Here is a 144179-nt window from a genome sequence, read left to right as displayed (position 1 = left end):
ATACCAAACATTGAGTTTACGGAAGCAAAAGGTTTCACACCCTGAAGATCTGGGACCTAAAGCTGAAAAAACATCCCATAAAAATCCTTTTAACCAATGGTTGTGTATGTTATAAGGTCCTCATAACACCAAAAGTTGAAATCATGGTTTAAAACGTAACAATGATATTTTAATTTGGATATTTTGTGCAGAAAGTTAAATTGGATTGTTTAATGATATACATATCATCTCATAAAAATGCATTTTACAAGTTTTTCACCAACAAAGTGATAATTGATCACACTAAATTTTGCATAGGTACTTAAAATAGCCAATCTAGAATTTCAATCGATATTTTTGAGCTTAGAGAATTTACTCAGATATCCTCATAACGTACTTTTTTTTTACGTCCATGCAAAAATTAATTCATTTCCGCATGCCAAAAATTTGTTTTTCATGCCAAAAGCTAAAAAGATTGCATAAAATCTGTTTGCTTAATCTGTATGAAAAAAGAAGACAGGTAATTAACAGAATCTAAGTAGAAGAAAATTTACGAGATTATCTCAAATACTTCAAAAACTTCAGTGATAATCGTGTGCCTTCTGGAATTTGCATGACTTGTCAATTCAATTAGCCAAGTGATAAAAATTTTCCATGCTTGTTTAATTTTGACTCCATTGTTGTAAAAACCATCACATGGCAAACAGTACAGCCTGGTTATTTGATCTTAAAAATTGCTAAAACCAACGGAAAAGGAAACACCCTCTGCAATTCATTGAAGGCCAACAAACCCAAAAACTCCCACAGCTAAAAAAAAGTGCACAACTTGCTTATTTGTGCTTGCTCGTGGACATCCTTATCATTGTACACAAGAAAAGCGTCATTTAAACCTCAGAGAACTTGCATCAACAGACCCAATTGGTGCAGTGCTGATTAGATTCACTGTGATTTTAGGCAAAGTTACATCACCAAGAGGAACATTTTGTATTAGCCAACCACAAGGAATACCATTGGCTTTAAGAAAAGGTAAATATACAATAACATTTTTCCCAGTTATTATTTTAATCTGATTTGCGTTACAAAATATAAATAATATAATTTTGATTTAAAATGTAATTTTTAAGATCATTAGCTGCACAGCAACTCTTTCCTGGTTCTTTGAGTGTTTAAAATATGGTTTCAATCCAAGAAAATACGGGGCTTTCAAATAATGGAATGAGGAAACTTGGATTTGCTCTTAATCTGATTAGCCCAGTAAGAATAGCTGAAACCAACTTTCAACAAATTTTTGCTGACAGTAGCAAGGCATTGAAAGACTACTTCACGATAAGCTCCCTAAAACTTGTTGCCAGCTCAGATTGCCACGTGGTTCATTGCCAGGATCTGCATCAGCTCAAAGAAAAAATTGTATCATTAAGAGAACTTGAAAGCAAGGCTTATCTAAGGCTTGGAATAGATAGTGCTGGCTCTATATTGAAAGTGAACTTATTTGACTCAAAACTAAATGAGTCTATGCTACATAGTCCTCTTCAAAAGTCAAAAGTTTGATCATTAGAGAGCCACAAAAGCACAGGGATTAAGAAGCAACTGACAGTGGCAATTGCAGAAAATACACCAGAAAAATTTGAATATGTCAAGGTAGTTTTTCAATTCCTTGATGTGAAAAAAGCTTGCTCTCTCAGCTCCTTGGTTATCTCAGATGAAATGAAGCTTGCAAACATAGTTTGTGGACTTCAATCTTATAGTAGCAAACACCAATGTTATTGGTGTGAAATTGAGTCTTCAAAACTTACTTTGCACCTTTGGAAGCATTAGACAGCAATACCAGAGTTTCGTCCAATCTGGAACTGATTTGAAAAATGACAAAACTTTCTTCAATGCTGTTCATCCTCCGTTGCTTCTTTTTCCTAACCAAACAGTTGATTTGGAAGTACTTTTTTCCATGGAACTTCATTTACTTCTTGGAGTGGTCAATCACATTGTGAAAAGTCTGGTACAAAAATGGATGAAGGCCAGGCATTGGCTTTGAGCCATTCACATCCCTCTTCAACCTTAACATGGTGACCTCTACAATGCCAATGATTGCATAAAGTTGCTCAAAAAAGTGAATGAGCTGAAATTCCTTGCTTATGTTGAAAACTATTCAAAAGCTCTGGATTTCTGCTATGCTTTGAACTCATTCAATGGAGTTGTTTCAGCCTGTTTTGGCTGTTCCCTTTCACCTGATTATGTTTTGAAAATTGAAAATTTCAAATCCAGTTTTCTGAAGCTCCAGATTTCTGTCACTCCAAAGGTTCATGCTGTTTTTTATCATGTTTAACAGTTTATCAAGATGAAAAAAATTTGCCTGGGACTTTACAGTAAACAAGCCATCGATTCTTTACGTTCTTGTTTCAAAAGTCATTGAAAAAGATACAAAAAAAATTCTTCTCATCCCGACTACTCTCATTAGCTCCTAAACTGTGTTGTTGATAACAACAGCAAAAAAAACGTAAATCAACTGCGCGGAACTGGACCAAGATGCAAAAAAATGCGAATAAGAAGAATCTGACAAATGTTGCGTTGCTTGAATTATTTATTGAAAAGTGTTTTTATGGCCAATATGTTTAAAATACTTTTAATGTTTGCTAATAAGAAAAAAGAGTAATAAAATAAATCAGGAATTCTGTGTATTTCTATTTAATATTTAAACTTTTTTGAGTGAAATAATTTGTTTTGAAAGAAGTCATAAGTTGTCATAACTTGAGATAAATATCAGTTGTAGAAAAATGTTAATAACTCTGTTGGATTTCAATAAAATTTTTTAAAATCTCATTATGGACTTTATGGTATACAGTATCACCATATCAACGGATTTTGATGAGACTTTTCATCAGCATTAGTGTCTCAAATTTTCAGGGTGTGTGTCTGCCTTTTTCATATAGATTAAGCAAACGGATTTTCTGCAGTCTTCATGGTTTTTGGAATACGTAGACATGATGGAAAACAAATTTTTGGCATAAGATTTGGAAATGAGATTTTTTTTGCATGGACGTAAACAAAAAGTACGTGGTAGGGATATGCTGAATAAATTCTCTAAGTTCAAAAATATCGATTAAAATTCTAGATAGACTCTTTATAAGAACCAGTACAAAATTAAATGTGATCAATTATCAATTTGATAATTAAAAACTTGTAAAATGTATTTTTAAGAGGTAATATTTATCATTAAATAACAGTCAAATTCAACTTTCTGCACAAAGTAAAAATGTCTCTGTTGGATTTCAAACTATGATTTCAATATTTGGTGTTATAAGAACCTTATAACATACACAATCATTGGTTAAAAGGATTTTTATGGGATATTTTTTCAGCATTAGGTCCCAGATTTTGAGGCTGTGGTTTATTGAATATTTCAAGTATGTTTTCGAAGCATCGGGAAGACTTTGTATATTTTAAACTGAATATTTTAAAAAATTATTAAACTGATATATTTTTTTTCTTTATAACAGAACAATCTAACTCTTCATTAAAGATTTTAGTGCTTTTGAAAATCGGCCAGATTTAAGACGTGGCCAGAAATAGGTCAGTTTACCCCATACTCTTTTTAATTTGACCGCATAACTTAGCATTAGTTTTTCCATGTAAGATTTTCGTTGATATAAACACCTAAAAATCTTGTCACTAGAACTCTTTTAAATAACGTTACTTATAGTTTACCATTTGGGGTATAATATTTTTACAAACTCAATGAGCATGTCATGTTCTGATGAGCTTTGTTAATATTTAAAAGAATTTAGTTTTATTATAATATTTCTAGAAAAAAACTCTCTCGTACTGAACCACAAGAAAGCCGAGACAAAAGTTTTTAATCGCATAACAAAAACGCCTAGAAATTCCTTTCTGGTAATTTTAAGTTATGTGTTTTCCGCTTTTTCTAAATAATATCAATAATATAAATTTTTAAAATAATAAGTTCAAATAAGTTATAAAAATATCACGTAAATAAAGCTATATTGATAAAACTACATTAACTAAAATGGTTTGCGTTTTAATGGCTTTAATCGTTATTTGTTGTTAAATATTTCATACGCAAAGTTTCTTCAGATTTGAAAAGACTTTTGATATCGTCTAAATCTTTTACTGCTCGTTCTGCACAAATGTTGGATCTTTGTGTATTTATAGGCGAAGGAATATCGCATCAAAACTTCGTGAGCGATTGATAGCCTTTGGACAATCTTTAATAGCTTCCTCCAATTCTTTACCATTTTCAGGGTTAGACATTTGGTTTGAAAACCAGTTATCTGCCCATTTTCCAGCAACAAGCTCAACTGCCGTCTCAAGTCGTTATCTGTTTGAAGGAATTAGTATGTAAGCAAGTAGTAAATAAATTTCCCGGGAGTTTCATCTAGATTGGCTAATATTTGGTAAACTTTTAAAATTAACGTTAGCAAATTTTTTTTCATTCCAAAAGTATTTCACTACGTTAATCAGATGCTTCCAAAACTGCATGTTATCTCTCTATTTTAGTTAATTCTCGTTCAATTGTATACCACTATTTTTTTTTTTCAGTTTTTTTTTTAGTTTTTTTTTTAGTTATTTTAGGTGCTCCCAGAAGTCCTTACGGTCTTATCAGAGGGGAACGCGGAAGAGCATTTAACAAGAAGTTCACGCCTACTTCCGTACGAATGTCGTTTGTTGAGCTAGAGCTGGCATCGATCTTCGGACCTCTGCGTTCTGAGCCAGAACTCTAACCACTGCACCACGGCTGCAAAGTTTAATGTTAAATAGTTATATTTACTACGTATTGCTTCAACAAAATAGCATGACAGTTCAGGTGAATTGGTATTACCTTCAAAAAAGTCATTCAAACATAATTTTGATAGTTGATCTAATATATGGTGTTGACAACCAATAAAGAGAGAATTCTGAAAGCTAACAATTTCAAAATGTGTCGTTAGTATCTTTTTCACGCGACTTGTTTTTCCAGTGTAAACATTTGTAGTACCCATAAATCATATTCATTCAAAAGTCCATCAAAAATTGTCTCTGACTTTCCATTCTTCAATACCATTAGTTTTAGTCTAACTTCTTTTTATTGTTCTTTATCACAACCACTTGATGTTCCACCCCAACTATCTTTTTTCTATTAAAATGCAAACACCAATTTTCAACCTTTTGTTATTTTCTCAATTTATTTCGTAACTTTTTACCTTCTCTGATGACTGCTATATAGATTGCTGGTTGTGCATCTGCAGGAAGATCGACACCAGCCATCTGAAGTCGTTGAAACACTGTGGCAGTTTTTCGTGTACTTACCTTTGCTTAACATACCAATTTAACAGTCTCGACTGTCCTCTGTTTAATTTTTCGTTTATTAAGATTTGTTTAAGGTTCATGATCACTGCCCCTGTCACTTACTGACACATTACTACTTTTGTGTTCCTTTCTGTATTCATTCAGAATTGAAGTTGATGGCATTGATGGATTGTTTCCAATTTTAATTTTCTTTGAAGGATGTATTTTTTTGAGATCATTAGGCTTCATTGTCGTATATTGAACTCTACCAGATGTCTTTAATTGCTTTAAATACAGATTTTTATCTTCAGAATGCAACCAAAATCCATCTTTTTTTGTTATATCTAATAAACCATCTAAACTATAAGTACCTGGTTTTTTGATTCTATTTGTCTCTTTTTAAATAATTTTTCTATTATTCTCGGCACTGATCTTTTGTCTATTGTTGAAAAATTCAAATTAGCCCATAGTTCTAAACATTCATCTGAAACTTTCTTTTTCGTCCTTTCACATTTTTACAGTTTGATGCCAATTTGTTGTATCGGTTAATTATTTACCAACTTGTTGGCATTTTACATATTGTTCCTAATGATTCTTGAGATTTACTCTTACGTAATCTTTTACTTTCCTCAAAGTGAATCAAGTTCTTTTTCCATAAGTCTCTTGATACTTTGGTTGCAGCAGAATTTTTGTTTGACACATTGAATGGTTACGTAATAAATGAATTTGTAATGCCTTACATAATTTATTATTTGATTAGATTAAATTACGCAACGCTAAATTTAATCTAATCAACGCATTAAGCATCCGTAGCGCAGTTGTAGCGCACTTGCCTCAGAAACAAAGGATCCGGGGTTCGAACTCTACCTGAACAAGTTTTGCGAGATCGGTTAGGAAGGAGGCGTGAACTTCCTATTAAATGCTCTTCCGCGTTCCCCTATGATAAGACCGTAAGGACTTCTTGGGGCACCTAAATAAATTGAAATTAAAAAAAAAATTTAGCTAATTAAAAGTTTTTGCCTCGCAGAGCATTAAGTTAAATCAAAAATCAAAATAGAGCCTTAAGTTTAATGAAAATCGCCGCGTAAAAGAGCATAAGATCTCCTAATTCTGTTTTTATAAATAAATTTAGCATTGTGTAATTTATGGACCATCTCTAATAGGCTATTCACACGAGGGTACATTTGACGGAACATTCCGTGGAACACGGAACATGAACAAATATCTTCTAGTGTGAACGCAACTTGAACAAAAGTTCGCGGAACATTTGAGGAATTTTCTTACCGTCTCTCCAACCGGTTGGAGTTTATTAAAAGGATTTACCTTAAAACTATTGTCATTTTTTAAAATATAAAAGCTCATAACTTATTTAAAAATGGTGGCATATTTAAAAAGCTTGAAATTATTTTTTATTTTATACCCTTATTAACCATTTGATCGATGAAAAAAAGTAAAGAGGTGAATTACTAAAAATTATTAAAAGGATGTTAATAAATTATTAATTGTAAAAGTTTTTTATGATTTTGTTTAAAAGTATTGTAGTTACATTGTTTAATAAAATCTTGAAAAAAAATTCTATAAAGCTATTTGTTCCTTTCAAAATACAAAATACAAAGTTTACTAAAAATTGTTGAAAATAAAATTATCATTGGGAAAAACGTATTTACTTTTATCTATTGACAAATACTAACCAGGAATAGGAACCGGGGACAAATTGGTGTTAAATCTGAAAAAAACAAAGAATATTTAAAGTGCTGAGCACATTTATATGTATATTAAAAACTTTTATATCTACCAATAAATAGTAAGCGACCGGGGCTATGGCCGGGGCCAGGTTTGATAACACATTGCCGTGACCAGGGATGAGTTTATGATCAGTGCTGCATTAATGTTAATAGATCCTATAAAAATGTTTTTTTTTTAATTAAAATTTATGATATGAGTCATAATTAAAAACAATACTTTTATAGGATCTATCGATATAAATGCAACCCCGGTCATAAACCCGGCCGGGGCTGCATTAAAATTGATAGATCCTATAAAATATTGTTTTTAAATAAAATTCATATCATAAATTTTAATTAAAAATAACATTTTTATAGGATCTATCAATATTAATGCAGCCCTGATCATAAACCTGACATGGCTATGTGTTATCAAACCTAGCCCCGGCCCTGACCCCGGTCGCTTACTACTGATAAAAGGCTTGGTATGAGTATAACGGTCTTGAGAATATATTAGACTGCTGCATGCTACTTTTAGCAATAAAAATTTTTAAGTTTACTTTTATTAGGAATACCCCAAACAATGTTTGAACCACCCCAAACAGTTTTTAAACTACCCCAATCAATGTTTACTCCACTCCAAACAATGTTTGCACCACCCCAAGCAATGCTTGCATAGCTTTTATATGACAATGAACAAAATAATAATATTGAACTAAAGTGTATTTATTTAAAACACTTTTTGCATTTTACAATATTCCTAGACTTTTCAAAACTCTACTAAACAATTTATTTTCCAAATAAGACTTCTATCAATACAAATACCTTAAAAGTCGGTTGCAGTTACTTTTTATGGTTACACTGTTACTTTTTTAGTTTATATATTATCATTAAAATGTAAAGGTATATTACTAGGAAGTAATGATCTCTGGATGTTTTTGGATTACAGGATGGAAAATCAATTAATTATTTAATTTCTTTGTTTTAAACCAGTCGCAAGTTCAATATTCACACATTGAAAGTTGTGATGCTTTTATGCAACAATTATATTAGTATTGTCAGCAAATATAATTGTTAATAAATTCTTTGTATATTATTATTATAAATAATGTATAAAGTTTGTGTGTATTATTATTTCAAATAAGGTAAAGAAAAGGTCTTAGTATATTTTCTAGAGGAACTCCATATGTATTATCTAAAAAATTGAATGAAAAAATTTCATCGGCTTGAACAATTTCTACAATTTTTTAATCATTTTAAAACATTGTCAGTTGCTTCATAGTAATTCATATTTTAAGAAGTTATTTTAGGAGATATTGTATCAATAACTCTTGCTTAATCTCTAAAAATACTCAGTGTAAACTAATAACTTTTGAAAGAGTCAGCTATACTTCTTCTTAGATGCATCAAGCTATTTTTTTTGAAACATGCAGTTTATACAATTAATTGTTTACCGAAAAGTAATTGAATACTCTGTTGTACTGAAAAACTTTTTAACTACAGACTAAAAACTAAAAACCTTTTAAAACACAGAGAAGATTGAAAAATAAAGATTAAAATTGGACAACAGCTTTCTACATTAATTTGTCCTCCTTCTTTAAATAGCAAAGACTATTTAAAGATCATCAGAAAAAATTTTATTTGATCATTTTAAAATCTTGAAAAACGACGAAAAAACTTATAATTATATTTTCATTAATATGATCTAACTGCTTCGTTTGACTTCACTTCATTTAGAAAACACTTTCAAACTCTTCAAAAATTTAGATACGAGATTAAAGGAAAATATTTTTATTTATGGAACATTTTTTAAATTGGTTTGGTCCTTTGGTCCCTTTTTTTTGTCCTGTTTTCAAAATATCTATTAAATGTTGGAGCAATTTCTTTCTTATAAAGAAAAATATTTTAGTTTACTTTAATGACCTTCTTAACTTTTTATCATTGAATGAATTAATTTATTTCTAGCTATTTCAGTTGTTGCTTTCTTTTTCTTGCGAACAAGCTATTTGGTTGAACTAGTTTTTTGGTTCCCTTTGATTTGATTTTGGTATTTTTCAACTTAACAAAAATGATTTTTTATAAATGCGTGTAACAGTTTAATAGTTAAAATGGTCCTATAGTAGCTTCTGGTGCAAGTCTAGCTTGTTCTTAAATTGGTTGGTCGATTCGAAAATGCAGTCGGGAAGCATGTTCTAAATTGATGCCCTTCGGTTGATTTAAAAAAATGTGTCTTTGCCTACATTTTGTAATTATTTCTCTTCTTAGTTTTCATCGATGATCTGCTCCTGGTTCGCTCTGCAGAGAGTCCGCTCATAAATTTACTTCTTCCAATTTTTTTTCAACTTTAAAGTGTTGGCTTAGGTCTCCTTTTATACGTTGTTCTTCTAGGGTTGTAAGATTGAGGATCTTGAGCCTCTTTCTTTATTACTACATATTTTTAGGAAATGACAGATATTTGTAACTTTCCGTTGAAGTTTTTAAGTTTTGTTATACTGTGTTTAATGTAAGGGCACCATACTGCATCTGCGTATTCCTAATGTGGTCGAATGTAGATCGTGTAGAGCTTTTTTCATATAAAGGTAACTCCTAACGTAAATATCTTTTTTAAAATATCCGTCATCATTAGCACCAGTGGTAACTTGCTTTTTGGGTTTGAGGTTTTTGATCATTTGGATACCAAAATCTTGTTGGGAAATTGTTAAGATTAATTGTATTGTTGTTTGCATATCAAGGTAAAGAATGGCTTATTGTTTTCGTGTGTTTTTACGCCCAATGTGATATATTGTACATAATCTACATTAAGGGTCATATGCCGCTTTATTTTCCATACTACAATATATTTCATGTCAGTTTGAAATTTGTTGTAGTCTTCTTTCTCGTGTCTAAATCAAATTTGGGCAAATAGTCCCAGTATAGAGTTTACATCGTTATCTTAGATTCATTGGGAGCTCATTTATGAATATCGCAAATAGTGTTGCTTCTATTGCTGAAACTTGTGGTACGCCACCAATTGTTGATTTCAGTCCACTTTTTCACCATAAACTACTTTTTCCGCCTTATAATAAGTAACGCTTCAATCAACTGTATGTTTTGTTAGTTTATAGCAAATAGTTTTATGCTTTTTTTTTTTTTTTTTACCATGTATTTATATTATTAAACATTTTTGCGTTTTTTGAAAATTTAACCCCTTATGATTTGATACTTTTGAGTTAAAGATTAGATCTTTTATTTTGATGCTTGATTAGCCTTTCACGGTCTGCTTTTTTCATGCAATATTTATTTATTTATGTTGTAAGCCAAATGCTTACAATATAATGTGCTTACAACATGAAGCTATTTTTGTAATTTTTTAGTTATGATTTTTTGGTATCCATTTCAAGCTGGCTGAGTGCTATGGTAATTGAAGAAGTTTTTTATGGTAGTTGTTTGTGTTTTTTTTTTTTTTTTCTAACAGCTTATCTGAATTTATTTTTCCAAGTTCTATTCTTATCCGTTAGTAAATACTTTTTGCGTAATTTAACTCTGACTATTGTGAAATGTTTTTCTTGTTTATGTATTAGTATAAACTCCCGTTCTGCTGCAAAATCTATGATACGAAGTTCTTTATTGCAAATATTTTTGAGTGTATTTTTTGTAAGTATCTACTCGGAAAAAGGCTGGAAAGATTACCTGTTTTATCCTGAATTAAGTCAGTAATTATTTTACCTGAGCTGTTTTCGGGGTCGGTTATTTTAGTTACGCTGTGAGAAAACTATTTATATATGAGTAATTAAAATCGCTAAAATGAATGAACTGTAAAAGATTGATTACTTTATAGGCGGGTTGGAGACAAAGTTGGAGGTTTATTTGTGCGTTGATACTTTCATTTTTGAGACCAGGTCTATAGATTCATTGTATGTCCCCGTGCTTGCTGGGAGTGTACTAAAAATTTTTCTGCAGCAGCTTTTATGGAGTAATATAGTTGCTCAAAGTCTTTGCGAGCGCGACCTCTGGATTTTCGAGTTGGTTTATTTCGATAACATTTTGAGTAGTTTTAGCAAATATAGCTACTCCGCTGAACGGTATGTCTTAAATCCACTGAACTTGGAGTGTTGTAGCAATGTTAGGTACAGGGTTCTTGAGAATTAGGTTTCGGTTATCATTGTTATTTCCGCTTTTCTTATTTCTTTTTATATTTGTAGTGCAGCATGCATTTTTTTATTTTTTTATTTTCTTTTTAGGCTGTTTCTCTACTTATATTATAATTTGGTTTCTCTATTCATTATTTATTTATATTTTGGTTTTTGGTCTTTATTTATACAGTATGGTTTTTTTTGTAAATAATTTTTTTCTTCTTTGTACTCCATTCGCACTTGCCTTGTTAATTTTTATGATATGTTAATATTATTATGTATATATCTGTCCTATCTTTTCTATTTTAAAATTAGTTTAAAAATAGAACAGATAGAACAGATATATACTTTACGATTATTATAACATATTTAAAATATGTTATAATAATCATAATAGTTCGTGACCATTTTTCATATTTGAAATAGTAGCACAGTATAAACTTGAAAATGATTTTTAAAAATACCCTTGATATCCAAAAGGGTATAGTCAAACATACAACAAGTGCTCATTTAAGAAAAACTAATAAATTATTTATAACTACCTATTTTAATTATAGTTTTTTTTAACTATACATTATTAACTTTAAAGATATTTTTTAAACTGTTTTCTTTATACATGTTTGCCGAAACTATTGGATCCCGTGTCTTTCATTACGTTTCTAGAGGGTCTGAAGGACCCCTATCATTTTTGGAAAATGACCACCTAAGCGGTCGGATTCTTTAAGAACAAGTTTATTCATTTATTTTTATGCAGATAAAATTTATTTTATTATGTTTTATTAACTTTAAAATTTTTATTATTTTCATTTTATGTAATGTTTTTTTTTTAAATTAAAGGCATTCGATAAAATTTATATAATGCAAAAGTTGTGATTTAAACATTCTTTTTAGCATAACAATCTATTTTAAACAATTTTTTCAACAATTTATTTCAGTTTTGTTACCTTATATAAAAGTCCTGCCTTTATACAAAAGACCCTGTGGAAAATTAATGATTTTCCTAATTAAAGTTAAAAAATTGTTTTACAACTCTAACAATTTTATGAACTAGAAAACCCTTAAATGTTTTCTTGTTATACTTAATATTTGTTTTTTCATGAAAAAAAGATTTATTAACGTTCTAATCCAAAAAAAAAAAAAGTTGGAAACTATAAAAAATAATAAAATAGTTGTCGGTGCAACTATGGAAACCATAGGTCTAAGCTCGGCTCTATAATAATCAAGTCTTTGACAGTCGCTAAATTACGTAATAAAGCAACAAAAAGATAAATAAATTAGTTAGAAAAAATGCGTAACAATATTTAAATATTTTTTATTACCAAGTATACTATAATCATGCTCTATTTTAAATTAAAGAAATTGTAACATTTGTTTATTTTCTTAGAAAAATTTCTGTCTTTAAAAAAAATGTTACTATGCTATTTTTTTCAGTTACTTTTTTCAAATCATGTAATGCTTATAGACTAATTCGTACGAACTTAATACAAATTAACAAGCGATTTGAGATTTAAAAAATAAAATTGCTAAATTTTGAAATTTTGAAACGTGCAATTAATTGAATTCTTGAGTTTTATCGTATAACTGGTGACTAATAAAATATCCACACACGCACCTTGATTTTGTAAATGTCATTTTGGCATACAGGGATATCAAGTTGACATAAACGGAATTTAAGATGACGTGTAAAAAATCTCACTAACATTTTTTAGAAGAACGATATGAGTAAAATTCTTCTCTGGACCAAACAAAATGTAATTATAGGAAGACATCTAAAATTAAAATCTAACCAATTTTTAACCAAAAAGGTGCCTTCATTCATCTATAAAAATATATTTTAAAAAAAATGGACTTTTTCATAATAATGTTTAATTTTTTTGCTGTCACCATTTTATATAGCTTAAATACTTTGTTGATAAAACTAAATTTAATGTAGCTGAAATATTTTCCGACAAGAAAAAAAAGTATTGAATTTATTTCAAATCACACATTTTGATAATCTTTTGAAGAAGAAAAATGTAAAAAGTATGTATGCATTTCCTATTAGATATAAAGCATCACTCAAATAATCTGTATCCTGAATATATCTACAGTCAATGTCAGTCAATGTGTTTACTAATTGTAGATTCTTACAATTAACTTTCTCTGCTAGTTAAGAGCCAATTCCCACCAGTCAAAAACAAAACAAAACCCAACCCCATCATTCAACAACCATTTCCTACAAGTCTATTACTTTTATTATTAGTATTATTATTATCATCAGTTATTTAGGTACTCTAAATAGTCCTAACGGTCTTATCCATTATCTTATCAATGTCTTATTATTCCGCGGAATAGCATTTAACCAGAAAGTTCAACCCTCCTTTGTTACCAATGATGAATGTATATAACAAGAGCCGGCTTCGAATCACGAACTTTCAGTTGTGAAGCCAGAACTCTGACGGCTACACCGCGGCTGCACAAAACCTACTTATTCTTACCAGTCAACAATAAAACATTAAAGTATATACATTTTAATATGATATATAAATTTGATACATTTTAATATGATATATTCTGTTATATTTAAATTTTGATAAGATGTAAAAAATTAATTATTTTTAAGTTTCCTATTATTTATAAATAATTTTCCACACTAGATGAACAAACAAAAAACAAAAAAGAAATAGCTAAAAAAATTAAAATTAAAAATAAAGTCTACTATATAGAGTTTTTAATTAAATGGTTCTGCGATTTTGAGATGATGCACGCAGAAAACTGTTTCGCGATGATTCACCGCAAGACTAGCTAAACGATTCTGAAGATAAAAATGAGCTAATTAAATTACTTTACATAAATATTTTTCTTCCAAAATTTTTTTCTTAACTATAAATTTAATATATAATTTATGCGTATTTATTCATTAGGAGAAAGAGGAGTCCCCCAATTGTGTTTTTGTTTGTGATTGTTTGTAACCCTTGTTAACACAAGCACAAAAAAATAATAATAATAACTGAAAAGATACAACTTTTTTTATATATCTAAATACGCCAAGGGGATTTTCAATTAAACGGGATGTCGTTCATTTATGAATAAAGATGAATCAGTTCTTCTTATTATTGTTTAAATTTATTTGTTTGTTCTATTATAACTTTTTTTTTTGAATATACAAAAAAGCTTATGTAAAAACTCAGTGTGGTAGAAAATAAAGAAATAAACAAAAACCTGAATTTTTTTATTTAAGTTACATTTGAACGTTGAAGAAACATCGTTATTATATAAGAACAACTAAAAACTAAGTATACTAGAAAAAATAAACTATACTATACTAAAATTTTAAATAACGTATACAAAAAATATCAATACAGATAAAGTAAAAAGCAAGATCGATTAAAAAAAATGAACACTTTGTTTTTTCTATTTGCACTGTGGTTTTTTATAGTCTGTGAATGTTTTCAGCTGCATGATATCGAGACGGATAAAACAAAAAATAGTTATGAAGTTGAACAAGACTGGACAAACATTGATTACCGACCATGGCGAGAAGGTGATGTCCGTAGCAACACAAACAGGGCCCAAGTTATTAAAAAGCGTGGACGGCCTTGGAGAGAATTTCACTCTGAAAATGAAGGATTTCAAAATGATCAATATCAAAAAGATTTTGAGCTTTTGAGAGAACGTCGACTCGCAAGTAATCCTTTAAAAGATGTTCGTAAAGCAAAAGTACATAGAAGACCATTAACAAAACGCCGTGAAATGAATGAAAGCCTGGAAATCGGGGAACATCGAGATCACAAAAAGCATTTAGGTTCTATTAATGTAAACTGAGCCATTATTGAATATAGTAATTTTACATTAAAATTCTGATGTTGAAATTTTTAATCATTTTATATTAAAATATATACCCTTATTTAATTTTAATGTACTTTTATCTATAATTCGACAAAAAATTACAAACAGAAAAATGCTTATTTATTTCTTTTTTTTTTAAATCATACAGTTACTTTAGGTTTCAAAACTTTATCAAACATTTTTATGAGTTTAGTTTAAGATTTTGCATTTTAAACCAAGTTGTTATAATTTGTAACAAACCAAGTTGTTAGAATTTATAACAAACTAGGTTGTTATAATTTATAGCAATTTGGTTTGTTATAAACCAAGTTGTTATAATTTATAACAAACCAAGTTGTTATAATTTAAAACAAACCAAGTTGTTATAATTTATAACAAACCAAGTTGTTATAATTTATAACAAACCAAGTTGTCATAATTTATAACAAACCAAGTTGTTATAATTTGTAACGAACCAAGTTGCTTTAATTTTTAACAAGTGGCGAGTTGAAAATGGGATAAAGTATAAAGAGGTATTACTCCCTCATTTTTCAATATTTTCAAAAAACTAAAAAGATTCGATTAGAGCATTACATTCTTTATTGTAAAAAGTATTATTGATCCTCTATTAAGCCATGTTGTCGACCAGAATCAACAGGAGCTCTAACTTGTTGAGCAAGACGTTGAACGCTGACCATGTCAAACTCTTTGTGACATTTCTCGATCTTTTAACACAGATAATCTAAACAGTTTGTCTGACAATTCTTTTCATAGATCTTGTCTTTCAGAATGCTCCATAAATTTTTGATTGGGTACAATTCTAGGATATTTAGGGAATTGTCTTCTGTTTGGAAAAATTTCATCTTTTTGGCCTTCAAGTAGGAAATGACGGATTTTGCGTAATGCACCAATGCAATGTCTGCCCAAAATATATAGGCATTATGTGAATAGTGCTCAGCAATGAACGGCATTAGTCTCTCTTGAATACGCTTGCTCAAGTAGACTTACTGCTTGATTGAAAAAAGGTTTTGAAATGCCGTGCTCTGAAACAGCAAAGCCAGACAAGCAGTTTCTTCTCGTATTTGGCTGTTACGTCATACAAAACACTTGTAGGAGTTATTAAAACATCTCTGGTTTAGAAAGTGCCGTTGCCGTTGATGTTTAAGTGAGATAAAGTGAAGTAGATTCATTGTCCAAAATGCAACACTTTTTTTTTACACAGCAGTCGGCATCTTGGTTTAATATTTGCTTTCCAGTCCCCCGTTCGTTTCGTAATTTTGATTTTCTTTCTTATATGGATAGAAGGCTTGTTTCTGAGCATCAGAGAGATGCATTGATTACTGCATTGAAATTGTCGAGCTGCTTGGCATTGCGAAACGGTGTCCTTATGGTCAAACATAGTTTTTAGTCGCTTTACGTTGGTTTGGTCATGATTTCCGGTTTTTTGCCACTACCCTTGGCTCTTTGGTGGCCAGATTTGTTTTTAGCTTAGTTGTTAATCCGGTAAATTATACTTCTCGGTATTTTTTGAGCTATAAAATGCTTAACGGTGAATGGTTTTCCCTCTGATTTAGTGACTAGATAAAATTTGTAAACGTGTTTTTTTCGCGTCTCGTATTCACTGATGCATTTTGTTTTCATTTTTGAAAATAATTTTTAAAGCAAATGCAGATAAATGATGGGCGCAAAACTTGCTACAAAATAGGTAGTTGACATTAACATAAATATTTTGATATGACATATTTTTTGTCTGCTAAACTTTGTTCCATATTCAATATGCCACGCGATAACAAACCAAGTTGTTATAGTTTATAATAAACCAAGCTGTTATAGTTTGTATCATATAGTTTGTAGTAGTTATACAGTTAAATTATTCTATTGTTAAGAAATTTAAGTATCTAAATTAATACGATATACGACAAATATTGTTCGAATATCGTTTATTGTTGTGGTCTTATATCAATAGAGCCATGTTTACTTCCATCCTTGACCGCCAAAATTATATCGACGGCAAAGAACCTTTTTGTTCTGAGTAAGAACGAGAAAGAACAAAAAGTGAAACAGTTATAATTTTAGAATGAGCCCAACAAATTTCACTTTTCAGATATGCTTTAAAGACTTTTTATCACTTTTGTGCTAAAGCCAAAATCGAAACAACTTTAAAAGATGACCAGAACAGTATTAAATGTTATGCTTCACTTTAATTTCAAAGAACATTGGAAAATAAACATGTGTTATCAGAGTTGCTAGCAGCTTTAAGATCTCTGCATTCTCAGGTTTAAGATCATGCTTGCTGATATAGAAAAGCAAGCAACTCATGCCGCAAGTAAGCCATCGACTGTAAAACAATCTACAGCATTTAAGAGAACTACTTGAGGATCAAGCTTTCCTTACAACATTGCATTCAAATGCTTCCATGCAACTAAACTTTCATTGATAATTTTTTAACAAAATTATTACAGATATTAAGAAAAGGCTCCAGGAGGGGAATTTGAGTAAATTTAATAATTCTTTTAAGATTATCAACTTTTGAAATTAGTTAAAAAATTGTTCCACACCATCCTTTATTTAAAGAGGTTCTTCAAATTTTTTCACAATTTGACATTTGATTTGAGTGGATTCGTATTAATGTGAAACAAAAAGATATAAAAAGTTTTCAATTAAGACGTTTTTCTACAAAATGAAACATTCCGTCTTTCCACTCAGACATTCTTTTTGCAGGATCACTGACAATTTAGTTTGAGATTAAGACCTTTACCTCATAATCTCACCTTTACCTCTTTCCATAAGCCAGTTTAATAATCCAATGACTGGTTTAAATATATCTGATTTAGGCTCTAAATAAATGGTTTTCTTTATAAATTGTTTTCTGAATGTTCCTGTGGTCTTATCATGCGTAAGAATTAAAACTTTATTTTAATCCTAAAAAATCCAGTGATTTTATTTTTTTCAGTCTAAACTTTACTCTGGAGTACTTCATAGCACAATCATTGCACGACAAAATTTTCATGTTATTACATATAAGATTTTTTTTTTCTCTACAGCCTTTATAATATCTTTTATTAGACCATTAACCCAGCATAAATGAATATCACTTTTCAGTTTCACCTTTCATTTTTCAGAATCTTTTGACATTTTTTTTAGAACTGTTTACCTACATATGAAAATTTTTAATGTTATGCAAAAGTGTTCAAAAAATAAAAGTTATTTTATTTTTACTTTTAAGTGTCATCGGAAACTTTTAAAACTTGCCAGAAAACAGTCGACAATTGATGTTGAAGAAAAAAACTTAACTAATGTCTGCATAGAATTGAAAAAGAATGTTATTTCAGGAATCGGAAAATAGCATCTGTTGTTCTAATTTTCAAAAACTCCGGTGAATATTCTGACCCCTCTAATTATTGTCCAATCAGTCTTCTTTCTATTATTAGCAAGATCTTAGAGTTTTTAATCAAAAAATTTCTCACATCCCATCTTGTGTCGAATAACTTGTCATATAAATAAAATGGTTTTCGATCCTCTTGCTCTAGGGCTAGTTTGCTAACTACTGTGACTAAAAGATTTTATTGTGCATTAGATGGAGGCAAAAAGGCTAGGGTTATTGTTCTTGACATATCTAAAGCTTTCAACAAAGTTTGGCATGCTGGTCTTCTTCATTAGCTTGCTTCATACGGTGTATCTGTGAAAACTTTTGAGATTATCAAACTGTTTCTTTCTAACCGCTTTATTAAAGTCATCCTCGAAGGCCAACACTCTTTTTCATTTCCAGTAACTTCTGAAGGTTCTATCCTTGATTCTGTTTTGTTTCTTATATACATTTATGATCTTCCCAACAAACTTACATCTAAAGTAGTTCTTTTTGGTGATGACTCAACTTTATACTCCTGTCTTCTCTTTTTGATCGCTTAAAACAGGCAGCCAATCTTGAATCTAATCTCACTTCTGTAATAGATGGGGTCTTGCAGTAGCTTGTAAATTTCAACTCCAACAAAACTCAGTTATTTACTGAAAACAAGTATTGCAATATTGTTGACATTCTTATTATAATGAATGGCAAACCTCTTACTGAGTCTTCTTCTTTATGTCTTCTTGGGTTATCGTTCACTACTGACCTTTACGCTCGATTTACAGAGCGTATAATTTATAGCAACTTGGTTTATAACAAACCAAATTGCTATAAATTATACGCTCTGTAAATCACAACTAAATTTGATAAAATTTCTCCCTATTTTATGTGCTTATTAGTGCAGTACTCTATTTATTATTTTCTATTTATTATTTTCTATTTATTAGTTTCTATTTATTAGTTTCTATTTATTAGTTTCTATTTATTAGTTTCTATTTATTAGTTTCTATTTATTAGTTTCTATTTATTAGTTTCTATTTATTAGTTTCTATTTATTAGTTTCTATTTATTAGTTTCTATTTATTAGTTTCTATTTATTAGTTTCTATTTATTAGTTTCTATTTATTAGTTTCTATTTATTAGTTTCTATTTATTAGTTTCTATTTATTAGTTTCTATTTATTAGTTTCTATTTATTAGTTTCTATTTATTAGTTTCTACACCACTTGCTACACCCTCATTTTCATCTTCTTTTTAACTCTTTAAATTTAATAAATATCATTTTTTTTCTTTATTGCATATATATATATATATATTTATATAAATTTGCTAATTAAATAGCTCATGTATAATTTTTACTAGTTAACTTTTATCAATTATCTTAATTTTTACTAATTAAACGACTCTAAAACACAGTGGTTAGAGCTCTGGATCTAAACCCAGAGGTCTGAGGTTCGACGCCGGCTCTAAAACAATAAGCGACATAGGTAAGGAAGAAAACGTAAACTTCCAAGCTATATGCTCTTCCACGATGCTCTGTGATAAGATCTTAAGGACTTCTAGGAGCACCTAAACAACAAAAACAAAAAAAAGCAATAAAATAAATAAAATCACAGAAATTTTTTGCCCCTCCCTCTCCTAAAAAACATTATGCAGGCGCCTATGGAAAGTTCCTACGAAAAAAAGAAAAGTTAAAAATGAGAAAATCATCAATCATGATTTATGCTAGGTATACAATATATCATACAATGACATATTAAGTAATTTTAATTAACATGTAAAATGTTTACTGAAATTTATAAATGCAGGTCACCAGTTTCTTTAATCTTTAATTGAGAAACTTGTGAATCTAAGTTTTAATTCTGTGTAATGTATGTTTTAATTGTAATGCATATTTTAGTTCTGTTAATGAATTAAGGAATGTAAGTTCTGTATGAATGTAAGTTTTAATTCTGTTTCCATTATCTTGAATTGTGCAAAAACAAAAAAAAATACTCATTAGTAAAGTGATACAACTCCAAATGTAGAGCAAGAACAAGTAAAACCAACTTCAATGATAACATTTTGATGGATGGAAAGATAGAACTCTTGTTGTTGAAAAACTCGTTAAAAGATAGTTTAAAACGGTTTTAAAGAACCATAAAAAGCAGAGCATTACTTTTAACAAAAACATAAACAACTTATAGGTTCTATGTAAGTAGCTATTTCATTCTCATTTGGGTCAACTAAAGCATTATCCGCAACATTATTTCATTTTTATATGAAACTGGAATTTCATTTTATGAACCGTAAGTAATTGGATTTGATGACTGGAATTTTATTTTATGAACAGTAAGTAATTGGATGTAATGACATTGTAACTAACACGGGGTGAAAAACTGGTTGAAAAACATTTTAAAAGGCTGCAGTTTACCTCTTGCACTTTAACTAGTTGCCATTCAGATATTTGTTTGAAACTTTAAATAGAGAAGCAACTGGATCAAAATCATTTAATGGTCTTATTTAGTGATCTTTTCTAGCAGTGAATGTAAGTTTTAGTTTAAGTCTTCTAAATGCAAAAAAGCCTCCTTTTAATTAAGAAGACTCTGTTACATGCTATGATCACAAACTCAACACTACACTTTAAAAAACGATTGAGGGTACCCAGGAACTAAAAGATGATTTAGTAAAGCCAGCTCACTGACTCTCCCAGCTAGCACACATACATTGGGCCAACGTATGTAAAACCATCGTGAACATAGGCTGTTTTTTTCAATGCAAATCTAGAGTTTAACAATAATATAGATAAACGTTGATTCAATATATATGGATTAAGGTTGACCCAATGTATATAACCAACATTGATTCAATATTTATGAATCAACGTTGATACAATGTATAGAAACCAACGTTGCGAGTGCAAAATTATATATCTTAAATAAAATCCTCCGTAAATATTTAAATATCAAACCACAAGCAAAACAAACATCATTAATCTGGGTAAATTTGATTGAATAGTACAATTATATACAATTCGCTTAATAGCTTCCGCCATTACTGACTTTTTCCAAATACCTGGATTTCTGTTGTTGGCGACGTCGCATTAGTAATCAAAATGATAAAAAAAAAACATTGTCGACCAATGTTGTGCTAACGTTCCTCGCAACATTGTTCTAATGTTTTACCAACGTATGTGTGCCAGCTGGGTTTATAAATTTATTTACCAGACACAGAAGGTGATGATTGAAAGAAAACCAGATGACGAGTTCCTACTCTTTGAAGCATTTGTCTCATTACTAAAATCACTTGAAAAACTATCAGTTTTTTTATCGTCAAATATTGTTTATCTGGTTTGACAAGTGAAAAAAAACCCAGTTTACTCAGGCAAGCAACCAATCAGTAGAAAAATTCTTGAAAGATAAGGTCACTACCTCACTTCAGGCACACGGAAATTCACCTATTAAATTGAAAACAGAAAAATACCAAAAAACAAAAAGATTGAAAAAAAGAAGATACTAAGCTCCTTCCTCAGTTGCATGCTCTTTTCATGGTGGAAAGAGCATACAACTGAACCACTTATCTTTTCAGGTGTTGCATGGTCCTAGTTGGCAACCCCACTAACCTCTGTATCTTCTGATAAGACATTTTCTACTTCAAGTCTTGTAATAACTGATCTAAGATCAAGAAAATCTTGATAATAACGAGGTATTTAAACTTGTTTTTATGATTCAGAACTATTCCGTACTTAAGAACTATGTCAAAAAAGGTCCTTGAAACTAGATAGCGTAATCTAAAGTGATATAGAACATTAGCCAGGCTTATCATTGCCAACATTATTAAAAGAAACTTTTCAAATACCAAAAACAATACAACAAAGGAAAAAATAACGAATATACATATATGTAACATAAATCTTACATATATGAATATTCCAATCTTTTCTAGATGATTAAAAAATGTCAACTTTTTTTAATCATCTAGAAAACATTGATATTACCAAATATGACTTATCGACCATTCTTACTAATGGTATCGACATTATATTAACGATACCAGACAATACGAGACTATCCCTCTCGGTATTAACAAAAACAATACCGATTATCAAGTTTCTCAGTTTAATATAGATAATTACATTACTAATTATGTCATTATAACTACGCGACTTTCTACGTTTAAGTGCAGCTAGTTCTTTGGAAACACAAGGTTTGATGCGGTATGATTTTAGTATGATTTTCGTAATGTCGAACATTAACAAAACATTTTTTAATTTCATTTATTAAAATTTTGTTATTCAAAGTCAATTTTTGTGGAAAGCAGGCTAGGTTTGTTTTATTTTTCCCGAAAACTTGATTGACAACAGACTACATTTTCGTTATGTAAAGCAGATGTTTACCAAGTTGATAAGAGAAATAGCCTTAAAGTACTTAGGTGGAAGTACTTTAACAAAAACGGAAGGTTCAGGTTAGGAAGTTTCAAGGAACTTAATATCAATTTTTTGTTTTCTTTTAAGTAATTTTATAAAATTAATCATTTATTTAAATTAATCATTTATTTTTAAATTAATCACGTATTTTTGATTTTTTTTTTTTTAATTTAAAAAAATATTTTTGGGCAGGTATTATCAAAAATATTTTAGAAAGTTTTTTTATTTTTATTTTTCTGATGTGGATTTAATATAACAAGATTTTTAACATTTTGATATCAAAAAAAGTTTTCATTTTCAATTATTTGATTATGAATTTTTATTCATTTTCGATGGTGGAAATGCACGCACCATCTCTTTAAATTCAGAAAAGTATACTCGTCTGTTTCTCTCCAACCTAAAAATAATGAACTATTATTATTATTTTAAAATTTTATTTGTAAATTTGATTAAATTAAAAATATCATATACTTGACATAAACATATACCTATGATATTTTAAAATCTCATTTATAGAACCCGGTGGGGCTTTTTCCATAACAAAAATTAATGCTTCCTTTATGTCATTGGACGCGATAAATCCTTCACCCATAAAATCAAATGCATTAAAACAATCTCGAGCTAAATTACATAAACAGTTCGGATGATGTTATATGACTTTGTTTAAAGTAGATAATGCTCATATTATTTATGTTTTCTTAATATATTTAGTATAATATAATATGATATAATATAATGCAATATTATATATATATATATATATATATATATATATATATATATATATATATATATATATATATATTATATATATATATATATATATATATATATATATATATATATATATATATATATATACATATAATTAAAGAATGTATATATTTCTAATGAGCAATTTTATTTTAAGTATAAATACAAATCAACTTAAAATTTACCTTCTTTTTCATTTTTTTCTTCCGTTTCTAACCTATCAATAATCTCTATGAACTCTTTAAAATCAATGCGTCCATTACCATTATCAACAAGAATTGATGTATTTTCTAATAAAACATCCGTTGGATTATAGCCTATCGTCTTTAACATCTCTCGTAACCCTGTAACTGGCACAGATCCGTTTCCATCTTTGTCAAAAGCCTCAAAAGCATCCTTTAAATCCCGACTTAAATCAGCTGGAAATCGATTCATTGTAGACACAAATTTTAATTCTGCAAGCAATCATTTTACTTTCTCGTGAGACTTTTACTGTTTACTTGTACTGTAATCTTTTTTTTTCATTATTAATGTTAATTCAATATCCTATTTAACTTTTTTTAATTCAGGTAACTATTCATTTTTTGGTTTATTTTTAGATACATAATTCATTAACTATAGCAATGGCCAGTCTCTCGAAATAAAAACTATTTGGCACTAGACATTACTTCCATATAACTATTAATTGATTTCTTAAGAAACTTCCAGAAAGAAACATTTGTAGTAATAATAATATGTAATTAAAAAAAAATCTTTGTAAAGTAAAGAAATTTCCTTAGTGGCAAAGAAGTTTCCTTAGTTGCAAATTCTTGCAATATTCTTTCTGTGAAACTAGTGCATCTTTAAAATAAATAAATAAAAAGGATAAATGAAATCTGAAATAAATAAAAATCTTTATAGTTTGCCATGCATTAGAAAAAGCGGATATTTAATAGCTTTACTGTTGTACAAATCTAAAAAATGATGACTTTGCAAATATTTAAGTTTAACTTATCAAAAGTGAATAAATTGCGTTGGCAAATTCGTTTGCAAAATTTGTACCTGAGCTAGCGTAACAAATGCTTCAAATTTTTCATTATGTTTTTATTTATTTATATTATTATACTTGCTTTTCATTAAGCAATTGCATGAGTCAGACATTCATATCAAACTCTTTTATAAAATAGGGATAATTATGAGGTTGCTTGTTTAATTCTCCTCTTTACAATTAAGAAATATCAGTGAGCCCTTAACACAAACTTTTACAGTCACCTTTAAAAAAAATAGTTATAAAGTTACTTTTTCCGTTCACTTTTTATGTTTATGATAAACTTCTAGTTAAGAAAACTTTGTTTCTTGTTTAGCTATTTTTATATTTAGATAATTTCTTTTGTGTTTTCACAGACAATTTTTTTTTATCTACAAAACTAAAACATCCAGAAAATCAAAACAACAAGAAAGATCCATAAGAATACCTGCTTAATCAACGTATGCAAGTTTATAAGCTAGTATTAGTGGCTATTTGACTTGGATTATGTTGTAATGTCTAATAGTGTTAATAGTAGTAAAGTTGTGATATTCACTGGTTTATGCCGCGGAATCTATTGGGTTATGCCGTGGTATCCACTGGTTTATATTAATGTATCTACTGGTTTATGTCGTGGAGCCAGATCTGTTTATTTTAGTTGTTTCATGATTATTACAGCTCATTACTTTATAACTTTATTTTATAAAGGAGGATTAAATTTATTGTTCAATGCGATTCATACTTGATGATCTAGCAGCTCCTTATTAAATCAATATAAATCTATAACTAATCAGAGTGGTAAGACGTCAGCAGATTATAATTTGCCTAGATTAGGTCAGTTTTTAAATTATGTTCTATAAAATGAGTTTTTCAGGTATTAATCAATGAAGCAAATCAAATTAAATAATAATTGTTTCAAAAAATTCATTTTGCTAATGTTATTCTTGCTGAACTAGGTGACCAATCATGATCTAAAAATGAAACTAACAGTCAAGACTACTATTTATGGATAGTCCTGGTAAAGCCGGTTATGCCGGTTATGGTACTTACACTCAACTATTTAATTCTAAAACCACAACATACGTATGAAACTGTAATAGCTGAATAGACAGGAACAGCTGCAACTTTTTTTTAAAAAAAAAAGCTCGTTGCATTGATTTATTTAAACTTGCTGTACTAACTTTTGATAAAAAGGTACAAAAGTAAGGTATAATGTTACTCCAAAATCTAAACATGGCTAATTCTTAAGGTAAATTAATATGCATTTGCTTGACTCAAACATGCTTTAATTACCATTGGTAAGCTATAACAAGATGTTTGTAATTCAGAGTTTCTTTTTGGTGGAAAAGTTCTACTTACGAGTAGGGACTATTGACAAATACTTCCAGTCCAGATGCAACCTCCTAATATTGTTAAAGAATATTGAATTAAATGATTTCAACATTAGCAATATGTTCATTAATCTGATTGAATCTACTATTTTCCTCTCTACATCTTTTGTAGAGAACCTGTCCAAATTGATGGATATTGATATGGATATTTGATGGATATTGATATGGATGTTTCATGAATATTATACATGGATATTTCACATATCATTTTAATATGTCGTTGCTTAATTTCAATATCAATTAATAATTCATCAAACTTGTTGTTTAGCGTTATTATACCAGCAAAATAGATGACTGTATTTTATCGGAAATTTACTTGATGTAGATTTTGCTGACTCTAATTTCTCGAATACCAAAAGTACTTGCTGATAGTTCCTTCTATAGCAAGTTTTCTTCTTTGTTTCTGTCAATAACTAGCTCTTTCGACCTGTATGTATGTACATACATATACACATAAAATTTCATTCTTACATCCGAATATAAAATATAGAACTTTATAAACGTTTAGTTTATGTAAAAAGCTCTTATGTCTTTAAATAACATTTTTGTGTGCACAAAACGATTTTTAAAATATAATAAGCGTATAGCGTGTTTCTGCCGATGATAAAGGAGTTTCGATTTACTTTTGTATTTCCCCGAGCAAAATTTGAATAGTTAACATAACCATGTATAAGTGAGTAAATATGCATTAAGTTCTTTTTTGTTTAAAACCAGTAATTAATATGTGGTTTCCATGGTTTCCATGACTATTGTTATATTTTCTTGATAAATTTGTTTTACTATTGTTATATTTTGTTAATAAATTTGTTTTACTTTGGATTAGTCTTTCAGACTTTTTTGGCTGTTCTTATGTGTAATTTGTGGCTGTTCTTTGTGGCTGTTCTTACGCAAAACCAAGAATATCTTCATATATAAGAGCATTATATAGCAAAATATAGAATGAAATTCAAATAAGTAGAAAAATATACAAATATAAAAAAAAAAAAAAAAAGTAACTTAAGAAATTAGACTAATTACTTTTTAGAAACATTAAAGAATTTTTAAGATATTTTTTAAATTAGGTGAAGTTAGCAGTAAAAATAATGTAAAATTAACTTAACTAATATCAGTAAATTAATGTAAAATTAACTAATATCTGTAAATTATAAATAAAGTAATTATAATCAATTTTTGTTTTAGTAATAATATTTCCATAAATATATCCACAAGTACTAAGGAAGGCAAACAACTTTACATAACCTTGTTCAAAAGAATTTTCTGTAGTTTCTGGTTTCAGCAAATGAATATGAATTACAAAGAAAAGTTTGACTAGTTTCTAAACTATTCCAGAAGTTCAACTTATTTTTGTCAACTACCACCATCTAGTTAACACACGCCCCACCCCACAGGCAAAGGCTGTTATGCAAATAAAATACCCCTGCTCTGTCAATACAGGTTAGCAAAATTTATATCATTTGTTTTTGAATGCATATAATAGTATGAATAACTACATTTTTTAAAGGTAAATTATGATGTTTCTGGTGAAATTTTAAGATCTGAGCTATATTATATTTTCCACTTGCCAACAGCAACAAAATTTTCGGCTTTAACTGATTTTAAGTTTATAAGGGAGCTATTAGAAAAGTATCCACGATTAAAAAGAATCACACGATGTTCTCCATAAAATGTCTCATCCTCCGCCAACTTTAAAAGTCTGGAAAGATGATTATAGGCTATTGACTAGGTTTATTTCTTTTAATTTTTTAACAGTTACAAACTGCCATGTTCTCACTTAGCGAAGTTAAACAACAGAGCAATTTACGTCTTACTAAAATACTTTCTGATCCCTGAAGAAAGATTGACAGAAATAGCAAAGTTTATTAAGTAAACGGGTATCTGATGATTTTTATCTTTGCAAAAGAAATTTTTTTTTGTTTCATGAAGATAAAGCCTCAGTCTGGGAAAGGTTATTAAATAAGAAAAAAAGTTATTAGTAACAATACATGAAATAAACGGAAAAAACCAGGTAATGGTTAAAAAAGAAGATAAAAAGCGTTTGTTTTGTTATTGTGAAAAGGATAACAAAAGTTTTTTAAAAGTATTTGTTGCAAATGAATAAAAAATAACCTTTTGTTTTGCTTAAGTTTTATCTCTTACTCCAGAATCCAAAAAAATAACTTCAGAAAAACAGACAAAATAAACTGTGATCGAAACGCTTGGTGCCAAGAAGTTACTTAAAAATCAGTTTCTTATAGAAGTTGTAAGTAAGTCCTTTTGCATTTACTAGATTTTTTTATTTAGAGTAAGAGATATGTGAAGAGTTTTTATTCACATATTTTCTCTAGGTATAAAAACAATAGTTGCAGATAATTTTGAAATTGTATAAATAAATATTTTACGTTTTATATATTTTTTCACTTTTTTTAATATAATTTAGAATGCCAGCACATGATGTTCTAGATGTTGTTAAAGGTTTCTTGAAAACCAGGTTCTCATTTTACCTATAAACAAACCTGAAAGTTTGCAATCAATTAATTAGAAACCAATGCAGAGTATGGGGATCATATCAAACATTTAGAGGATGATCGTGTTCGACTTGATTTGGTAAATACATTACTTAAATATATATAAAAAAATAAAAATAATTGTTTAAGTAAAACTATTTTTTCAAACTTTTATTTATGTTTAACATAATTCAGTGTTCTTTAAAATAACACAACTCTGTTTTTTTGGTGCAAAAGATTTAAAACATTGATCATAAATAAGTTTTTTTACTATATTTTTTTGTAACAGTCATTTTTCGTTTATTTTTTCGTAGTAAATATATTTTTTATGAATACTAAATATGGAAATCAATAATGGTAAATTGTTTAAATATTTTCATAATATTTTCATAAATTTTTATTATTTTTTTAATACGCTTTATAGAATATTTATAAAATACCCTGTTGATACAGTTCAACTTAATGGTGGAAACATTGGATTATTACTAACCAAATTTTTGGCATAATAGAAGATAAGTTTGTTTATTTAATACATTGTATGTAAATTAAATTTATTTTCAATATATTTGACAACTATATCTTATATTATGCTTTATTTGATTTTTAGAAGTTGTTAAAAGTAGATATGAAAAGGTTTCAAATACTGTAATTAAACAGAAAATTGGATGGTTTGGTAAAAATGCTCCTTCGCGGAAAAAAAACAAAAAAAATTATTTTTTTATTGTATAGATTTGTATATAATACTATATGTTGTATAAATTGCTATATATAAAAATTTTTTTTTTAAATCCAACTAACTGTATTATATGTGCCTTTTAAACTTTTTCGTATTTAATTTTTTTTATTTAGTGTTTTTATAAAATACTATAAAATGTTTTTATCACCTAGTCGGTAGCTGTCACTATGTAGTCGGTGGTGACAACTTAAATATACTCTTAATTAATAATACACAATTTTATTATATTATAATTTATAAATCTTTAACCCGTCTTCAGTACGACGTCTTTAAACAATTTTGTATCATGCGTCTTTTCGTCTTTTTGACGGACAACGGTGACATTTTAAGACTTGATCTAAGGCTAGATTACTCAACGCGGTTAATGCATGTACTGGAAAATACACGAATTTTGCGTTTTTATAAAAAGGTTATGTTACGCTGCATTTTTTTAACCCGAATAATTTTTAGAAAATAAATTTTTTTTTTCTTCTAGCGCTTTAGTTTGTCTAAAATCAAACAAAGTTAAATATTTTTTTAATTACTCAAGTTTAGATATAAAATTTTGCTTTATAGTTGATGGATCATATTTTGGTATAAAATAGTGCTGCTCTCAATGAAGATAAAACATTGAACTGAGGAAACAACTTTTTCAAACAAGTTTTAAGTTATATGTTTAATTTCTAACCAGTCATATGTCTGCAAACATATTAAAGGTCGAAAAAAATTAGTTATTTCAAGTTTAAAATCTGTTTTTTCCATTTTATATGAAAGTTTTTATTAGTATGAGTGTGAAGAACACACAAATTGACTTACGACTAGTTAGACTTTTAAAATTAAACCTCTTAAGGTTTATTTAAAAGTCTAAGGTCAAAATTCAAACATTACTGTGATGTGAGCCATCCCTATTTTATAATGCCATAAAACTATTTTACTAAAATTCCGGTCTTTAAATTATCATAGATTAATATATATATTTAATTTGAATATATATAATTTTTATTTTTTTTGTAGAAAATATATATACATATTTTCATACTCCATCGCAAAAGATAAGTTAAGTTTTAAACAGTATATATAGATATTGTTTAAACTTAACCTATCTTTTAAAACTTAACATATCATATTGTTTAAAAACAAATGTTGCAGACCGGAAAAAAAATATGTTTGTTATCACCGACAACAAACAAGACAAAAAAGTTTGAGAACTTGCATTAACGGCGTTGAGTATCTAGATCTTGTTTTTAAGACGACTAAAAAGCCGTCTTAAACAAAGCGTCTTTTTACGCCGTCTTGTTTAAGACGTTTTTAAGCTATGGGGTCATCCATAAATGATGTCAGTAATTATGGGGGAGGGGGCGGGAGGGAGTGCTGAAAAGTTTGACACTAATTGACAATGGGGACGGGGTGTTGAGGCCAAAATAAAGTCAATTTAAATTATTTTTTTAGTTTTAATGAGCAGATTTTAATGGTATTTACATCTACTAAATGGTATAGAAATGATGTTTTGTTTGTGGGGAAATTAATATTAAATGCGGGGAATTTGATATTATATTTTATTAAATTATTTTTAATATAATATTATAAATTAATATAATAAGTTTCCCAGAGACATTAAATAAATAACAACTACTAACGTAAAATAAAAATTACTATCGTTTTATTAATATATTACCATTTGACTGCGAATCAAATTATGTTAGAAATATTAACTCTTCGTATATAAAATTCACAATCGTTATTCGCTCACTAGCGGATTATAAAATGTGGTTCAAAGTAAACTCATAAAAGTAAACTCATAAATTTGTCATTTTTTGAAATTAAATTGTCGTAATTTCAAATACGAAACTCCAATTGCTCTCTAGTTGATTGTAAAACGTGATGCAATGCAAACACATAAAGTCTATTAAAAATTCGAAACGCTAATTTCTCCCTGAAGAAACTCTTTTAAAAAGCTTGCGTTAACGATGAGCAAAACCATTATTCTGGTTGTGATGTAAACAATACTAATAAATCAATATTAAAATATGGATAAAACCGCATTACTTAACTTATTGATGGTCTAGTATGGAAATGCTCATCCCGATAAAAAAAAATCCAGAAAGAAGTCCATAGTATATGGAATTCATTAAAAGAAGAGAAATTGGTGCATAAGGTTCTTGAATCAAGAGTAATGCATTTAATCAATTTATTTAATGAAAAGGCAATGAAGTTTAAGAGCAAGCAATTATCATTTTGGGCCAATGCTCCAAAACAGTCTGCCCCCACGTATACTCCATTTGAATTTGACAAGAATTCCTAACATTTTGTTGAGCCCACCAATGAGCGATCTGTTATTGATGATCAACAAAGTGCATTAACTTTGAGTTTGTTGACCACTAAAAATTAAAAAAATGCAAGAACAGTGGCTCAAGATCGACTCAATTCTGAGATTGCAGCTTTAAATTGTGAAGTTGCTGGACTGAAGACTAGAGAGAGAAGTGGATTCATTGCTGAAGCTGAAGAGGATGATTTGAAAAAGAAAAAGAAGAAACTAGCTCATCTATGTAAAGAACTGGCCAAAAAAAAGTATGATCAAGCTCAACAGAAAAAATCTAGAATGGAGGAAATCTACTTGGAGCATCCAGAAGTCAAAGAAAAACTAAAAATCAGAAAGAAACCTGGTCAACCGTCATTAGAAGTAGATCAACCTCTTCTTTTGAAGACGACTATGGATATTGCTCTCCATGATTCGTCCGCTGATGAAAGACGTCGGTCAGAGGTTCTTCGGGTAATGTTAGCTTAGCAATGTTTGTTAATATTTTACTCTTTTTTATTTTACTCTAAATTAGTACTTGCACTATTGTAAATACCCTTGAAATGTTAACAACTAACTTCAAGATTTGATTTGAATATAATTTACGAAATAAATCCCGTTTTCTGTAAAAAAGTTAATTGTATCCAAATATATTTCTTTATTATATAGAGCATTAAAACTCTCAACGAATTGACATCCGAGATGAACAAAATTGGATTTGTAATCAGCAAGAGCGCTCTCTATACTCGTCTACTTCCGAGAAGTTACGGAACATTAGAAGGCAAAAGGCACGTCAAAACAGTCCCTGTTAGATTGATCAGTCCTCAGAATGAATCTCATTTAAAACATGTTGACGGACTCTTTTGCAGTTCAACTATAAAATATGTGGAAGAAGTTTGTTCTTCTTTAGGGCCAGATGAAGTGTGTTTCATTAGCCAAGACGACAAGACTAGAGTGCCAATTGGAATCACAGCAGCCAAAAAACAGGCGCCGTTGTTGATGCATTTAGAGTACCGGGTAGCTCTCCCGGACCACGACTGGGTCTTGGCTGCTAAACACAAGCCTATACCACCTGTATACGCTGAAATTATGATTTAAAAAAATGGTCTCGGAAAAACAGATGCTGTTACTTATTCTGGACCAACCTACATTGCTATTCGATCAGGAAAACACGCATCCTCGACCGACTTTGCTCATGGATTACACTTTCAGCGGCTCTTGGATATCAAAGAATTCGACTCTATTAGATTCTCAAACTAATATGGTTAAGCCTATTTTTGTGTTTAGCGTCGATAGAGGACCCAACGAAAATCCCAGATACCAGAAAGTAATTGAAATCGGGATTCACCATTTTTTGGAGAATAACCTTGACGCTCTTTTCATCATGACGAACGCTCCATGCCGCAGGTCATTCAACAGAGCTGAGCGACGAATGGCACCTCTAAGAAAAGAATTATCTAGGGTGATTCTTCCGCACGAAAATTACGGAACTCATCTTGATTCTCAAGGTAATTACATTGGCAAAAGTTAATTTGTAAAAATATTAATATAATTTTTTAACCTATAATAACTAACATATCTTTTTAAAACAGGCAGGACAATAGATGAAAATTTAGAAAAACAGCACTTTGGTTTCGCTGGACAGACTTTGACTGATATTTGGTCTGATCTACAAATTGACGGCTATCAAACCATTGCAGAGTATATTGATCCAGACAAATCAGAGCTAGAGTCAAGGAACCTTTTATTACAAGATCAACGTTGGATTTCCGATCATCTTCGTACAAGTCAATATTTTACTCAAATTGGGAAATGTGAAAATCGTTTTTGTTGCCAGACTATTAGAAGCTCTTACTTTACTCTAATTAGAGCAAGATTTCTTCCGCCACCTGTCCCTGTCAACCAAACGAAGACGGGCTCAAAGCAGTAGATGTCTCAGAAGGAGCAAAAGAATTGTTTTCATCATCCGTCTTTATGCTCCTCACATCAAACATTGAAAGTATTCTTCCTCGAACTGCCAAAGGATTTCCAATTTTGCAGTATGATGCATTTCGTCCATCAATTCAGTCTAGCCTAGCTGATAGAATCTGTAAAAAAAGCAATATCTACTTTTCCTCTCAAGCTATGTTGAAAAAGTACGCTTCTATCCATTCTTCTGCTATAACACTCCCTCTAATCAAAAGGATCTAACCTGTTTGTATTGCTGTCAAGCGTCAGACAGAATTTTTGACAGTCATCGCCTTCCAGAAGAGTTCGGAAACTGCTGAATGGTTAGATGAAAATGAAGTTGACGCAACGAATTTAATTGTACCTCAAGAATACGATATCCTTTTAGAGCGCGGAGAGCATTCACTACCTATTGTTTCAACCGATGATCACTTCAACAATCCATGGCAAGATTATATTAAAGATATATAATACTATTTGCTTAGATGATTATTTAATGAGATATCGACTATTATATAATATAATTTGATGAGATCTGCTATTATATAAATGTATAATTTAGTCAGGAAAAAAATCAATGGTTTTGAAGCATTTTTATTGTTTTTTAGGGGGACAGTACACAAAAACTGACATCATATATAACGGGTGGTTGGTCAAAAATTGTCAGTTTGACAAAGGGGGGAGGGGGAGTCGAATAATTGAGAAAAAACACTGACATCATTTATGGATGACCCCTATGCAGTCTTTAACAGCCTTGAAGAGGTTATTTTCTAATCTTAAAAAGACGTCTATTTGTTTGCTGGGTTTAACTGTTGCATTCAATACAATAGTTTAGCTGTTGTATTGAATACGGAATTTGTTGTGTTGTTGTATTCAATTCAGACGTATACAGCAACTATACTAACTAAATACATAACAAGTGTAATAAAAAAATGAAATTTATTTTATCAACATTAATTTTATCAACATCAATTTTATTCAACATCATTTTATCAACATCGTTCGTTAAAAACACATTGAAAAATTTTTTCAAATAAGTCACTTTCCAAGTAGCTTTTTTATATCAAAAAAACTGAAAAATGTGTCTGGGCATTTTTCAACGTTGCAAACTTGAACAAATGTACCAGAGCCAACGCAATTTGATCCTGGACAAACACGCGTACGAACTTGAGCACCGCCTCCACATGTTCGACTGCACTGTCCCCATTCACCCCATGATGACCATTCTTCAAATAAAAATAAACAGTAATAATATTAATAATAATAAAAAAGTGTATAATTCAAGAAATATTATATGAAACAAACTATTGCTAAATATAAAAAGCGGAACCAAAATCTTACCTGTACATAAAGCAGTGTTACACTTAGCTATTTGAATACTGTCACCAACACACGAAACCCCGCCATATAGAGGAGCAGGATTATTGCAATATCTGTTTCTCTGTTGTACGCCACCACCACACGTTAACGTACAAGCAGAATATAAGCCCCAGCTGCTCCATTCACCGTTTACTAAATTTATTTCATGTATAATTCATGTATGTTTTTTAAAAATTAATTATGTATGTTTGTAAAAATTTAATTTTTTAAAAACTTAAAATAGCTAATATAAAAATAATATAAAACGTATAAAAAAATACAAAATAAAAAACGATAAAAACCTGGACAATTGATTTGAGTGTTACAAACTTCAGACATGACGCTATAACCGACGCAATTTGCACCACCTCCAGACGGAGCAGGGTTGTTACATTCTCTTTTTCTCGAGCGAGCACCACCAACGCCACAAGAAAGACTGCAAGGTCCGTATGAAGACCAAGAACCCCATGCTCCATTAACTATAAAAAAAATTAATGGCTAAACTTTTAGAATCTCATAAAACGTAAAAAGTTTAAATAATGGGACGTTAAAAGTCTAAAAAATCAGCTTTTACTCAAATTTTACTCAAATCAAATTTTAATAAAATGTTATTACTTATTACCTGGACAATTTTTGTTTTCGTTACAAGCTTGATCTTCAAAATTAGATCCTGGACAATTCATACCACCGAATGCAGGAGCAGGGCTATTACACTGCCTTGATCTTCGCTGCAAACCACCTTTGCAAGTTTGAGAACAAGGGGTAAAACTTCCCCATAAGCCCCAGTTTCCATTTACTATAAAATATATATATATATATACATATATATATATATATATATATATATATATATATATATATATATATATATATATATATATATATATATATATATATATACATATATATATATACATATATATATACACATATATATACATATATACATACATATATATATACATATATATATATATATATATATATATATATATTTAAGTATATAAATATATATATACACTTTTTTTTCAGTTATGTGATTCTTAAGTTAACCTGCACAATCTGCAAGTTTGCATGTCTTCTGATAAATGAGCTCTCCTTCACATGGTTTTCCTCCGTGTTGAGGGTAGGGCTTCGTGCATGTTCGAGTTGAAACTTGATTTCCAACTCCGCATGTGTGACTACAAGAACTGAAATCACTCCATTCTGTTAAACCTCCATTTACTAAACGATTCAAATTTACTAAATGAGTCAAATTTACTAAATGAGTCAAATTTTTATATTAATACAAAGTATTAAAGAAAAAGTAAAAAGTGTTAACTCATGAATGCAAAATTTCTTACTTGGACAATCTCTTTGTATACATGATCTGGCATCAAATAAAGGTCCAACACATGGTTTGCCTCCAAAATTTGGAGGAGGAGAATCACAAAATCTTTTTCTATATTGAATACCAAGGCCACAGGATGAAGTACATTCTCCATATGCTGACCAAGTTGAAAAACCACCATTGACTACATAATATAATTAAGTCATATAAAAATAAAATCCATTAAAATCCTCTAAATTTTCAGCTTATTTTATTACTAATAAAATCATCATTCTGTGTGCATGCATGCGTGCGTGCGTGTGTGTACACACATAACTAATACTATATACATATATAGTTATACAAAGATAAAATCTATACATAAAAAAAATCTATTTCAGTTAAGCAACCATATAAGAAAAAGAAATATGACTCTATTTCTCACCTGGACATGGAAAATTATTACATGATCTGATATCTAAACTAACTCCCACACAATCAGCTCCGCCAAATTTAGGTAATGGATTATTACAAGTACGTTGAGCTTTTTGAATTCCACCTCCACATGTTAATGTACAAGAATCATAGTCATCCCATTTGCTCCATTGGCCATCAACTTTATAAAATGAATTAAAGGAACACATAAAACCATTTGAAAGTTTACACATATAATTTAATAACTGTGAAAAAACCATTTTAGGTAATACCCCACCCAGTTTGTTATAGTTTGTAAACCAGAAAATATTATATACCAATATAAATGAATTAACTTCCATTTAAATGGGAGTTGATTCGTTTTTAACTTAGATGAGTTTATGAATAGAGTTGAGTTTGAAAAAAATGGATAAAATTTAATTTAATGTATTTACCTGTAAACTTACTAGTAAAATATTACTATTGTGATCAATCATATTATGGAGCATCATGATGACCATATCTTAAAACTTGATCCTCATGTTTACCTTATCTTAAAGCTTGATCCTCATGTTGACCATATCTTAAAGCCTGATCCTCATATGGATTGATTGCAATGATAATAATTAATCAGTAAATACATCAAGTTACCATTTGCATCTATGAAATTTACTTCATTTACTACAGTTTAGAAGTAAAATTGAATTGAACACAATTAAGTTAAGAACAACTTAGTAAATTATAATATACTGATAACATTACAAAATAGTTTTTACGGCTTCATGTTATTTTGTGCTTCTATATTGTTAAACTCGCCATAGCAACAACATTATTGTAAAAGTTTGTTTTATGTTTTAGCTTTTATCTGTTTTTACCTCACTGGATACCTCACTGGATCCAAGTTAATGTATATTTTTTGAATTCATTGGAACATAATCATTATTTTTTAATTTTTTTGTTAATCATTTAGGTGCTCCAAGAGGTCTTAACAGTTTTATCACAGAGCACTGCGGAATAGCATTTAACCTGGAAGTTTATACCTCCTTCCTTACTAATGATGTATTTATGGCCAGAGCCAGCTTTGAATTACACCTCCAGTTCCAGATGGTATGGATTAGAGTCCAAAACTCTAACCTATACCATAACGACTGCTTATATGACTATTAAGTTTTTGTAGAGTCTTTTGAATTTATTGAAATATAAGTTTTATGTAAAGTTTTGAGTTAATAAAACTTCTCTACAAAAGTCTCTCCACGCAAAGTTCAAAATTTTTTTAAAAATATTATAAATAAAAAAAATTAAAAAAATTACTTAGGCACTCTTTTTGCTCACAAGTTCTTGTATCCACATCTGGTCCTACACAAGCAAGTCCACCAAAAGCAGGAGTTGGATTGGTGCAAAATCTTTTACGAGTTTGAGTACCACTCCCACATGTTTTTGAACATGGGCTGTAGTCTGACCATTTTGTGTAACCGCCATCAACTAAAAAAAATTAAAACATTTTTAATGAGATTCAATTTTAACACTTAAAAAAAAAAGGCTTGTAATACTTTTAGGACATTGCATTACCCTTAAAATAATCCAACTAACCAACTTTGTATCTTAGATACAGATTTGCTTGAAGATGATGAGGTGTTTTTACAGACAACAAATAAAATAAATTTACCTGGACAATCTTTAATTTTACAAGTTATAGTATGCACTAAAGCATCAGTGCAATCTTTTCCACCATGTCTGGGAGCAGGATTTGTGCAAGTTCTAAATCTTGTTTGTTCACCAATTCCACAACTTGTAGAGCACAATCCAAAAGCTCCCCACTCTGAAACTTCGCCATTGACTAAGGAAAAAATTTTTATACATATACTAAAACTACTTAGAATATAAAGAAAAACTATAAAATATTTAAACTTTTGACACCATTTTAATTAAAGCCAAAGCAGGTCTATCTGCTGAGTCAAAGCGGACTATCTGCTAAGCTTGAGACTTGTTCCCATCATAAAGTTGTATCTCTTTTTCTTTACTACAAATATTATCATAGCTGCTGCTCAAAGAAGCTTTCATCTCTAGTTCATCAAGCAAAACTCATTCTCGCTTGACTCGTCATTCATCAAAGTCTCATTCTTTTACTGTATCTGTCCCTGCATGCTCCAAAAACTTTTACTTGTCTAGCTTTTACCCCGCACTTTAACCCTTTGGAACTCTCTCCCATCTTGATGTTTTCCTGAATTATACAAGCTTCAACTTTTTAAGTCTCCTGCCAACCATTTCCTTGCTCTATAACTCTATTCTTTTTTTCTAGTAACTCCTAACTTAATAGTGGTTGCTTGCAGCCTTGTTGGGAGTAAATCAGAATTAAAAAAAAAAGTCATATAATGTAAATGTCATATAAAGCCATATAAAGCAAAGGTCATATAATGGATTCATAAAAAAGCCCACCCATTGCTTCTATTGAAATCATACTAAAAACCATTTTGACCCACAGCAATCTCCAATATTCGATTATTCGCTTATTAAATTGCTACTTCACACACCATTATTAACTAAAACATTTTTGTTAAAACCACATAGCAACAAAACAGAAAGGGTTTTATTACATTTATTTATTGCTTTTTTTTTTTTTTTTTTGTACATACATCAACTGAATTAAACAAAATATGTGAGGAGTGTATATACATTGACTAAGGATTTAGATTAAAGCAGGCAATCATATTGCTAACTCTAACCCTTTCCCCATTGTATGTACACACTCTGTATGTTCTCCCTACTTAAGTCAGTTAATGCTCTTATTTATTTTGATTATATAAACTATCAAACACAAAGCAAACTGATAAAGTTCAAGTGGTAAAATTATTAATACTGCAAGAAGATAAATCTCCTAAAGCAGAACATGAGTACAAGTTCTGCTATAAGCAGATCTTATATAATGGAGATATTTTATATAATGTGAAATAGTTTGCTGAATTACTATAATTGCAAATATTATAAAATGGTATGGCATTGACTAATCTCCACATGTCACTAATTCATTAATAGAGCTTAAGAATATTATAGAAAGTGGCTTAGAAAACCCACATCCATGCTTGACATGTTTTTGATACTCAAAAGTATTAAAAGTTTCATGAATATCATCATCATGATAATGATGATGATCATGATCATCATGATAATGACAATGATCATGATGATCATGATCATGATCATCATCATCATCATCATTATCATCAGCATAACCACCATTTTAAGGTTTTAGCACTTGCACATGTTAGAGGTTTCTTATAATGCCATTTCTCCAATACACATGTTCTTGAATATCATATCCTTAACTGAATCTTAAAGGTTTTTCTAGGAACATAATCTTTTAAAACTTTTTCTGGAACATAATCTTTCTTAATGCTCCTTATCAGATATACTCATTATTTCCAATGTTTTTTTTTAAATCATTACTTGTTCCCACTCATTTTCTTATAAGGCAATTCTGATAGGTTACAAACTGTACAAACAACAATCTAAGTTCATACTCTTTTGCTACACACACGGGCATGGCTAATTTCCAGTATTTTCAGCTCATTTTTGACTTAGCAGCTTTTACAAAAAACTTTTACTTAATTTTATTTTTACTTTATTCTAAAACTCTGAATATTAAATTTTCTTGTCTCTGTAATCAGGCATAAACCATCAGCATCAAATAGTTTCAATAGTGAACCAACATTGAAATATTTAGAGAGAGCCTCCAAAACATAAAAATTAACCAAGTACATTTATTCATTATTAACCAAGTAAATAAAATTATTTATTAGGTAACAAAGTAAATTGTATTATCATTTGGTAACCAAGTAAATTATATTATTATTTGGTAACTAATTTTATTATTACATTTAATTTGTTCTTAACAAAGTAAAGTTATTTACCAGGACATGGAAATGCATTACAAGACTTTTCTTCAACAGCACTTCCGATGCAAGCTTTTCCACCATATTGTGGAGCTGGGTTATTGCACTCACGCTGTCTCTGCTGTTTACCAATGTTACATGAAGCAGAACAATCAGTAAATGAAGAAAATGGACCCCAATTACCATCAACTAAAAAATGTTTTAAAATAAATTTAAATGAAAAAATTAAAATCTACCTATGCATTAAATGCTGATTATAGTTTTTTTTAAAATTTATCAATTTATTTATGACTTTTTTCTTTTTCTTATTTCGATTAAAAGCAATAAAACTTTTAAAAATTGTTCTGTTACTCTATGCCCATTTATAAAATTTAATATGAAATTTTAAATTTTTTTTATAAAATTTTTTGTTAAAAAATTTTATAAAAAAAATTTTCAACAAAAAATAGTTACACAGTACTTATAAACAATAAAATTACAAAAACATGTTTATAGAAGTCTGGTAAATGAAAGTTAATTTTAGATAAATAGCAAAACCATTTATTTAAATTTACCTGGGCATTCGCGAATTTTGCATTCATTAACCTCTTTTAACTCTCCAATGCAATTCAGGCCGTCATATTGTGGAGGAGGTTTAGTACACGATCTAGATCTGGTCATTTGTCCAATTCCGCAAGTTTGAGAGCAAGTACTGAACTCCGTCCACAATGATAAACCTCCATTTACTATGAATGATATAATATTATTAAAGATAATAATATATCTATATTTCATATAAAAGTTTCTTCTTAAATTACACACACATACACATTAGGGGTGTTCACATAACCACTGGAAAAAAATTTTTCTCTGATCTGAATGCACACTAGTTTACTTTGTGCCAATTGGCATTAAAATTTACTGTGCAAAAGATAATTAAAATAAATTAATGTTTAGAGGTTGTTCAATGGCCTTCAAGATATCATCTGGCACTGGACTGACACAAGCAAAAGCAACCTTCCAGTTACTGACCATACGGAATGTTGCAAATTATATTGTCGGTATGTGTTTTGACACAACAGCGTCAAACACAGGTTCAAAAAATGGTGCGTGCATCTTGCTAGAAAAAGCGGTAAGCAAAGTAGAGAAAAATCTTCTCTACTTTGCTTACCGTCACCATATGCATGAAGTAATTATTGGGGAAATACACTCAATTTTGCTTGGACCCAGCAGTAGGCCCAACATAGCTCTATTTGAACGATTTCAGAAGTAATGGCCAAGCATAAATCAATCCAATTATGCTCCATTAGATGATGCCCATCTTGCTGAACCACAGCTTCAGCAACTTAGATCAGAGCCTGGCTGCTTTCTGCAGCTTTTCTTATCAGATGACTCTTCGTACTTACCAAGAAAAGACTACAAAGAGATAATCAAGCTGTGCCTTTTAATTTTGGGTTTTCCGTTATCAGACTATGCCATCAAGAAGTATCACTTTGGCATGCTGGGAGCTTATCACATGGCTAGATGGATGGCTAAAGTCATCTATTGTATGAATATATACCTCTTAAAAAATGAATTCAAGCTGACTATAAAAGAACAGAATAACTTGTGCAAATTTTGTATCGTTGCTGCTCATATCTATGTACCAGCATGGATTGCCTGTCCAATTGCAAGTGATGTTCCAGCAAATGACCTGATGCTTTTCACAAGAATTGAACAATATTCTGAGATCAACAAGGTCATTTCAAATGCTGCTATGAAGAAGCTTCAAAATCACACTTGGTACCTAGGGTCAGAAATGATTCCACTTTCATTATTTTCTGACAGGGTTTGTGACACAGAAAAAAAGTTGATTGTTGAAGGTATGATTCAAAGTGGAACTGATATGATTGTCAGGGGTATAAAGTGTCCAGCAGCAGAATTAAACAAGTTGGAAAAGAAGCAACTTTATGAGCTTGTTACATCATCATCAACTGCTGCTTTGCAGTTACTAGGTCTCGATGTAACCATTTTATCTGGAACCGATCTAAAGACCTGGGAGGAATATGCTAAATTTCGTTATACTAAAGAAATTGTTAAATCTGTGAAAGTTATCAATGACACTGCTGAGCGTTCTGTTGCTCTTATGAGCACATTTAATCAATCCATAACAAAAACTGAATCTGAAATGCAGAAACTAATACAAGTTGTTGAGGACAACAGAAAACGCATTCCAGATTGCCGCAAAAGCATCTTGATGACATATGCCACTGTTGCTACAGACTAAACTTTTGATCTTGTAAATAGTACAACATTTGAAGGTTATTTGCATTATTTGAGGAATTTTTTGAAAATGATTAATTGTATATCATAGCTACAACTCAAGTTTAACAATATTGTTGTTGCGACGAATGCTTTTAACACAGTAAATTTTTATTTTCCTTGAGCAACCTCTAAATATTATCCAAAACACCTAAGATTTTGCACAGAAGTTTTTTTCAATATAACTGTGCAACATTTAATTAAAAAAATTTTTTATGGACACCCCTAATACACATACATACATATATATATAAATACATACAAAATTATATCATTTAAAGATAGTTACAACAATAGAAAATCAATAGTACTTGGACATTCTTTAATTTTGCAAACAATTACTTCTCGACTATTACCAACGCAGTCATTTCCTCCGAATGATGGAGGGGGATTTGTGCAATAGCGAACTCTATATTGTTTTCCAAGACCACAAGGCTCAGAACATATAGAGAATGCTGACCATTCACTAAACTCTCCATTTACTACAAAAGAAAAATTGTAATTATTATAAGAAATTCAAAATTTAAAATAATTTTCATCATAAATATTTAAATTAAATTATAAAATTACTGGGGCAGTCTCTTAATTTACAAGTTTTAGTATCCAACGTTGGTCCAAAGCAATCTCTTCCCCCATATGCTGGTGATGGCTGAGTACAGGTTCGTTTTCTCTGAGCAATCCCACTTCCACAAGTATTAGAACATGCACTGTATTCTGACCATTGTGAAAAATTACCATTCACTATATATAATTAAAATTAATTAACCAGTGGTAAAAAATTTAATAATAGTTTATATATGCACATAAAATGACATAGATATATATATAGTATAATTATATATATATATATATATATACATATATATATGCATATATATATATATATATATATATATATATATATATATATATATATATATATATATATATATATATATATATCATATATATATATATATATATACATATATATATATATATATATATATATATATATATATATATATATATATATATATATATATATATATATATATATATATATATATATATATATATATATATACGTATATTCCTCTTATCTTTTTTTGACACCGGTGATTAGCTAATATTTTGTTTTTTCTTTGGCTGCCATCAAGTATATCTTAGCGACATTAAGATCCCACTACACAGTATTTTGTAATTTATAGTGATTTTTTTGTTTTTGAATTTGTATTCAATTGCTGATGATTGCCGTATAGGCATGAAACATAAAGTACCATAGAAAAAGTCGTTTTTTCTTCGTTAATATATATGTGTATATATATATATATATATATATATATATATATATATATATATATATATATATATATATATATATATATATATAAACAATTTCAAAATATATTCTACAAAATAGAATGTTCAATGTTCCTAAAAAAACAGAGCATTTCTGATGAGTCTTAATTGATGAAACACAGTGTTAAATTTTTGTTAAGTAATTTTCTACTAATTTATATATATATATATATATATATATATATATATATATATATATATATATATATATATATATAAATATAAGGGTAATAATTATTATCAATATTTTTCATTACGAAACTGAAACCCTTTACATTAGAGGAACAATTGTAGGTAGGTGACAGTAGCAACATCAATTTTTAAAACAATTGAAAAAAGTTCCCCCACCTTTCAATTTTTTTTTGTGCACACATCTCACAGTTAGACTATCGGTTTCAATTTCACACTGACTTTTTATATGACGTTCTATACTGCTTTTAAGCACATTCCAGTCAGCTGTTTCCATTTGTTTATAAACATTTGTTACATGGTTGTTAGTTTAGTAGTTTTTTAATAGATGTTGTTTATTATCTTTGTTTTGATCCCAGCTATGCTGTGTGAAGTGTGAACTCGTTTGAATATTTTTGTTTTCAGTGCAAGATTGTCAATAAAATGTCTTATAGAAATTCCAGCAACAGTGTAAAGTCAAACAGGTATATTTGGATGAAGAATCTACCCTCCTTTTCTAAACAGAAAAGGGATCCAAGTATTCCATCTGTTGAAAAGCTAACCAATCTCACACGAATGCCGACAAACCGTTAAATTCTTGGAAACTTCACTTTTCTGTTCAACAGCGAAAAATGGCGACTGGATCGAATCAAAATTATGATTACGGATATAGAATTGCTCTGGCGGGAAATTCTAGACTTTCCACTATTATCCAGCGCACTCATCATAAAAAGAGCTCAACAGTCTGATTGATCTATATGACCAAAACAAAAAGAAACCGTCTGATAAATTCACTGCAATACTTTCTCAGTTATTTGATGTCACTAACGTTAATGGAGAATGGAAAAGCATGGAGGATAAAGAGCTCTACCAGAGGCAAGTTAAGAGTGGAGGAAAGATTGGTTATTCAATGGTCAAACAAGCCCCTTTGAAATCAATCCACCCAAGAAAACGAATCCGATTATCAACAACTCAACCTCAAACTTCAAAGCAAAGATCCCTATTGTCTCCAGTTTGATGGTAAAAGAATGCAAGGGGAAGAGTATCAAGTCGTTCTGCTGAAAAGTTTTAACAACCGAAATCAAACTCGGTATTCTTAAATGTGAGAGTGGTTTTGTCGCGGCCATTCACAAGAAACTACATCAGCTAATTGATGAATAAGATGCTTGGGAAAATATTTGCATGATAATCTGCGACACAACTGCAGTAAATACTGGTCGATTGATGAGGCTGATTACCACCTCGTTGCGACAGATGATGTTATCACAGAAGAGAACCCTGGATGGCGAGATGATTTTAAGTTCTTATATGGACTATGTCAGGCATATCATCATTACAAAACAACTTCACGTTGGCCTAGAATCAGCTAGAAGAAACTCCCAAATTTACACCAGGCAAGATGGAACTCACGTGCGATATATGCTATTATAGCATTATTTCTGATACCAGAGTGGCGCAGTATCCTTGCTCCAGCATGCAACTTCATCTGCTATGTATGGGCAAATGCTTGGTTCCATTTGCAACACTACAATGAAGCGTCCTTCAATGAACTGTTTACCTCACTCATGAAGATAAAATGCAAGAAAGCAATTAAGTGTTTGTAGACGCATTGGTCAGTCGAAGAGTCATTAATTGACATTCCCAGATCTAACCAAATTGCTGAATGTGCTGTAAAACTGATGGAGGAACTTCATGCGAAATCAAGAAAAATTGAATTTTTGAACCTGAAGTTCATAGCAAAAACTATTTTTTAAACATTTCTTGTACATTTTGGACAAGTTGCTAGCTGTTCTGTATCTTATTTGTTAATAAAAGTTGCTTAGTTATTACTATTACTCTTTTGAATAAAGCAAAAAACACATTTGAATAAAGCAAAAAACACATTTGAATAAAGCAAAAAACACATTTGAATAAAGCAAAAAACACATTTGAATAAAGCAAAAAACACATTTGAATAAAGCAAAAAACACATTTGAATAAAGCAAAAAACACATTTGAATAAAGCAAAAAACACATTTGAATAAAGCAAAAAACACATTTGAATAAAGCAAAAAACACATTTGAATAAAGCAAAAAACACATGTTTTTTAAAAAAAAATATTTTTTCACTTTTTTCTTCCAAAGAAGGGGGGGGGGGGGGGTAGGGGAAACTTTTTTTAAAAAAATCAAAAATGCAATTTATATTCTTCAATTACTCATAAACTTTCCTCGATTGCAAGTGGTTTCATAAAAAAAATTTGTTTGTTATCACACTAATATATATTTATACACATATATACCGATGCCAATGGATGGGAAAAGGCTGATACTGACGCCGATACCAATAAATTAACTAATTATTAAAATTTTGAAAATATAAAACCATACAATTTTAAATTGTGTAATCTTTTTCATGGAATCAGTACTGGTAAACAAATACTTGGACTCAAATTAGAGTCAAACCATTATTTTAAAAGATATTAGAAAAACTCAGTTAAAAAAATATACATTTTTTAGTTTTTTTTACTATGAAAAGTAAATTTTCAAAAAATAAATACCATTTTCGAGGAACCCTTTTTATTTCATTTTTAAAAAGAAAATAGTACTATCATTAGCAGTTTACTTAGAGCTCTTTGTTAATATAATAGTAATTTAGATATCTAAACAACAATCATATGTTGTTTAGATATCTAAACTATTTTTAGATAATTATGTTTTTTTTTTAATTATTTTATTTTGTGATGTTCTATCCCCACCATGTCCCTGGTAGTACCGCGCTAAACTTGTTTCTTGATGCAGCAGCCTTTATTGTCAAGGTTTGTGTTTTGGAGTCATAAAGTTGAGTGAGGGTTGTAACCAAATCTAAAGTAGCCTCCTCGATTGCAGTGGTCTTGGGGAGGTGAATTGAAATAAAACAAAAATAACAAATAAAAATATAGAAATATAGTAGGCTATACTTGAACACATATAGAAAACAATGCTTAAATAGGTTACTTTTAAGTATAACAATAGAACAACACAAAATAAAATTATTCTAAAAACAACACAATGGTAGTAAAAGTATAAGTACATTCAGCTGTTAAATTAAAGCTTATAAACATCATCTTAAGAATAAATAATATTGCCTGTAAACAAAGTCAAAATAAAAACTTATCAGAAAAATTCTAAGTAATGCATAAAGTTTAGTTTATTTATTATTTATTATCATAATGCAGGATGAAAATATTAAAATGCCATCGGTTGGAAAATCGGAAAATGAGGCCGATGCTGATACCAATTGGGCAAAAAGTGGCTGATTAAGCCATTGCCGATGCCAATTAATTGGTACATCACTAATACATATGTATGTGTATGTATATATATATATATATATATATATATATATATATATATATATATATATATATACACACACACACACATATATACATATTTTTTTTTTTTTTTTGTTCTTTTTATTACATTGTAAATAAGCATTTCGTTACAATATTTAAAATACAAATACACTGAGGCATATTCGTTTAGACGCATCAATTTTTTTCTCTTTATCTTAATTTTTTTCTATGTATTGTCAACTGATATGCATGCAAGTTATCATCAAAATAATTGTTAATAATTGTTATAAAAAAATCACAAAAATTTTTTTTCTATGTGTCTTTATTAACATGAGAGTATGTTTGATATACAAAAGTACATTTTTTAATTGGAATATATCTATAGGCGCAGTCATATTTTTTACATTAAAAGATGGAAATTAGTAATGCGTATGTCCTCCATTACACTAGATCACCTCAAAAATTCTGCCTTTCATTAACTCCACTAGTCGTTGAAGTGTTGTTTGATCCAACTCGGACCATGCTTCAAGGATTTTACACTTTAAATCAGTAACAGTTTTAAATTGGTGTCCAGCTGCTTTAGCGTCATAAACTTTTCTTGATAGCATTCCCCACACGTTCTCAATTGGATTTAAGTCCGGGCTACAAGCTGGCCATTCGAGAACCGGGATGTTGTGGTCTTTAAACCATTTCATAGAATGCCTAGATGTGTGAATTGCAGCAATATCTTGCTGAAATATGGTATTATCGTCCATGTTTTCATCCATATAAGTTAAGAGAACATCATCCAACATTTCTGTATACTTTATCGAGTTCATTTTAGTTAAACCACAACACAGAGTCAATTTTCCTGAATGAGAAAATCCACCCCAAATCATTAAACTTCTTCCTCCATAATCTCGTTTTGTTTGTGGGTCATTTATTCCTCTTAAATCATGCCAATAACAAAAACAATAAGTAAGAGTCAGGACCATCTAAATTGAACTTTTTTTCATCTAAAAATATTACATTTTGCCACTCATGAGTCCAATGCATATGGTTTTTAGCAAACTGTAATCTAGCAATTTTATGGCATTTTTTTAACATTGGTTTTTGGTGTGGTTTCTTCCACTTTACGTTTGGTGTTGTACGTAGAATATGTGCAACATGTTTATTGGTGACAGGCAATAATAATTTATCCTTTATTTGTGTTGCATTCAATATATTTTTGGTTGCTTCGAAGCGAATTCGATTAATTTGCCGATTTGTTAATACTTTGTTGCCGTTTGTTGCTTTTTTATCACCTTTTGCAATGTCGTTTCGTACAACATGGTCAGATCTTCCAATTTTTCTTGCTATTTCTCGTATAGAAAGTGCTGGTAAGATTTTTGAGCCACGATATAAATTAATTTGTATTTTTTCAGCATCTGTCAAATACTTTCCTTTAGCCATTTCGTAAAATGCAATAAAAATGATACTGGCAGAGCAAAAGATCAAATCACACTAAAATTTATCAATTTATTTGTGTAAAAGTGATTAAAAATCAATAGTTACCGTTATTAACCTGATTGCGTCTATAGATATATTCCAATTAAAAAATGTGCTTTTGTATATCAAACATACTCTCATGTTAGTAAAGACACATAGAAAAATTTTTTTTGTGGTTTTTATTAGCTCACAACACAACAATTATTTTGATAATAACTTGCATGCATATCAATTGACAATACATAGAAAAAAATTAAGATAAAGAGAAAAAAATTGATGCGTCCAAACGAATATGCCTCAGTGTATATAATAATAAAATATATATGGGCAATTCCACTAAGGTTCCGCTCAACCTAATGAAAATAAGGCAATACGCATAAACATAAGAAGTGTAAGTAAAATTTTTGACAAACTAAAACATTTTCTTATTTAAATGACTTAATGAGTATTAAAAAAGTTGTATACTGAAGTAATTTTTTAAAGTTGCTCTTGGTCTTGCTGAAAAAACTGTATCAATTTGATAAATTTTGTAAATGTTATTAAAAATCACTAAGGAAGCCACCACTTTTGTTACATAACTCTAAAAAATCTAACTCTTAATAATAGGTATAAAAAATCCAGAATAATAATTGTAACGTAAGTGATGTAACATAAGTTAAATATATAGTAAAAAAACAAAAACAAGTTTATTTTTTAGCGGTCACCTAAAATTCTCAACATCCTGTAAAAATTTCTAATACAAACAGCTTTACTGATTCGCAGAAATCTGATCTAAATGTTGAAGCAATATTTTTACCTTGTTTTTTGCGCAAGTGGCGTTTTCAGTAATAAAGCCCTCTTCTGGCCAGACTTAAATCATTTTAGCTTTTTTATTCTTTGGACTAACAGTTTCATACAAAATAACTAAAAATCTAATTTACAGTTTAAATAAATATATATTTGATAAAGTTGTTGCATGCCTAACATTAGTTAAAAATGGATTTGCCTATATATATATATATATATATATATATATATATATATATATATATATATATATATATATATATATATATATATATATATATATATATATATATATATATATATATATATATATATATATATATATATATATATATATATATATATATATATATATGTATATATATATATATATATATATATATATATATATATATATATATATATATATATATATATATATATATATATACATATTATAAACATATAAACACACACACAGTAAAAATATAGGGAAAAAAAATTAAACTACTTTTTAAATCAAGCTAATTAAATTTTGAATTACCTGGGCATGGTTTTAAAGTGCAACTAACTGATTCAATCAAATGACCAGTACAACCTAAACCACCATTTGCTGGAGATGGATTAGTGCAGGTTCTGGTACGATACTGATTTCCTAAGCCGCAAGGCTCTGAACATTCTGAGAATAATGACCAGTCACTTAATCCTCCATTAACTAATTTAAAAAAATATCTCTTCATGTAACATAGGAAATGTCATATTTTTTGCAATATTTATTTCATAAAATTTGAGATGTCAGGTTTTTACTTTTCTGTTATAAATAATTTTTTATTGTAAGTGCTCCTTTAATAATTGCATATTTCATTAGCAAACTAAAAAACTATATAAGAAAAAAAGTTTGAATGACATGTTAAAATAACATGTAAAAAAGTTCAACTTAATATGAAAACTACCAGGGCATTCTCTGACTTTACATTCCTGTTGTTCACTACTTATTGATCCAGAACAATCTTTGCCACCATAAGCAGGCTCAGGATTGTTACATAAGCGCTTGCGCCATTGAATACCAGATCCACAAGATTTAGAACATTCAGTAAAATCAGACCATTGACCCAAACCGCCATCAACTAAAAAATAGTAAACAAATTTAAAAAAGAATTTCACTTCTTTATTAAATGAAAATAATATACATGAAAATATGATATTCTGTATTTTCTATATTCGTCTTTATTCTATAATTTATTCATTATTTTGTATTTTTGGTATTTTTGTTCTATATTTTTTACATTTTTATTTATTTTTAGAGCAAGTGTTTCCTAAGAATAATACTTTGTTTTATATATGTGATAAATTGCTTTTTTTATTTTTTTGTTTTATAGATGTAATAAATTGTTGTTTTTTTATACTTTTTTGTTTTTTTTACCTGTATTTTTTTTGTACACTTTGTATAACTGAAATTTTTTCAAACTATATTTTTGCAGTTTTTCAAACTAGGTATATGAAAAATTATAAAAATACTAGATTTGGAACTATCTGATTGAATAGATTTGGAGCTACCTGAAAAAATAGATTTAGAGTTTCACCTGGACATTCTTTTAGTTTACAGAATGCAGTGTCTTCCGTTGGTCCTACGCAACTACTACCACCATTTGATGGTGTAGGATTAGAGCATGATCGTGTTCGAATTTTTTTCCCTTCTCCACAAGATTTTGAGCAGTCACTGAAATCTGACCATTGAGTAAACCCACCATGCACTTATAAATTTAAAAAAAATGTTTATCTATAGATATACATATATATACATAAATATATGATATAAAAATATATACATAGATATATGATATAAAAATACTTTTTAGTATTTGGTATAAGTCATTATTAATTATTAAAATAAATAAGTATAAATTAAATAAATCATTATTAATTATTAAAATAAATAAGTATAAATTAAATAAATCATTATTAATTATTAAAATAAATAAGTATAAATTAAATAAATCATTATTAATTATTAAAATAAATAAGTATAAATTAAATAAATTGATTGTAGCAGAGTAAAAGCTAAGTGCTTTAAAATTCACCTGGACATAAATGAATATTACAACTTTTTGAATCAAAATCAGGTCCAAAACATGGTGCACCTCCATTACTTGGAGGTGGATTAGTACAAGACCTAGTCCTAGTTTGTTTACCACCATTACATGGAGATGAGCAGGCAGAGTAGGCTGACCATTGACTATAGGCACCATCAACTTTAATCAAAATAAATTAAACGATTTTCAAACTTATACAATTAAATTGAAAATTCTAAATAAAATATAGTAAAAGCGTAGTTACCAGGACATTCTCTGATATTGCATATTTGATTTTTAACAAATTCTCCAACACAATTTTTACCACCAAATTTGGGTTCAGGATCTGAACAGGTCCTTGTTGCTTGTTTGATACCTTCCCCACAACTTTTAGAGCATTCATTAAAGTCACTCCAGTTTGTAAAACCTCCATCAACTATGTATATATAAGACTATGTATATAAATATGTTTACCTGTGTATGAGTGAGTGTGTATGTGTATGTGTGAAAGCACACAAATGATATACTTAAATTTGAAGTAAACTTTAATGTCCTTTAAAGTTTCTTATACAAAAAAAATTATTGGTAATGCTGGTATAATACTGATATTGAACTTTTTTCTCTTAAACATATTTAGGTTAAAGCAAGTGATGAAATGCTATATTTTAAATCAGTGCTAGGCATTTAAAAAAAAAATTCATGCATGGAAACTTGTATATGTTTGTCTATTGTTTTCATAATAATAAAACTGGCAGTCTCAAATTTACTTTTATTTAGTTCTAATCTATATAAATACTTTGTTGATAAAGAATGATATTCATTAGAAATATTTGTTAAGAAATAGTTAGAAGCAGAATCATGCACGGAACAGAAAAACGCAAATTTTAGTTACTAGACAAATAAACTTTAATTCCTTGTAAAATATAAGTTCCAGCAGTATATATTTAAATATTAGAAAAATTTCCAGAAAGTTACAGGACTACTGTCAAATTATTAAAGTTTAAATTCAGTTCTTATATGGATTATATATTTTTATAAGAATAATTTATTTGTGAGTATTTCAAGTAAAATATTATATCTCTACAACTCTTTAATATATTTTCAATGAGAAATACCAGTCATCAAATCTTGCTATAGTAAAACGATTAGAAAAATATTGTATATTTTTCAAACTATTGCATCATCAACTCACACACAAAATAAAATGATAAAAATATATATATTTAAATAATCAGGCAGCCTAAAATACAAAGAAATATTCTTTAAGATAATCATAATAATATGCATATTGCTATAAGTTTTGGCTTTTAATTGTAAAAACAAAAAACAAAAAAAAAAACCCACATGTAGAAATGGAAATACCTTGCTTTGTTAATAGAAGACAGAAAGAGTTTTACTTTTAAATAAAACAAGTTTTATCTTTGACTAAAAATTTTTATCAATAAATTTTTACAAAAATTCAATTAAACAACTTTATTGTTTTCTCCTTGCCAAACTCTTAAACAAACATAATTTATATTCTTATTATAAGCTGAACAAGTGTTGTTTATGGCGCCTAGCCCTGTACATATATTTTTTGATACCGGTATTGAGGTAAAACAATACCAGTACTTTGGTACTTAAAAAACCCAGTAATACTGGTATTCCGGTATCAATAATACCAGTATTGGATGCACTAATTAATAATACTTAATATAAATTAAAAAACTTTTTGTATTATATTCTATTATCATATTTCTATTATTTTATCATTGTATTAATAAATAAATATATCAAAACCTGGACACTCTTTTACTTTACAACTAATAGTTTCTTCATTTAAACCAATGCAGTCTGTTCCGCCAAATGCAGGAGAAGGATTTGTGCATGTTCGAGTACGTTTCTGTAACCCTTCACCGCAACTGCTGGAACATGCACTAAATTCAGACCATGGCGTGAAATCTCCATTAACTAAATTGAAAGTTTAAATTTGAAATCATACATACTTTTTTAATTATAAATAATAACAATAGAAAACCATGTTAATTAATAAGCAACAGAAACTTTACGTAACTATGATATAGTAAATTAACATTAAAAAAACAACTAAACCAAAAGTTTGGAATAAAAAACCTTTAATTCAAAGTTCAATAAATTGCATTATAAAAATAATTAACCTGGGCACTTTTGAATATTGCAACTTTTTTTGTCTTCAACTGGTCCGCTACAAGGCAGTCCTCCATGAGCAGGAACAGGATCAGTGCAAGTTCTTGTTCTACGCTGATACCCTCCATTACAGGGTTCTGTACATTCACTGTAACTTGACCAACTTGTAAATTTACCATTAACTAAAAAATTCAAATTAAAAAAAAAACTTTTGATTATGAAACTAATGTGAAATGATTGTTTAAAGTGAAATGATTAATGAATAAACAACCATTTTACTTTTTATTTTACAAAATTATAGTATTGTGTTTAGTATTGTAGATATTTATAAATACAATATTATTAAATGTAATATAATATTTTATATCATTAGAGAAACTGAAAAACCTTTTTGCATTATTCTATAACTTATATAAAACTTCAATATCAAAAAAATATATTAAAAAAAATTCTAAAAATATGTTTAAAATGTTACTGTAGGTAATCATTTCTACAAGGAATAAGAATTTATTTCAAATAAGCAAAATTTCAAATAACTAAAAACCTACTTGAAAGTGAAAATAAGAAAATAAAAAAGTAATAAAACTTAAGAACAGGATATTGTATAAATCTTTTCCTGTTAAAATAACAAAATTGCTACAATTTTTTATTGCTTTTGTATTTTTAAGGAATGTTTGCAAACCTCTTTAATAACAGTTAAAAAATTATGTAAAATGTTGTCTGTCTTCCTTCTCTTCTTCCTTATTTATATAAAAATATAGAATTTTGAACTCTTGATTCACTTGTACAAATCTCTAAGTCTATGTTTATAGAACAAGATTTGTGCTTACTGCAAGATGAGACCTTTCTAACACAACTCTTTAAAGTGTTTGAAAGTACAAGACCCATGACACAACATGCACATGGTTTTAAAAATGCTGAATTTTAGAATCATTTTGCCAGCACCAATATTCAGCATTGCAAGTTTAATTAGGTATTAATTTCAATCAATCCCTAATTTTTCTTTTTCAATTAAAAAGTACTTGTGCATTTTTGTAGATATATTGATTGATTCAGCTGTTTCTTGTTCTAGATATTTAATATACTTTTTAGTTACAAACTTTTAAACACAGATTTTTTATTCACTGTTTATAACCTCAAAAAATGAATCATTCACTATTCATTCACTCTTTCCTAGTCTTACACTCCCCTATGCAAAGATTCTTTCCACCATTTTTATTTTTCGGGTTGATCAATGATTGACATTATAGATTTTTTTATTGTAATGTAAGACATCATTTATCAGTTTCAGGTTTTCACTGATCTTTGCAAGCATCTTAATGTTGCTATGCTTTTTTTGATTTGGAAAATCCAATATTTTGCAATTTGATGCTCACTTCAATCCAATTGTAATAGAATTGATACTTGAAATATGTGACAATATTTAGCAATCAAGATATCGTTTTGTAAAGTTAAAATTATTTTTTTAGTTAAGCAAAAATACTTTTAAAAAAAACTGTTTTTGTTACATTTTATATGAGAAAAACTAAAATTTTGCTTCCTTAACTAAACTTTTGTGCTTCTCTATATTTGAGTTGACACCTCACAACATTTGTGCAAAAGGAACTTTAGCACTCTAATGACTCCTAAGTCAATTGGTTGAGCTTTGAAGGTTGTGTTGTGTGATAAGCAACTTTTTACCAACCACATCTTCTGCTGTTAGGCTTCACCAACAAACCCCATTTCCTCCTGTTAGGTCTAAAGCTGTTTACCACTTAAATGAAAAGACTTGATTTAAAGTACTCAATAAAAAAAACCTAACTCATTTGCATTGTAAATATTATTAAACATTTATATTGATTTATACTATTTATATTTATATCATTATTTATAATTATTTATTTATATTATTATTTATCATGATTTATTTTTACCACTAACTAAATTTTGCCCCAACAAACTAAACATCTTTTTATAAACATTGTTGTTTATTAACTTTATTGAGTGCTTGTTTCTAAATTAATCTATTTAAAGTTTTTCAAAGATTTCAGTAATTTAAATGAGTGAAGCTATTTTTAACATGGCCACCATGTTATGTAGTGCCATAGGTATAAATAAATAAGTAAAGCTATTTTTGTACCAAAATAAATACCTGGACATTCTCGAAGTTTACATTCACGTTGTTGAGAAGTTTCTCCATAACACCCTTTACCTCCATATGCAGGTAAAGGATTATTGCATTCTCGCTTTCTTTCTTGTACTCCAGATCCACATGTTTCTGAGCATTCACCATAATCTGACCATTCTCCAAAAGCACCATCAACTAAAATTTTATAATGACTCATTAATAAAATATTTACCTTTTCTGTAAAAATGTATTAGTTATCTATATTTTTATAGATAAACAATATACATAAATGACTTTATAATTAATGTATCTGTTTTATACTTTTATCATAAAAACTTATATTCTTTTAATATCTAAAACATAAAGAAAAAAATTCACATATAAAAAAAAACATTACTTGGACACTCTTCTACTTTACATGAAAAGACTTCAACTAAAGATCCAATGCAATCTTTTCCTCCAACTGATGGAGCAGGATTTGTACAGGTACGCTTGCGTTCTTTAATGCCATTTCCGCATGTTTTTGAACATCTAGAGAATAATGACCACTCGCTGAGACCACCATTTACTAAAAAACAAGAGTTAAAGCTATATTTGGCCAAACATTCATTACAACATTTATTTAAACATTTATTAGGAATTTTTTACAAACTTAAATACAAGATATTTAGAAATTTTACAATTTAACAAGTCTAATTAACTGTAAAATAGATGTAGTTAAGTGCTAGATTAAGTCTGGTTATGCAACTATTATTGCTCTAAACCGTATTATGGTTTATTGTAACAGTAGTTTTTGCTGGTATCCTAGATTTTGTCAAAAGTTTTTGGTTACTATTTTACATTTTTCATAATATTGAAAACTCTGACAAAATCTAGGATACCAGTCTCCATAAGCTAACTTCATATAGAGAATTTAAACAAAATTAATTCTTTCCTATTGCAGTATGAAAAAAGCACTTTATGGTTTAAAAATAACTTAAAGGTTTAATTATATTGCACTATGAAAAAAGCACTTGGTATGGTATTTTTATGGTTTTTATGGCATTTTTTTGGTATCTTTATGGTTTTCCTCTTTTTTTAGATAATCTTAATAATCTTGCAGTACTGTTTTAGTACTTTTTTTAACACAGGAAGAAGAAAAGTCAAGAAGAAGAAAAAAAGAAGAATTGTCTTATTTTTCATAATCTTACCTCTCACCTACTCAATCATTATTTGCTTCTAAATTTTGTTACAAATCTTTTTTTTTTTTTAATTGACTAGCTGATAATACAACTATACAATTATATATATATATATATATATATATATATATATATATATATATATATATATATATATATATATATATATATATATTATATATATATATATATATATATATATATATATATATATATATATATATATATATATATATATATATATATATAAACTGTTGTTTTAAATATCTCAATTAAGACCACTCAGTGGTCTATTCCCAACTTGGTTGGCAAAGCATTTGTAAATTTTGTTTTAATTAAAACTCATTAATTAATTAATGAAGACTGTATTATTAACTCATAAAATAATCATTGACAATTTTATTTTAGAAAAATTTAAACTTTTCTTTTATTCCTAATTGCTCTTACTAACTAACAACATATTTTTATACTGTTGTTTATCTATTTCTTTGAGTGCTTTATTTACTTAATATTTTTAAAGATTTTTTTTATATAAGTCAAGCCACTTATACTGAAACTTGTTGTCACAAGCAACTTCTTTAATAATTTAACGTTATTTATAGACAAGAAGAACAAAGTGAGTCTTGCAAAAACCCTTGGACCTTGCAAAAAACTTGGCAATACTGTATTGCCATTAACTTGCACTTTTTAATCCTTTCTCCAAAAACTACTACAAACAAGTTATTATAAAAAAATATTTGAAAATGAAAGTAATGATCATGAATACATGTATCATCTTGGTGATTTCTCATAATGCAATGAATAGAAGTAAGATATCAGTAATTAAAAAAGTTTAAAATAATAATAAAAAAAGCATACTTGCACACTTTTGGATATTGCATGTTCGAGCATCTTCTGGAGGTCCAACACATGGTAATCCACCATTAGCAGGAGAAGGGTTGGTACAAGTCCTTGTTCTTTTTTGCCTTCCTGCATTACACGGTTCACTGCATTCAGAATAAGTTGACCATGTGGAGTACATACCATTGACTTAAATATAAGTATTTTATTATTAACTAATGTATATACTAAACTATAGTATATATAAATAATTAAAATAAATCAAACACTATATATATATATATATATATATATATATTTATGTATATATATATATATATATTTATGTATATATATATATATATATATATATATATATATATATATATATATATTTATGTATATATATATATATATATTTATGTATATATATATATATATATATATATATATATATATATATATATATATATATATATATATATATATATATATATATATATATATATATATATATACATATATACACACACATATATATACACACACACACATATATATATATATATGTTTATATATATTTATATTTATATTTATATTTATATATATATATATATATATTTATATATATTTATATTTATATTTATATATACATATATATATATATATATATATATATATATATATATATATATATATACATATATACACACACATATATATATATACACACACACATATATATATATATATATATATATATTTATATGTATATATATATTTGGTATCACATCATCACGCTGATGAGTGGGGAGAAATACATTCGTGATTGTGATAAGCACTGATTTAGTTAGAAAATAATACTCTGTCTTAATATACACACTAATCTTCTGCACTACATCTGGTTTACATTTTTGATTTATTTTTAAATTTACTGCACAGCACCTTAAGTAGTATTAGTAGTTTTTTTTTTATTTAAAGAAAATTTAAATAATTTATTAACCCTTAAGTTAATTTACACTCCGTTGCACCTACAGCTATATCAGTCTATGTAAGTGGACTTGACTAACAGATAACAATAAAATAGTAGAAAAAATTAAATATAAATTTAATCAAAATGAAATCTACCAAGAAATATGAAAGATAAGTCATTAAAGTTGTTATTGTTGCTGTTATTTTTAAAAAAGATATAATTTTCTACAACTAGTTTAACGCTTTTGACTCTAAGGTGACAAAAAATTGTTGAAATGTTGTGGTAACAAAATGTTGGAATAGCAAAATGTTGCTGGAATTAATTAAATAAAAAATAGATTAAAGAGGCAGTTAAGAGAAGAAAAAAAACTTTAAACTCATTAAAATTTAAATAAAAAAGAATACAAGCTAAAAAGTTCAAAAAAAAAAACAAGAAAATATTTTTGAATTATAGAATTCAACTTATTACCTTTATTTTATAATACTTATTATTAATAATATAGACATTATTATAAATTATTATAAAAATTAATAATAGTATTATAATAATAATAATATAAAAAAATTAATAATTATAAAAGGGTAACTTATCTTTGTAATAACAAATACGTAAATAAAAAAATAAAGTAAAAACGACTTAAAATTAAACTTCATTAAAACTAACCTGGACACTCTCTCACAATACAACTCTGAATTTCCTGTCTGCTTCCAAAGCAACCTGCACCACCATTTTGAGGAGTAGGATTTGTACATGTTCTAGTTCTTGTCTTTAAGCCTTGTCCACAAGTAGTAGAGCATTCATCAAAATCACCCCAATTGGAAAATCCTCCATTAACTGAAAGTAACAAAAAAATGTTCTCTCATAACAAATTTTATTCAAAAAATAACTTTCGTTTGTTACTCTTAAAAATTAAAGACTTTTTTTAACTTGGTGATTGACTTTTTTAAATGGATAACTTTGTTAACTTGGTGATTACCAAAGCAAAGGCTGAAATGTATTTTTATTTATAACTGTCATTAAAAAAAGTCAATTATCATAAACATGAATACCTGGGCAAGGTTTTACTTCACAGCTTTGTAATTCCTCTGATAATCCTGAACAGTCATACTTTTTATTTTCACATACTCGTTTTCGAGATCGAACACCAACACCACAAGACTTTGAACACTCACTAAAGTCAGACCATTGTGAATATCCCGTGTTGGCTGTAAAAAATAAAAGTTAACTATAAAAGTTTAGTTTTCATAAATAATACAATTTGACATTTATCTTATTACTTAAATATAAATACAAATAACATTTAAATTGGATTACTGATATAACTAAAATTCTAAACTTATATTACTGAAATAATAAAAATGTAATAATATAATAATTTTATTACTGAAATATAAACAAAATAACTTGATATCTAAATTATTTTAAGTAATTTCTGAATTTTAACCTAAACATCAAATTTTAAAAAATTTCATAAAAGGCAATAAAAAGTAAAAAATTAAAAAGAGATAAACTGCATATTATTTTTTAGTTTTTTGAAGAAAAAAAAGTAATAACTAAAGTGCTAACCTGGGCAGTCTTTGATTTTACATTCTCTGACTTGGAGAAATTCCCCACCGCATTGCTTGCCACCATAAGAAGGTGCAGGGTTAGTACATTTTCTTTGTCGTTCTTGAGAACCAAGACCACATAATTCAGAGCAGGGTGTAAAATCTGACCATTCACTCAATCCTCCATCAACTAAAAAATTTCTTAAATTTCTTATTAAGTTTTACTTTCTCTAGAAATAAAAATTTAACAATTTAAAAATAATACATATATAACAACTTAAAACAGCACTTATAAATGCATAAATTTTTATCATAAAAAAACTTGTTACTTGGACACTGTTGAACGTTGCACGGTATATCTTCAATCATTATATCATTACAATTTGTGCCACCAAAATTTGGGGCTGGATTAGTACATGATCGTGTTCGTGTTTTATTCCCACCACCACATGATTTAGAACAGTCAGAGTACGATGACCAAGATGATAATCCACCATTGACTGCAACAAAAAAATAATATTTTATCTAAGGAAATTATACTCAGCAAAATATTATAAGAATATTCTTCTAAAAAATTGTTAAAATATTTTTTTTAAATATATTATAAAAATATTCTTTAAAAATATTATAAAAATACTCTTTCGAAAATACTTTTCAAAACATAATCCCATTTGTAGTTTAAATGCTGACATAAGCTTTTTATATTACTCTATATAACAAGGTCTTAAGTCTTAAGCAAAATTTAAAGTTGTCAGCAGAAAAAAATTGTCAAAGTAATAAATACTGCGACAATGTGAGAAATGATTTAAAATAAGGTACTTTTATATGTCAATTTACATACTGGGGCACTCTTTGATTTTACAAGCTTTTGATTCCTCTAAGCTTCCTTGACAATCATCTCCACCATAAGCAGGTGCAGGATTGTTACATGCTCTTTTTCTTGTTTGCTCTCCATTTCCACATTCCTTAGAACATTCACTGTAGACACTCCATTGACTAAAACCTCCATTAACTAAAAATGTAAAACATTTATTATCAACTTAAACTTTGCCATTAATATCAAAAATATAAAAAATTATAAACATATAAATAGTACTGAAATGTAGCAATAACCAAATATTTACACATTAATAATATATTTTCAATTTTAAACCAATTTTAAATGTTTTTCATTTTTTTTTTTAAATTTTTTTACCTGGACAATCTTTAATTTTACATTGTCTAGTTTCAGTTTGTAAACCTTCACAGTTTATTCCACCATAGGCTGGTGCAGGATATGTACAAGATCTTGTTCTTTCTTGAATACCATCACCACATTGCTCTGAGCATATACTGAAAGCTGACCATTCACTAAAACCACCATTTACTAAAAAAACAATAGCCCATGTTATTTTTCTTTACAGCTACTTATGAATTCAATAAAATACTTTAATATAAATATTAAGTATATTGAATATTGTTTTTTTGTTTTTGTCTCAATCCGACTTAGTCCTACTTAAACTTAACTTTCTTTAAAAAATTTGATAACTTTAAGTCATAACTTGAAACACTGAAAATTCTTGGTTGAGTTTTTAACATTCTAAGTTTGATTTAGAAAAAACATTACATGAATTATTCAGGTTTCTGAACTTAAAATCAAGCAATTTTCTTGAACTTGTCATTATTACAATTTGTTGAATATTTTTTATACTTAAAAAATATATATGCTTTTGTGCTTTATTTTCAATCATTTAATGTATTATCATTTGTTTTATTGGATAAGTTTCGATTTCTCAAAATAACTAACCTGGACATGATTGAGAATTACATTCAGTATCATCGATTAAACTCTCTGTGCAATCCAAACCTCCAAAGCTAGGTGCAGGATTGTTACATAATCTTGTGCGTCTTTTTACACCACCATCACATGACTTTGTGCAAGTGCTAAAAGCTGACCAAGAAGACAAACCACCATTAACTATAATGAAAGAGTATAAATATATAAGTTTAAGTTCTTACATGTTCCAATCTGTAATATCTAGATGCTGCTATTTCTTATTCTTTTTTAATTAGTCTTAGTACCAAATTAGATAAAAAAATATTCAAAAAATTAAATGAATTAATTGCAGATCAAAAATTAAATTGTACAAATTATGTTAGTTAAACAACAAATAATATCCAAAGTTCAATTAAGCAAACATTGGAAAACCTTGGTAAAAAAATGGATACATCAAAAATGTTTTATATAAATTTGTTATTTTGTATTTTTCTATTTTTTACAAACTTTTTTTAGTTGCTGTTGTTTTTATACAATATATTTATTTTTTATTTTATATATAATAATAGTTTCTATTTTATAAACATTGGAAATCTCTGGCAAAATTTGGCTAAAAATGGATACATCAAAAATCTTTGATATAAATATATCATAAAGTAAAATTTGTTGTTATAGAGTAATATGGGGTAATTTTGCCACCAATTCTTTAATTTAACTTGAGAACCAAAAACGCAAATAGAAAAATTTTTTGATTGTTGATAAAAAAAAATTTAACTTCAAAAATTTAAGAAAAAAGTTTTTTTTTTCCATTATTAGGAACAGAAAAAATGGGAAGGTGAAATTACCATAATAAAAAGTTAGGGTAATTTTACCACCTTACTTATTTACATCATAATTTTTTTTAAATAACATTTTTTTTGCTGAACGGTTGTTGTATTATTGAATGGCGTTTGACACTTTACTGCATTTTTCTCTTTTAAATTTGAATTTTATTTTAAGTTGTGGTCAATTTTTTCATTTTTTTCACTTTCAAGTGTCACTTTCATTGCTTCAGTAGTTGGTTTTGGTTTTTGAAATGGATTTTGGCTTCTGAATATTCTTTTGCTGCATTCATTTGTTCAAAAATCTCAACAATGCATTTACAATTGACTACAACTTTGTCTTGCGTTTTGGGCCTTTGATTTTGATTTCATATTAACTTTGATTGCAGGTACTTTTTGAGATTCTCTTCAATTAATTGGCCAATTTTATATCTTCTCAAACTAACTGAGGAGTGACGACCGATGGTAGTTGAGATGCTATTGAAATGAAGTTGCTGGTGCTATTTGTAAAGAAGTTGACGAAGTTACTGGTGCTATTTGTGAAGACAACGATGGTGTTAATGGTGATAGTATTGGTGCTGGTGGAATGTATAGCTCTGAACGTTTGAATTTCTCTCTATCAACTGCGTTTTTATTTAATGGATAGAGATCTGTATTCAAAACCACTGATCTGTGATCTTTTGAAAGCCTGCTCTGATGAATGTAATTTCAAAAGCAAGAGAGGAAACAACGACTTATCAACATTTCTAAAACCAGTTTCTTTGTACTGTTGTTGAAGAATTGCTCACCAAACATTTTTAACATGACAGTTAACCCCTGAATAGAATGGTTGGAAAAATTTTGAAGAATGGGATGGTAAAATTATTAGTTCCATGTCATCTCTTAACATATTTAATTGCTGCCATAGCAACATGACTTAAATAACCATCAGCTGCTAAAACAACTTGGCCTTCGCAACTTGCATTTTTAAAAGAAATAAACACAGATTTAGTCCATTGTACAAATTGATCCTCCTCCCTCCAACCAGAGGGAGACACAATGCATCATCTACCAGGAGGTCCACTAATACCCCATTGAGACAAAAATGTTTTGCTTTGTTGATAACAAAAGGTGGCAAATAATTTTTTCATTAGTGCTACCAATTATAAGAGGCCATCTTGCTTATCTTCTAATTAAGACTGTTGTTGAACCTTGATCACAATCGAACCCAATTTTGTCAGAGTTGAAAACGATTAAAGCAAGTTTTAAAAAATTTAACTTTTTTTAAAATTAAAAATTTTAATAATTAGCTGACTTAGGATTAGGATAATAAAATTTAAAAATTTAAAAACACTATATATCAACCATTTTTAGAAGATCCAACAAAAAGTATAGCAAGAGATGTTAATAATCTTATTGACTATATGTTTCTTCATCATATGATTGATAAAAAAAACATCGGAGTTCCTACGTCCAAAAACGCCCCTTCATACACCTCTATTTTATGGCCTTCCCAAAGTTCATAAGATAGGCATTCCCTTAAGACCAATTGTTTCTGGTTGCAACGGACCAATCGACAACTTATCGTTCTTTATCACAGAATTTATTCAGCCAGTTTCTGAACAACTACCAGCATACATTAAAGACACAACACACTTCCTTAAACTCCTTCAATCTCATGTACTAGAATCCAACAATTACATCCTTGTCACGGCTGATGTTATACCTTTGTATACAAACATTCCTCACCGCGAAGGTATTGATGCCGTGAAATTTTATTTAAAGAGAGCACCGCCATATAACGATCCCATAAAACACCCACCTATTGCTTTTATTGACATTATATTTGAAACCATATTAACCCATTGCAACTTTCAATTTTCGACTGATCACTTTTTATAATTAACAGGTACTACCATGGGAACACGTGAGGCCCCGCCCTATGCTAATTTATTTATGGAAAGAATTGATGAGATAATAATTGACCAATTTTCAATGTGGATTTCTTTTTATAAACAATTTATAGATGATATATTTTTCATGGGGCTCCAGAGAAACTAACACAAGTTTTCAAATTTATGAATGCCATCCGCCACACGATCAAATTTACTTTCAATTATTCTACCAATTCTATTTATTTCATGGACCTAACAATTATCAAAAAACTAGATGGACAGTTAGAAACAACAATATATAAGAAGGCAATGGACACAACAGCACTATTACATTATAATTCATTCCATCCCCCTCATCAAAAAAGCAACTTAGTATATAGCCAAGCGTTAAGATACAATAAGATTATATCGAACAATTACAACCTAATAAAAGAGCTACAACAACTAGCACAAATTTTAGTTATACGAGGCTACCCTATTATATCAACTCAATGAGGCTACTCAATTGACCCTATTCAATACCCTATTCAATCTATTAACAAAGGTTTTAAAAAAGCACTATGACATACACAACTTATCTACAACAAATATAAAGAAAAAAGAGAAAAAGAGAGAATTTTACAGATAGTTACAACATTTGGAAAAGTTGGAACACTTATCAATAAAATGGAATATTATTGAACAGGATACTGATCTTAAAAATATATGGCCAACTCCACCTATTGCAAGTTACAAAAACATTAAATTGATCAAGAAATTTCTAATCCAAACTGATATGATCTTATTTTCTTTTATTGTATTTTTTTACTATAATATGATTTCATATAAGTTTTACTATTTGAAACTTAGATTTAGTTATGTTCTTACTTATTTGTTGATGAAGTTTTTTGTATCGCTTTTGTTATGGTCTCGAAAAAAAGTTAAATTCGGACCATAGAGAAAACTCTATTTTTTGAAATTTCGATTTTGTTATGGTCTTAAAGTTAATTTGAATCAGACCATAGAGAAAACTTTACCTCTAAACAATATTTTACCCACTTTTGAAATCACTTTTATATCATGCCTTATACTCAGTTAAATATAGAAATATAGACAATTAAAATTTTATAACTTTTAATAATGCAAAAGTATGAAAAAAAGATGGACAGCAGTGTTACATCAATTTTATAAATATAATGTATTTAAAGTAACCTTTAACACCTTCGATTTTGTTGATCTTGTTTTTATCACCTTTGATTATGTTTTATCAGTTAAAGCTTAAACTTTAAAGATTTTTATAATAACATCTACAATTAGTCAATGCTTACTGCTGTTAGTTACTGAGTTAGTTACGATTCTGTAAAATTTCTAAAAACTTTTCTTTTTCCAAACTGTGCGTCTTATGTTATTGTTCTTTCAATGAATGTTTAACATCAATGGATGTTTAATGTCATATTTCTGTTTTCTGTATAAAAGACCTTTCTTTAAACTACGCACATTGCTTGAGGGAGACTACGAGGTCATTCAACTTTCAATGAGCTGTGCTTATTTCTTTTTGCATCTTAGGAGTTTTATCTTTATCTTTAATTTGTTTTTTAGTGGCTGTATTGTTTTGATGTAAATTGCATTTTAGTTGAATTTTGTTATAGAATTTGCAGTTTGAATATCTTATTAAATTTAATACAAGTTAATATATAAAATATATAAAATTTCAACTTAAATTTTATATATTTTAAGTTAATTGAGCTGTATTTTATGTACGTTAACTAACAAAGTAAAATAAATAACTGTATTGTGTATTTAAAGTAGTTAATAAAAAGTATTTCTGTTTCGAAAACATTGTATAAAAGAGTTTGCTTAAATAAAAACTTTTTAATAAGAATTTTTTATTTCTAAAATTGGTACAAAAGAAACCTCATTTACAAGTTATTTACATGAGTCGGTTAGAAAAAATTTGGTCACTAGTAAAAATTTTTAATAAATTTGTAATTTTAATTTTTAATGAATTTGTTATGCTCTACTTAAAACTATCAGATTTAAAATATGTTAAAAAGGTTAAAATTTTAAAATTTTCTTTAAAATTGGATTGTATGACATTTATCAGTTAAAAAGCATTTTCTATTAGCTTATTACGGTTAATGCATAATTATACAATAATATTTTATAAAATGCTTTTTAATTTAAATATTATAAGTAGAGATGGAAAACAAACAGAACCCAAACCAAACTAGAGCCTTACATATGACCAAACTGAACCGAACCCAAATTTTACTTGTTACCAAACCAAACTCGAGCTTTGAAACTGTTGGGAACAAACCGAACCAAACAAACTGTCCTTACCCCAACCATTAAACCAAAAAGAGATTTATAGTGAAAATTTTGTAATTCGTACTACAATACATAACTTAATACATAATATAATACGTAACATAATTACATAATTGTGTAACTTGTGTAACTTTATAAAATTTTAATACATATAAATATATATTTATATACAAAATTTATTATATGTTTATATATATATATATAAACATATATATATATATATATATATATATATATATATATATATATATATAAACATATATATATATATATATATATATATATATATATATATATATATATATATATATATATATATATATAATTATATTATAGTATGTATGTATGTATGTATATATATATAATATATATATATATATATAATTATATTATAGTATGTATGTATATATATATATATATATATATATATATATATATATATATATATATATATATATATATATATTACTACTTTTATTATTATTATTGTTATTATTATATTGTATGTAAAATTATGTATAATTGTAATACATAATATAACATAATTATCATAACCTAATACATAAAATAAGTCTACAATACATAACATAATACGTAACATAAGTCCACAATACATAATATTTTGTTTATGGTCAGTCTGTAATATCAATGGTTCAGACAGTGACAGTTTGCATAATTTAAAGGCAGCTTTTCTGTCCAGCTTGATTAAAAAATGTATCATTCATTCTTTGCACAAGCTATCAACACTTATTGTTCCTTCTTAAAATACTTGTCTTTAGTCAATGCAGAAAAATTTTGTTCAGTGATACGTAGTGTAAAAGACAAATTCTTCAATACCTCAAGTGATACACAAGGACTCAGGCAGTACAGATATGGACAGCTTTAGTGAACGCAGTCATTTAGATAAACTGCCACTTTCAAAAAGAGTAAAGCTGACCCTAAGTTGTATGATTTGCTGGCAGACACAAGACATGAATTTGAAAAATACTTGGCACTGCCCGTGACAGCGTGTGATGCATTGCAATTCTGGAAAGACAAAGACTGTGAACATAAGCTTTTGACAATGGCATGGATTGCTGGAAAGTTGTTGGCTATTCCTGCTACAAGTAGTGCCAGTGAAAGTGTGTTTTTAGTATGTGCGGTGATGATTAGTGATCACAGGGCTTGCCTCTCAGAAACATTAAAAATGATGATACTTCTCAAAAATAACATGCAGCCCTGATTACTAAACTGATAGTAGGCCACTTAAGTTACTGTTATCTGGGTTCAAAATAGTTACTGGTTTTAAGTTTTGCGCACTTTAACTGCAGCATTTTAAAACTCAAACTTTTGAAATTGCAGTAGTTAACACATTGCAAGTTATTTCAAATAATTTGCAATGTTTTAACAACTTAATATTATGTTAATTAATTTGTGTTTTATCACTGTAATTCTAATAGTGATGTAAATTTTCCGGTTAAATTTGATTCAAAATTTACCAGTAAAATTTACCAGTAAATTTTAAATCAAAGAGGGTAAATTTTCAAAATTTTTTTTTTCAAAAAAAAAATTAAAATAAATGAAAAAAATTTCAAAATTTACCAGGCGGTAAATTTTCAAAATTTTCCGGTAAATTAATTGGAAAATTTTCCGGGAAATTTTACCTTCGCAACACTAAATTGTAACTAATAAAAAAAAAAATTGGGTTGGTACAAAACCAAACTGATCCCGAACTTTAGTTGTTACCAAAACTGAACTGCACTTAAGATGGAATCAAACGGAACTCAAACATTAGATATAACTGAACCGGACCCAAACTTTAAAAAAAGGGTTCGATTCCCATCTTTAGTTATAAGTCAAGTTTTTGCATGTCTAATGCAAGAGGGAGGGGGGAGGTAATTTTTTTTTTAAATCTTATTTCAATTTAATAATAACTAACAATTTTAAAATGACAAAAAAAAAAGTCAAAATACAAATCTTGAAATATTTTTTACAAAACACACTTTTTAACTGCGTTTTTTTAATTTAACTGCAATTTTTAACATAATTTTATTCAGATTTAATATGCTTATGTAAGTTTTACATTATGGCAAATCGACAAACCATTATTTATGAGATTTTTTTTATAGATTGACGATTTCTAAAGTCTTATTACACTAAAAGTTTTTATTTTTATTCTTTTTTTAAAACATAAGTAGTAGAATAAAGGTTTTACCTAAAACATAGGATTTAACTTGTAATGTATAAACATGTTTATTTATATACCTAAAACATAAGATTTAACTTGTAATGTATAAACATGTTTATTTATATATTTAAAACATAAGATTTAACTTGTAATGTATAAACATGTTTATTTATATATTTAAAACATAAGATTTAACTTGTAATGTATAAACATAATGTTTATGTTTATCTTAAGAGAGTCTTCAATATTTCATTAAAAGTGTTTTTTAATTGTTTAGATAAAGCACTAAAGAAGACTATATTTTTATTTTTTTTTAAATATTTGGCATTTTTCTATTATATTATTATTACAATAATTTTAAGGATTTATTTGACCAAAATTGACCAAAATATGTTCTTTTTTCTATCGTTTTCTTTTTTTTAAAGTTTTTCATTTATCGACACCTGCCAAATTTTTTTGGAGCAGGTACCCTATATTTTGCAGCACTTTTGGTACCTAATTTCCATTTTCCCTTATATAAAACTATATATATATATATATATATATATATATATATATATATATATATATATATATATATATATATATATATATATATATATATATATATATATATATATATATATATATATATATATATATATATATATATATATATATATTAGGGTGGTTCAGATTTAGGTCAAAATTTTTTTTGGACTAGAGTTGAAGCTTATAAGGTGCGCAAACCTTTGTTTTGTATATAAGATTTTTTTTTTTAATTTTAAAAAAAGTTTAAGGACGGCACACGGCCCCAAGTACTTCTTTTTTTTTTTTTTTACCATTTTTTGATATTTTTTGACCCCATGTGTGCCACCCTTAAACAGTATTGAATTTAATTTTTTTTCTATATAGACTCTCACAATGACTAATATAAAAATAAAATTTTTATATTGGTCATTGTGAGAGATTTTTTTTTTCTCAACGCTGCAAAACTTATGGAAAGGTCAAGAAGTAGACAAAAAAATGATGATTTTCCCTATTTCATGGATTGTGGCAGCTATTTTTGGTGATTGAGATAGCTTGAAGACGTGGAGCAAACTTCAAACTTGGGTATGTTAGTGCTTATATCAAATTAGGATGCTTCAAAAGGGATTGGGGTGATTGGAGCCTGGGAACTACAGAAGCCCCGGGACTTGTGCCCCCCAGCCCCGAATATGAGGGAAATAGGTTACCGAGATTTGTGCTGTTGCTATTCTAAACTGAATTTATATTCATCAACAGATTTGTCAGATTTTGTCAAATCAACAATTTGTCAGATCAACAATTTGTCAGATCAACAATTTGTCAGATCAACAAATTGTCAGATCAGGTTATCCTGCTACTGGTAACATGTAACCCAGTACAATCTGCTTCATGTCCTGCTGCCTTGTAGGATACGCCTTTTTAGGCAAAGGCTAGGAGATGCCAACTCCGATATAAAACACCCCCTGCCTTGGGGCTCTTGGTTGAGTAAAGGCTAGAGATGGTGTCTCGATAAAAATACTCATCTTGGGCAGATGTTAAATGCACCCAGCTACTGTCTTGTAGAAGGCCTCCTAGGCAAAGACTTAAGGGGTAAACAGATTCTATCTGTTGACCAGCCTTGCACCCCTTCTTCATCTATTAGGCTGGCGCAGATGTATTTTTAATACATTGTTTCCAGTTTAGGATGTTGAATGCTGGATCTTCTTGACTCAATGCATGGGTTTGCTTGTGTCACTGTTTTTACGACTAGGCAACTCATTCTATTATCTCATAATGAGGGTACAGCTCTAAAACTCAGTTTTATGGTTCTGAGGCCGGCTGGTAGTCAGGTTTCCCGAACTCTGTGGTAGCTCTCAGAGAGGCTGATTCCATCAACAGCTGAAAAATATCAAAGTATTAACAGTGCCATGTTGCGCATGGATGGTGTCCCTGTTTGTACTTTTGGTGTGCATTGCGGAGGCCACATTTGGAGCCCTTTGTTACGGCTTAGGGTTTATTAGTAGTAATGAGGCAATTGCTTGGGCTATTAAACGGTGTTCTGAGTACTATCTATGCTTTGAGTCAAGTTCTTCAAACTAATTTAAAAATGAATAAAGTACCAAAAACTATAAAACACAAAAAACCATCATCATCACCAAGTTCTCTAAACCTATCATTCACTAATATTCGTGGTCTTCGAAGTAACTTTTCTTCTGTTGAGTCTTATCTCTTGCAAAGTTCACCAGACCTACTTGCTCTTTGTGAGACTAATTTGAGTTCAGCTGTCTCATCTTGTGATCTTAGTGTTGATGGTTATCTTCCTCTGATTCGTAAAGACTCCAATAGTCACATGCTTGGCCTGGGCATTTACATTCGTAAGAATTCACCTGTTTGTCGTGAAACTAGGTTTGAATCCACAGACTATTCTTTCATGTGCTTTCGTTTAGCACCACTTCACTCTATTGCCTTTCTCTTTGTTCTATATCGCTCTCCTTCATCTCAAGACTGCACTCTTTTTGATGTTATTTCTGATCATATTGACCAAGCCCTCTCTCTTTATCCATCAGCTAATATAGTTGTTGTCGGTGACTTTAATGCTCACCACTCTGAATGGCTTGGCTCTAGTGTCAGTGACTCTGCAGGCATTAAAGCCCACAACTTTTGCCTTTCTCAATCCCTAACTCAAATAGTCAACTTTCCAACTCGCTTTCCTGACAACCCTAATCATTTACCTTCTCTACTTGACTTATGTCTTGTTTCTGATCCTAGTCAGTGCTCAGTTTCTCCACATTCACCCTTAGGTGCTTCTGATCACAGTTTGATCTCTTTAAAACTAATATCTCATTCTTCTTCATCACCTGAATCCCCCTATTATCGAACCTCTTACAACTACAGTAAAGCTGACTGGGATTCTTTCCGTGATTTTCTTCGTGATGGCCCTTGGGTAGAAATCTTTCTACTTCCTGTCGACAAATGTGCTTCTTACATAACTTCGTGGATTCAGGCTGGCATGGAATCTTTTATTCCCTCTCGACGATTCCAGGTCAAGCCTCACTCTCCTCCATGGTTTTCCTCACACTGTGCTGCTGCGATTGCCAATCGAAACCGTTACTTCCATATTTATCAGCAAAACAATTCTCCAGAAAACAGACGTCTGTTTATTACTGCTAGAAACAACTGTAAAAAGGTTTTGTCTAACACCAAAACCCGCTATTCTCAGGTCATGAAATCTCGTATCTCATCTCAAAAATTAGGCTCTCGTGACTTCTGGAGAATCTTTAATAATATCAATAATAAGGGCAAATCTATAATTCCACCTCTCTTGTATGGTTCAGACTTTGTCACCTCACCTAAAGACAAAGCCGAACTGTTTGCTAAAAACTTTTCATCAATATCATCTCTTGATTCCACTAATTGCGTTCTACCTGATATTGCCAACAAACAGGTTGATCCATTGCTTGACATTCATATCACTCCAGCATCTGTATCTAAAGTGATCTCCTGCCTAGACTCTTCTACAGCTTGTGGCCCAGACAACATACCTGTTATTGTCTTGCAGAAGTGTTCTCCGGAGCTGTCGTCTATACTCTCAAAACTATTCAACAAGTGCTTATCAGAGTCTTGTTTTCCAGCCTGCTGGAAAGCCGCATCTATTATCCCTATCTTCAAAAATTCTGGGGAGCGATCTGATTCGTCTAACTACCGTCCCATAAGTCTTCTTCCTATCATAAGCAAGGTTTTTGAATCTTTATTTAACAAACACCTAATTTCTCATCTTGAATCTAATAACTTGCTTTCTGACCATCAATATGGATTTTGATCTTCTCGTTCTACAGCTGATTTGCTAACAGTAATAACTGACAGGTTTTATCGTGCATTAGATGAAGGTGGAGAGGTTAAGGCCATCGCTCTTGACATTTCAAAAGCGTTTGATAAAGTTTGGCATGCTGGTCTTCTCCATAAGCTTTCTTCTTATGGTGTATCCGGCTCTTTATCTTCTAGGATTAACTCTTACTTCCAATCTTTCTTGGAAACCATATATCAAATCGGTTGCAAAATTAGCATCTGCTAAGGTTGCATCTCTTTATCGAGCTCGCCACTTTCTTACTCTGGATTCTATTCTCTATCTCTATAAATCTCAAATCCGGCCTTGTATGGAATACTGTTGCCATATCTGGGGCGGATCTTCTAATGATGTCCTTTCTCTTTTAGACAAGGTGCAAAAACGCATTGTAAACATAGTTGGACCTGCTCTTGCAGCCAACCTCCAACCATTATCACATCGTCGTAATGTTGCTTCTCTTTCTCTTTTCTACAAATACTATAATGGGCACTGCTCTAAAGAGCTAGCGCCTCTTGTGCCATCTACTAAAATTCATTCTCGTGTTACTCGTCATTCAATTAAGTGTCATCCTTTTTCTGTGACTGTTCCTAAGTGCTCCAAAAACGCTTATTCGTCTAGTTTTTTTCCTCGAACATCAGTTCTTTGGAATTCGCTTCCTTCATCTTGCTTTCCTGATTCATATAATTTGCAATCTTTTAAATCGTCTGTCAATCGTTATCTTGCTCTACAACCTTCATCTTTTCTCTTACAGTAACTTCCAACTTTAATTAGTGGCTGCTTGCAGCCTTGTTGGAAGCGAAGATGTTTAAAAAAAAAAAAAAAAAAAAAAAAATTTGTATGGTTTCAAAACCTTAAAAGATGTAATGTGTAGGGGAGAGTATGTAACCTTGATCCAAAAATCCGGGGCACTTTAAGGTAATAACAAACTTTTTAAAATGATAATAATTGAAGAACTAATTGAATATAAAAAACAAATATATTTTTATATTTTATTAAAGTTTAATAGAACCAAAAATAAAGTTTTTAATTTTGTTTTCAATTTTTTATTTGGTTTGTTTTTTTCTCCTGGATTTTAGGACCAAGGATAAATATTCTCCCTTCCTTACAAATGTGTAATGTGTTCTTACAATACCCTTGCTATATGCTATGTGCTATTGTTGAGTGTTATTATTGTAATGTTACTTTTGTGATGCTTTGTATTGACAGCTTGGCTTACTTTACTGTTGATGTCTATCATTAAAAATGATATTAGGTAGTTTCATTACTGGAACATTAATCATTCACTAAAAGCCAAGACAACATTTTATTATCTATAACTCAACTTGATTTTCTAACTTTAGCATTTAATCTTTATACTTTTGCTCTTCAAAATAAATTTTGAAGCCAGGTTAAAGAAACCAATCACGGTCCACTCCTGTTAATTATTAAGGTATTAAACTATTACAGTTAGAATTTTAAAATATAAAATTTTTATTGTTAACTTTATACTAATCTGTATCAATCTTTTCTGCCATTTACTAAAACATATTGAAATAGACTATAAATAATAAGTATTTTTGGAACTGAACTACCTCATGCCCCGTTTATGGATCACTTTATTATATAATTAATTTTTTTTTAGATTAATCAAAAATTGAAAATTGCTATATTTTGTTAATTAGTAAATAAATGGGTGAAAATATATAAGCAAACCTGTTTTTTATTTTATTATTTTGGTAAAAACTCTTTGAATTTTGATTACTTCTAATTAAAATAACTTTCTTCACCTGTTGATTAAACATTAGGAAAAAGAGGGGGGGGGGGGGGAAGGGATTTATTCAAGTGTCAAAATATTTAAAAAAACATTAATGTTCAAAAAACTCTGCAAGAAATGTCCATGATTTTTAAACCAATTATTTTTTATTGTTTACTAAAAGTTACTGAAATGAAGAATAAATATAAAGTATAAATAGAGAAATGATAGACTAAACATGACCCGTTTTACTGGTCCAAACAGCTTGTTATTATAAAAAAAAATTTATGAAAGTTTTTTGAATGTACTTTTTAATAAAAAAAGGTAGGTTTATTTACTAACTTAACTATTGCAGCTTTAAAATAATGATTGTAGATTAGCAATTGTAAATTAACTGATTGTAAATTAACTGACACATCAATAATTAAACTAGGATAATTTAAAATACTTTATAAAATACTTTTTAGTTTTCTTAAATGGATAGTTCAGCAAATATTTTTTATTTTTGAATAATGGTTTGAATATTATTGAATATAATTTTTAACAAATATTAAAGTAAGATGCTAAGCATTCCAATAATGATCAGTTAAATAAAAATAAAAAAAAAATAAAAATTGTTATATAAGAAAAGTAAACTTCACAAAGTCTATTTTATGGGTCCTTACTAATGAGTCCTTACTTATAGATATTTACTTATGGTACTTATTGTTACTAGGTACTGTTAGTTACTGCTTTTTATGAAATTTCAAATTTATTAAAACAAAAAATAATATAAATAAGTAACTTTTTTTATTAATAATTATTTAAATAAATTAATAATTAATTTGAAAATGATAATAATGTAATTCATTAAATAAACAAAAATTTGAGAATTTGTGAATAAAGTTATTATTTTTTCTCTTACTTGGACACTCTTTAATTTTGCAACCTCTTTTTTCTTCAAGGCTTCCTGTACAATCTTCTCCTCCATGTGCAGGTGAAGGCTTGTTACAAGAACGCTTCCGAATTTGCTCCCCATTTCCACAACTGTTTGAACATGCACTGAAGTCACTCCACTCTGAGAAACCACCATTTACTGAAAGATTTTTATTTGAAATAGTATTTAAAATAATTGAAAAATTGAAAAAATGAAACAACTAAATTTTTGAAACATAGAAGAAATGAGGAAAATAATGAAAAATTTTAATTTATGTTAATGAATTATTTATAATTCAACTTATGAAAAAACTTTAAAGTATTGAAGAAATGAATGATGATAAAAAGTTGAAGAAGTGTTATGTAAAAACTAAAAACAACTTTTTTTTTTTTTTAATGTTTCTCTGAAAAACAATCAAATCACTAACCTGGACATTCATGAGTTTTACAGGATACAGTTTCATATCTTATTCCATTGCAATCTTCTCCTCCATAAGCTGGTACAGGGTTTGTACAGCTTCTTGTACGCTGTTTAATACCTAGCCCACAACTAGCTGAACATTTACTGAATTCTGACCATTTTGTAAAACCACCATTAACTTTAAAATAAAATATACTTATTTTAAAAAATCAATTTTACGCGAATACCATAAGCTAAAAATATCTTGGGTTTTCATTAAAAAAATTTTAACTATTTCAAAAAAATAAATGAACAGTTTCACAATGAAGATGACTTATAAATTTTGATTTGAAGATGTATTGATCAATAATATCTTAGATAAATTATCACCTGGGCATTCTTTAATTTTGCAAAGAAAAATTTTTGAAAGAAGCTGATCTTTACAATTTTCACCACCAAATGCAGGAGCTGGATTTGTACAAGTTCTTATCTGTAGCTGAGTTCCTTCTCCACATTCTTTTGAGCAATTTCCGAAATTAAACCATTCTGATAATCCTCCATTTACTAAATATTTAAATTAAGAACTATCATCATTATCATCATCATCATCATCATCATCATCATCATCATCATCATCATCATCATCAAAAAAAAAAAAAAGTTAATAATCAAACCTGGACACTCCTTTAAATTACAAGATTCTGTTTGTGATTCAGCTCCTACACAAGGTGCCCCATTAAAAGCAGGAGCAGGATTTGTACAAGTACGATAGCGTATTCTTTGACCACCACCACAAGTCAAAGAACATTCAGAAAATAAAGACCATTGACTGAAACCACCATTTACTTAAAATATAAAAAATTAGCAGTATTTAATAGACTCAAAAACTTTTTCTAAAATTCTAATATATCCTCTTTGTCTGGACTTCCCCATTCTTCCTTAAAGAGAAAAAATAAAAATGAATTATATATAATAACATATTACTGTTTATAAGTGACCAAAAAAAATTAATAATATTATTTTTCATTTTAGAAAAAAAGGCTGAAAAAAAAAGAAAAAGAAAACAAGACTCAGAAAAAAGTAATATGGTTTTCTGAGTCTTGGTAGGTAGTAAGGTAGTAATGCCTTTTCTCTTTACTCCTCTGACAATGTTGTTATGGATGACTTTAATGCTCATCACACTGAATGGCTTGGCTCTAACGCCACTGACCCTGCTGGCTCTAAAGCCTATAACTTTAGCATTTCTTAATCTCTTAAACTCACTCAGATAGTTACCTTCACAACTCGTTTTCCTGGCAACACTAATCATTTACCTTCACTCCTTGAGACTTTTGGAAAATCTTCAACATTGTCATTAGCAAGGGTATATCTAACTTTCCATTTCTCTTCATGGGACTGATCTTATTAACTCTCCCATGAATAAAGCAGAAATAATTGCAAAAAACTTTTCTTCTAATTCTAAATTTAATTGTTGAATCTTGTGACCATTCTCTTCCTTCCATTCCAATTAAACAGGTTAACCCATTGTTAGACATTCAAATCACTCCAGCTTTTGTTCCAAAAGTCATACCTCAATTAAACTCTTCTATGGCTTGTGGTCCAGGCAACACTCCTGTCATAGTCTTACAAAATTGTTTTCCAGAACTTTAACTCTCTATAAACTATTGTTTTCCAGAACTTTAACTCTATTATTTAATAAGTGCTTTACTTAGTCTTGTTTTCTTTCTAGCTTGAAAATGACATCTGTTATTCCAATTTTCAAAAACTTCAGTGAACATTCTGACCCCTCCAATTATCATCCAATTAGTCTTCTTTCTGTTATTAGCAAGGTCTTTGAGCCTTTGATCAACAAATTTCTCACATCCCATCTTGAATCAAATATTTTTTCAGACAAGCAGACAAGTAATATGGTTTTTGATCCTCTCGCTCTACGGCTGAATTGCCAAGTGCTGTGACTGAAAGATTTTATTGTGCATTAGATGGAGGCGAAGAGGCTAGGGCTATTGCTCTTGACATATCTAAAGCTTTCAGCAAAGTTTGGTATGCTGGTTTTCTTCATAAGCTTGTTTCACATGGTTTATCTGTGAAAATTTTTGAGATTATCAAATTGTTTCTTTCTAACCACTTTATTAAAGTCATCTTTGAAGGCTAACACTCTTCTTTATTTCCAGTAACTTCTGGAGTATCTCAAGGTTCTATCTTTAGTCTTATTCTGTTTCTTATCTACATTAATGATCTTCCCAACAACCTTACATCCAAAGTAGTTCTTTTTGATGATGACTCAACTTTATACTCCTGTCTTGACAAAAAGTCTTCTCTTTTCAATCCCTTAACACAGGCAGCCGATCTTGAATCTGATCTCGCTTCTGTAACAGATTAGGATTTGCAGTGGCTTGTAAATTTTAACTCCAACTAAACTCAGTTATTTACTGCAAACAACTATCAAAATACTGTCAGCATTCTTATAAAAATGAATATCAACCCTTTCACTGAGTCCTCTTCTTTACGCCTTATTGGGTTATCGTTCACTACTGACCTTTCATGGAAACCATATATACAATTGATTACTGTTAAAGTTGCTTTTCTTTATCGTGACATTTACTTATTCTTGATTTCATTCTCTAATTCTACAAATCTCTTATTTCTCCTTGTATGAAATACTGTTGTCATATTATAAATTAAATAAACAATGATAATGTACTCGAGTAGCAAACGATACTTGCGTAATATTGCTTACAACTAAATAAACTATACAACTAAAACTAAATAAACAATATTGCACCAATATTGTTTGCTCCTCAGGTGTGTGTATATATATATATATATATATATATATATATATATATATATATATATATATATATATATATATATATATATATATATATACACATATATAAAACCCTCGGAATTAGGGTCAGCATTCGGATGAATCATCTAACTGCTAACTTAGAAGTGTTTGAGGTTGGCAAAAAATCGCAGATTTCATTTTTATGTTTCATGGTCAAACCTTTCACAGATCAAGGTTGGAAAATTATTGCCGACCTTATTGTTCCTGATTCCAAGAGCTGTATATATATTTTAGTATAAAAGACCCTTTTATACTACGAATTGACCATAAATTCAATAATAAATAAACACATACACATACACATTATAGTGTTTTCTAAATAGAATTCAAAAATGCACCTAAGTTTTTAATTCTAATCTATTTTATATTATATAATAAATGAACTCTATTATGTTATTATAAAAGAAAACTAAATTAAAAAAAGATAAATTTAAAAAAATTTACTTGGGCACTCCTTAATTAAACAAAACTTTGTTTGAAATGTAGCTCCTTCACAGTCTTTTCCTCCATTTGCTGGTGGGGGATTAGAGCAAGTTCTTGTTCTATTCTGGCTTCCTTGACCACACTCTGCTGAACATTCAGCATAAGATGACCATTCAGTGAAACCGCCATTTACTATATTTTAAACATTATTATTAATTAATATTATTCAAAATTAAATAAATTTTGTATTTGTTTGAAAAGACAAAATTTTAACTAAAAACCTACACACAAAAAACTCATATAAAAATAATAACAAAAAGAAACAATACATATTATTGTAAAATAATAACAGAACTAATTAATTTTTAAAAAATAAATAAATAATAAATAAATGTAGATCAACTGATATAAGTATCAAAGTATATATTTAAAAAATTAAATATAATTGAATGTAAAAAGATAAAAAAACACTTTTTTAAGAAATACTTATTAAACTAATTGGAAATTTTTTCCGTTGAAAAATTTGTTAGAATTTCAAGTTTGCAAGTTGATTTGTTTTGGTTCAGAAATTTCGATTTTGGCTTCTGGTAAAATTTATCTACCACATGACCTTTTAGGTTCTGTTTTTCTAGGGAAAGTCTCTAACTCTGCCTAAAAATACTCCCCTGCCATGGATCTATTGTTAAGTAAAAACTCAACATCTCAATAAAATCATCATAAGAATGACTTCTGGGGTAAGCAGTATATTTATGCTGACCACCCACACACTACTTCTTATCTAATAGACTGTCATAAAATGTAAACCTATATTATAATGTTTCTTACCTAAAATGATTAACAATTATTGACTCATGGGTCGTTACTTGTACCTTCTTGGTAGAGATTATGCAACTCTTTCTGTTATCTCCTGAAGAACTCTTTTCTGTTATTTCTGTGCATGTGTTTGTTTATTTTTTTTGTGCGTGCATGCGTGCGTGCGTGTGTGTGTGTATGTGTGTGTGTTATATGCACATAGTTAGGTTTAGAACTTTATTTCAACCCTGCAAAGCAGTTGACAAACAAAATGCAACAAGTAGTTAAGCAGATTTTAAATCAAGAAGAAATAAAAAAAACAAACTAGAATACAAGATATTATTGCATTAACAGCATGTTGTATTTAATTGTCTGTGTTAAAATTATACTTATTGGAGTTTTTTGTATTATGAAGCTGCTACAACTTTTTAATCATATGGACAACTTAGGGTTTAATCAAATGGACAAAGCTAAGTATATAATCTAAGCTTTTAAACACTTTTTACGAGTCACTTAAAAATGCATAATCATGCACATATTACAAACAAATGTTATAAAACCATTAAAACGAACAAATAGTGCAATCCTTAAGTTGCCAAAATTATGTTTAGTTTTAAAAATTACTTTAAATTTTAAAAATACTTTAAACTTATAGGTTACATTATTAATTTATTAAGAAAAGTTTGTCTCACAAAAATAGAATTAAGAAAAATTTTATTTGCATATTTTTAGAATATAATGAATTTTTAAAATGTTATAATTTAAAAAAAAAAATACTTACTAGGACAAAGTTGGCTATTACATTCTGATATTTCTTTAAGAGAACCAACACAATCTGCACCGTCATATTGAGGGGCTGGATTTGTGCAATTTCTAGTTCTGTATTTAGTGCCAGATCCACATGATTTTGTACAATCACTAAATGCACTCCAAGCAGATAAACCACCATTTACTGTTGGTAAACAAATATTATTTTGCTAACTTAAAAAGAAGAAATTAAAATTAATAAATATAATTGTTGAATAATTACCAGGGCATTCTTTAACCTTACACGGCAATACTTCATTAAGTAAACCTTCACAGTCTCTACCACCAAAAGCAGGTATAGGGCTAGCACACAGACGAGATCTTTTCTTTTCACCTTCACCACATGTTTTTGAACATTCTGTAAAGCTTGACCATTGTGTGAGGCCACCATCAACTAAATGGTTAAATATAATAAATATAAAGATTGCAAATATATTTAGTTTCATTAAAACTCTAAACTTAGTAAACTTAAAATAAACATTAGGATGAATGATTTAAATATTTTGACCTGCCGATTTTAGTCATAATTTTCAATAAAATTTTATAACAAGTATTTTTATTACATGTTCATATAAACACTAATGTTTTAGATGTTAATTATTGTTTTAAACTAGCTTAAATTATTCTTGGTAAAAAAAAAAATGTCAACAATGCCATTCGGAATAAAGTTTATAGCATTAGAATAAAGTTTATAGCATCATCATAAAATGACACCATGCATATTTAGATACAAAGATTTAAAATACAATTTACACACAATTAACACAGAGAATTTACACTAGTAACAATTGCACTTTTTACTGCAAAAAGCCCAGAAACAACTTTATTTTATTTTTAATGATTTTACCCTCTTTTTATCCTTATGTTCAAAACAAATCTTTAATTTTGTCAAAAACAACTTAGTTGCTTACAAACATCAAATCTCAACAAGTTTGTCACAAACAACCTTGTTGCTTAACAGTGCAATATTGTTTTTGTGTAAAAGAACTTTGAACTTGATTTTGATACACTCAAATCTACATCTTTCAAAATATTTTTTCAGTTTTTACAAAATATAATTTTGTTTTTATCATACACACTCTTATGTTTTAACACTTTAATTCAATGTTTAATTCAAAGCCCTTTAGACGCTGTTACTTTAAACTTATTTTTACTTGTTACTTCTTTTACCATCTTTTTACTTTTATTTCTAATTTTTACTTACCCATCTTTAAATCTTGAAGCCTTTATTTTAGGTCTTTTTAATTGTCATGCTTTTTTAATTTTTCAATTAGACAAATATTTTTTTTATTTCATTGTCTTGAGTTTTACTTGCACTTACTTTAGCTGTTTAATTTTTCAACTATTTTTTGTATGTCTAGTTCCTTTAGTGGTTATTTCTATTTTTTGTTCCTTTAGTGGTTTAGTTGAACTTTTGTGATTTAATTGAAGTTATCATTTATTGTTCTTTACCAATTTTATACCAGCGGTAATTAAGTTACATTTTACTGTTAGATCTTGATATCATAGTTTTATATTGCATTTACAACTCCCCTATTCATATTATTTCTTCAAAAAAAAGGTGCTTTACAAATTTAGGTATTGCTTTTTTGTTATTTGTAGTAAATTACTATATACTTCAGTATGGAACAAGCCTAAAGTGATATAAAACATTAATGGCAATGATGTTTATCTGATGAGATAAACTAGTTATTTGTACTGAGCCTTTTTAGAATGCCATTAATAATAGTAGGCGCAACTCAGAAAAAAAGTTCAATACCTATTCCTACATAAATTACATTTATTCAAAATCGAGAATAATTTTTTCTTTTTTTATAGGGTAAAGTGAGGTTAACTGGGTACAGGTGTTAACTGGGCCACTGGCTGTTCATACTTCTGCAGTTTGAATACACCGCTTTTATTGATGTTTCCCAAACGATCCACTAGGTGGCACTACTTGCTACTGATTTTGAATGCAAATGGCAGCCATTTTAAAATTTTATTAAGCATTTGTTGTTCTTGGAAGTCACATGTATTGTTTTACTGCAGCGTTAGAAAGTTGATAGAATCTGTGTTTATCAAGTTTTGTGAGTTTTAATAACTGATTTCTGAACTTTAATATAGTGCCTATTTGAATAATTATCACAAATTACGCAAATATTGTAAATACTGGTAAGTTTTTGTAAAAATATGAATTTTGATATAGTGGGGTCAAGTGGGCCGGCTATTCATGTGGTTATATGGGACGGCCCACTTAACCCCACCAATGAAAAATTAATTTAATATAATCATTTAATTAACATTTATATCAACTAATTATGTTTTTTTTTTTATTCCAGTTTATAAATAAATTAAATTAAAATGCCCCGTCAACGTCAACGTACCACAACGCACAGATCGTATTCCATTGATGCTTTAAAAACGGCAACTGAAAAAATTATAAAAGGAGAACTATCGATAAGAAAAGCAGCGGCCAGTCATCAGATACCAAAAAATACATTAGCCAGGTATGTGCTCAAAGTTAAAAATACACCTGATGGAGTTAAGGTTAGTTTTCGACCATCAAATGAACATTTACTCGTTTTCAACTCAAGTGAAGAATTGCTATTGAAAAAATATATTCAAGATGCAGTCAACATGCACCATGGACTTTCATTTACCCAAGTTCGTCGCTTAGCTTTTGAGTTTGCCATAGCAAATAACAAAAACGTGAAATGTAATTGGACAGAAGAAAAAATGGCTGGAATAGAATGGCTGCATTCATTTATGAGACGACAGAGTTTGGCGCTAAGAACCCCGAACAAACTAGTCTTAGCCGTTGCACTAGTTTCAATAAAACTAATGTTGGAGCATTTTTTTCAAATTTAGAAGGTGTTATTAACCGATTTAATCTACAAGCACAAGACATTTTTAACTTAGATGAGACTGGTCTCACAAGTGTACATAAACCAGTAAAAGTTTTGGCTTTAAAGGGGCAAAAACAAGTTGGCCAGGCAACATCAGCTGAACGAGGTGTCTTGGTTACAGCATGTTGTACTGTTGGAGCTACAGGAACTGCAATACCTCCATATTTGCGGTTTCCCAGAGTGTTTTTTAAGGAACACATGATTAAAGGCGCACCTGTTGGAACAAAAGGTGCAGCAACAAAATCTGGATGGATGATTTCAGATATTTTTATTGATGTCCTCAAACATTTTGTCGATCACGTAAGACCTACAACAGACAGTCCAAAGTTGATATTATTAGACAACCACGAGAGCCACTTAAGTATTGCTGCGTTGAATTATGCAAAGACTAATGGCATAATGTTGCTGACCTTCCCTCCGCACTGCAGCCATAAGTTGTAGCCTCTGGATGTGAGCGTATTCGGTCCCTTAAAAAAAACACTACAACAGAGCCTGCAATGATTGGATGACAAACCATCCTGCGACTCCAATCACAATTTATGACATAGGAGAATTACTGGGGACTGCTTTTCCGTTAGCATTTACGCCATGGAATATTTCCCAAGGGTTCAAAGCAGCAGGAATCTATCCATTTGATTCCCAAATATTTACAGAGGAAGATTTTTTAGCTGCAACAGATACAGATAGACCAGATCCAACTGTTTCAGATACAACCATTGAATCGACAACATTATCCTCAACATCAGTATCAACCACTATAGAAATACCAACCTCACTAACTGACTGTCAACTTATTTCTCCGGAACAAATACGACCATTCCCTAAAGCCGGAATGCGTAAAAATAACAGAAAACCAAAGCAGAAAGGAAAGTCTGCTGTTTTAACGGATACTCCAGTCAAACGGCAATTGGAAGAAGCTGCACAAATGCGTGCAAATAAATCTAAGCCTAAGTCCATTGCCCCAAGAAAAGAAAAGCGTAAAATATTAATAGAGTCCAGTGATGAAGGATCATCAGAAGTAGAGTATGCCGATTCTTCATTGGATATTTCAGAATTATCTTCTGGAGAAGATACGGATGATTTTAACCAGCCCATAACCGTCGATGATTTCGTGCTTGCTATGGTGCACGGAGCTAAGAAAAAGTCTAGCAGGCACTATATTGCCAAAATAATTTCGAAAACGCAAGATGGTTTTAGCGTTAAGTGGCTGAAAAATCAAAATAGGACAACAAAATTTTATATTACAGATGAGGAGCTGACCTTTGTTCCTGCATCCGATATTGTTCGAAAATTGCCAACTCCTCTATTTCACAGAGAAACGGGACGATTCGCCAATTTATATTCCTTTTAATTCGATTTTTCCAATTATTCCATTGTTATGTAAACATAGTGTTTTATTAATGTTTAATAGTTGAAATATTCATACAATTTTTTCACATCGAAGGTGTATTTTTTCACTAATTTGTGTTTTTTTTATTGTATAATTTTATTGTTATCACGTTTATTTTGTTTATTAATTCTATCTTTCTTAACTAAATATATTATCAAAATAAAAACTAATATTATTGTAGTTTCACTAGTATGTACCCAGTCAACCCCATAGGGTGGCCCAGTTAAACCCGTCACTGTGGTTAACTGGGCCACAGGACACATGTCTAAAAAATGCAATATTTACAAGGCCACAGCATATATTAACTAATTCATTTGAATTTATTAGATGGAATATTAATATTCTCATAGTTATGAACAGAAAAAATATTGAAAAGCATTAATTTGTTACAATTACATCACCCAAAAAAAAACTGTACCCAGTTAACCTCACTTTACCCTACTCATTTATATAATTTTATGTTTTTGTACGGCAAGTAATACTTATTTTATATTTTTGTTTATAGAAGATTTATGTGTATTCTATATTTTGTTTTTATGATTTGTCTGTTTTTAATATATTTTTTTTAAACAGATATGATTAATACTGCTCTTCTTTAATTTTTTGTTTTTGTCTGGAAAACTGTCAAAATATGCTTAAAAACTAATTCACCATAGTTCCATTGAATCCCATTGATTACATGAGCATTCACTGCTCATGTAATCAATGGGAAATTTATGTAAATACACACACACATATATATACACATACATATAATATATATGATATACCAGACATAAAATAAAATTTAATAACATACTAGGACATTCTCGAACTTTACATTTTACTTCTTCAACAAAATCACCAACACAACTTAGACCACCATGTTCTGGTTTTGGATTCTCACATTTTCGACTTCTAGATTTTCTGCCCTCTCCACAAGGTTCAGAACATGCTCCAAAATCAGACCATTCCGTAAAACCTCCATTAACTAAATTTTTTATTCAGACTTTTAGAAAACAAAAAAGTTCAAACTGAGTGTAAAGAAAAAAAAAAAAGAAAAAGAAGTAAAAAAAATTTTAAAACCAAAATAACAACTATTACTTACTGGGGCAGGGGTTTATGTTACAATATGAATTCTCTTTAGTTTCACCAATACAGTTTTGACCACCAAAGCTTGGTATAGGATTTGTGCATGTACGTGTTCTTGTTTTTAATCCATCCCCACAACTTGAACTGCATTCACCATATGCTGACCACTGAGTAAAACCACCATCAACTATAACACATACATATATAAACATGTTTTTTTTAAATCAATTTTTTGTAAGAAAACTACAATAATTTTATAAGTTTTTACTTTCTCTGCATTTTTCAAAATGTTTTTTCAGATTTTGACTGTTTGTTTTAGATTTTAAATTTTATTTCAGATGTTTTATGCTATATTTTTATTTCAGTAAATATATCAGATACTTTTTACTCGAAAAAATAATTAATTCTGATCTATTCACAATTATTTATATTTTGTTCAAAAAACGCTTTAATTATGTTTTCAGCAGTAAAAATTAAAACTTGCTCTTCTTATTTTTAGTTATAATTTATTTCAAGGGTAACATTTATTTTCAGGGAAAATTTGCTTATTTTAAGGGGAACCCAGGAAAAAAAGGTTCTATAGAATTTCTATAAACTTTTAAAACATATGAACTATAGAAATTTTAGAAGAAAAATAAAGAGAAAAAAAAAGAGAAAAAAAGAAGCAGAAAAAAAAGTTCTATAGAAATTTTTATAGAAATTAACAGATATTCTATAGAAATTCTATAAAATTTTATAGAACTTTTATAGGCCAAATCTTTCAAAAGTTTATAGAAGTTCTATAGAACTTTTTTTCTTGGAAACTTACTAATTTTCAGGGGTAATTTACTTATTCTAAGGGTAATTTACATATTTTAAGGGTAATTTACTTACTTTAAATTTACTTATTTTTGGAGACCAATAATAAGACTGATAAAATATAAAAAAATTTAAAACCATTTCAAGCATAAACCATTCAAGCATTTTAAAAAATTGTTGTTTTTGTATAAATATGTATGTATATTTTATAAACCACCCTAATGTAAATATCCTTATAGTCACAGTAGCGTCACAAAGCGTGCTTCCATCTTGGACGGGGGTGGAAACATTGATCAAAACTTGTCATTAACATGTTTTGTTTAGTATTTTCAATATTTTGTTGCAGCATTAACAATAAAAATACTAAACAAAATGCGCTAGTAACACATTTTTTTCAATGCTTTCCCTATCCAAAATGGTTTCATATTTTGCGACACTAATGCGACCCCAAGAATATTTTAAAAACTGTTGTTTTTTAAACAACCCTAATGGAAAAACAAAAAATTTGTGATTTCCATGACATGTAATTTTTGAACAAATTCACAAGACTTTGTATGCATAAAACAAACACAAGTATTTTGAAATTTAAACTTTTTTTATTGAAGCTGCACAAACAGAGAAATAAAAAAATGTATATATAAAAATGCATCAAAAAAAAAGTTAAATAATGTTAATAAAAATATCAACTAAATACCAGGACAATTTGTCAAAAAACAACTAAGAGTGATTTGACTTTCTCTAACACAATCTTTTCCACCAAATAATGGCTTGGGGTCAGTGCAACTACGTGTTTTAACTTTAATACCAGAACCACATGTTGTAGAACACTCACTTGGCTCACTCCATTTGGTCCAACCTCCATCCACTAATGAAATTATTTTTTGTGTTACAATTAAATTTTAATTGTTAATAAATTTGAGATTTATCAAAATATAAGTTAACAGATAAAGATATAAACCTAAAATTAAAAAAATTAGAACTTATGTTTTAGAATACATCAATTACCAGGGCATTCAATAAGCTGACATTCTTTACTTTCAACTGTAATTCCCTCACAAGGATTACCACCATACATAGGAGTTGGATTATTGCATAACTTAGTACGGGTTTGAGTTCCTTTCCCACAGGATGAAGAACAAGGGGAAAATGTTGACCAAGCTGATAAACCACCATGAACTAAAATAAAATATTTAAATTTTTTTTTTAATTTTTTTTTGAAACTGAAAACTTTTTGTCTATTAATCTAATTTAAGTTTTTAAATAAATTTCATTTACTTTTCTCTTAAAAAAAGTTCTTTAAAAGAACTAATCAATTTAAAAAAATATAAATATATAAGTTTGTTTACCAGGGCAACTTTTCAAAACACACTCTATGGTTTCAGTTGAATCGCCTATACAAGGAGTTCCATTGAATTGTGGACTAGGATTTGTACATGTACGCGTTTTTGTTTTAATGCCACGCCCACATGTTACTGAACAATCAGAAAAATCAGAAAAACTGCTCCAACCACCATTAACTGTAAATAATTAAAACCAATAAAAAGTAAAAAAAATTTTTTAAACTTCTTTGTTTATTTAAATATTTTAATACAAAAATTTGATATATTTATTTCTTAAACTTTACTTAATGTTTAACTTGACATTTAATATTTCATAACTGTTTGCTAATTATAACTGTTTATAAGATTTATACTAATTATAACATTTGTAAAAACAATATTCAATAGTATTTTTTAATAAATTCACAACATTAAAATATTTACCAATACAAACTTTTAATAGTTTTAAACCAAATAAATAGTTTTGACCAATCCATTCAGTTTATTCAACTGTTAACTAATCTTTTATTTGCTATTTATCAAAGTTAATATAACTTTGATGAGTAGCAAATAAAAGATTATTTGCTATTTATCAAGTTTAAAGAAAATTTATTAATATTTGGCTGCAACTAACCATTTAATTTTTCAACTATTATTATGTTTCCATTATTTGGATCAACTAATTGGATTTCATTAACCCATTGAATTCATCTAATTAATTAATTTTTTAAATTTGGAAAATTTTGAAACTATGGAAACCAGATTAATGATGCAACAGCGCAAATTATAGCATTCAACTTTTATGTTTTTTCATTTAGTAGTTTGTATTGTGGATATTAATTATTATATTATATATTATTATAAAATTTATTATAAAATATTATTACATAATTAAATATTATACATTATTATATATAATAATTTATTTAATAGTATATATTTATTATATATAATATGTAATATTTGTAATAGGATGGTAGAGGAAAAGTGAAAATTTTATGATTTTTTTAAATTTAAAAATACTCACTTGGACATTCAGGTTGTTTACAAATCTGAAATTCTTCAGATTTTCCTAAAACACTACAGTCTTTTCCTCCATGCTCTGGGTAAGGGTTAGTGCATTGTCTAGTTTTAGATTGGGTTCCAACACCACAACTTACAGAGCAGAAAGAAAAAGTTGACCACTCAGTATATCCACCATCAACTAAAATCAAATAAAAAATGTTTTAGTTTACAATACTTTAACAAGATATTTTAAAAATTAAAAAAAAAAAGAAACTATTCACCAGGGCATTCTATTTGTTTGCAAATCTTAGATTCCAAAGAATCTCCAAAGCATTGTTTACCACCATATTGTGGTTCAGGGTTATTGCACTTTCGAGTCCGATAACTAGTTCCTGAGCCACAACTCACAGAACAACTAGAGTACGAAGTCCATTCAGAAAATTTTCCATCAACTAATCAAATTAATAACTTATTAAATCATTATCATGAAAATTGAAAACTATTATAAATAACAAAAACACTATTCAAGTTATTTTATTAAACAGTAACATTTATATCAAAATATATATTATATCATTCATATCAAAATGCAACATACTCCTATCAAAAGTGTAACACATTTATATCAATGTTACTGTTTTTAAATCAAAACAATAAGACATTTATATCAAAACTGTATTGTGTTTATATCAATAAAAAGAAAGAGGAAAAAAAATTAAGATACAGTCAACAACAAGAAAAAGACGCCATTCAAATTTTATTGTTTTTTTTTAAATAAACTTTTTTATTTATCATTAAAATTCATTACTTTATTTGAATAACAACTCAAAACAATTATTTTTGTTGTTGTTGTTTCAATTGTTGAGATCGATTGCAATTAGATTAGAAATTTCTAGTTACATGGTTATAAGACATTTATTTTGCATTCGCATGGTAATAAAACATTTATTTTGAAGTCATATGGTAATAAAAAATTTATTATGTGACTGCAAACTGTCTACAACCACAATAATTACACAACTGATCACAACAACTTGTTGTGTCTTGTTTTTAGTCTTTTTTTCCTACTTTGTTTTCAAAAAGACTTTAATAAAAAATACTTGATTATAAAAATAAATTATATAAGCAAATTTTGTATTTTGTTTATAAGTTAAGCTATTTGCACAAGATTTTTTATCCAAATAAATCACCTTAGACTTAAACAATCTACAACTCTTTCATTTTTTTATGTGTTTACCATCGTTGTTATTTAACTCGCTGTTACAAATCCAAAATAGTTGCGCTAACTATAACATAATGAATTTGGCCAATAGTAAGATTTTGGAAGTAATTTTTTTAATAAACTAGTCAGTTTTTTTAAGCTATGTTGTTTTTTACTTTATTGTCTAAAATAATTAAACAAAAGCTTGTGACAACATGTTTTTTTTCTGAGCTATCTATGATACATAAATAAAAGTTTATGACAATACTGTTTTGCCTATAATACATAAATAAAAGTTTGCAAAATTATGTTGTTTTTTTGTGTTGTCTATAATACATAAATAAAGTTTGTAATAATATGTTTCTTTCTGTGCTATCTATAATACTTAACTAAAAATATTTGAATATATATTTCTACGTTGTCTAAAGTACTTTTATAATTCTATTATTAAACTTACTTGGACAATCTGCAGTTTTGCATTTGATAATGTCTACATTAGGTCCTAACAAAGAACAATCTTTTCCATTATTTAAAGGAGTTGGATTAGAACAATTACGGTATCTAGATTGAGTTCCATCACCACAAGATGCTGTGCATGTATCAAAATTTGACCATTCTGTGTAACCCCCATCAACTTAAAAAAAAATACTTTAAAATAATTTTTTTAATTCTATTATAAATATGAATTATACATATATACATTCACCTCTCCAAGGCTAAGAAGGCCACTACAGATGAGGAGACTACTCGTGGTTATAACCCTCTCCCAACTCTATAACTCCGAAACACGAACCTTGACGAACAAGGCCATTGCGTGGAGAAACAAGTTGAGCACAGTACCACCAGGGACTTGGTGGGAATTGAACTCGAAACCTCTTAATTATACATAAATAAATAAACTCTTTTAAAAGATTTTTTTTCTTTTCATTTTAAAACTATAAACTTACCAGGACATGGAGAGAGAATACAAGGTCTGTCATCCTCATGATCCCCGATGCAAACATCTCCACCTAGTTGAGGACTTGGGTTATTGCATTCCCGAGATCTGCTCTGAACTCCATTACCACAGGAGACACTGCATGATTTAAAATCGCTCCATGCACCCCATTGACCATTTACTAAATAATAAAGACTTAAAAGTAAAACAATAATATCAAAATGACATAATTATTAGACAAGCACCAAACTTTCTAAACTCCCTAGTGACAATATATGCTCCTGACGACAATATCATTTTGACACTACAAGGATAATTGGATAACAAAACACCTTTACTTAATCATCTACCACTCAATGTAATCATGCTTATTAACCTATGATTTATTCTCTTGGTTCTAGAATTTATATTGATTTATGCTCTATTAGCTATTTCATTACTCCAATACCTATTTTACGCTAAAAACAATGTGTGAAATATATATATATATTTATTATTATATATATATAATAATAAATATATATATATATATATATATATATATATATATATATATATATATATATATATATATATATATAATATTTGCTGCATTTTATTTATCTGTATCATTTATAATACATATTCATCATGCAAATAACACAGGCCACACAAACTATTTAAAATATGAATCAGTTCACTCCCTATCTTATCATTTTTATATCTCAACAGATATAAAACTGACAATCTAATCAGATTATAATCTCTAAAATTATTGTTAAACAATAAAACATAAAGTCAATAGGTACAAATACGAACATAAAGATAAAACATAACTGGTACCTGACCTTTCTGTTTATTGTGATACATATTCTCAGTCAAATAAATATAAAACTCACTTGGACATTCTTTTAGCTTGCATGCAACTGTTTCAAAGACTTCACCAACACATTGCTTACCACCATATTGTGGAAGCGGATCAATACATTCTCTTGTTCTTTTCATTAAACCACTGCCACAAGATTTTGAGCAATCATCATATCCAGACCACTGCGACCAACCGCCATTAACTAAAAATTTAAAATTTAAAAAAATAACTACAATAGATAAATAAATAAAACCAGTAAATAAAAGAGTTTAAATAGATTTTTGAAGAATTAAAAAATGGGCCGACAACAAAAACTTTAGCTAAATTATTTTATATGTCCACCTAATCTGAATAGAATTCTATATTCAAATTAGGTGATAGATCACATGCTGTTTCCTAATAATGAGTAAATCTTTCAGCCAATTTAAAATTTTATTGAAGAAACAATAAACTAGACAGCTAGATTAGAATTAAAACAATACAATTAAAATATTTTGCAAAATCTAGAATTAAAAATGCTGAGCAAACATTTCTAACTATTAACTTTCATTTTAAGGGATTGAGTAATATTTTAAGGGAGTTAAGTAATACTTTCAGGTGTTGATTAATATTTTAAAGGGTTTGAGTAATATTTTATGGGTTTGAGTAATATTTAAGGGCTTGAAGGGTATCTTTAGGGAGTTAAGTAATATTTTAAAAGATTAAGTAATACTTAATACCTAAGTAAGGGGTATATTTAATAATCTATATTTAATAACCTAATTTTTAATGGTTAAGTAATAACTAATACCTATGATTAATATCTGATACCCAAGTGGGTATCAGATAAACAAAAATTTTGATAAAAATCATCAAGCAACATTTTAAACATTTAATAAACAGAGCTTAAAAATTCTTTTTTTTATTTTTTGGGTGACTCTTTAAACATTTTATGACTTGGCAACTCATTCTGTTATTTCCTAATGAGAGTACAGCTCTAAAACTCAGTTTTATGGTTCTAAGGCGGGTCGGTAGTCAGGTTTCCCAAACTCTGTGGTAGCTCTCAGAGAGGCTGATTCCATCAACAGCTGAAAAATATCAAAGTATTAACAGTGCAATGTTGCGCATGGACGTCCATAATTGTACTTTTGGTGTGATTGCGGAGGCCGCATTTGAAGCCCTTTGTCACAGCTTAGGGTTTATTATTAGTAATGAGGCAATTGCTTGGGCTATTAAACCTTTCACTAATATTCGTGGTCTTCCAAGTAACTTTTCTTCCGTTGAGTCTTATCTCTTGCAAAGTTCAAGAGATCTACTTGCTCTTTGTGAGACTAATTTGAGTTCAGCTGCCTCATCTTGCAATCTTAGTGTTGATGGTTATCTTCCTTTAATTCGTAAAGACTCCAATAGTCACATGCTTGGTCTGGGCATTTACATTAGTAAGAATTCACCCATTTGTCCTGAAACTAGGTTTGAATCCACAGACTATTCTTTCATGTGCTTTCATTTAGCGCCACTTCACTCTATCGCCTTTCTCTTTGTTCTATATCACTCTCCTTCATCTCAAGACTGCACTCTTTATGATATTATTTTCGATCAAATTGACCAAGCCCTCTATCTTTATCCATCAGCTAATATAGTTGTTGTTGCTGACTTCAATACTCACCACTCTGAATGGCTTGGCTCTAGTGTCAGTGATTCACCAGGCATTAAAACCTACAATTTTTGCCTTTCTCAATCCTTAACTCAAATAGTCGGCTTTCCAACTTGCTTTCCAGACAACCCGAATCATTTACGTTCTCTACTCGACTTATGTCTGGTTTCTGATCCTAGTCAGTGCTCGGTTTCTCCACATTTACCCTAAGGTGCTTCTGATCACAGTTTGATCTCTCTAAAACTAATATCTCATTTTTCTTCATCGCCTGAATCCCCCTATGATCATACCTCTTACAACTACCTTAAAGCTGACTGGGACTCTTTTGTCTTCCTGTTGAAAAATGTGCTTCTTGCATAACTTCATGGATTCAGGCTTGCATGGAATCTTTTATTCCCTCTCGACAATTACAGGTCAAGCTTCATTCTCCTTCATGGTTTTCCTCACACTGTGCTGCTGCGATTGCCAATCAAAACTGTTACTTCCATATCTATCAGCAAAACAATTTTCCAGAAAACAGACGTCTGTTTATTACTACTTAAAACCATTGTAAAAAGGTTTTGTCTAATGCCAAAGGCCGCTAATCTCAGGTCATGAAATCTTGTAACTCATCTCAAAAATTAGGCTCTCGCCACTTCTGGAGAATCTTTAATAGTATTAATAATAAGGGCAAATCTTTAATTCCACCTCTCTTGTATGATTTAGACTTTGTCACCTCAACTAAAGACAAAACTGAACTGTTTGCTAAAAACATTTCATCAATATCATTTCTTCATTCCACTAGTTGCGTTCTACCTGATATTGCTAACAAACAGGTTGATTCATTGCTTGACATTCGTATCACTCCAGCTTCTGTATCTAAAGGGATTTCCGGCTCAGACTCTTCTACAGCTTGTGGCCCGGACAACATACCTGTTATTGTCTTGCAGAAGTGTTCTCCGGAACTGTCATCTATACTCCCAAAACTACTCAACAAGTGCTTCTCAGAATCTTGTTTTCCAGCCTGCAAGAAAGCGGCATCTGTTATCCCTATCTTCAAAAATTCTGGAGAGCGATCTGATTCGTCTAACTATCGTCCCATTAGTCTTCTTCCTATCATAAGCAATGTTTTTGAATCTTTAATTAACCAAACACTTAATTTTTCATCTTGAATCTAATAACTTACTTTCTGACCATCAATATGGATTTCGATCTTCTCGTTCTACTGCTGATTTGCTAACAATAATAACCAATAGGTTTTATTGTGTATTAGATAAAGGTAGAGAGGTTAAGCCATTGCTCTTGACATTTCAAAAGCTTTTGATAAAGTTTGGCATGCTGGTCTTCTCCATAAGCTTTTTTCTTATGGCGTATCTGGCAACATCTTTAAGATTATTGAATCCTTCCTTTCCAATCGTAGTATAAAAGTTGTCCTCGATTGACAGCACTCTTCTTCTTATTCTGTAACTTCAGGGGTTCTTCAAGGTTCAATTATTATCCCTATACTCTTTTTAATTTACATTAACAATCTTCCAGATATTTTCGCGTCTAAAGTGGCATTGTTTGCTGATGATACTACTATTTATTCTTGTCATGATTAGAAGCCAACATTCTCTAATTGCTTGGAGGGTGCATTTGAGCTTGAAAAGGATCTCACTTCTGCTACAGCATGGGCCTCACAGTGGCTGGTGAATTTTAATTTAAATAAAAATCAATTTTTTTCAGCCAATTATTATCGCAATAATTTAGATCTTCCTATATTTATGAACAGTGATTTACTCAATGAGTCACCTACTCTTCATCTTCTAGGATTAACTCTTACTTCCAATCTTTCTTGGAAAACATATATCAAATCAGTTGCAAAATTAGCATCTGCCAAGGTTGCATCTCTTTATCAAGCTCGATACATTCTTACTTCGGATTCTATTCTCTATCTCTATAAATCTCAAATCCGGCCTTGTATGGAATACTGTTGCCATATCTGGGGCGGATCTTCTAATGATGCCTTTTCTCTTTTAGACAAGGTGCAAAAACGCATTGTAAGCATAGTTGGACCTGCTCTTGCAGCCAACATCCAACCATTATCACATCGTCGTCGTAATGTTGCTTCTCTTTCTCTTTTCTACAAATATTATAATGGGCACTGCTCTAAAGAGCTAGCGTCTCTTGTGCCATCTACTAAAATTCATTCTCGTGTTACTCGTCATTCAATTAAGTCTCATCCTTTTTCTGTGACTGTTCCTACGTGCTCCAAAAACGCTTATTCATCTACTTTTTACCTAGAACTTCAGTTCTTTAGAATTTGCTTCCTTTATCTTGCTTTCCTAATTCATATAATTTGCAATCCTTAAAGTCATTCGTCAATCGTTATCTTGCTCTACAATCTTCATTTTTACTCTTCCAGTAACTTCCAACTCTAATTAGTGGTTGCTTGCAGCCTTGTTGGAAGTGAAGATGTTAAAAAAAAAAAAAGATTCTTTAAACTTTTCTACTGACCTTAGTAGAAGTTTAATTAAATTGTAAACCTACAAAAAAGGAACCATTCTAATTAGTGCCATTAGGTGCTATTAGTGCCAGTGGATTACCTCTGAATTATTAAATCAAATTTCTTGATTTTATTGACCCAATTATTTCTTATTACACAGGTAAAAAAAATTTCAGTACGTTTTTTCTACCATAAAAATTTGAAATAAGTTATATTTATAATTTTTTTAAAAAAAAACTGAATTGCTTATGGACAGGTACAAACAAGTTCACTGAATTCAATAGATTATTTGTTTTATTAAAAGAGTATTAATTCTTGTAGCTTTCTAATGAATACCATTTCCAACAACTCATTTAGTAGCATCAGTAAAATTTAAATTTATCTGAATAAATGCATAAAATCATAAAATAGATATTGATTGATGAGTTTGATAAATGATGAAAGTAAAACTGAAAGTGTTTCCAAAATATTAGATATTATAAATAATAGATGTTCCAAATATTGGATGTTCAAACCATTGGATAAATCATTAGTCATTAATATTAAATTAAATAATGAAAATAATAAAATTAAATAATGAAAATAATAAAATATTTGCTCATATTATTCTTAAATAATCTCATACTATTCTTAAATCTTAATTTATTCTCAAATCTTAATTTATTCTCAAATCTTAATTTATTCTCAAACCTTAATTTATTCTTAAATCTTAATTTATTCTCAAATCTTAATTTATTCTCAAATCTTAATTTATTCTCAAATCTTAATTTATTCTCAAATCTTAATTTATTCTCAAATCTTAATTTATTCTCAAATCTTAATTTATTCTCAAATCTTAATTTATTCTCAAATCTTAATTTATTCTCAAATCTTAATTTATTCTCAAATCTTAATTTATTCTCAAATCTTAATTTATCCTTAAATCTTAAATTATTCTTAAATCTTAAATAATTTTAAAGCTATCATTTTTCATAATTTTTTAATTAGTCCCAGGCAATAAATGAAAATAGCAATTTAATAAATTTGAACATCTATTTATTTTAGATTATTATCAAAATTAATTACCTGGACAAAATGTTTCAAAACAGGGTACAGTAACCTCTGCATCACCAACACAGTCTTTACCACCAAATGCAGGTTTGGGGTTGTTACATAAATGCTTTTTTATTTTATGACCTGATCCACATGTTGCGGAACACACAGATGGATCATTCCAATCACTCCAGCTACCATCAACTGTAAGAAAAAATTAAACTATTTTTTCTTAAACCATTAGTTTAGATGAATTAAAAAGATTAAGATTAAAAAATATATACGAATAATAAAATATAATTATATAAGTAAATATTTTAATATATAAATAAATAGTAATATGGTTCTTAAAAATATAAAAAATATAAAAATATATAAAATATTAAAAAAAATAGGAAACTGCATGGAGAACAAGTTGAGCATCGTGCTATCTAGAGACATTGAGGGGTTTGATCTTGGTAATTATTGCTTACAAAGTAAGTGATCTATTGCTTCAGCACTATTGCATGTACTGCTGCAGCACTATCACATATATTGTTACAGCACTATTGCATGTTTTGCAACAGCACTATTACATATACTGTTACCTTTTTTTTAGAAAAATTATAGCTTATAAATCTTATACCTTTTTTTAACTTATTATTTATAATCCTCTGAGCTTCTATTTATCTAATATTTTTTCTCTTTTCTGTATTATAATACCAATTTTAATAACTTTTTATTGTTATTATCATTATCATAGTTTTTATAATCTTTACTTTTAATCACTGTTATTGCTACTTTTACTTTAATTTATTCTTACTTGTATTGGAATTATTATTTTTATTATTTTACTATTATTGAATTTTAAAGATGTTTACTTAATATTTGTACTTATTGCTATTTGTAAATAACTTTGATGTAACAACTTTATTTAGAATATATTTGATTATTGTTATATATTAAATAGTGATTAGTCAAATATATAAGAATATATTTGACTAATCACTATTTAATGACTGTATTGATAAATCTACTTTATTTCAAAATATGGTGTATTAATGATTTCAGTTATTGAGGTTTTATATATATATGTGTATGTGTGTGTGTAATAATATATATATTGCAATTATTAAGATGCTCTGGTCTTATCACAGAACAGCGCGGATGAGCATTTAACTAGGAAGTTCCCACCTCCCTTCTTACAAATGTCATTTATTGGGCTAGAGCTGGCATGGAACCCTGACCAATTGATTCTGAGCTAGAATTCAAACACCTGCATTACAGCTGCACAATACATATAGTTATATATTTTATAGTTATATTATATATATAGTTATATATATATATATATATATATATATATATATATATATATATATATATATATATATATATATATATATATATATATATATATATATATATATACATACATATAATATTTATTTTTGTTGTAAAAAAAAATAGAACCTGGGCATTCTGTAGCTTGACAAGATTTACTTTCTACTAAATTTCCTTCACAATCACGCCCACCAAATTGAGGAGGTGGTTTTGTACAATAACGGGTTTTTGTAGTAAATCCAATACCACATGTGACAGAACAGTCACTAAATTCTGTCCATTCTGTCAACCCACCATTTACTAAATTAAATAATTTTTTAAATTTTATTAAAATTTGAAAATAATCTGATTTTTTATATTTTAATATATGTTAATGACTTCATTTAGTTGTCTTAAATGTTTCTTAATGAGTACATTTGGTTTTCATTTATCAATGTGACAAAAAGACATGACTTAATCACTCATTAACCTCATTAAATGTTTAAATAAAACTTACTTGGACATTCAACAATTTTGCATGACTTGGTTTCTGTTGAAGGACCAAATTTCTCACAATCAGATCCTGTTCCTTCAGGAATTGGGTTTGTACAAGTTCTTTCTCTGGCTGAAATTCCTTCACCACATGTAAATGAACACGGTGAAAATGAAGACCATGGTCCATAACCACCATCAACGTCTAGTTATTGTATTAGCAAATTAAATATGTTTTGCTTTTTATTAAATTAATTTTTTTTTAAATTATTATATATTTGCAGATCATAAAATATAGTTTAATATAAATTTATACAATAAATGTTTCATTTAGAGAATAATGATGATATGTCCTTCTGTTATATAGTGAACATTTATTTCTGTTATATAGTGAACATTTATTTCTGTTATATAGTGAACATTTATTTCTGTTATATAGTGAACATTTATTTCTGTTATATAGTAAACATTTATTTCTGTTATATAGTGAACATTTATTTCTGTTATATAGTGAACATTTATTTCTGTTATATAGTGAACATTTATTTCTGTTATATAGTGAACATTTATTTCTGTTATATAGTGAACATTTATTTCTGTTATATAGTGAACATTTAGTGTGCAAAATAAACAAAATGTACACATCAAACATTTTACTGTTAAAGTTACTATGACTACAATAAAGTAAGAAAAGACTTAGTATAATGATATCAGTGTTAGTTGAATTAGCAAGATGAAAAGAGTAAATAGATCATTGTAAATAAAAAAGATAACCAAAAACAAAAAATACAACTGATCATAATAACTAACCTAATGTATGTCATAAAACCCAAAATAGAAAACACCTGCGACATTAATACATCATGAAGATACACCATTTTTGTAACAACTTGATCTTTTACACATTTCAACAAAGTTTTTAAAATTCTTATGAATACAAAGAAGAAAATTCTAATGCATCTTAATGCAGAAATAATTTATAATTATTCTTAATTACAAACATTATGGCAGTTAATTAGTTTGTTCAAAAACATAGGATAACAAAGATATAATTCCTTGGCCAATTTTTTATATAATAACTGAAACTAAAGTATAATTTCTGTGCTCATTTTCTCAGTACACCTTGAGAATTAAGATTTCAAGCTCTGCAGTAAAAACCGACAATACTAGCAGCTGCTACTATTGTTTTGCTTAAGCATAATATTTTTTATAATATTTACAGAAATGATTCTTAACAGAATATGTGTTCAATATAAATTATATTTAACACAATATAATCTCATATAAATAAAAGAAAAAAAGAAAATATATATCACTTTTTGGTTAAGATTGAATTTTATATCATGCATTATTTTGTGTTAAAAAGTCTTAATAAAAATTGATGTATCAAAAAAAAAGGTGTTTAACTTAAAACAATGCTTTTGGTATAGAGACAGATATTAGTAAAAAGAAAGATGTAGAGAACTTAAAAATATCTTACACTGAAGCTTAACACAAGAAATATTACAACTATTTCAAGAGTTTTAAAAATTATTTTCTTTAAAATGCAAAAATTAATATTTTAAATTTACATTAAACTAACACATAAATTGAATAATAATAAATTAATAAATAAACATAAATTTTATTCAAATACTTTCTCCATTCCATACACACTAACTTAGTACTTACTACTACATACATACTTTTCTATCCAATACATTACACTAACATTATATTTGTTGAATCCAAAAATAAATAAAAAATATCATTTAAATAATATAAAAAATTACTTTTTGCTTGGTTTCTATCAGCAACAGTGTATACATATTCAGTATTAGCTTTTCCTGCACACTCTGTCTCTGAAGAGAGACTACATTGTTTATAGTTGATGCTATGACATTCACTTGATTGCCTTTTAGGATCCTTTAGTGCATTTTCAATTACCTTGTAGTCTTTCCCACCCCAGCATTCACCCCAAAATCGAATTGAAAAATATTCAAAACCTTTAGCTTTAGCTTTTTCAAAACAACGACAAGCCAAACTAAACGTTTACAAAAATGACATAATATTTTAAGTAATATTTAATTAAAAAAGTCCACTTAAAAAATAAAAGTTAACTTTAAAAATAAAGAAATCTTTTGATAATAAACATATATCATAACTTTATACTTTTTAACAAGAAAAATAAATTTCACTCAATGATTTACAAGCTAAACTAAAAGCAAAAAATCATCAATAGAAGTTTTTGACCAGGTATTATTACGACAAGAAAATAATTTTATGGCAAAAAAAATTTTTTTTTTTTCATTGTTTGTTGTTTTTTCTTTTTGTACTAAAAAATTAAAATGCACAAAAAACATAAGGAAGTTATATCTAAATGTTGATTACTCTAATATTGCAATCAATACGTTTATTTAAATGTTCATTACTCTAATATTGCAATCAATATTAGAGTAATCAACATTTATAGGCCTCTGAATAATAACTGATAACTGACCTAACTATTTTTTTTAATTCCAAGGGCTGAGTATATGAGTTTTTGGTATTTGCATAATGATGAATTTATACTACTAGTAAACAACAATTAACAGCAACTACCAAAGTTCTCCTGCAAGCAAAGATAAAAGATATAATTATCAACTACAAACAGCAATACAGAGGTGCAATGGTCAACTGCTTAAAAGTGTTGTCCCGTATCAGCCAAAGCACACAAGCATCTAATGCTGTGGAAAATTTCATTCCATTAAGAATATCTCCATTGAGGACATCTCCATTAAGGACATCAGGGAAGATCAGACAGAATTCTACATATGTCAAATGTCAACTTTTTGAGTCAAGTTTAAAAGAAAAGCTCCCAAATTATGGGTGAAATGAAACTGTATTATTTCAAACCAGTGGAGTATGAGATATTAGAAGAATACAAACAATTTATGAAACCTATTCCTAATGCTCTGGACAAACTTCAAGGGGAGATTATTTGTTATTTTGGATTTCTTATGCCAATGGTTCAAAAAATTTGAAAGAAAACACTCACTATTTAAAACACTCTCAAGAATTAAAAATTATTTTATATTTAAAATACTTTTATATTCAGAATTATTTTTAATACTTTTGCTTGAAAGTATTTTGTATATATATTTTAAATACTTTTTTGAGTATTTGTTATTGCATTCAAAAATACTTTTTTGAAAGTATTTTTTACAACATTGCTGTTCCTTTGTGTTCAAAAAAACATTTTTAAAATGCCAAAAAATGCTAAACAATAGATAAATTTTAAAAAATTTGATTTTACAATTAAACAAAAGTTTTTCGAAAAAAAATTTTAATTGAATTGAAATGGTCTAGTTAATTTAATTTATTGTTTAGAAAAACTAATCAATATTAGTAATAAATATCGGCCTAAATAAATAAAACCTTAAATAAACCTAGGATAGGCACTAGAAAATAGCAAATAATTACTACAAAACATGTCCGCGCACAGAGATTAGCTCTTGTTTTTGGCTAAATTTTGCTTCAGAATATCCGTTGAGCTTTGAGCCATACAATTACATTGTGACAAAGTCTTTTAAATTAACATAGGGTACTTTCGCCAATTACTGGCCACATTTTTACAAGAAACACCCGTTATAGAAAAATACCTAAGTATATGTTACATACCATATATAAAATTTTAGAAAATTAAAAGCTCTGACATTTTAAGTAAAAATTATTGTGATTATAAATAACATAAAATTATACATAACCCAGATATTAAAGGTAAACAATTATACCAAATACTGGCCATCTTAACCATTTATTGGCCGTTGGCTGTATTTGATTGAATAGGGCATCGTAATTGATTTATTATCATAAAATTAAAAAAAAATTAAAAACACATTATAAAATCAAGATAACTTGTTCAATTAAATTATTTATACACTCATTAAGATGAATTAACATGAACAAAAATACCTAAAAAATATTTCTTATAAAACATCATCTTTTTTCACCTTCTTATAAAACATCATCTTTTTTCACCTTGGTCAATTTCTTCAAGTTTGATATACGATCTAGCTTTTTTTTTGCAAAATTTTCTTTTTTTTATTTCGAAATCTTTTGTTTTTCAACTTTTCTATTTTCAATAGCTACCTTTGAAGCCCTATCTCCAAGCTTTGCATTATAAGCCTCCTTTGGTCAGAACAAAAAACTTTAAATTAGAGTTTTTTGAGTGTTTTTTTGTTTGTTTAATTTGTGGAGAAGGATATGTAAGAACATCTAAATCTTTGTCTGATGGACAAGATGAATTAGCAAATGGTAGATCTGTTAATGTTTTGCAAAAAACTTTTTTTTAACATTCGAATCTAATGTTGATTCAATTACTTTGACTTCTTCAAGACATATATCAGTATTAATATTCAAACCCAGAGTATTGTCTTAAACAGAAAAATCAATAAATTCATTGTCTTGTACCGGTTTGATTCTTGCATAGCTGTATTCTATAACAATATTTGAATATTGCACAGCATTTTCTTGAATTAAAAAATCAATAAACTCATTTTCTTCTAGCGGTTTGGTAGAAGACAGCGAGTTAATTGCAGAGCTGTTTTCTGATAGATCAGACTATAATGGAAGGTTGTTTATTGTTGAAATGTTGCATACATTTTGACCTGGGACAGCATTGAAATTTTACTATATAAAATGTTTGGGATATATGCCTCTTTAGGAATAGTATCTGGATTAAAGGGATAAATTCCACAAGCTCTAAATCCTGAGCGTATATTTGTGACAGTCATAGCATATTTCCATGCTTTTCAAAATAAACCGCAAAAGTTAGAATGCGAAACTACTACACCTGGGTAGTCATTCATCATTGTTTGGCATTCCTCAGAATAGGCATTTTTCAGTGACTTGAAAACTGTTCTGTCACAAGGCTGCAACCAGTTGCTGGTGTGAGCTGGAAGTTTGACAATTTCAATTTGGTTTCTGATAGCCAGCTCAATCATTTCAACAAAATTGTGTGAGTCATGTCCATCTAGGATTAAAATCTGTGGTCTTGCTGAGCCAATATTTGGAAGAAATATTTTCTTAAACCATAACTCTGCAATACCTCGTTTTGTCCAGCCCTTTTAAGACTCTCCATATTGCTCCTCTTTGGAGCATTTTCAGTATCAAAACCATAAAGAGTTCGTACAGTTTTTCATTTCCCTTTTATATGAGGTGGTATGACTTGACCAGCTGCATTTACGCAACATATAACAGTAATTGTTTCCTTGTTGTCACTTGCTCGACTCTGAATATATTTTGAGCCTTTCCTGGCTACAACACGTCTAGGTTTATGCTCTAGTTGTATCCCTTTTTCATCCATGTTCCACATACATTCTGGTTTGTCCTGAAAATTCTTACTTTGTATCAAAACTTCTAAAGAAGCAAAATTTTTGGAAACCTTTATTCTATCCATACACATGTGTCGTATAGAAGCTGTAGCTTCTGGACAACAAAGACTAACACAACTGTTTCTATTTTTAAGTAGTTGCTACCACTTTTCACTAAGTCGACCATTTTTAAAAATTATGTTATGTTTTTTAGCAAGCTTAGCAGTATAAGGGATAAATGTTTTTTTCCCAAAACTGATTCCCCTTTGGGCATGATTGCCAGCATAATCAATTAGTTTTTCTTTAAGATCACCTAGCATTGGCTTTTTCCCTGGTTTTGCTCCTATTTTGGACTTTCCAGAGATTATGGTTTGCAGAGTTGATCGCGGAACTTTATATGATACACTTGCTTTCCGTTGAGACATACCTGATGCAACTGCATGTACTGCTAGTTTCATGTTATTCTTAGTCCATAGCATGCGTTTTTTTATTATCCTTGTTGAAATAATTGGTTTCATGGTTTCATATAATATTATTATCTATTAAAAATAAGAAATAAAAACATACATTCATAAAATACTTTTAGGAAAATCATATATTTACTTTAATGGTGTATTTTTATTGAATCAGCACTATCAGAACATAATTAACTAAAACTTTCTGAGTTCATTCTACTTTTAAAGTAACTTTAAAATTAGTAACTTTAAAATGATTTTAAAACTAACTTTAAAATGATTGAGCATTTTACTTTTAAAGTAACTTTAAAAATAGAATTAACACAGAAAGTAACTTTAAAAGTAGAATGAACTCAGAAAATTAGAAACTATTTTAAATGTGGATTTTGTTAATATCTTAACTTAACTTTTCTAACACATGAATAATAACTAAGTGTGAGAAAATCCAATATAAAAATATGAAACTAAAAAATTTTATACCTGATACCATTTATTGGCCATGGCCAGTAAATGGATTAATTAACTGGCCAGTAAATGGTTTATTAGAAAAGGATTAATCTAATTCAGTTAAAACATTATATATGAAACATCAACTCAATACTTTTGTTTCAAAGTGTACATATTTAGATATTTATCTTTTTATTTCTTCCTGAATGGACTGGCACAAATACTTGCAACGCACAAAAAAAAGACTCTAAAGTATGAATTTAAGAAAACAAAGCGTAAAATTGTTACATTTTTTATAATGTTTTTGACATTTAGTTTTAGCGACTAAAACCTTCTAGAACTTTCCTGAAATTGCGATATTTACAAAGTTTTAATGAAGTCATTGAGTTTAAATAATAATATAGGACAGGTTGTGTCATAGTTTTTTATAAGAAAAGCTTTTAAAAGTGGCCAGTAAATGGTTAATGGCCGTTAATTGGCGCATTTACCCTAGGGTTCAAAAATTAAATAAAAACCATCTTTTTTTTATTTTGCAATTATAAAACTTTGTTTTTATAGAACAAAAACAAAAGTGATAACGTTTGTCACGTACTTTTTGTGCAATTATTTATGTTTTGGCTGCGCCAAAGACAAATGTATAGAAAAATAGTCTTGGTTGTTTTATATTTCGTTTATGCTCGGCTATAATTTTCGGTAAATTGATTATCTAACTATTTGAGTTGGTCGTTTTGGTTTTATAGATATTGCGGGAAATATTTCAAATTTCAAAACAAAATATTTTTTACAAAAAAGTTTAATTTTTACAAAATAGTTTTTGAAATCTATATTTTATTTTTGTTATGTGCGATTATTCATATGAATATTATTAGATTTATAATATCATATATAATCTTATACGTAATTTTACATGTAATATTATATATAATAATATGTATGATATTGCATTTATATAAATCTTTAGTGTACAACATTTACTTTTAAATTGCTAGATTTACTTTTAAATTGTAATTTGAGATGTCTATTATTGATCCAACAACATGTGGTTTTACCAAAGTAGTTGCATGCGAGATTGTTATATCAAGAGTAAGACTGAAAGAGCAAATAGATTGTTACGATTTAATATTTAACAAGCACTTCATGGTATCATCAGATATTCATCGTCGCAACTTTCGAAAAATTAAAAATCAAATTCAATCTATAGCGAAATTAAGTAAAACAAATAAGAATAAAATATTAGAATCGTTTTCGAGCAAAAGTTGGCATAAACTACGAGAAACGGAAAAATCCCAGTACTCTTTTTCAAATTGCAAGGGTTGTATCAAAAGTAAAATCAATAAATATCTATTAACATTATTTCCAGTAAAATGCATCACTTATGAAAGAAAAGCAGCATTAACACTATATCAGTCAGGCAAAGAAAGATCAAAAATGGTTGCTGATGCCAAAATTCTTTTAAAAAAGGCTGATAATGAATTTTAAAAAAATTTCCATTTACTCCAATTGAGTGTTTAGTGCCATCTACTCCAAAGAGCTCCTTTGTAGCTAAACCTTCAAAAAGTGTAGTTCAGGCTCAAAAAAATAGTTATACAAGGTCATTTAAATCAAGTATAGTCGCACATTTACAGGAAACAGCAGCAAAACTAAAAAAAAATTTATTATTAATTTTTTAAACCCTAAGACCAGTAGTAAAACTATAAAGGAGGGGGGAGGGGCGTGCAAAAGAAGGCCCATTTTAAAGTTGATTTTAGGTTATATTAGGGCCTATTTTCAAGCTATTTTTAGGTTGTATGGGTATTTTCAGTTTGTATGGGTATTATTATTAGGATTTGGGTCCCATTTTGAAAATCTTGCGAGTAGGGGGGGGTGTAGGGGCAAAATTTGAAGTTACGCCACTGCCTAAGAGTTCTAGTTTTTAAATTTTTCATTAGTGTTGTATTTTCATTTTTTTTATTTATTATATCTAAGATAATTTTTAAGGTATAACAAAAATAGTTTTTAATTTAGGTTGTTTGGAACAGAAATGTCATTTTCTAAACATAAAAAACTGAGACTAAGTCAAAGTTTTGAAACATTTGAACAGGCAAAACAACAAGCAAGTGCGAAGCAAAATAAAACTAGAAAAAATCATATAGGTTCATATAGTTGGTTGGACAGTGAATGTTTTGCTGAAGTTGAGAATTATGAAATAGGAACATATATAAATTTCGCTAAACTATCACAAAAGTTCCAAATGAAAAATAAGGCTGGTGCTTTGCCTTCAAACAGTGGTCAAGTTGTTAAAGAATTTCTTGAAAAAAAAGGCATTGATTTAAAAAAGTTTGACTACAAGGGTAAAGGAAAGACCATTATGAGAAGATCCAAGCGAAGAATTAATGGAACTAAAGTGTCAATGCCAACAGAACCTACGAATAAAAAAATTAAATAAAATATGAAAACAAAAATTAGCTCTGGAGATTACACAATAGGAGAACTAATAACTCCACAATCATTTGAATTTTAAAAAATTAATAATGATAATTCATATGAAAAAATCTTAAATGAGCTTTATGGAAGAAAAATGCCTTTAATTGAAATAAGGAAAAAGTTTGCAGAGCAACATAAAAAGTTCTTCAGATTGCACAGCACTGAAAAATTTCAAAATATGTCAAGAGAAGATATAATCTTTGAACTTACTAGAATAAATGAATTTTCATATATTATGGATACAACAACAGAGTTATTGTTACAAAAATTGAAAAGTTTCAGTTGTAACCGCCACCTTCAATAATGGCATGATGGATCTACAATTAACAACCAAGCTTTTGTTTTATTCATGGTTATCTGTTTATATGACCTAGCCATATATTTAAAAGATGATGAATATTTTAGAAAATATAAAGAGCAAGTTAATGTCCAATCAATTGTTGAAAAACCTGAACTTTATATATTAGCACATTGTCAATCTTTTGATGCCCAACTTTTGTACACAAAAACTAGAAATGAGGACAATCAGTTGTTAAAATATCCAATTAGTTTAGATGGCATTTTATAATTTGATGAGATGAGATTTTTTCATAGTGATGTCCCAGCTTTTCAATTAGAGATTGGTCAACAAAAAGGGGGTGAATATCCATGTTGGTTGTGTCCAATAAACATTCACCAATCTGCAAATATAACTCATTCATTTATCCAAACAGTATTCAGTGTTCAGGACAGAATTGACAAAATCTTGAGCACTAATTGCAGCAAGGAAAAAATACGCCAAAATTGAAACAAACTTTATAAAAATTTAAAGAAGTATGAAATTGTTACCGAATTACATGAAAGAGGAAATCACTTTTATTGTAATGAAAATAAAAGCAGTTTACAAATTAAATTTGATGAAGAAATGCATGGCATTCAAAGATTGCCTTCTCTTTTATACCAAGAAGATAATACATCAATGAAAGATTTAAATCTAGATAGATATGAAGTTTTACCATGTGAACCATTACATGATATAAAAAGTCATATATCAAATTTGTATGATGAAATAGGCAATCATCTCAGTAAAGATGAAAATATTTTAAAGATTGCAAGCATTGAGTCGACTATAGAAAAAGTTTGTTAAAATTAATATTGGTGTTGAAGGGTAAGATTGATCAACTAGCATTTGAATTATTGTCTACAATGGTTAATATACAGAGCATTTTATATTCCAATGAATCAACAAGGTCTATAGAAAACATTTGTTTCCTTCATAACCAAAGTTTTCTTCACTTGATATATTTAAAAGAACAAGTGAAAGATAAACCAAGATCAGTTACCATGCAAGTTTTGTATGGAAAATATTTACATGCAATATCTGTTCACAGTCCTCAAATGTTAAGAATTGTGTCTGGAATCTCATCTAATACAGAGGAAGAAAAGCGCACTTTTAATGAGTTAAAAACTATCAATAGAACCACAACAAACCACTATAATGATCATGTTATTGTGATAAGTCTTTTACGATTACAAAGTCGTCATTTATTTAATAAAGGATATTCCAATCATCAAGAAGATCAACACCAAATAAGTAAAGATGCCTTACATTTCGAAAGAAAAAAGTCACATATTCCTTTTTGGATAATCAAAAATACCAATGAGCATGGCAAAGTCATTTGGAAAGAATATCTGACTATATTTGTGAGCAATATTTATGGTGGTATGAAACTGATAAAGGAATGACATTTCGAGATGATTCAAGACCAACTGATTCATTACTTCAACTAAGGCATTTTAGATCATCTTCTATAAAATCGGAAACAAAAAATCTATCAGAATGTCGGAAAAAATGCATTATTAACAAGCAAATAATACCAGCAGAAAAAATCAAAACTGAAGATGATATAGGAAATGTCTGTGTAATTTACCACAATTTTCTTCAAGAGTTTAAAGAAGAAGAACCTGTAATCAAGACTTCAAATATAGGATTATCAATAGTAGAGGATGTTGTAAATTGTTTGCCAGTAAAATGAACTTTTAATGTTTTAACTTAATTAGCTTATTATTATTGTTGTTGTTATGTGTGTGTCTGTATATATATATATATATATATATATATATATATACATTGTTATGTGTGTGTCTGTATATATGTTGTTGTTATGTGTGTGTCTGTATATATATATATATATATATATATATATATATATATATATATATATATATATATATATATATATATATATATATATATATATATATATATATATATATATATATATATATATATATATATATATATATATATATATATATATATATATATATATATATATATATATATATATATATATATATATATATATATATATATATATATATATATATATACACTACACTAATAATATTCCTTATAGATAAGCAAGAGTTTTAATAAAACTCTTGTTTACATTAATTACATAAAACTTTTATGTAATTGTTTAATAAAATAATTTAAATAATATATGTTATAAATAATTCATTTTCGATAAAACAATTCTTAAAACTTTTTTTTTTTAAATAAGTTTAAAAATATATAGACTTTTTGCTTATAATAATATAAATTTACAGTACCTTCATAAGTAAATGTGCAGTTTTTGCAATAAGAATAGTAAGCAACTGTTTCCATATAAATGAAATTGTAATAACATAAAATGAAAGTATAACTTGTGCTAAACACAAGTTACTTTAAATTTGTTGTTATAAAATTATTTCAATATTTCGAGAAATTCTTTGATCAATTTGATTTTGTTTATAAATGCAACACAAAATATTCAATAATATTTTAGTTCAACTGACTCCTTAACCAGACATAATGGTTTGCATAATCTTCCATTTTTAAGTTTTCGGTACGCATAAGTTATAGCGCAACAACCATTTAACTCAGTTTATCGGCTTTTTTTTACAAAAAAAATGTCTTCCCGCCTTAAGCTTGGTTTCCAATAGTTGTAAAAATGTCGTATAACAGTTGTACAACAATAATGCTTTATAATGGAAACATTTTCTTGCGTAAGTTGCACAACTTAACATCGGTTGTACAACAAAATTTATGTTGTAAAACAAAGGTTGCGGAAATAGAATCAAACCAATCTCGGCAACAATTGTTGTACAACAAAAACGCACAACTGTTGCACAACATTTCTACAACTATTGGAAACCAAGTACTTAAGCTTTGTACTTGAGTACGCGTTTTGCGTTACGCAAAAAACTTTATATTTAAAATTTTTGCTTGAAACAAATAAATATTAAAAATATTTAAATTATCTTTTGATATCGTTTATGTGACGTTTAATCAGAAAAAATTAAGTCGTAAGTAAAAGCATTTAACCGCAATCTGAACTAATAGATTTTTTGTTAAGGAAACAGTTTGTGTAATAATTTTTTGTCATAATAGTTTAAAATAGTTTATTTTGATGTAAATATTTTATTAATAAGATATTTTATTTTAAGTTTATTGTCAATTCAATTCAATAATGTAAAGTTTTAATGATGTTTGTTTAGTTTTTGAAAATAAACTATGATCACGAATATAGTTTCGGTAACAGATAAAACTCTTTATTGTTTAAAAACACTATTAAAAAGAGTTCACAAAATGAGAAAAAATTTATTAACAGTTATTAATATAACCAAAAACCAACTGTAAAATTATAAGAAAAAAAACAAATATTATATTATACGTTTTATGAAAAAAAATATTTTTTTCAAAATAAAGTTTAGTTTATATTTGAAAAAAATGATAAAAATGATTTTTCTAATAAGAACTAAGATTTTATTTGTAACTTTTGTTTTAGTGAGAAAAAAAAAACTGTCTGTATAATTTTTAACGCGTTCATAAAATAACTTTAATTACAATGCGGTACTTGAAAATGCGCTAGTGACGCAATATAACTTCTAACGATACAAAATATATTTGCTGAGTACTTACTTTGAAATGGGTTAAGGCCGTTTTCCACACGACGAAAAAAATCGCGCGAAGCGAATTTTTTCGCCATGACGAAACGCTATTTTGATTTCCACTTATAATTTTAATTATAAATCGCGCTACATTTTGTGTATATCAACAATAAAAATGGTAGCAATAAATTTACGCTGTATGCTTCTAAAAACAAAATTATTAAATTTAAAAATTTATCATTTAATTAAAGTTAGTTTTTTTATATATAAGAATTTAATTTAATATTTTAAAGGAATTTTAAAGAAAATAAACGCTAATAACTTCTGATAGGAACAGTTCTGTTGAAAAACTCTTACTGCAAGAAGCAACATTTGGTTCAACTCTACATGGAGAAACCTCTTCTTGTGAAATAAAACTTTCGGAATTGAAAGAATTATTAAATTCATCTTTATTTGATGAATTTACAAATGTTGACAAATATTCAGGGTGAATTCTAAGCAAGTCGATTAGAACGCTAAGTTGAGCATTTTGTTCAGTTGCCATTTTTAAAAAACAACGTGCTTTCGTTTTTTTTCACTGTTGACATCACGTGATATAATATTCATAATTTTACTGGTTTTCGCCGATGGCGATTCGCAAAAAGTCGAAATGATTTCGACTTTTTTTTTTCGCTGCAGCGAAATGCTTGATCAGCAAAATTGTCAAAAATGTTTAATGTGCGCATGCTTATCGACGAAAAAATTCGCTTCGCGCGAATATTTCGCTGTGTGGAAAACGGCCTTTACGCGTTTTCGTTACGCAGCGAAATCTCATAACAATGTTTTTTAATACAAATCTCACGTAAAAACTTGGATAAAAGCGTATCTAAAATATTACCTCTCTACGTACGTTACAAAAACATACCACCGTCTGCGATATTTTGGCTCCTTATTTGTGTGACAAACTTTGCATGCGTTTTAAAAGTTTATAAGTTCTTCATCATTTTTACTCGCTTCAGTTGGTATAAAAATCATATTTTGCTTATTGTTAAATTAAGAAAGAACACTTTTATTTAGTACTACAGTTTAATTTTATTCTCCATCTCATTCTTAATTGTGCTGGTTTGAGATTTAAGGCAAACTATTACGTTTAAATTTGACAAAAATATGAGCGTGGACCTTTATTAAACTACTATGGCCATTTACAACAATCAATTATCTATGCTCTTAAAATATTTCAAGTTTGTAGGATCTTCCCCTGACATCTATTTTTTTCGCCTAGATTAAAACATTTTATCTTTTTGACAGCCATAATTAAATCAGCTATTAAATCTTTTTACTGCGAATTTTGTTTAGTAACCAAACGAGTGTTAAAGATTTGTTATATTTTTATTTTTATTCAAAATGATAGGCATAACTGCTAACTAAAGGAATTTCTGTACCAAATCATCCTATCAAGAAATATGGTGTAGGCCAGCAGTACATTAATGATAATTTTTCAGCAAACCTTCCATTACCTTTTGGAATTTCAGTATTAAAGAGTCATGTTATGTTCACTTATTATTCAAATGGGTCCAATTTAATTAAAACATTCAAAGCACTGAAGAAAAATATCAACTTCGTTTACAAACACAGAGTTAGAAAAGTAATTAACAACTTTAAGAAATTCAAAAACATATCAACTGTTATTAGATTTCAACACTATAAATCTCTTTGTCATGAGCCTTTTGAAATTAAACCAAATATCAAACAGTCTAATAATAAAATAAGCTAATCTCTTGTTACTGTAAATATTGAACCTTCTAACACTAATTGTGCATCGTGTGCATCTCTTAGATTAAGGTTGCATAAAGCCATCAGTGATTTTTATGAACAAAAAAAATACTGAACATATAAACAGTTACAGCCTATAAAGTCTGTTACCAAAACAAAAACATATGCGAGTTCTAAACCAAAAGCTGAAGCGAAAAGAAGTACAGATACTCAAGCTTAAAAAACATATGTATGATCCAGAATACCAGTTGAGAAAAATCATTAAAATGTTAAGAAAAAAATGCAAGTATTTAAAAAATGAAGCAAAACGAGCAAAACATTTTCAAATAGAAATCAACTCTGAGCTTCAAAATGTTAAATAGTTGCATCAACAACTTCAAGAAAAAGAAAAATATATAACTGCATTGCAAATAAATAATTCAACTCTTGAAGATTATTTATGTGAAAAAAAAACTTAGAGTTAGAAAAGTAATTAACAACTTTAAGAAATTCAAAAACATATCAACTGTTATTAGATTTCAACACTATAAATCTCTTTGTCATGAGCCTTTTGAAATTAAACCAAATATCAAACAGTCTAATAATAAAATAAGCTAATCTCTTGTTACTGTAAATATTGAACCTTCTAACACTAATTGTGCATCGTGTGCATCTCTTAGATTAAGGTTGCATAAAGCCATCAGTGATTTTTATGAACAAAAAAAATACTGAACATATAAACAGTTACAGCCTATAAAGTCTGTTACCAAAACAAAAACATATGCGAGTTCTAAACCAAAAGCTGAAGCGAAAAGAAGTACAGATACTCAAGCTTAAAAAACATATGTATGATCCAGAATACCAGTTGAGAAAAATCATTAAAATGTTAAGAAAAAAATGCAAGTATTTAAAAAATGAAGCAAAACGAGCAAAACATTTTCAAATAGAAATCAACTCTGAGCTTCAAAATGTTAAATAGTTGCATCAACAACTTCAAGAAAAAGAAAAATATATAACTGCATTGCAAATAAATAATTCAACTCTTGAAGATTATTTATGTGAAAAAAAAACTTAGAGTTAGAAAAGTAATTAACAACTTTAAGAAATTCAAAAACATATCAACTGTTATTAGATTTCAACACTATAAATCTCTTTGTCATGAGCCTTTTGAAATTAAACCAAATATCAAACAGTCTAATAATAAAATAAGCTAATCTCTTGTTACTGTAAATATTGAACCTTCTAACACTAATTGTGCATCGTGTGCATCTCTTAGATTAAGGTTGCATAAAGCCATCAGTGATTTTTATGAACAAAAAAAATACTGAACATATAAACAGTTACAGCCTATAAAGTCTGTTACCAAAACAAAAACATATGCGAGTTCTAAACCAAAAGCTGAAGCGAAAAGAAGTACAGATACTCAAGCTTAAAAAACATATGTATGATCCAGAATACCAGTTGAGAAAAATCATTAAAATGTTAAGAAAAAAATGCAAGTATTTAAAAAATGAAGCAAAACGAGCAAAACATTTTCAAATAGAAATCAACTCTGAGCTTCAAAATGTTAAATAGTTGCATCAACAACTTCAAGAAAAAGAAAAATATATAACTGCATTGCAAATAAATAATTCAACTCTTGAAGATTATTTACGTGAAAAAAAAACTTATCCCCAATGTTCAAAAAAATCATAAATCATACACATTCAAATTAAGGTTGTTTGTTTATGATGCAATTGTTAATCAAGTGCCAACAAAAAACATTCCAATTATCTTGGAAAACTTTTCTCAAAGATTTGGTTTTAAGTTTGAATCAGTGCCTTGTCGCAGTACAGTTGAATTAATGGTAAGAGAGTTAGGAATAATAACTGACTATCAAGTATCAGAAAAATTACTAGCTAATAAAAATGTTACTCTTGGCTTTAATTCTACCACACAAGTGGATATCCATATTAATTCTGTACATTTTACTACACAATATGAGTGTTTTATTATGGCTGTTGACCAGTTAGCAGGTGGTACTGCTATTGACTACCATCAACATATAGTTAATACGGTGGACCATTTTGCTCTTGTTTCATCAGAGTTTAACAGTCCAAACTATCAAGAAACTCGTAAAACAATGATAAGCAATAATGTTAACACAATGACTGATAGAGTAAAAGTAAATCATGCAACTGTTGAATTGTTGAATGAATCATGGGATAAATCATTAAATGAGCATAATTGTCATCTACATCCTTTAGAAACCATTTCCACTTAGTGTTGTTTAACATTAAAAAAATTAGAAAGTGCTTCTGGAAAACTTTTTAGAAATAATTGTCTTGCAGGTAAAATTATTTTACAAATGAACAAGATAAGGTTTATAAATGGAAATGGTGATCCCAAAGGCTTTTCTTATTCTTAGAATTCTTAGAAGGTTTTTCTCGTGGTTTGATTTCAAGATGTTGTGGAAATCGTTTGCATATCTTATTTTACTTGGCTGGAGTTTATTTTGCATATCATGAAACTTTTACAAAGCTTTTAGCCACTGGTACAGTTAAGTTTGGTGGCTTACAAACAAGTCTGCAGGAAGATTTCTCAACTGACATTGCCTTATCAGAACTTCAAGTTCTAGGAATTTGGGTAAAGTATTCACTGGTCCTTGGATGAAGAAATTTTACACCTCAGTAGAAAATCAAGTTCATCATCTATATGGAATTAATATAGCTCAAACTGTTATTAATGTTTTAAAAAATTATACTATGGTCCCATTAGATTTGTTAACTTGTACAAATGACTTTCTAGGAGAAAAATTACCAAATAATAGCATGCTTCTTTCATTAAGAAAAAAACCATTAAATGAAGAAATGTTCTTTAGACAAATGTCTGCATGTCTAACTTGTTGTGTGGATGTTCTTCACAGACAATTTAAACGTTATTTCAAAATGGAAATAACAAAAGATCTTTTGATTGAAACAAGATCTGCTACAGTGAATAACATTGATGTAGAGGAGGTGATGGGCACGTTTAGTGCTGCTAAAAAACGTTCCCCTAATGCTACTTTGTGCTATTTGTCATCTCGAATCAAGCACAAAAAAACAATGTTCTTGCTTTTATTGATTCATGTAATGAAACTGAACAGGAACAAATTTTAAATTTTGCAATTTCATATGGAAGAAAGAAAAGGCTGAAAAATTGTAGTCAGTATCTTAGAATTGCGAAAAGAAATGATAAATAGAGCAAACCAAAACATAAGTAAAAAATAAATTTCAGATAGAAAAATATTAGAGAAAAAAGTGAAAAATCTAACTAGACAAAATCTAGGTGTAGAATTTCCTGAGCTTGATCCATTGATGAAACAAGATATTCTAGAGAAAGTAAAGTAATTGATCGAAAGATTTTTCACACTTGTTGTGATGATGGTACTTGTCAGGCAACTATTTACAACGGAAAAATTGAAATAATGAAAAGAAAAAATAGCCCTTTGTATGTCATTGCTTACTGGACTAGTGAAGCTGATTATAATCTGGCAGAAGATTCTGGCATTTCGAAATTTGCTTTAGTTGTAGATCTCCTTAGCAAATATTTGGTATTTGCTAACTAATTGACTGCTAGGTAAAATTACTTTTTAAATAACATTCTTTTTTTTCTTTTGTTGTTTAATACTTATACTTTTGTTAATTTGGCTTGGTATAATGACATCACCAAGTAAAATTGTAAAAGGTTTTTTTTTGTTTTTCTAGTTATTCAAAATCTAAAATTTACAAGTTATTTAATGCTTAAATTGTTAGAGTAAGTTAGTTATCAAATAATTTTTTTATTGTTTGGGGAAAGAGGGTGGTGGGTTGTGTAGTCTACTAAATAGTTTTGCTTGATTACAGTGAGGGGGGAGGAAGCTAATAATAGATTACCTAATTTGTTAACTATCCCCTAAAATAAAAACGTGCTTCAATCTCGTTCTAAAAAATTATTAAATTTTTTTAATATCTTTTTTGACAAAAATTCTAGAACAGATCTCAAAGCAAGCTCTAAAAGGGTCTAATAGGGTTTAGAAGTTAAGACAATTAGAAAATGCTTCTAATTGTCTTAACTTCTTTTGTTTTATATAAGCTTTTTTTCTATACTCGAACGATCATGGTTTTTAAAATATATATATTATGTATTGCAGTGTAAACATTCACACCACTCATTGTTTATATAAAAAGTTTTATATTTTTCAGGATAAAAAGCATAAAAGAAATGAAAATACAATTTTATTATATTATCTTAGATATAAACATTATTTTAGATATGAGCCTGAATGTTTTAGCATCTTCAGATACCTAAAAATGTTTATTTTTTTATGTTTTTTTACATTTTTATTACTTTTTTTAATAGACAATTTTCACAAATTTAAATATTATTATTATTTTTCAAAAAATTAGTCTTATTTTTCTCCACAATTTTTTCCCTCAGCTTTATCCTAAATTTCATATTCTTAAACAACTGACGACAATAAGACAAAGCTGTTTATTAACGGGTAAAATAATTATAAGTAAAATCCTTTATAACCCTTAGGAGTCTTTTTTTTTTTTTTCTTTCTAGTCGGCATATCAGTAATTTTCCTCCTGTCCTTAAGGCGAACTGTGCCGTTGTTCAGGTTACAAAGTTTTTAGTATGACATAAAATTGATCTAAAACGAACTTAATAAATTTAGAATTAAATAAATTGTGTGTGTATATATATATATATATATATATATATATATATATATATATATATATATATATATATATATATATATATATATATATATATATATATATATAGACACACACACACACAGACAGAGGTCTAGTTAAATCAGTTAAACTCCCACTAAACGGCCACAAATTTATGTGAACGAAAGTTTATTTATTTAACGTTTAAGAAACGTTTGAAATCTTGTTAAAAGAATGAGGGTTTTATGAAAATATTACAATATTTATACAGTATGCAATATTAAAATTTTTTACGCAAAGTACGTAGCTGCCAAATGAATATTATCCACGTGAAACTTAATCACGAGTGTGAAATATTGGTCTTAATATTTGATAAATAAATATACATAGTTTTCCATTAATGTTAAGTTTACGCAATAAAATATTCTTCAGGTTGCATATAACTTATAAGAAAATTAATTTTTAAAGGGTAATTTTAATGATAAACTTTTTTTTTTAATGTTTATAAAAGTGCGCGATAGTAATTAAAACGTCGCATAAGTTTTATTATCAAGTATTATAGTGATAGTTTAATTAAGTAATGATTTATTTTTTCAAAATCAAAAAAAAAATTAGTTATGTGAAGATATAAATAAGTTACGGTTATTTTTTGTTATAATAAAAAAATTTGGTCACAATTCAATTTAAAATCGGAACCAAAAATAGGCGTTTTTTAAGACACTAAAACACTAATACCTTTTTAAATTTAGATTAATTTTTAAAAGAATTATTATGCAATTTTTTCACTCTTTATTATATTTAGATGTTTTTAATTTTTTTGTAACATACCTACAATATCTGGATTACTAAATAAAATACTAAATAAGTTAGTAATAAAATTAATAAATATTTCACTTTCAATGACAAATGTGTACCAGAATAGACTGGTGTCCATATTCTGATACACATTTTTTAAATACAACTTTAAGCGAGTGTTTCAAAGATTAGTCCTGGGACTTGACTGATGACGTGATTGACGGTTCAGATTATATAAATTATTTAAACAAACCTGTGTAGTGAGGCATCAAATTTATTCCAATCTAACCAATATCCATCATAAGACGAGCTGGACTTGTCTCTGTCTGTTATAAGCAATTCAGATTTTAAGGAATCTTTATCTTGAGAAAAACATCCAACTTTTTGAAATTTTCTTTCGCAAATTACATGTTGCTTTACACCTTGTCCTAAACAACAAATTTAATATTAATTTTTATATTTTTTTATATAAAAGTTTTATATATGAAGGATCAACTAATATTTAGCATAATATCTGTTCAGACCAAAAAAAATTCTTATAATTAAACCAGTTTCAACTTTAGTTTGTAAAGAGTATCCAAGCATTAAAACTTTTCAAGTTACAAATACAGGAAATGTAACGCTGTAAACAACATCATCAAGGCGTTCTTATATATATATAAATTATATATATATATCTATATATATATATATATATATATATATATATATATATATATATATATATGTATATATATATATATATATATATATGTATATATATATATATATATATATATATATATATATATTATATATATATATATATATATATATATATATATATATATATATATATGTATATATATATATATATATATATATATATATATATATATATATATATATATATATATTGGTTTTTCTAACTTTCTAATTTTTATTTTTTTTCCAAAACTTAATTGTCCAATAAACTTAATAAATTAATTGCATTTTGTCTGTATTCTTACAAATCATTAATTTTATTAATTTTTTAATATTTATGTTAGTGTCAAATTGTGCCAATCGGAGACTGGAAACAACAATGTAGTAAAGATTTTGCCAACTTAGATTTTTGAATATTTATTTATGTATTTTTTGAGAACATTAAACAGCACTGCTTAAGAACATGCTTGAAAAAAATTGAACAACCATGGCAGAAGTTTCACTTGTGGGGAACAATGAACTTTCTTGTAATGGTCATCATCTTGCTGTTCCATTAACAAAAAAATAAATGAGTACTTTATTCTCCTCGCAAGCCAAACAAAAAAGCAAACATCTTAAAATCAACGCAAACATCCCACTTAAACTCGGAATGATAATTTGTCAAGAATTCATTGACAATGTGATAATCTTCTTTCTTCTGTACCAAGTGAGCAAAGGCAAAAATAAATATTTATTTCTATTGTGGAGAAACACTGCTTACTTCTATTGTGGAGAAACACTGCTTACTTCTATTGTGGAGAAACACTGCTTAGAGACTTTGTTTCGAGCTATCAATGAACAGTCGCAATTGTGCAAAATCATGTTTGAGTCAAAGAGAAGCAAACAATTAAGCCACATTTGTTCAATAACATAGATCATTACACGTTACAGTAAGTTCCTAATACCTTAATTTTCCTAATTTTGTTTCCGATACACTCATGCTCTGCAATCTTTGCCTTGTAGATCGTATTCCATCAGCCTTGAAGAAAGAAGTTCAGCTTCTAAATAAGTAAGACCTAAATTTCTAATTAAAACGTATCACTCTGAAGTCGTTATTAGTACAAAAGCTTCTCGGTGTCTTCTCTACAGTTACTTGCTAACTCTTGATACAAAATATCATTGCATCTTCCCTCGTGAAAAAATGAAAAAACAACTTCAACATAGACATAAATAGCAGTAGCGTTAAAACTTTATTTAAAAATAAATGCAAAGTAAATACTTCATTTCTAATTAATGTAGTTGTAAGACTTTTGGAGAGTATGATGAGAAGTATACTTACATTTTGTAGTGGTTTAGTACTGGTAGGCAGCCATCATATGGGACAGGTGCTGTAAAAGATGGTATGTCTGGATATCTCCTTTTAGCTTTTCTGTATTTCGTAATAATAACCATACAAAAGAAACAGTTATCGTAATGGTTCTTCTGTTCTTTCCATACTCTGGAAACAGCAAAAGTGATTGCCTTTCTTCTACATTGTAACCAACCTGCTAGAGTAGTTCGGCAGGCTCTCACTTGAGGGGCCAATGGTTTTTCTTGATCAACCATGGCCATTTCAAAGTATTTTGCGTACGCAATCACGAAATAATACCTTTTATGATCTTATGTAATACCTGTTTTTTGCCAATACCCACATCCTCTAGTAATAACAAAAAAAACAAAAATTACCGATTCTGTTTAAATACGTATATAATTTGTGTACGATACGTATTTAGAGTAGCTTAAGATGTTTTTAAAACAAGTTGCTTTGATCTGGAGCGTAAACTTTAAGTGAGTTTTTGCTTTAAAAGCGTATAACACTGTTATGCTATAACAGACATGCAAAACATTTTTTAATATTTTTTTTTGGAAACTTTTATGAAGCAGAAACAAAAAACTTCGTTTCGCGTCATTTGGTTTAAATAACGTATTTTATCGTCTACAATATATATATATATATATATATATATATATATATATATATATATATATATATATATATATATATATATATATATATATATATATATATATATATATATATATATATATATATATATATATATATATATTGTTATCTATCGTGTAACCCACTACTTTTCTTTCCTCGTCTAATCCTTTTCCAGGATGCAGAAGTAGCATATTAACAACCTTTCATGAATTGCTTTGTGAGGCGCTGACAATGTATGGGCGCTCAATTACTGGTTGGCGCTTAAAACGTTATAAATTTATAACGGTCAATGGTTCAGAGAAAAAATTTAAATTTTTGGAATGAGCAATAAAGTTTAATTTATAGAAAATAAAAAATTTACAGTTAGCAAAATTATTTTAAAAATTAGTAACATTGTGTTATTAAACCTCAAAATTATTAAATCTCTCTGGTTTTTAATAAAAATGATAAGTCTGGGATTGCTTTTTGTGAGTTTCTTACTGCGCTCACCAGACACAAAATTGATAATTATGTGTAGGCCCAGATTTACCATTTCTGGGACCCGGGCTAAAAATTACTTTGGGGACTCTTTGCCTTTTAAGATAACTGATTATAATACCTGACCTAGTGATTAATGACATAAGCTTATTACTGATAAAATCTAAACAATAGGAAACTCATCCTGAACACCTTACTAGTGTATAAGTAAATACATGAATTTTTCCATGCTCACGTTTGTTCGTTCTTTATCAAAAACACCTTGAACGGCAATCTATTTTCTGATATTTAGCAGTAGTTAGTGGAAGTGGATTTCCGACTGCAGTTTTTAATCTGTACAGCTTACTAAAAAAGGAATCATTTTTCAGAGTTTTATTATTTTTTAAATGGTTTTATACTTTTCAACTCATTGTGACGAAGTAGCTAAAAAAAAAATCTCAAAGTCACATTTTGACTTCAAGTTATAGAGCATCGAAGTTGTGTCGGAAAAAATATAGAAATTTATCATCAAATGCACATAAGATTTATAATAGGAAAAATAACTATGAATTTTAATTTAAAGACAAAAATAAAATTCAAAAATGCTAAAGAAATGTTAAATCATAGAAAAATTTATAAATGTAATAATGTTAAATCATAGAAAAGTTTGTAGATGTAATAATTTATTGATCAAATTAAAGTAATAAAATAGTTGAAACTGGATTGTTAATTCAAACTGGATTAATGATTTGGGGAAAACAAGTTAACGAGCTCCTATATATGTATATAAATTAGTTGACTGAAGTAGATTTGATGCTTTTTGCATTGGCAGGCGTGGATGCAGCATTTTTTGATGTTTTGAGATACCTAACTTCCAGATATGGAGTAAACTCCAAAAATTTATATGTTTATACTTATATCAAATAAGGATGGTTTGCAAAAAATTGCAATGATCGGAGTCTGGGAACAAAAAGCCCTAAAATTTTAGCTGCACCTGACCCAAACGTGAGAGCATCAAGTTGATAAAATAATTTTTATACAATTCTCAACTAAATCTATATTCTTCGATAAATTTTAAAATTCACACAAAAACTTTTAAGCTTTTAAACTATGACCATAAAAAGTTTGAACCTCCCTCGATTTGAGGGGGTTACAAATCAGCTTGAGGGGGTTACACATTTATAAGACCATAATTGTTGAATGCTAAGAGATTATTGTGTGAGTTTTTAAAATTTATTGATGAATATAAATTTGATGAGTTTTATACTTTGAAGCATCAAAAATTTCTTTCAAATATCAAAAAATCTTGGCGGCGCCCCCGTTTTTGTTTATCGTGTAAAACCTGAACTTTATTAAAATAAAAAATCTTTGCTTGGAATAATTAAAAAAACTTGAAGAATTTGAATAGATTTTTTAACATTTGTTTTTACTTAAACAAAACTGATTTTCATTATTTAAAACTAGTTATATTATATTTATATTATAGACACTTACCTTTAATCAATGAAGCTGTCAGCATTGAGGCAAACAGTTTGAGAAAGTAATACCTCATTTTAACTGAAGTTTTACGGAAATTCGAAAAAAGGAAATTTCGCCTATTTTCCTAAATTGTCAAAGTTCAAAAAAAGTTTTTAATTAAACCTAATTTTTAATAAAAATGTAATTTAGTTAATGTATCAATATAAGATTACCTAAAAGTATTTAAAATTTCCTTTTACGTTTTTCTATTTTTTTGTTTTGTCTTGTTTTTTGCTGTTTTAAATGACTTCTCAAATTACTCTCCGTAGTAAACGAAAAAAACACAATTATTTTGACATTAATAGTGGTCGACTTTTTGCGCTAATATGCGATATCCCACAAATTGATTTTCATCAAAACAACATGCAAACAAAAAAAAGACTTAAGCAACAGAAAAGTACATTTTCATTATTAGTTAAATACTTACTTCAAGGATTTAATATGGAAATGCTTTCACCTGTTAATTTTGTTCCTTATTTCGCGCTATTATGATGAGGCTCAGGCTTTTTCTTGTATTGATATTTTTTTTTTTTTACGCAACTTTAAATTTTGGACAAGATCTATAGTTCGCCGCTTTGAAGCTTCTTAATTTGTAACTTTATAAATGTTTAACGCTATAGCAAATACAAGTAACTTGGCAGCTGCTGTTTGCTTTTAGTTAGGCAAGTCCCAAGTTTTACAAAAGACTTTTACAAAAGATATTTTGTATCATCGTTACAATGTAATCATGCTTTAGTGCTCAAAAATGGTTTCAAAAATCTATGGAAATATTATTGAAAACAAAAACTTACATATCTTTGGGCATAACAGGAAGTGTACGTACATCTAGATCATAGTTTACGACACGTTTCATCGTTTTCTAAACAAGTTAATATTAAATATTTGTTTCAAATAAAATTTTTATATAAAATTGTTTTTTTTTGTTTTCAATAATATTTTCATTGGTTCTTGGAATTATTTACTTTTTTAGAAAACCATAATTAAATTGGAAAATAACTTTAAACAACAAAAAGACGACGCACACATAATGCGTGCTTCATTTCGATGGTAAAAGCACATTTTTGAGGGTGTTGTATGAAAGATGTAAATAGGTTGGCAGTTGAGGGGAAATCTATAAAAGAAAATGAAATATTATTTAACTCTTGCATCATAGCAACAATAATAACAAGCAACAATTGCAACAGTTTAATTAACTTGTATTAATTATACATTCAATTTCTTTCTATTTGTTAAGTAATTATCAAACCATTTTTAAATATCGTTGTTTATACCATATTATTTAAGCTTTTTAAAGTGATATATTATATTACGGTAAACGGAATCAAAATCTTTAGCTAGATCAATAAAGACTATGAGATTTCCCAAACAAATTTAATAACTGCGTGCTGAGTTGAAATTTTTTTTAAATAAAACTGTTTGATATTCAGTAAATTATTTTGGTTATAATATCTAAATGTTCTATTGTTTGTTATTCTTTCTAATATTTTGCTTCTTTTTGAAAAAGTTCAACTTTTTTAATTAATACTATTTCGAAATTACTTAACAAATACCGCCAAATTTCGAAATTTGGCGGTTGTTATTAAGGCGATAGTTAAAAAATTTGTTCCCAAATAAAAACTAAAAATATTAGAAAACTAAAATCTTAAACAAATATTTCAAAAATTTGAATATTTATAATCAATTAAAAAGAAATTATTTTATCAATTTGAACATTTGAATTTTACTTGCAATCAACTAAAAATAATTAATAATTTACTTGAACATTTAACTATTTACTCGCATTCAATTAAAATAAAATTAATATATCTATTTGAACATTTGTATATTTACTTGCAATCAATTCAAAAAAAATATATATATATATGTAGTTGAACGTTTGAATATTTACAATATTCAATTCAAAACTATATATATATATATATATATATATATATATATATATATATATATATATATATATATATATATATATATATATATATATATATTTATATATGTTTATATATATATTTGTATTCATTTACATATATATTTATATAAATATATATATATATATATATATATATATATATATGTATATATTCATATATATATATATATATATATATGCATATATATATATATATATATATATATATATATGTATATATATATATATATTTATTTATGTGTGTGTATGTGTGTGTGTGTAGTAAACAAAATAAAATCATGATGTTAAACAACAAAACAAAAATGATTATATTAGACAAAAAAAAAACAAAGAAATAAATGACTAATAAGACAAAAATAAAAAACTACATGATTCAGCACCAAATTTCAAACACTCATTAACAAGCAGTTTAGCTCAGTGTATATTTTTATGTACAAACATACATAAAAATATACACGGTACTAAATTTCAAAGTTTGCGCAAACGGTCTTGTAATTACACAAGTTGAAAACACCACATTCACTAAAAATTAATTAAAATCCTAAGGTTCTATCCCAAGAATTTTATCTTGAGGTTCTACTTCAGAATGTCACCTAAATATGATGATTAAACCCCCAGAGTAAGAAAGTGTGAAAAATTATATCAGAATAATCGGTTTTTAAATGAAATTTTCTCTCTTTTGCTGATATAGATATAATATCTTACCCCAAAGTTTTACATTTTTTCTGCACAAAATAAACTTATTCATATTTAAAATTCTTTATTGTTCAAACCAAATCTTTATTGTAGAAAGAAATTTATTTAGACCTAAATAGTAAACGAAAGACATTTTTTGATGAAACGAAAATACTAGATAGTTTCACGTTTCTTTGGTGGTAAGCAGACATTTTTGATTTTTAAAATTCCCTTTAATGCCAATTTTAAGAATTTCCCTTTTATCCTTAATATCTCCATGTATGTACGCCTTGATTACACATGTATGTACGCCTTGATTACATATGTATTAACGCCTTGATTTCATATGTATGTTAAAAAGTCTAGTAGTTTTCTCCCAACCATTGTGCACGTTAATTCAACGTTTGGATCTACAATTTGTAACTTTGAAATTTTGTTTATGGTCATATTTGACCACGAACAAAAAAAATCTAATCCTACTGAGACAGCATTGTTAACCTGTCTCGATTATTCTACAGCAATAGATCAAGTATAGATATAGATAGTTTAGGTATAGATATTAAAAATATCTAAAAATTTTGCTGTAACTATATCTTTAGTTAATAAATTCTAAACAGGAACGACTCTATTCAATAAAAAATTGTGCCGACTAATTTGTTATTTTACGGTTATATTTGCAGTTATTTTCTCTGTTAGACTTAAATGCCTTCGACACTTTGTTTATTGAGCAGTTTGACATCTTTAAACAGTTGAATGCTATATACTTGAATTAAATTGCCTCTTGTTCTTCTGGTATAAAGATATGTGATCTTAAGATATTTCAGTGAAAGTGTTTTTGATTCACGGGGACTTGGGAGAGTGGTATAAAATAAATAATATTTTTAATCACACATGAATTGTACACCTCCGTCGACATTTCATCCTAGGGGTCATCCATAAAGGACGTCACTTTTAGTGTAACTAATGGCAAGAGGTGGAAGAGTGTTGGCTCTCGTGCATAGAGACTTTAAGAGTAATATAGCACCTTATGTTCATTGAAAGTCTCTGCGTAAGGAAGCCATTAGACTTCTACTTCTGGTTAGTAATTAAATTCTAAGAGACGTCCTTTATGGACCTCATATTTCAAGTTCTTCAACGATTGATTTTAACGGAACACCAGTTTCATATTAAAAATAAAAAACAAACATTCTATTTGAATTTTGATATGTAAGTATATATGAATTTATCCTATCGTGATACTACAACTTTTTGATCTTTATTTTTTATTTTTTGTAATTCATTGTAAAGATAGTAGTCAGAAATGAATTCATTTTATCTTTTTTAATAAAAAAATTTAATTTAGATTCTCAGTTTTATATTGGCGCAGCACTGGCTTTGTTGTTGGTAAACATGAACTAGGAACATTAAAAATACTATGTGCTAATACTGCTCGAGTAAAGCTAACAAGCAAAGCATCAAGCATAATCATTTCCGTATTTTTAGGCCAATGTTTTTAACATATAAAAATTTAGATAGCTTGATAATAAAATATTTAAGTGGAGTAATTAATCCATTTCATGATCTCAATTTCATCTTAAGTTTAATTAAAAACATGACACCTATTTAGTTCATTATAACTCCCTTTAAATATAACAACTCCGTATTTGTTCGGGAATGTAAAAGATTTTCAAAAAATGTTACTATCACGCCAAAGAACTTTGAACAGAAATTTGATAGAAATAATGGCCTTCGTTAGAAAAGTCAGAAAATTGAAATTACCTGTCCTTTTATATAGTTGTCATTGTATACTATGCACAAACCAAAACGGATTTAAAAATAATAATTTATAACTCTACTAAAAAACACCATACACCAAATAACACAATGTAATACTGATTCCTTTGCCACTGTAAATTATTAAAATTTATTTTTTTATGAATTATTTTTTCAAAATGATCCTTAAAACATATAATTGAATTAATTTTTTGAATAGTTTAAATAAATTTTTTTAATTTTAGATGGATCTTGAAACCACCACCACTGTTAATGTATCCTAATGTGCGCATCCCAATGACTGTCTATAAATCTTTACCAATTTTGCTGACGCCAAAAGTAAATCTGAACGAGGTTATACCCCACTAGGTGTTATACGAGTACATCTGTAACGCCATTAACCAATGGTTGATATCTAAAAATATTTAATAGTCTGTAAATAAGTGGTCAGATAAACAATTTTGCGTTCAGTTTGATTTTGTCAAGAAGCTAGCTGGTCTTAACATCATGTTGAACCTGACCACTCCTCCCTCAACTGTACTCACGCCACGCAGTCTCTCGAAAGACAAACACAATTCTTATTTTGCAAAAAAAACGTAAGCGTTGTTTCTTCCGTTGTATTTAAAACCAATGAAAAGCCGCAGCGCAGTGGTTAGAGTTCTGGAGTAGGCAAGAAGTCCGAGGTTCGACACCGGTTCTAGCCCAAAAGGCGACAATTGCAAGGAAGAAGGCTCGAACTTCCTTGTTAAATGCTCTTCCACGATGCTCTGTATAAGACCGAAAGGACTTCTGGGAACACCTTTATGGCAACCAAAAAGATAATAAATTAGGAAAAAATTAAAGGTATCTTCAAGAAATACGAGTTATACCTGATTAACCTTGAAGCTTTATATTATACATCGTTAATCTTGCTAGAGGAACACCCTGGAGATGCGCATCTTTTTGAGGGGATCAATTAAGGTTAGGGTATGCCGTACTAAAAATGTTTGCTCAGGCTTGTTGACTCATTCGCCCTAATGCGTGAGGGTGATGTGCTATCAAAATAGTATTACTTATCTTATACTCCATATATATTCATCAACAGGTTTTAAGTTTCATCTAGTAATCTTTTGGTGTTCGAAAGTCATGTAAACTTCCGCCCGCTTTAAAATAATAACTTTTGAATGCTATAAGAGTGTTACATAAAATTTAAAATATACAGATGAGTTGCCTGAAATTGTTATATGTGAAACGTCTAAATATTTTGCGGAAGCACACGGATTTGTCCAAGTATGTTATAATTACATAAAATGTTAAAAAAAAACACAAGTTTTGATGGAAAATAAAGTTTTCACTAAAATTAAGCTTGAAAATCAACTAAACAGTTTGATAAAACCTTTTTTGAATTTCAGATTTGGAACGACATCTCTGAGCTCTATTCTTGCTCTTAAAAAATTATCAAGTCTATGAAAACCGTAAACAGCAGCTGTATTTCTTTTCCCTGCCTTAACCTATTTTTCTGCCTCTAGCTTGTCTATTTGACATACTTTGAAGTCTTATTTTTCACTAACCTTATCTCTTTGAGATCTGAATTATAATAAATCCAATTGTGGCACCTAGATATTCTATGAACAGATGTATACAATGTGAACTCCAGAATAATTTTTAACCTCTTTACATGGTGAATTTTTATCTGTGTAAAGTAATATTTTTATCTGAACAAAGTAAAGTTGTACCTACATTTTGTTATACCTAACAATTTGTCCAGCTTACCTGCCCACATTTTGACAATTGTTTTTTATCTTTCTTTTTGGTTGGAAATGTCTCTAAACCTTGTCCAGACAGTTAAATTTTATCTGACAGCGTTTTTTGAGATATTACAGCAGGAGTCTCAAACAAAGTATTGGATTGAGACAAATACCAAGCCTGCCAATACCACCGAGATTTCTTTTGCTGGTAGATGATATCTGCTACAAAAAAATTTAAATTTAAACTATTACAAAACTTTTGTTTTAAACGCTTAATATTGGAATATTTCCTACCTTGTGGGCGCTGAAAGTCCAAAGACGCCCAGTGAACATTCAGACGTTTAATGGATGTCCTATAAATGTCGTCAGACACCTTTTTCAATGAAAACTAATAGACACATTCTGGACACATCTATAGGACTCATCTATACCCGTGCCCTCTAGGTATCTATTAGAAGTTCACTTCTAAAAAACTCACCTTTCAAGATTGTCAGAAAGTAGCAAATTTTCTTGAATATGTAGACTTTTCCTTTATTCATCTCTCTGTGTAGGAACTTCAGTTTCAGATTAGTTGTAATAGAATGTCTAATTTGTTTCAATTTTGAACTTTTCATAAGATAATATTATACTTTATTTATTATTCCCTGAAAAACAAAAACAGTTTTGCTAAAAAAACACAAGAAAATTTTTACAAATATTGCAACTTTTTGATATTGCAGGCACAAAATTAACTCTGCGAACAATTTATTGCGAGCCAATTTTATTGAAAAAATTGCGTGCAACTCAATGCGATTATCACTTTTTATCACGTAATCGTAAAAACCGCTATTGTATAACCAGCTAAATAGATTACGTCAGTGCCTAATACAAACCAGCAGATCCACAAATTCAAGCTCTCCCAAGAGCCAACTTTCCGCTAGTGGAATTTTTTTGCCATCTTTTTACTTTTGATAGTTCATCGACAAACACTATGCCTCAATTTTTCAATATGGACCCTGTTTCATTTTCAAGTGCAAGGTATGGTCATTAAATTTTTTTTTTATAATAAAATACCCTAATATATACCCCGATATTAACTATTATAACAAGCAAAAAAATGTTCTGTTACGCAAGAGCTTTACTCGACATCTGTTGTGACTTCAAGTCAACTTTTATCAATGTTAAAGGAAGTAAAAAAGAAAAACAAAAAGCAAGAGCCAGCAAAATTGGAGTTAAAAATCTAACACTTGGCATCTCAGATGGCAAAGAAGTTAAAAACCTCAGTCAAAATAAAATTGGTGAAGTAGTTGTCCTAATCAGCTGTAACTCAGGTAAGAACAATATAAAAGAAACTACACTATGGTTCAGTAATTTTTTCTATTAAATTAACAGAAATTCTGCATAAAAACTTTTAAACACTCTATTTGTACCATTTTCTTCTTTTTTGTTAAGACCCACGCAGTCATGGACCGGCAATTTCTAGTATATTGCATCCATTCATATTATGATTTAAAAATATGTAAAAATTTACTCTCCCTCACCTAATTATAGGGAGGGGGTCAAATAGTTAGGGGGAGTAGACACAACAGTAAAAAAATCATAGATTGGGGTGTTGTTGTTGTTGGGGCGGGTGGAGATTTCAAGTTACTATTGATTGGGGGGTTAGAAATTGTAATCAGAACTCTTTATCTAGATTAAAGACGTTAAACGTTGTTGTAGGAACTCCTTGTTGCCATGTTTTTTAAAAATGGAGGGACATTTAAAAACTACTGGAAGGCAATTGCAAAAAGAATTTATGTAATGTTTACTACTGAAATACAGAGTTTTATATAGATAAATAGATGTGTTTTTTGTATGTACAACTTTGTTTTAAAATTTGTTTTTCCGGGGGTGGGGGAGTTAATTGTTAGAGAGGGTAGATGTTTGGAAAAAAATTATTTGTTTTGGGGTAGTCATTGATTGAAATTGAGGAGATTTTATCCTAAAATTGGAGTCCCCCCCCCCCTCTCCTTCTCTACAATTAGGTAAGGGAGAGTATGTAAATAAAACTTTAATTCCTTAACAATAAGTTAGACCTAATATTAAATTTTTAGCAAAAAAAAAATATATAATTTTTGGTATTTACTTTTCCTGCTTATTGCCATTTGGGAGGTCAGGTCACATACCAAAGTAAATTAGAGTCATCAGAAGTAAACATCAGAAGTCGAGTTAGAAAGATAACATTGAGAAAGGCAGACAGATATTACACTAGATGTTAGAATGTGCAATTAGATAAACGGAACTTTTAATCAAGTTTTTTGTCACCTTTTTTTTTTTTAAATCAACCAAAGTACCATTTTTATTAAATAATCAAATGTTGCGTATACTATCTTAAAGGTAAAAAATATACAAATGACGATCACAAGTTTCTTGCTAGTGGTTGTCATTTAGCTCTTTCGGAAGTGAAACGACAACCAATAGCAAGAAATATGTCTCTGCCATTTAGCTCTTTTCAGGAGGTAAATCGGAGGTGGCTTGTTAAAATTGGGTAAAGCCCAATTATCGATCTACTCGTTAAATCTTTGAGATCAATAATTTATGAAAAGACAAGAAATGAATATTTTTACTAAGTGTAAAATAATGGCAACGACTAGGCACTTTACTATATTAAATTTTTGTTTTGTAACCTTTTATTTTTACTAGGTAATGAAATCTTTATACATAAAGAAAGTAATTGTTAGTAAGTAAATATGTATACTCTGTTGTATTCATGTATTAAAAGTATGTAAATGTTGTATTCATATACTTAACGTATCTAAATGATGTATTCATGTATTTGTACGTATGCAAATGTTTTATATATATATTTATGCGTGTGCAAATGCTGCATTCATGTATTTATACGTATGCATATGTTATATTTATGTATTTATACGTATGCAAATGTTGTATTTATTCATGCTAATTATTTATTTACATGTATTTTTTTAATTTTATCTATAGTTTCTATTTATTGATAAATGTTTAACAGACATTTAAATAAACTAATCAATTTAAAATCACAAGATCTTTAAGGAGTCTCGCAAAAAAATTTGTAACTCTTTTATTTATCATTAGTTTTTCTTTACTGTAAACCTTAACACTTATTTTGAATAAATAAAATTTAAAAAAATAAGTTTTGAAAAAAAAAAAATTAATTTAATAAATTAGAAAAATAAAAAATATTTTATATAGTTTTTAAATTGATTTGACTTTTATTTTAACTGATCTGTACCTATCTCTTTCAAAACTTGAATCTGGTGGCTCAACTTCAAATGAAGATTTATAAAGTCCTTCTTCGTTGCAAAGAGGAGATCGTAAAAGATATTCAGTTATTCGATTTTCTTTTTGATATTTACAGTTCATTGTTTTAGCTTCTAAAATTTCTTTGACTTCAGTTGCAAAGTTCATAAACTTTTCAAAGTTGATCAAATTATTGGGTAGTATCGTTTTAAAGCCTTCGTTTATAAAAGTCAAGTCTTTTAGTAAAAGTGCAAATATAGGAACAATGTAATCAGAGTCTTTAATTAATTTTCTTAATTTTAAGGTCTCACGATACCGTGCAAAGTTGTTTATTGGCGAAAGTTCTTTTTCCAGCTTTAAAAATCCCGATCGGTTTGAATGTGACCACGTTCTTCTCATACGACTAACAGAACTCTTATTTAATCCAGTCAGAATGGCCATTAAGGAATTAAAGTTACCAATTTTAAAACATTGTTTTCCGACTTCAATAAAAAAGTTTATTATTTTAGCGCGTTCTTCTAATTTTGGACACATGCAAATTTCCGTTGCCACTAAATGACTCAAACGATTAAACCAATCAGCGTAAATTTCAGTCATAGACTTTATTTTTTTGGGACAATTTTTAGTTGACTTATTAACACTCTTTTTTAATTTACTTGATGCAAAATTTATTATGAGTTCCTCTAACGATACTTTAGACAACTTATCTAACTCGATGATTGTTAGTTGTTCGGCAACAATAATGGGATCATTACATATATTCATTAAAAGATATACCTCATCGAATTCAATTTCATCTAAACAATTTCTGGATATGTAATCATTTTTGGTTTCTAAATAAGATTTCTGATTCTTAGTAATAATATCAACATCTATTTTTAAATCAGGCTGATTTGTGATTATAAAGTTGCATATTTTTATCAGTTGCTCCTGGTCAGATTTTTCTTCGAAGTCACTAGGAAATGTTATTGTCCACTCATTTAGCAACTGAGAAAGTCTCTTTAGAATTACCAAATTATCTTCTTTACTTAGGCTTAACTCGATCATTACAGCTTTGTGCACCTGCTCAAGTAGTTGCATAGGACATGTATAAAGACGACAACAGAGTATAACGGGAAAAATGGTTTGCAAATCTGGGTAGTAACTTTTACTTGGCGTTAAAAGTCGCACGATTTCTTCTTCAGGTATTGCCGACAATTTTCCGTCGTTATTTGAAATCTAAATAATAAAATTAAAATCAAAATTTTCTTTGTTGCTACTATCATTTTTAATATATATATATATATATATATATATATATATATATATATATATATATATATATATATATATATATATATATATATATATACATATATATATATATATATATATATATATATATATATATATATATATATATATATATATATATATATATATATATATATATATATATATATATATGTAAATTATGTTAGTGTATTTTACAAATAGAGTGCTCAATGTTCTTAAAGAACAGAGCAATAATTAATTAGTAAAAAACACTTATCTAACTTTTATCTTCGACTCGGAGTTTCACCATCGCTGGATCATCAGGAAGACTCTTCCTCCGAGTCGAAGATAAAAGTTAGATAAGTGTTTTTTACTAATTATATATATATATATATATATATATATATATATATATATATATATATATATATATATATATATATATATATATATATATATATATATATATAATAACAAGCATTTATAATACAATAACACGAATAACGTATACGATAACATTTACCTCAGTGGCATTGTTATTCATGTGAGGATGAAAACAAATAGTTGAATCTGACTTCTAGAAGATAAAACATGATAATAGCAAATAAATACTAAGCGAATAGTTTAAAGATATTAATACAACTTTTTGCTCATTAAATAATGATTTTATTTTGAGATATTTGTGCATTAAAAGTCAATCAAAGCAAATTATTACTTACTCTTTTGTTTTTCTTTAAATGAATTAAGTTACCAAACACTGAAGTCTAAAAAATTGTTTCAAAAAATAACCTAATACTGAAGCTTAAAAAATTGTTTGAACAAGTAACCAATCACTAAAACCTAAAAAAATGTAACCAAACACTAAGGTTTAAAAAATGACTCTAAAATTTTTTATGATGAAAAGTTTTTTTATTATTATTATTATTATTATTAGAAAGTTGTTTTGCTAAGTTAGTATTTTAAAAATGTTGTTTTGATTGACAGTTTTAAAAATGTTGTTTTGATTGTCTTAATATAAGCTTATGATAATCTCACAAAATAAAGTATATTTTAAATTAAAAAATTAGTCGGCAAACATTTCTGATCATAAAGAAAGAAAAGCAAATGTTCCATTTACTTTTCATTTGTTAAAGAATAATAAAAAAGGTAAAACATCTGCTTTTACTTCTTTTATATTTGAATAATTTCGTTTTAAAATCTCTCAATCAAAAATAAGATATTTGTAAACTAATTTCAATGATAAACAATACGTTTACAGTCATAAAGCCAGACGTTATGAAGTCAGGCATTTTAAATCAAATATTAAACAGTTTGTTAAGCTTTAATTTTAAAAGTTTTTGTTTTTGCTGATTTTACCGATAAACTAATTTCTGTAAAAATTCAAAATGAATAAAGCTCATAAAACAAAAGTTTAAAGGTTAAGGAAAAAATTTAACACAAAAATGGTGCGCCTAAACAAAAGCTTCCATTCCAAAACAATGTGTGTTTTTCTAGACATAATCATTTAAAAGTTAAAATATTTTTGGCCCATCATGACGTCATTGTATGTCACATTTTAAAAGAAAATCAAAATTTCAAGGTAGGTGTTTAAATGCAAAAAATTGAGATATTGAGAGAGATTAAATATTTTGCTGAAGATCCTTGAAGATCTTTATGACTTATCTTAAAATCAAGAATGTAAACAGAAGTTGTAACTAATATTTTCTTGAATTTTATTGAAATTAAATTAATAAATTTGTTAAAGTAAAGTTTCAAAAAATGCTTTAATATTTTATTACCATACTCATAAAATGGTATAAAACTGTTTTATTAAAATACTTCCGTTTTATTTTTTCGTGAACACTTTTAAATTACTCTTAGATTTTTTGTTTTTTTATATTGAATTTTATTTTATTTAACTTAAACTTTTTTTGTTTTAGGTGCCCCGAAAAGAAGGTCTTGTCACAGAACACCGTTACATAGCATTTAAGAAGGAAGTTCCTGCCTCCTACCTTAACGATGTCGCGAATCATGGCCTGAGTTTGCATCGGATCCGGGATTTCTATAAACTTATTTTTAACTTTAAAACAAATTAAACATAAAAAAATTGATAAACTTTTTTTTTTGTTAAACTCAGACTTTACGCAGGTATGGAGGGAGGATTTCTTATGTTAGATTATGGTAAAATATGTTCAGTTTGCTTTATCCTACTTAAAATGAAATTTGTAAATCTTTTTTATTTAAATAAACCTTCGTTAAAACGTTCACCCATATAACTATAAGTTTCTTAGATATTTGAAATAAAATTTGAAATAAACCATAATAATACGAAATCTCTAGTTCCAGCGGCAAATTTAATCATTAACATTTAATGAAGCTTTTTAGTTAAGAGAAATTTTTTTTTACAATTCTTCCTTTTAGTAAGTAAGGTCAACAAGGGAGTGCGGATGTTGCCTGTATTAAGGGCTATTTTACAAAATTAGCTTATTTTTAAAGGACATTTTGACGTTGATAATAAGAATTATTTTTTGAACTACAAATATTTGTTGTAAATTAAGTTATTGAAATAAATTTTCTGCAATTTATTACTTAAAACAAGAAGTTCATTTCTTATTTTAAATTTAATTTCTTATATATTATTATAAATTAAATTTCTTAACTCAGGACAATAAATTTACAATTTTGCTGAGAATCTTAAAAAGAAACTTTTACACTTTTGCTTATATTAAACATTTTTAAAATTTTTTAAGTTTTTAAGTTTTTTAAATTTTGCATTAAGACCACATTCTAAATGTTAGAGAACTCATATGGCATAGAGTGAGATAAATGATGTCAACCAAATTGTTACAACATAGTAAGTGGTAGTGAGAAATTAATTTTTGTAATTTTTTTTTACTATTTAGAAAAAATATATATATGTATACCCTGGTTTTGAATGGTTCTTGAAAACCTAGAGACAATGTGCGATTTTTTCTTTTTGATTCCGGAGTTGTTAAGCATTGATCCACAGTTAATGGTAAGGTTCTGCTTGAACAAGGAGATGTGCACGTGGTAACAGATGCCTAGAAAAATAAAAAAATTTAATCAAATGTTTCTGTAAATGTTTACCAATATTTAAACAAAAAAGTACTGACTTATTTTTATGATTTTTTACGAACCCTGTTTCAATTTTTATAATACTGCGAAGATTTCAGTTTGTAAGAAAAAAAACTAGTTTGATATTGTAAGAAAATTGTATTAAATATATAACAAATATCTGACTTATTTTGATAATAATTTTTCATACGGGCTGACAAATGAAGTTATATGAAGAGTAATAGCTATAACAATGCAAACTAGCTACATTAACAAAATGATAAATTTTGCAATGACGACAACAACAAATTGAAACGTTACAAAATATAATGAAAACTGTCAATTGTAAAAATTTATAAACCAATATATATATATATACAAATATTTGACCAATAATTAGACCTTTGTTTCGAGCATGATAAAATTTATACCTTAGGAAGTGTTGCACAACCTCTTGTTTGAAACTGCATTTCAATTTCCTCATCCCAACGTTCTTTTGAGTTCCAGTGTACCATGTTTGTCATTTGTTGCTTTTCATTATTTTTTATGTTTCTTAAAAATCATAATATAGAATCACAAAGTTGATAAAAGCAACTTTAAAAGTTTTTTTTATTACATATATATTCATGTTTGTGATTTTTATTATAGGAGTGGTTAACCAAAAAAAATTTTTTTAACAATTTTTTTTTATTAAGTTTTTGGTAGATTCTAAATCAGCTATGAAAAAAAAAAAAGATGTTTCATGGTTTAATGAGTAAAAAAATAGAGATTTAAAGACACACAAAATTTTGTTTTTTTTTTATTTAATGATTTGCTTAATTACAATTTAAAGATAAAACAACAATTAATAAACTAATCAATCAAATCGTGTCGCAATGGTAGTTCAAAAAGATACATAAATTTAAAAAAAAACAAGCTTAAAACACTTTTGTTGTTTTTTATAAATTTTTATAATTTTTTTAAAACTACTTTTTAAAGATATATATATATATATATATATATATATATATATATATATATATATATATATATATATATATATATATATATATATATCATCAAAATTATTTTATTAACAAAATTTTACCCGTTTATCTAGGCCTATTTCCATTGATACAATTAATCATTCAATTCAAGAGGAGAGGTTAAACTTTATATGGTCATAATTTCTACTGAGGAATTTTTCGATAAAAAATAAAATCTGCCTATAAATACATATTAAGTTTCTGATTGCAAAACAAAAAAATTAAACTTTTCTTTATTCTTTATATTTGGTATAGGGAAGGGGGACTAACATCTTAGGGCTTTGTTGTTCCTAACCCCCAATCTTTGTAATTTTTTACGTAACATAGATATGAAGTAACATAGATATTACGTAACGTAAATATAACATAAATACAACGTCGGAAGGTAAAAGACGAGGTGGCGAAGATAAGAATACAGTTATTAAATATAATAATTTTTTTGCAAAGACAAACAAAACTTTATTTCTGACAATTTTTTATTTTATTTTCATCAAATATATATATATATATATATATATATATATATATATATATATATATATATATATATATATATATATATATATATATATATATGTATATATATATATATATATATATATGCATTTAGTTATAATGATACGAGCATATTTTTGCCACAATTATTTTTTTGGAATACAATTTTAGCAAAAATGATGTTGCGAATGTTGTCTTCCAAAGTTTGTGTGTGTTTAATTTGATTTTTTGTGTCTGTGTTTGTACGTTTATTGTTATAATTAAATAAAAACTTCAGCTTTATGCTTGTGGAAGGATTGAAATGCTTGTGGAAGGATTTACAATTAATGGTTAGTTAAAGGGTATTCGCAAATTTATCACGTTTGTTAAATTTGTATATAACACATTCGCACAATGTAATCGGTTATACAATCAAAAATGCTTGTGGAAGGATTTACAATTAATGGTTAGTTAAAGGGTATTCGCAAATTTATCACGCTTGTTAAAATTGTATATAACATATTCGCATAAAGGCGTTAGGTATAGTGAACATCAATCATCAATCAATATACTTCTGAACAAATAATACAATACAAATAGTAAAATCTTAAGTAAAAAACTTTGCAACTAATCTTAAGTAAAAACCTTGCAAAAATGACTTGAACAGTAATAAACAAACATAATAATAAAACGTGTCAGTTTCTTCGAAAAATTAAAAATGCATCTTAAAATGTTTCCACAACGAAAAACTAAATCCTATAATACTCAAAAGACACCACCAACAGCTTCAAACGAATATCATAAATTATATCGATTTGCGGATGATAACGTTACGTGGATGGCAAGACATTTTTTGGATGATAGTGATAAAACTCCGGTAGGATCACTAACAACCAAGCAAATAATGGAAGTTACACTACGTTTTCTAGGAAACTCTGGCATCTAAACTAAAATTTTAAATAAAACAGGGGTTCACCGTAGTACTTTTTCAAAAACTGTCTCTTTAACACTTCAAAATATTTTGACTAAGGCTTCTCACTAATTGTTTTCCCACGTACGGAAAAACAGTTTTTGAGAGCAAAACCTGCATGGGCTAACGAAAGAGGCTTTCCCTGTGCAATGCCTTTTTATTTGTAAAAAATTGATAACAACATATATATTTTTTATTTCATAGTATTGGTTATAATAATAAAAATATATTTTCAAATTTTATAACTTGTGCTAACATAACATTAATTTTTATTTGGGGTAAAATATTCAAAAATTAATTTCTCCTTCATCGTTTAATATATGGTGGGGAGTAGTGTTTTTCAACTTTAAACACTTCAACCTACAATATTTTAGCTGCTCCAGCATGACGTTGAAACTCTGTATTGCTTTATAATTTCTTTAGTTTCACCAGGCAGTTTCAATCTTTTTGGAATTGACCTTGATGCTTGAGAAGAAGCATTCCCTGAGAAATAAATAAATTTTAGTAGAATAAAATTTCCAAATTATTGATAGTTTTACATAAAATATAAAAAAAAAAAATTATATTCGAAATAGGTGTACTGCAAATATACTATAGTAAAGAATTAAAAACCACATTTCACTAAATAACTTACTGCAACTATTTTTAACTTTACCTGAAGATTCAACTAATAGTGGCAATGAAAAAAAATTTTTTACATTTTGATGAGTTGTTAAAGATAAAATAACTGGTTTTAGCAACATTTGCACTAGAAGTTTTTTCTATCCCTGCTAATATAACCCCAATCTGTTACAGAAGTGAGATCTGATTTAAGATCAGCTGCCTGTTCTAAGTGATCGAAAAGAGATGACTCTTTGTCAAGATAGGAGTATCCAAGATAGGAGTATCTAAGGTCATGTCAGGTTATCGTGCTACTGGTAATATGAAACCCAGTACCACCAACTTCATGTCCTGATGCCTTGTAGGATACGCTTTTTTAAGACAAAGGCTAAGAGAAGCCAACTCTGACTTAAAACATTTCGTACCTTAGAGCTCTTGGTTGAGTAAAGGTCAGAGATGGTGTCTCAAAAAAATAATCACTTGGGCAGATGTTAAATGCATCCGGCGACTGTCTTGTAGTTGGCCTCCTAAGCAAAAACTTAAGTGGTAAACAGGTTCTATCTGTTGACCAGCCTCGCACTCCCTTTTCATCTATTAGGCTGACGCAGATGTATTTTGAATACATTGTTTCCAGTTTAGGATGTTGAATGCCGGATCTTCTTGACTCATTGCATGGGTTTTGCTTGTGTCTTTGTTTTTACGACTAGGCAACTCATTCTATTATCTCATAATGATGGTACAGCTCTAAAACTCAGTTTTATGATTCTGAGGCCGGCTGGTAGTCAGGTTTCCCGAACTCTGTGGTAGCTCTCAGAGAAGCTGATTCCATCAACAGCTGAAAAATATCAAGGTATTAACAGTGCCATGTTGCGCATGGATGGTGTCCCTGTTTGTACTTTTGGTGTGTATTGCCGGGGCCACATTTGGAGCCCTTTGTAACGGCTTAGTTTTTATTAATAGTAATAAGCCAATTGCTTAGGCTATTAAACAGTGTTCTGAGTACTGTCTATGCTTTGAGTCAAGTTCTTCAACAAATTTAAAAATAAATAAAGTACCAAAAACTATAAAACACAAAAAACCATCGTCATCACCAAGTTCTCTAAACCTATCATTCACTAATATTCGTGGTCTTCCAAGTAACTTTTCTTCAGTTGAGTCTTATCTCTTGCAAAGTTCACCAGACCTAATTGCTCTTTGTGAGACTGATTTGAGTTCAGCTGTCTCATCTTGTGATTTTATTGTTGATGCTTATCTTCCTTTAATTTATAAAAACTACAATAGTCACATGCTTAGACTGGGCATTTACCTTCGTGAGAATTAACCCATTTGTCGGGAAACTAGGTTAGGTAGGGAAACTAATCCACATATTATTCTTTTAAGTGCTTTCATTTAGCATCACTTCATTTTATTACCTTTCTCTTTGTTCTATATCGCTCTCCTTCATCTCAAGACTGCACTCTTTTTAATGTTATTTCTGATCAAATTGACCGAGCCCTCTCTCTTTATCCATCAGCCAATATTGTTGTTGTTGGTGACTTTAATGCTCATTACACTGAATGACTTGGCTCTAGTGTTAGTGACTCTGCAGGCATTAAAGCCCACAACTTTTGACTTTCTCAATTTCTAACTCAAATAGTCAACTTTCCAATTCACTTCTTACATAACTTTGTGGATTCAAGCTGGCATGGAATCTTTTATTCCCTCTCGACAATTCCAGGTCAGGTCTAACTCTTTCCAATGGTTTTCCTCACATGAAATCTCGTATTTCATCACAAAAATTAGGCTCTCGTGATTTCTGGATAATCTTTAACAGTATCAATAATAAGGGCAAACCTGTTAATCCACCTCTCTTGTACGGTTCAGACTTTGACCTCACCTAAAGACAAAGTGTTATCCGGAGCTGTTGTCTATACTTTCAAAACTATTTAACAAGTGCTATTAGAGTTTTGATTTCCAGCCTGCTGAAAAGCGGCAAGTGTTATCCCTCTTTTCAAAAAATCTGAAGAGCGATATGATTTGTCTAACTACCGTCCCATTAGTCTTCTTCTTATCATAATCAAGGTTTTTGAATCTTCAATTAACAAGCCGTTAATTTCTCATCTTGAATCTTATAACTTTCTTTCTGATCATCAATATGGATTTTGATCTTCTCGTTCTACAGCTCATTTTCTCAGCAGTAATAATCGATAGGTTTTATCTTGCATTAGATAAAGGCGGAGAGGTTAAGGCTATCGCTCTTGACATTTCTAAATCTTTTGGTAAAGTTTGACATGCTGGTCTTCTCCATAAGCTTTCTTCTTACGGTTTATCAGGTAATATCTTTAAGATCATTGAATCCTTCTTTTCCAATCGTAGCATAAAAGTTGTCCTCGGTGGACAGCACTCTTCTTCTTATTCTGTAACTTCAGGGGTTCCTCTAAGGTTCAATCCTAGGCCCTATACTTTTTTTTAATTTACATTAACAATCTTCCAGATTTTTTCTCATCTAAGGTGGCATTGTTCGCCGATGATACTACCATTTGTTCTTGTCATAATAAGAAGCCAACACTCTCTGATTGCTTAGAGGCGGCATTTGAGCTTGAAAAGGATCTCACTTCTCCTACAGCATGAGGCTCACAGTGGCTGGTGAACTTTAATTCAGATAAAATTAAATTTTTTTAGCCAATCGTTATCGCAATAATTTAGATCATCCTATATTTAGATGTCTTGCATTCTTAAAAATGCTTGGCTTTTCTTTTTTTTAACGTCCGGAACATAACTTTTTTGAAGAAGGATTGGTAATCCGCATAATATGTTTATAAAATTTCATCTTTACATTTGTTAAAACTTTGGCTAGCTATATTATTATCTCTTAAGTCTTCAGTCTGGTCGGATGTAGCCATTTTTAAACATTAAACGTATATAAAAAAAACTATTTATATTGGCAACGGTATATAGCTTTACTCCGACACAAAAGCAATTACTTAGGACCAAAAGCAAAACTTTATTCACGTAATTTTGAGCATTTTTGAAGTGAGCATTTGCTTTTAGCTTTTCATGGTGGTTTAATTTCGGCATATGCAGACATTTATTATGCGCATGCGTAACTTTAAAACAACAGCAACGTAATTTTGATTTTTTTTGTAATGGTCTTTTACAGTAACCTAAATAACATAACTAAAAAAACATAACTAAAAAAAGGTTATATCTTTCCTATAAAGATGTATATACCAGATCTCAATTTAAAAATTGATAAACGTGTAGCCATGGAAAATATATTCCAATCGAAATAAATTCGAATTAAAGTAAAACTAAAATTTTACATTTACTCTGAGCATCTGCTTATGAGCAATTGCTTTTTTGTATTCACCCGGCCTAACGGGGGTTTTCTTTTTTTTTCAAAAAGTACCATTTTTGAAAGGTTTTAGTAGTTTCTCAGAAATATGGATATCATATCGATGATTTATTGAAAACGCCTTTTTTTTTCTTTTATCAATTTACAAGTCATCTTTATAAAAATAAGAAAAAGTAAGTTATCATGAATGTTAAAAAGTTTATAATCAAAAAATCTTAAGCCATGATATTCTAATAAAAAAACTAGAACTGTATGGAA

General features: G+C 28.4%; 3 protein-coding genes across 5 annotated transcripts; all 3 read right to left on the bottom strand.

Annotated features, from left to right (window-relative positions):
* Positions 1-22919: 22919 nt before the first annotated feature.
* LOC105848620 (calmodulin-beta) lies at positions 22920-23907 on the bottom strand. The gene is made up of 3 exons (XM_065796660.1): positions 23588-23907; positions 23138-23270; positions 22920-23046 (listed from the first exon to the last, which is right to left on the bottom strand). Exons 1-3 carry the CDS (start codon positions 23835-23837, stop codon positions 22959-22961), a joined length of 471 nt encoding a protein of 156 aa, XP_065652732.1. The 5' UTR covers positions 23838-23907; the 3' UTR covers positions 22920-22958.
* Positions 23908-34165: 10258 nt separating this feature from the next.
* On the bottom strand, positions 34166-124277 carry LOC101236385 (SCO-spondin). Of its 2 annotated transcripts, XM_065797961.1 has the most exons (54): positions 124060-124277; positions 123863-123971; positions 119516-119690; positions 101214-101464; positions 99467-99646; positions 99100-99270; positions 97681-97851; positions 92550-92720; positions 91682-91852; positions 91192-91368; positions 89815-89985; positions 89556-89732; positions 88556-88726; positions 88215-88385; positions 87904-88074; positions 86428-86598; positions 86140-86310; positions 81289-81459; positions 81040-81210; positions 79488-79658; positions 76867-77037; positions 76583-76756; positions 76221-76391; positions 75782-75952; positions 62178-62348; positions 61587-61757; positions 61233-61403; positions 60721-60891; positions 60411-60581; positions 59894-60049; positions 59508-59678; positions 57911-58081; positions 56269-56439; positions 55896-56066; positions 53776-53946; positions 53399-53569; positions 51885-52055; positions 51629-51799; positions 51131-51301; positions 50501-50674; positions 50092-50262; positions 43063-43233; positions 42804-42974; positions 40767-40937; positions 40231-40401; positions 37989-38159; positions 37634-37804; positions 36354-36524; positions 35943-36113; positions 35653-35823; positions 35222-35395; positions 34902-35078; positions 34582-34752; positions 34166-34466 (listed from the first exon to the last, which is right to left on the bottom strand). In XM_065797961.1, the coding sequence occupies exons 2-54, from the start codon at positions 123918-123920 to the stop codon at positions 34279-34281; spliced, it is 9072 nt and encodes a 3023-aa protein (XP_065654033.1). In that variant the 5' UTR covers positions 123921-123971; positions 124060-124277; the 3' UTR covers positions 34166-34278. The 2 variants fall into 2 exon arrangements, with proteins under 2 accessions (XP_065654033.1, XP_065654034.1); XM_065797962.1 differs by lacking the exons at positions 35222-35395; positions 35653-35823; positions 35943-36113; positions 36354-36524; positions 37634-37804.
* Positions 124278-133138: 8861 nt separating this feature from the next.
* Positions 133139-138106, bottom strand: LOC136080795 (ras-GEF domain-containing family member 1B-A-like). Of its 2 annotated transcripts, none has more exons than XM_065797959.1 (5): positions 137950-138106; positions 137368-137505; positions 135184-135228; positions 134988-135041; positions 133139-134428 (listed from the first exon to the last, which is right to left on the bottom strand). In XM_065797959.1, exons 1-5 carry the CDS (start codon positions 138040-138042, stop codon positions 133166-133168), a joined length of 1593 nt encoding a protein of 530 aa, XP_065654031.1. In that variant the 5' UTR covers positions 138043-138106; the 3' UTR covers positions 133139-133165. The 2 variants fall into 2 exon arrangements, with proteins under 2 accessions (XP_065654031.1, XP_065654032.1); XM_065797960.1 differs by lacking the exon at positions 137950-138106 and adding an exon at positions 137578-137697.
* Positions 138107-144179: the final 6073 nt, after the last annotated feature.

Source organism: Hydra vulgaris, chromosome 05 (genome assembly GCF_038396675.1).
Source record: "Hydra vulgaris chromosome 05, alternate assembly HydraT2T_AEP".
NCBI classification, from domain to species: Eukaryota; Metazoa; Cnidaria; class Hydrozoa; order Anthoathecata; family Hydridae; genus Hydra; species Hydra vulgaris.
Note: the sequence above shows the minus strand (reverse complement) of the source record. Positions and strands in the feature narration are given on the sequence as shown.

Excerpts from the sequence above, each read along its gene's own strand:
- LOC105848620 (XM_065796660.1), bottom strand. The coding sequence starts at position 23,837 with ATGAATCGATTTCCAGCTGATTTAAGTCGGGATTTAAAGGATGCTTTT. Across the intron at positions 23,271-23,587 it reads AGAAAAAAATGAAAAAGAAG|CTCGAGATTGTTTTAATGCA; the intron begins GTAAATTTTAAG and ends TATGTAATTTAG. Across the intron at positions 23,047-23,137 it reads GAGATTTTAAAATATCATAG|GTTGGAGAGAAACAGACGAG; the intron begins GTATATGTTTAT and ends CATTATTTTTAG.
- LOC101236385 (XM_065797961.1), bottom strand. The coding sequence starts at position 123,920 with ATGAGGTATTACTTTCTCAAACTGTTTGCCTCAATGCTGACAGCTTCA. Across the intron at positions 58,082-59,507 it reads TATTGTGAGAGAGTGTCCAG|TCAATGGTATGTACTCCACA; the intron begins GTTAGTTTTAAT and ends CTTATATTTAAG. Across the intron at positions 56,067-56,268 it reads TAAAGTAGAAGAGTGTCCAA|TTGATGGTGCTTTTGGAGAA; the intron begins GTAATGTTTTTT and ends ATAAAATTTTAG.
- LOC136080795 (XM_065797959.1), bottom strand. The coding sequence starts at position 138,042 with ATGACAAACATGGTACACTGGAACTCAAAAGAACGTTGGGATGAGGAA. Across the intron at positions 137,506-137,949 it reads GTTGTGCAACACTTCCTAAG|GCATCTGTTACCACGTGCAC; the intron begins GTATAAATTTTA and ends TTATTTTTCTAG. Across the intron at positions 135,229-137,367 it reads AAGAACCATTCAAAACCAGG|ACTTCAGTGTTTGGTAACTT; the intron begins GTATACATATAT and ends ACAATTTTTTAG.